General features: G+C 51.0%; 7 protein-coding genes, 3 non-coding genes and 1 pseudogene across 12 annotated transcripts; 7 read left to right on the top strand and 4 right to left on the bottom strand.

The window, feature by feature from the left end:
• Positions 1 to 5,424: 5,424 nt before the first annotated feature.
• On the top strand, positions 5,425 to 7,707 carry LOC119949933 (resistin-like). Its single transcript, XM_038771789.1, is given in 6 exon segments — positions 5,425 to 5,440; positions 5,443 to 5,561; positions 6,231 to 6,291; positions 7,283 to 7,335; positions 7,486 to 7,520; positions 7,659 to 7,707. Coding segments are annotated over 6 exon segments (333 nt in total).
• A 3,693-nt stretch (positions 7,708 to 11,400) lies between these two features.
• On the top strand, positions 11,401 to 14,807 carry LOC119949932 (G-protein coupled receptor 54-like). The gene is made up of 5 exons (XM_038771787.1): positions 11,401 to 11,623; positions 12,770 to 12,894; positions 13,092 to 13,227; positions 13,963 to 14,201; positions 14,481 to 14,807. The coding sequence occupies exons 1-5, from the start codon at positions 11,401 to 11,403 to the stop codon at positions 14,805 to 14,807; spliced, it is 1,050 nt and encodes a 349-aa protein (XP_038627715.1).
• Positions 14,808 to 17,154: 2,347 nt separating this feature from the next.
• Positions 17,155 to 26,803, top strand: MCEMP1 (mast cell expressed membrane protein 1). Its single transcript, XM_038740493.1, has 7 exons — positions 17,155 to 17,236; positions 18,082 to 18,186; positions 18,392 to 18,523; positions 19,232 to 19,294; positions 19,532 to 19,603; positions 19,698 to 19,769; positions 26,605 to 26,803. Exons 1-7 carry the CDS (start codon positions 17,155 to 17,157, stop codon positions 26,643 to 26,645), a joined length of 567 nt encoding a protein of 188 aa, XP_038596421.1. The 3' UTR covers positions 26,646 to 26,803.
• A 4,901-nt stretch (positions 26,804 to 31,704) lies between these two features.
• TRAPPC5 (trafficking protein particle complex 5) lies at positions 31,705 to 34,749 on the top strand. Of its 2 annotated transcripts, XM_038740491.1 has the most exons (3): positions 31,705 to 31,775; positions 32,773 to 32,860; positions 33,206 to 34,749. In XM_038740491.1, the coding sequence occupies exon 3, from the start codon at positions 33,218 to 33,220 to the stop codon at positions 33,782 to 33,784; it is 567 nt and encodes a 188-aa protein (XP_038596419.1). In that variant the 5' UTR covers positions 31,705 to 31,775; positions 32,773 to 32,860; positions 33,206 to 33,217; the 3' UTR covers positions 33,785 to 34,749. The 2 variants fall into 2 exon arrangements, with proteins under 2 accessions (XP_038596419.1, XP_038596420.1); XM_038740492.1 differs by lacking the exon at positions 32,773 to 32,860 and having other exon boundaries at positions 31,712 to 31,775.
• Positions 34,750 to 37,651: 2,902 nt separating this feature from the next.
• Positions 37,652 to 37,790, top strand: LOC119920669. The gene has a single exon (XR_005448400.1). It is a non-coding gene; the product is annotated as a small nucleolar RNA SNORA7 (small nucleolar RNA).
• Positions 37,791 to 39,002: 1,212 nt separating this feature from the next.
• Positions 39,003 to 46,970, bottom strand: FCER2 (Fc fragment of IgE receptor II). Its single transcript, XM_038740485.1, is given in 11 exon segments — positions 39,003 to 39,980; positions 40,601 to 40,707; positions 40,926 to 41,084; positions 41,086 to 41,144; positions 41,523 to 41,612; positions 42,067 to 42,129; positions 42,628 to 42,690; positions 44,547 to 44,609; positions 45,090 to 45,149; positions 45,698 to 45,820; positions 46,871 to 46,970. Coding segments are annotated over 11 exon segments (996 nt in total). The 5' UTR covers positions 46,941 to 46,970; the 3' UTR covers positions 39,003 to 39,841.
• Positions 46,971 to 62,847: 15,877 nt separating this feature from the next.
• LOC119920067 lies at positions 62,848 to 62,984 on the bottom strand. The gene has a single exon (XR_005447835.1). It is a non-coding gene; the product is annotated as a small nucleolar RNA SNORA7 (small nucleolar RNA).
• An 18,808-nt stretch (positions 62,985 to 81,792) lies between these two features.
• Positions 81,793 to 94,842, bottom strand: LOC119949931 (annotated as a pseudogene).
• Positions 94,843 to 95,222: 380 nt separating this feature from the next.
• LOC119919801 (C-type lectin domain family 4 member G-like) lies at positions 95,223 to 101,245 on the bottom strand. Its single transcript, XM_038740503.1, has 8 exons — positions 101,179 to 101,245; positions 100,431 to 100,517; positions 100,114 to 100,176; positions 98,559 to 98,621; positions 98,248 to 98,337; positions 96,427 to 96,575; positions 95,703 to 95,821; positions 95,223 to 95,376 (listed from the first exon to the last, which is right to left on the bottom strand). Exons 1-8 carry the CDS (start codon positions 101,243 to 101,245, stop codon positions 95,238 to 95,240), a joined length of 777 nt encoding a protein of 258 aa, XP_038596431.1. The 3' UTR covers positions 95,223 to 95,237.
• On the top strand, positions 97,524 to 124,076 carry LOC119919786 (CD209 antigen-like protein B). 2 transcript variants are annotated; one of them, XM_038740482.1, is made up of 12 exons: positions 97,524 to 97,567; positions 118,159 to 118,236; positions 118,801 to 118,917; positions 119,193 to 119,282; positions 119,500 to 119,583; positions 119,712 to 119,801; positions 120,237 to 120,326; positions 121,327 to 121,416; positions 121,686 to 121,748; positions 122,016 to 122,167; positions 123,246 to 123,352; positions 123,838 to 124,076. In XM_038740482.1, exons 2-12 carry the CDS (start codon positions 118,176 to 118,178, stop codon positions 123,992 to 123,994), a joined length of 1,101 nt encoding a protein of 366 aa, XP_038596410.1. In that variant the 5' UTR covers positions 97,524 to 97,567; positions 118,159 to 118,175; the 3' UTR covers positions 123,995 to 124,076. The 2 variants fall into 2 exon arrangements, with proteins under 2 accessions (XP_038596410.1, XP_038596409.1); XM_038740481.1 differs by lacking the exon at positions 97,524 to 97,567 and adding an exon at positions 117,600 to 117,748.
• Positions 105,098 to 105,230, top strand: LOC119920028. Its single transcript, XR_005447799.1, has one exon. It is a non-coding gene; the product is annotated as a small nucleolar RNA SNORA7 (small nucleolar RNA).
• Positions 124,077 to 126,940: the final 2,864 nt, after the last annotated feature.

Genomic DNA, 126,940 nt, shown 5'->3' with positions numbered 1-126,940 from the left:
TCCCTCCCACAAGGTGTTTACCGTCCAGGCAGGGAGACCTTAAAATAAATTATAGAGCAGGGAAGCAGCAGAGTATAAGGATATGGGCATCGGTGCTCCGGGACTGGGGATAGGGTGAGTGTCAAAGGGAGGGGAATTGAGAGGTTAGTCAGAGAAGGCTTCTTGGAGGAGATTTAGTTTGAGTCGGACTTTGGCAAGGTGGTGGTCTGTCAGGTATGAAGCAGCATGGCATAGTGGCTAGAGCACGGGCCTGGGTTCTACTCCCAGCTCCGCCACTTGTCTGCTGTGTGACCCTGGGCAAGTCACTTCACTTCTCTGTGCCTCCGTTACCTCATCTGAAAAATGGGGATCGAGAATGTGAGCCCGACGTGGGACAGGGACTGTGTCTAACCCAATTTACTTAGTACAGTGCCTGGCACATAATAAGCACCTAACAAATACCACCATTTTTATTATTATTATGAAGGGGGAGGTGAGTGAGGGGTCAGGAGTGAGACAAGTGAGATTGGGGTGATAATAATAATAATAATAATCATGGCATTTATTAAGCAGTTACTATGTGCAAAGCACTGTTCTAAGTGCTGGGGAGGTTACAAGGTGAACAGATTGTCCCCCGGGGGGCTCACAGTCTTAATCCCCATTTTACAGATGAGGTAACTGAGGCCCAGAGAAGTTAAGTGACTTGCCCAAAGTCACCCAGCTGACAATTGGCAGAGCCGGGATTTGAACCCATGACCTCTGACTCCAAAGCTCATGCTCTACCCACTGAGCCACGCTGCTTCTCAGAACAGGGTACAGAGTAGGATGGAGTTAGAGGAGTGAAGTGCACGGATCAGGTTGTAGAGGGAGATCAGTGAGGCGAGGTAGGAGGGGGCTAGCTGATTGAGTGCCTTTAAATTGATGGTGAGGAGTTTCTGTTTGATGCAGAGTTGAACGGGCAACCACCGGAGGTTCTTGAGTGAGGAGATGTGGACTGAACGTTTCTGGAGAAGAATGATCCGGGCAGCACAGAGTGTAGTAAGGACTGGAGTGGGGAGAGACAGGAGACGGGGAGGTCAGCGAGGAGGCTGGTTCAACAGCTGAGGCGGGTTAGGATTAGTGCTCGGATCTGTGTGGTAGCGGTTTGGATGGAGAGGATTCTAGAGACGTTGTGAAAGTAAAAAGCAACAGTGGTACGTAGTCACCTTCTGGGTGGCTCCTCGTATCCTGCCACTTGGGCCCTGCTCTGCCCCAGGTTATGCCCTCCTAGCCCGGGGCCCCTGATGGAAAGCCACGGCACCGGGGGAGAGGGACAGAGAGCTCCCAGAGACCCAGATCTTCAAGTCACAGATCCTCTTGCCGAAAGCCGCTGCTCATGAGAGGATGAGATGGTGGTAGGAGAGGAGTAAGGGGCAGGGAGCAGTGCCAAGATCAGTTCCCAGACATCCCAGCTTCCTTCTCTGGAATCCAGCCTTCCCCTCCCTCCGCGCCTCCCCCTTCTCCCCACCAAGGGCCACCGCTGGCCCCTCCTCTGGTCCTGGCTGGTCCGAGATGAAACGGTGGTGGTGGGTGGAAGGCTACAAACTGCCGTGTGCCTTGGTAATGCCCGGCCACCCCAGGGCTCCTGCAGTTTCCACCTCAAGACCATCTCTGGCTTCCCGGTTAAGTGCAATCCAGTGAGAGTGGCCAGCAGCCAAGGGATTAGACAGATCTCCAACTGTGCCAAGTGCCAGTTCGGATCACTTTATGTCTAGCCTGTTCCTGCCTCTTCCTCCCTCCTAATCCCCAGGAATTTGGTATTTCCTGGCCTGGGCAGGGGCATAAACCGGTAAACCCAGCACAGTAAGGCGAAGGGTTATTTGAAGAAAAGATCACAGGAAGGAAATGAGGGAACCGGTACTGAAAACATATCTATAAGCGCCAAGACTGACGGGTGAAAAGGAGCCTGGTGGGGGGACAGGTGAACCCAGAGGAAAAGCTGGATCTGAAAGCAAGCCTGGGAGTCGGATGACCTGGGTTTCAATTCCAGCTCCGCCACTTGTCTGCTGTGTGACCTGGGGTAAACGCTTAACTTCCTTGTGCCTCTCAGTTACTTTGTCTACAGAACCGGGATTCAATACCTCTTCTCCCTCCTACTTAGACTATGAGCCCCATGTGGGACCTAATGATCTTGTATCTACCCCAGAGCTTAGTACAGGGCTTGCTTGGCACATAGTAAGCATTTAACCAATACCACAATTTTTACTATTATTGTTGTGCACCGGGGTGGACCAACTTTTAGAGACAAAGACTGTCCTTCCCCTCTCATCTCCATCATCATCCCTCCTAGGTGCTGGAGAACATACAATACATGTAAAAGACCTTCATTCATTCATTCAATCGTATTTACCGAGCGCTTACTGTGTGCATGGCCCTTGCTCTCCAGGAATTTACAACCTAATGGGGAACATGAGGCAGGTCAATATTGAAACAACGGTAAGGAATTAGATGAAAGAGCAGAGTGGCCTACTGGATAGAGCACGGGCCTGGGTTCTAATCCCTGCTCAGCCACTCATCTGCTGGGTGACCTTGGGCAAATCACTTTACTTCTCTGTGCCTCAATTCTCTTATCTGTAAAATGGGGATTAAGACTGTGAGCCCCACGTGGGACATGGATTACGTCCAACCTGACTAGCTTGCTGGCACATAGTAAGTGTTTAACAAATGCCACAGTTATTATTGTGACTATTATATTGTCTTCTGGGTGGCTCCTCAGGCCCTGGGCCATCCTCCAACTGAATCACCCACCCAGAGGACTCTGCCACCTGAGCTCTGGCCTACCCCCGTTTGTACCGGCTTAGCGCGGGCCCCCTCATTGGAGATTGGAAGAGCCAGAAACTTTTCCCACTAGTGAAACTTAGAGAAGCAGTGGGGTCTATTGGAAAGAGCCCAAGTCTGGGAGTCAAAGGACCTGGATTCTTATCCCAGCTCTGCCACTAGCATGCTGTGTGACCTTGGGCAAGTCGCGTAACTTCTCTATGCCTCCGTTTCCTCATCTGTAAAATGGGGATAAAATACCTGTTCTGCCTCCTTCTTCGACTGTGAGTTCCATGTGGGACGGGGCCGTGTCTAACCCGATTGCCTTGTATCTACCACAGTGCTCAATGCAGTGCTTGGCACATAGTAAGCACTTGGCAAATATTATTATGATTATCTCAGTCCCAGCAGGCAGAACCAGGATTAAAATCTACCAGAACTCTCGATTCCCAGAATCATGTGCTTTCCACTGGATCAACAGCAGGACTAAATGATAATGGACAGATGTTCCCAAGGATACTCAGGCGGCTGATGTGGTGATGTAACCAGGAAGGTGGAGATCCAATCATATTTATTGAGTGCTTACTGTGTGCAGAGTGCTGTACTAAGCTCTTGAGAGAGTACAATATAACTCTATGTAGGGTTGATTGAAGAAGGGAGAGGCTGGAGACATGGAGTCCAATCAACCAATCAATCAATCAATTGTATTTATTGAGCGCTTACTGTGTGCAGAGCACTGTACTAAGCGCTTGGGAAGTACAAGTTGGCAACATATAGAGACAGTCCCTACCCAACAGTGGGCTCACAGTCTAAAAGTCCAGTAATGAGGCTGATACACTAGACCAGCCAGAAGGTGACGAGGGCTTGGATCAAGCCTCGGACCATAAGGCTGGAGAAAATATTGTCGGGGATCGAATGGCAGTCCGAAGGTGGGAGGCGAAAGACAACGAGGCCTCGAAGCTACAAGCTTCCGGGACAGGGAGGACGGTGATGTGGTCGACTGCGATGGGAAAGTTCGGAGCAGAAGAAGGTTTGGGAGGGAAGATGAGGTGTTCAGTTCTGAATCTCCGCCTATGCTGCCTCTAGCCCCTTCTGGAAGGAAACAGCCACAGTTCAAAGGAGGATTCTGTGGCTGAGGCAAGAGCTTGCAAGGGGAGGGCCCGGAGCTGGGATCGGAGCCTGAAGCAGAGAAGGCTGATCGGGGCTAAGTTGCAAAGCCGAGGGTCCCCAACGGTGGTGGGTGTGGAAAGGGGGGTGGCCCCTGGGTTCCTTCTCCACTGAGATAACCTGGGAGATACAGGGCTTTGACTGCTGCAGGAGGGAGTGAGGTTAGAAAAGAGGAAAGACTTCCAAACTAGACCATTTTGGTCAGGTTACCAATGGAGGGGGCATATTCCTGCCCTCCCGGGTCTCCCTCCCCTCTCTTCTCCCCACATACCAGGGGAAGCTGCATGGCCTAGTGGATAGAGCCCGGGCTTGGGAGTCAGAAGGACCTGGGCTCTAATCCCGGCTCGGCCACTTGTCTGCCGTGTGTCCTTGGGCAAGTCATTTAACTTCTTGTACCTCAGTCCCCCATTCTGTAAAATGGGGATAAAGTCTGTGAGCCCCATGTAGGACATGGACTGAGTCCAACTTGATTAGCCTAGACTAGTCTAAGCTAGTCTTCTAGACGGTGAGCCCGCTCTTCTAGACTGTGAGCCCGCTGTTGGGTAGGGACCGTCTCTATATGTTGCCAACTTGGACTTCCCAAGCACTTAGTACAGTGCTCTGCACACAGTAAGCGCTCAATAAATACGATTGAATGAATAAATGATTAGCTTGTATCTACCTCAGCAATCAGAACAGTGCTTGGCACATAGTATGCACTTAACAAATACCATCATTATTATTACACCTAACCTTTCCCAGGTGAGAGGAGAAGGGGCTGGGCCTGGCTCTGTGAGCGAGAGGCCCTGGGGGAGCCCTCAGTCACCTTCTGAACCAAAAACAGACTCACAGGTGACTAGGATCCACATTTCCCCTTTTTTCTTCCTGTCTATCTCCTCCCTATCCCTTCAGCGATCTCTGCCTGATGGTTTACTCTGCACAACATCCCCATATCTCCCTCCCCCACACCCCCGCAGCCCCCGGAGTCCTGCAAGGGTGGAAGAAAGAAGCCAACTAGCTCATCTCTCTGCCCCCCGGCCCGTTCTCACCTTCCCCCCGCCACACCTCCCTAATTCCCTTGCCCCCTCTGGGTGGATTGGCAGCACCAGCCCCAAGGAGGAAGTTGGGAAATTGGAGACATCGATTGTATCAAGATCCAAGAGCCTTGGGTAGCTGCCAAAGTCCCTGGAAAGGCTGCGTCAAGGGCACATGAGTACATAAATACGGTAACAGCACCTGTCTGCCATCAAGTCCAACAAGAGAAAGGTGAGTGAGGACCCCCCCGCCCAGCCCTTCTTCTTTACCCTCTGTTTCAGCCACCCCCTTCCCCCGCGCTAAAGTGCCAGCTTCCTTTGAAGAGACCCAGGTATTTACCCACCTCCTGCCCACCACCCAGCTCCCTCCTTCCCCTCGAATTTGCACTGTAAGGCAGAAGAGTTGGGCTCTGGGCTGGGAGGGGACTCTGCCAATTTTTCTTCCTCCAGGTCATCACCCTCCAGCAGGATGAAGGCTGCTCTCCTCCCTTCCTTCTCCCCTTATTTGGGCTCTTGGCCTTGGGGAGGATTCAGTGCATCCTGGACACGGCCGTGGACCAGAAAGTCCAAGAGAGCGTCAGCTCCCTCGGTAATGACCCTTCCCTCGCGGGACACAGGCCACCAGAATCGCAGTTAGGAGCCAAGTCTGTTACCCCATCCTAGACCCTGGTTCTGGCCCTGGCTCTAAACCCAGTCTTGATCCCGATTCCAATTCCAACCTGAACCAATTCATCTCTCCCTCTCCCTCCCTCTCTCCCTGCTTTCTCCCTCTTTCTCTCCCACTCTTTCACTCTGTCTCTCAGCATCTCTCTCTCTCTCTCCCTCTCCACCTTTTCTCCCTCTTTCCCATTCTTTCGCTCTCTCTCTCAGAATCTCTCTCTCTCTTTCTGGCTTGGTGTGTGTCTCTATGTCTCTGTCTCGCTCCCTTGCCCCCCTCTCTTTCCTAGCCAGGCAGCTCAACCTTCTAAGAACCTCCAATGCTTCTGGGAGCAGCAGGACGTCCTGCAGAAACTCGGGGGTGGGGAGTTGCGGGGGAGCTGGAGGGGAGAAAGCCGAGTGGGGGGCTGGCTTCCTGGGACTCTGCCCTATCCAGGGAAGGACTAGGGCAGCTGGGTTCTGAGCAGGGGGTAGGGCTGGAGGGGTTAGGGGTGGGGGTGGAAATTGCCAGGGGAGAGAAGGGAGGTTAAGGGGGCAGGGGATTTGGCCCTAGCCAGTGGGTGAGATCTCAGGCTCTTTTCCTCCTCCTTCTCCCGGTGGTGTCATCTTCTCTTAAAGAACGTCAGCCTTGTCTGCACTAGTGTCTTATCTCAAGGAGCCCTGGTGACATGCCCTTCAGGTTAGCCCAGAGCCTCCCATGTTCCAACCCCCTCCGTGCTCCAAATCCAAGGATCCAGGCCTCTCACGCCCTTTTACCCCGCTCCTCCAATCCCTCCTGTCTTATTCACTGCCCACTCCCAGACTCCCACTGCCCCAGTCATTCATTCATTCATTCAATCGTATTTATTGAGCGCTTACTGTGTGCAGAGCACTGTACTGAGCGCTTGGGAAGTACAAGTCGGCCACATATAGAGACGGTCCCTACCCAACAACGGGCTCCCAGTCTAGAAGGGAGAGACAGACAACAAAACAAAACAGGTAGACAGGTGTCAAAACCGTCAGAACAAATAGAATTATAGCTATCTGCACATCATTGACAAAATAAATAGAATAGTAAATACGTACAAGTAAAATAGAGTAATAAATCTGTACAAACGTATCTACAGGTGCTGTGGGTAGGGGAAGGAGGTAGGGCAGGTGGGGTGGGGAGGATGAGAGGAAAAAGGGGGCTCAGTCTGGGAAGGCCTCCGGGAGGAGGTGAGCTCTCAGTAGGGCTTTGAAGGGAGGAAGGGAGCTAACTTGGCGGATGTGTGGAGGGAGGGCATTCCAGGCCAGGGGAAGTCCCCTGCACTCCCTGCCCCCCAAGCTCCTCTGAGCCCCCAGTTCTCCCCCGGTCACTCCTCCCTTTTGCCTCCCTCCCCTCCCCACGTCTACCAGGTTACATAATAATAATGATGGTATTTGTTAAGCGTTTACTATGTGCGAAGCACTGTTCTAAGTGCTGGGGAGGCTACAAGATGATCAGGTTGCCCCACGGGGGGGCTCACAGTTTTAATCCCCATTTTACAGATGAGGTAACTGAGGCCCAGAGAAGTGAAGTGACTTGCCCAGAGTCACCCAGCTGACAGTTGGCGGAGCCGGGATTTGGACTCATGACCTCTGACTCCCAAGCCCGTGCTCTTTCCATTGAGCCACGCTGCTTCTTCTAAGCAGCTTCTTCCATGTAACAGGCCATTACATAGCCACGGCCTGTTTCTGTGGCTCGGCTTGTGGCTCGTGGGACATCAATCAATCAATCGTATTTATTGAGCGCTTACTGTGTGCAGAGCACTGTACTAAGCGCTTGGGAAGTACAAGTTGGCAACATATAGAGACGGTCCCTACCCAACAGCGGGGCTCACAGTCTAGAAGACTGTGCTCACATCTGCTAAACATCTGCTCAGACACCGTCTGTCACTGTCAGTGCAGTGGGATTCCCCCTTCTAGATTGTGAGCCCACTGTTGGGTAGGGACTGTCTCTATATGTTGCCAACTTGGACTTCCCAAGCGCTTAGTACAGTGCTCTGCACACAGTAAGCGCTCAATACATACGATTGATTGATTGATTGGGATCGACTGGACCTCTGCCCGCTGCTGCCAGGCGGGGACCACCTGAGGCCTAGACTTCGGGTCCCTGGGGGCAAGGGGACAAATAAATAGGCATATTCCGGCAGTCTGCGGGGCTTTCTTGGGCGGGAGAGAGAGCGCCTGCTCTTACTTGGGGGAGGGGGCTGTGCTCTGGGGCGGGAGGAAGGGGGTCCAGGGGAGGACGGTAGAGCGAGAGGGAAGAGGAGCATTTCCTTGGGTCACAGCAGTGGCTCATTGCACTCAGCAGGAACAAGCTGTTCCAGGAAACCCGGGAAGGCAACGACGGGTGGGAGGAAGGAAGGGGGATGGGAGAGAGGGAAGAGAGCAGCCCCCTCCCAAGTTGCGGCTCTAGATTTCTGCATAGCCAGGCTGGGGAGAGATGGGGAGGAGAAGAAGGAGGGGACATACTATTCAGGTGGACACACAACGTATGTTGGACACAGGCTCACGCTCACAGACTGACACACACACAAATGGAAGAGACTCATTAGAAGCAGCGTGGCTTCGTGGAAAGAGCCCGGGCTTGGGAGTGAGAGGTTGTGGGTTCTAATCCCACCTCCGCCACTTTGTCAGTTGTGTGGCTTTGGGCAAGTCACTTAACTCCTCTGGCCCTCCGTTCCCTCATCTGGAAAATGGGGATTAAGACTGTGAGCCCCATGTGGGACAACCTGATTACCCTGTATCCCCCCCAGCGCTTAGAACAGTGCTTGGCACATAGTAAGCCCTTAATAAATACCATCATTATAGAGAGACAGCGTGGCTCAGTGGAAAGAGCACGGGCTTGGGAGTCAGAGGTCGTGGGTTCAAATCCCGGCTCTGTCAATTGTCAGCTGTGGGACTAACTTCTCTGTGCCTCAGTTACCTCATCTGTAAAATAGGGATTAAGACTGTGAGCCCCCTGTGGGACAACCTTATCACCTTGTAACCTCCTCAGCGCTTAGAACAGTGCTTTGCACATAGTAAGCGCTTAATAAGTGCCATTATTATTATTATTGTTGTAACCTCTTCAGCGCTTAGAACAGTGCTTTGCACATAGCAAGCGCTTAATAAATGCCATTATTATTATTATTATGTTAACCTCTTCAGCGCTTAGAACAGTGCTTTGCACATAGCAAGCGCTTAATAAATGCCATTATTATTATTATTGTAACCTCTTCAGCGCTTAGAACAGTGCTTTGCACATAGTAAGCGCTTAATAAATGCCATTATTATTATTATTGTAACCTCTTCAGCGCTTAGAACAGTGCTTTGCACATAGTAAGCGCTTAATAAATGCCATTATTATTATTATTGTATCAACCCCAGCACTTAGAATAGTGCTTGGCACATAATAAGCACTTGGCAAATACTGTGATCATCATTCACACACAAACGAAGCGACATACACCGTCACACACACATCCACGGTTCCACCGGCACAGTCAAATCTTACGTGCAGTCACTCTGTCCTCTCTCTCTCTCTCTCTCTCTCTCTCTCTCTCTCTCTCTCTCTCTCTCTCTCTCGCTCTCTCATAGACACACGGACACACACAGACACACAGCAAATACTGTCATCATCATTCACACACAAACGAAGCGACATACACCGTCACACACACATCCACGGTTCCACCGGCACAGTCAAATCTTACGTGTAGTCACTCTGTCTTTCTCTCTCTCTCTCTCGCTCTCTCACAGACACACACACAAGACACACACACACACACGACACACACAGACACACACACACACACACACCCTCTTTTCGTCCTGCGCTGTCCCCAGTGCTGAAACCCCTGAGTCCAGGGAGCCGGAGCCGCTGAGATCGGAGGGGAGGAGCTGAAGGGAGAGCCGAACCCCTGGGATTAACGATGGTATTTGTTAAGCGCTTACTATGTGCCAAGCACTGTTCTAAGCGCTGGGGGGATACAAGGTGAGCAGGTTGTCCCACGTGGGGCTCACAATCTTAATCCCCATTTCCCAGATGAGGTAACTGAGGCCCAGAGAATTGGAGTGACTTGCCCAAAGTCACCCAGCTGACAAGTGGTGGAGCCGGGATTTGAACCCATGACCTCTGACTCCAAAGCCCGGGCTCTTTCCACTGAGCCACGCTGCTTCTGTGAGCCCACTGTTGGGTAGGGACGGTCTCTATATGTTGCCAACTTGTACTTCCCAAGCGCTTAGTCCAGTGCTCTGCACACAGTAAGCGCTCAATAAATACGATTGACTGATTGATTGATCCCGGTCTGCGCTCCCGCTAGCATCTCCCTCCTTTCCCCCCGAGCTCCTCCCCCTTTTTTTTCCTAGTCTATAGGTTGCCAACTTGTACTTCCTAAGCGCTTAGTCCAGTGCTCTGCACACAGTAAGCGCTCAATAAATACGATTGATTGATTGATTGATCCCGGTCTGCTCTCCCGCTAGCATCTCCCTCCTTTCACCCCAGAGCTCCTCCCACTTTTTTTTTCCTAGTCTATATGTTGCCAACTTGTACTTCCCAAGTGCTTAGTCCAGTGCTCTGCGCACAGTAAGCGCTCAATAAATACGATTGATTGATTGATTGATCCCGGTCTGCGCTCCAGCTAGCATCTCCCTCCTTTCCCCCCAGAGCTCCTCCCACTTTTTTTCCTAGTCTATATGTTGCCAACTTGTACTTCCCAAGCGCTTAGTCCAGTGCTCTGCACGCAGTAAGCGCTCAATAAATACGATTGATTGATTCTCTGGGATCCCGGTCTGCGCTCCCGCTAGCATCTCCCACCTTTCCCCCCAGAGCTCCTCCCACTTTTTTTCCCTAGTCTATAGGTTGCCAACTTGTACTTCCCAAGCGCTTAGTCCAGCGCTCTGCACACAGTAAGCGCTCAATAAATACGATTGATTGATTCTCTGGGATCCCGGTCTGCGCTCCCGCTAGCATCTCCCTCCTTTCCCCCCAGAGCTCCTCCCACTTTTTTTTCCTAGTCTATATGTTGCCAACTTGTACTTCCCAAGCGCTTAGTCCAGTGCTCTGCGCACAGTAAGCGCTCAATAAATACGATTGACTGATTGATTGATCCCGGTCTGCGCTCCCGCTAGCATCTCCCTCCTTTCCCTCCGAGCTCCTCCCACTTTTTTTTCCTAGTCTATAGGTTGCCAACTTGTACTTCCTAAGCGCTTAGTCCAGTGCTCTGCACACAGTAAGCGCTCAATAAATACGATTGATTGATTCTCTGGGATCCCGGTCTGCGCTCCCGCTAGCATCTCCCTCCTTTCCCCCCAGAGCTCCTCCCACTTTTTTTTCCTAGTCTATATGTTGCCAACTTGTAAGCGCTCAATAAATACGATTGACTGATTGATTGATCCCGGTCTGCGCTCCCGCTAGCATCTCCCTCCTTTCCCCCCGAGCTCCTCCCACTTTTTTTTTTAGTCTATAGGTTGCCAACTTGTACTTCCTAAGCGCTTAGTCCAGTGCTCTGCACACAGTAAGCGCTCAATAAATACGATTGATTGATTGATTGATCCCGGTCTGCGCTCCCGGTAGAATCTCCCTCCTTTCCCCCCAGAGCTCCTCCCTCTTTTTTTTTTTCCTAGGAGCACCAATCGGGAACTTCCAGCTTCCCTCTTCAAGTTCGCCCTCCGGAGTCGGGGGGACCGAGGGACAGAAGGGGAGACGGCGGGACGGGGCGCGGGGTACAGTGCGAAGGGCGGGGAGGGAAGGAAGGGGCGGGAGGGGCGGCGACTCCGTCGATCCCAGGCCGCCGAGGGACCGATGGAGGAGAAGGACGGGGCCGGGAACGGCTCCCGGCCGAGCATCCCGGGCCGCTGGCTGGATAACGGGACCGGGGAGGGCCCGCCGCCGCTGCTCACGGACGCCTGGCTCGTTCCTCTCTTCTACGCGCTGGTCATGGCTTTGGGGCTCCTGGGCAACGCGCTGCTCCTGTTCGTGTTGAGCCGGCGGCGGGGCACGCGTACGGCCACCCACTGCTACCTCGGTGAGTGGACTAGACTCCCCCCACCCCGCAACCCCGCGGTCCCCCCGACTCCCCGGGTGGCCCTGGTCCGAGTCCGAGACTCGGACTCCTCACCGTTAGGCCTCGTTCTCACCTGTCCCGCCATCGACCCCCGGCCCACGTCCTCCCCCGGGCCTGGAATGCCCTCCCTCTGCCCACCCGCCAAGCTAGCTCTCTTCCTCCCTTCAAGGCCCTACTGAGAGCTCACCTCCTCCAGGAGGCCTTCCCAGACTGAGCCCCTTCCTTCCTCTCCCCCTCGTCCCCCTCTCCATCCCCGCATCTTACCTCCTTCCCTTCCCCACAGCACCTGTATATATGCTTGTACAGATTTATTACTCTTTATTTTACTTGTACATATCTATTCTATTTTTTTTTTTTGTTAGTATGTTTGGTTCTGTTCTCTGTCTCCCCCTTCTAGACTGTGAGCCCGCTGTTGGGTAGGGACTGTCTCTATATGTTGCCAACTTGTACTTCCCAAGCGCTTAGTCCAGTGCTCTGCACACAGTAAGCGCTCAATAAATACAATTGATTGATTGAGACCGAGCACCATTCTATTTATTTTGTTAATGATGTGCATTTAGCTTTAACTCTATTTGTTCTGACGACTTTGACACCTGTCTATATGTTTTGTTTTGTTGTCTGTCTCCCCCTTCTAGACTGTGAGCCCGTCGTTGGGTAGGGACCGTCTCCATATGTTGCCGACTTGTACTTCCCAAGCGCTCAGTCCAGTGCTCTGCCCACAGTAAGCGCTCAATAAATACGATTGATTGATTTACTTCTATTTATTCTAGTGACTCGACACCTGTCCACGTGTTGTGTTCTGTTGTCTGTCTCCCCCTTCTAGACTGTGAGCCCGTCGCTGGGTAGGGACCGTCTCTCAATGTTGCCGACTTGTACTTCCCAAGCGCTCAGTCCGGTGCTCTGCCCGCAGTAAGCGCTCAATAAATACGATTGAATGAATGAATGGCCGAGCAACTCGCCGCCCTCGGGGACTGAGCCCGGGCTGGCTGGCCCCCCGCCGGGGGGATGTCCCACCCTCGGTCCGGCCCGTTGGATGGGTGGGTGGGGGGGCCAAGGGGGAGGCTCCTGGACTCCCCCGAGCGCCTTCCCGCCCTCCCGCCCTGCTAGCCAACTTGGCCGTCACAGACGTGGTGTTCCTGCTCTGCTGCGTGCCTTTCACCGCCACCCTCTACCCGCTGCCCGGGTGGGTTTTCGGGGAGTTTATGTGCAAGTTTGTCAACTACGTGCAGCAGGTAGGAGGCACCTGGGTTGCGGGAGGGGAGCGGGGGGCTGGGGGCCGGGGGCCGGGGGGCGGGCGGCTGCCAACGCGGCAGTGGCCCCGCTCCTCCCTCCCTCCCTCCCTCCTTCCCTCCTTTCCTCCCTCCCTCCCTCCTTCCCTCCTTTCCTCCCTCCCACCCTCCTTCCCTCCTTCCCTCCCTCCCTCTTTCAGGTGACGGTCCAGGCCACCTGCCTGACACTGACAGCTATGAGCGTCGACCGCTGCTATGCCACGCTGTTCCCCCTGCGCTCGCTGCGCCATCGGACGGCCCACGGCGCCATGGCCGTCAGCACCGCCATCTGGCTGGGTGAAGCGGCGCCCCGGGACCCCCCGCGACCAGAGCCCGAGCCCCTCCTTTCCCAGTCCCCGCAGGAGGGAGAGAAGCAGGGAGACAGGAAAGAGGAGCTCCTGAGACAAAGCAGAGACAGGAGAATACCGGCCCTATTTACCCCTCATCTCTCCTCCTGCCACCCAGCTGCTCTGCCCCCCACCCGCCACTAGCCCGTCCTCCCTCTTTGGCCCCAAGCGTCCCGCCCCCAGACTGACTCTTTTCCGCCACCTCCGGCTCCCAGGTCCCTTTACCCGGCCGTGGCTAATGCTTCTCCCTCTCCCCTTTGCCCTTCGCCCCTCTCTTCCTTTCCCCCTCCTCCTTCCTTCTCCTCCTCCCCCTCCTTCCTCCCCCCTTCTTCCTCTCCCCCCTTCCTCCTCTCCCTTCCTCATCCCCTTCCTCCTTCTTCCTCCCCCTTCACCTTTCTTTCTCCTCCTCCTCCCCTCCCCCTCCTCCTCACCTCTTCCTCCTCACCCCTTCCTCCTCCCCCTTACCCCTTCTCCGTGTCCTGCCTCCTCCTTCCCTCTTCTCCTCTCTCTCCCCTCCTCCTCTTCTCCTCTCTTCTCCCCCCTCCTCCTCCTCCCCCTCTTCCTTCCCATTCTTCCTTCCCCTCCTCCTCCTCCTCCTCCTCCTCCTCCCCCCGCCTCTTCCTTCTCCCCCCACTTCTTTTCCTCCTCTTTCCTCCCTCTTCCCTTCTCCTCTCCTTCTCCCCAGGCTCGTTGGCCCTGGCAGTGCCGGCAGCGTTGCCCCCGCGGCTAGAACTGGGCTACTGGTATGGGCTTCGCATTTACTGCACCGAGGTCTTTCCCAGCCTGTCTGGGGCCCGGGCCCTGGGGGTCTACACCTTTCTGGTCGCCTACCTGCTGCCCTTGGCCACCATTGGCCTGTGTGCCGCCTGTGTCCTGCACCGCTTGCGCCGGCCTGCTGTGGGGCCCCTGGAGGCTGGGCATCAGGTCAGTGGGAAGGAGGGGTGGGGGCAGGGAGTTGCCGGGGCAAGGCGAGGAGGGGCAAAGTGGGCAGGTTAAGGGTCTGAAGGGTGGGCTGGGGTCAGGACAGGAGGTCTAGAACTGGGGCGGGGGGGGGGTGGGGGGGAGGGGCAGGGAGAGGGAACTGTCTCTGGCCTCACCCCACCCCACCCAGTCACCAGAGGTGTCCCGGGGAAGGTGGATGGACAGGAGAGGAGCCCACCACCCTTCAGCACCCAGAATCTCCCTGCCCTTCCTTCCTCGCAGGCCCCTCCGGGCCCCCGTCCTTCACGGGCCCGGGTGTCGCGGATGGTGGTGGCTGTAGTGGTGGTGTTTGCCGTCTGTTGGGGGCCCATCCAGCTGTTCCTGCTGCTCCAGGGCCTGACCCCCTCTGCCCGCCCCTCCTACACCACTTACAAGTTCAAGACCTGGGCCAACTGCATGAGCTATGCCAACTCAGCCCTCAACCCCCTGGTCTACGCCTTCCTGGGTCACAACTTCCGCAAGTCCTTCCACAAAGCCATTCCCTTGCTCTCCCGGCCTCCAGCCCCTGAGGCCCTGCCCGCAACGAGGGACCTCGTTCCTCTTGCCTGAGAGAGAAGGGCCCCCGGCCTTGGGGTGTTGGGTTCTGAGTCACGGGGCGGAGGGGCAGGGTCTGGAAGAAGTATGGAGCCCCCAGGGGGACCGCCTCGCCCATAATCTCCAACAGAAACCCCCACTGCCATCAGCCAAGTCTGGGGTGGGGGTGTGGAAACCTGACCCTCACCACCCAGACTTCACCCCTGACCTCTAATCCTTTCTAGCAGGGAACAAGTGTTTCTGATGGCTGAGGAGGCCGGGGTGGGGTGGGATGGGGGCAGGGGTGGGTGGGTGGGTGTGGCTAATTTAGAAGTGTGCAGTTCGGAGGCTGTGTGTGTGTGCGTCTGAGGAGGATGGATATTTGCATGTGTGTGTGTGTCTGAGGAGGATGGATGTGTGTATGTGTGTGTGATTGTGTGTATGCCTGGCCATGGGTGGTATTCACATGTGACCATGACTGCATTTGAAGGGGCTGGCTGTCTCCCCTCTTCACAAATAAATCCCCCAGTCCAATGCATGCATGTGACTCCAGCGGTCTGTCCCATTATGACACATCTGTTTCCTATCGACTATCTGTCTGCGGGGCTGCAGCCGGAAACCTCAAAGATGAGAGGCCCCACCCTGACCTCCCTCACAGTGGAGGGAGGGATGGGGCTTGGAGGACCCAGTAATTCTGCCTCCAGGCACCTATACCTCTCAGTCAGGGAGACCAGGTGCCTGGAACATAGAGGCCTGGCAACCCCCACCCCCGACCCAGCCCAACGCCCCCACCCCATCACCCTCCCCCTCTAAATATATACAATTTGGTGGCTTTCAAGGAGGAAGGGATGTGGTTTTCTGGATGCCACGGCAGTGACCAGACTTCTTGGTTTCTTATTCCCAATAAAAGTTTGAAGAGCTCAGGGATGCCTCTGTGTCTGATTAATCGCCCAGACCTCCCAGCTCTGCCTTTTCCTGGTCATCTGGATTCTCTTCTTGGCCCTAGCCCTCCCCCGGGGTCTCATCATCATCATCATCATCAATCGTATTTATTGAGCGCTTACTATGTGCAGAGCACTGTACTAAGCGCTTGGGAAGTACAAATTGGCAACATATAGAGACAGTCCCTACCCAACAGTGGGCTCACAGTCTCAGTTAAAAAGTTGACCACTGGCCTGGGGGCCAGGATGCCTGGCTGTTGGGCTCCCCATGAGCCAATGATGGTACTTGCTGACCCTCTTCCTGCAACCCAGGATGTTCTTGGGGTGGGGGAAGAGTGAGGCTGTTCCCATCAGTAACACTCCTTGGGGATCCAGGGCCTGGCCGATCCCTGCCCCCCAACCCCGGCCGGCCCTAACTCTTGGGGGCTTTCCAGCTATCTCCAAGCTCGTGAATTAGACCCACCCCTGGGATCTGCCCTTCTTACACCACTTTCGAGCTTGAGACCCGGGCCAGTTGCACGAGCTATGCCAACTCAGCCCACAACCTCCTGGTCTATGCCTTCCTAGATCGCAATTTCTTCAAGTCCTTCCACAAAGCCATTCCCTTGCTCTCCCAGCCCTCAGCTCCTGGGACCTTTCCTCAGTCGAGCATGGTTTTGGGCAAGATGGGTCCTTCTGTGAGGCATCAAGGAGTGGGAAACAGCATGAACTAGTGGAAAGAGCCCAAGTCTGGGAGTTAGGGGACCTGGGTTCCAATCCCAATCCACCGCTTGCCTGCTGAGTGACCTTGGACAAGTCACTAAACTTCTCTGGGCCTCAGTTTCCTCTGTAAAATGGGGATTCAATACCTGTTCTCCCTCCCCCTTAGACTGTGAGCCCCATGTGGGACAGGGACTGTGCCCAATCTGATTGCATTGCATCAATCAGTCATATTTATTGAGGGCTTACAATGTGCACAGCACTTGGGGGAGTACACTATAACAGAGTTGGTAGACATGTTCCCCGCCCACAAGGAGCTTACAGTCAAGAGGGGGAGAACAGTCTAGAGGGCACAGAGTAAGTGCTTAACAAATATCACCGTTTCTATTATTAGGGGTGGACGTGGAAGTAGCAGTACTGCAGGCGGGGAGTCAAAGGAATCTGAATCTTCAGATCTGTAGGGCAAAGTTCAGTCAGTCAGTCGTATTTATTGAGTGCTTACTGTGTGCAGAGCACCGTACTAAGCGCTTGGGAGAGTACAATATAACAATAAACAGACACATTCCCTGAGCACAACAAGCTTACAGTCTAGAGGACGAGTTTACGGTCTAGAGGGGCTCAAGCTGGTACCCATATCCTCCCCCCTCCCATAACACACATCCTGGGCGATTGCTCCACTTCTCTTGCGACACTAACCCACGGGCTGGGAGGGAAGGGAGGGCGGATTAGACGATCTTGAGACAATGGAGCCTGCAGACATCTACATGAATCAGAAGCTGGACACTGAACAAACTTGGAAATCCAAGAAAAAGAGGCACCCAAAAGGTACAGCTGGGGGGGGGTTTGTCAGCCAGGTTGAGGTTGGGGGAGGAGGGGGGGAATCCTGCAGGACCTTCGGGTGAAGAGCCAGAAACTAGGTGTGTTTTTTTGGGGGGGGGGGCGGTGCAGTTGCCCGGGGAGTCTGAGATCTGGGGGTAGGGCAGAGTTGTGGGGGGGTCCTATGGGGACAGATTGGGGTCTGAGAAGGGTGGGGAGAGAAGGAAGGGAACCAGGATACACCGATTGGCTTCTAAAGGGGATGATGTGGGTGGGAGGTGAGTACTGCTTCGTCTTCTTCTTCCTCCTCTCGCCTCGCCATCTCCACCACTTTCACCTGGCTGAAAAGCAGAGGGGAAAAGATCCTGGCCCCCTGTCCTCTGGCCCCTTGGGCTCATCCTTCTTCTCTCTCTGTGTCTCTTCATCTCTGTCTCTGCCTCTCTCCTCACTTCCACCACTCATGCCTCACCCTTGCCAGAACTGGGAGAAGGACTACCACTAGCCTGCCAGCTGCCACTAATCTGAGGGAGGCAGTTAGGGCCTGGTCGTGGAAGGGTAGAAGGGGTTGGAGGACAGATCCTTTAGATTCTGGGAGGTGAGAGAGACCTAGACAGGAAAGTGGGAAGCTGGGAGGCAGGACACTTGGGTGCTCTCTGGGGGAATCAATCAACCAATCAATCAATCGTATTTATTGAGCGCTTACTGTGTGCAGAGCACTGTACTAAGCGCTTGGGAAGTACAAGCTGGCAACATATAGAGACAGTCCCTACCCAGCAGTGGGCTCACAATCTAGAAGGGGGAAGGGACTTGAGGCTCAGATCCTAAGGGACCGGGCGGTTTCCCCAAAACCTCAGCAGACCACGTGGAGAAGAAAGATGACCCAGAGTATGAGAACATCACCATGACCTTCAAGAAGCAGCATGATCTCGGCATCCCGTCTTCACCCCCAGCTGTCCCAGGTGAGGTGATGGTGGTACTAACAGCTCCCGCAGCCTCCCCGCACCCCCTGGGTGGTGCCTGTTTGGGGTGGGGCCATTCCACAATGGCCCGAAACGAGGCAGGAGCAATGCCTGTGTGGGACCTGGTGGGGCCCAGGAAGCCCCAGGGGTCTTGGGGGCCTCGGTCAGGCCCCTTCTGAGCCCTGTCTCCTTGGCCCCTTCCCAGCCCCCATTGTCCCGGGGCCGTCCAAGCTCTCAGTCCCCGGATGGGTGCACAAGTCCATCATGAGCCTCTACGTCCTGCTGGTCTTCAGTTTCATGTTGTCCATCATCTTCTTCTTGCTGGTCCTGGTGAAGAGTAAGTGCTGCTGACGAGTCAGAGTTGAGGTGTGGCTAGGGTGGAGACTAGGTGTGAGGCGAGTGGGGAAGAAACTGTTAGGTGAATCCCCCCAGTGCCCGAGTTTAAGAGGACTGGAGCTGCAAACACCCAGCCCCCAACCCCTTCTCCAGAATTCCCTCTCCCAATCCCACTCCTTTCTTCAGTCACATTCCCCACGTCTTCCTTCAACCCCCCACCAACCCCCTGGCAAAAAAAAGCATCGCAGCCTCATTCCCCACAACCACCATTCTCTTCCCAGGCCCAACCCTCCCGGGTTGCTTTGCCTTTCGCCTCATTCCATTCGAACAGTCCGTAACCTGCCTCTTGGACTGCCTTAGCCTGTTCTGTCCCCAACTCCCATCCTCAGTTTTCCTTCTAAACTCCCTCCCCTCACAACTAAATCTCATTTTTTTCCTGGTCCTCTCTCTCTCTCTCTCTCTCTCTCTCTCTCTCTCTCTCTCTCTCTCTCTCCCTCCCCATTCCATTCCCTCTCCAAAGCTGGAAGCCAAGAGGAGATTCAGAAACAAGGAATGAGTTCAATTCAATCCTTGGGGTGGGTAGGAGGGAGAAACAGAGGGAGGGAGAGAGAGAGAGGGAAGGAAGGAGGGTGGTGGAGGGAGGGGCTGCAAACTACCCAGAAGACAGTAGTAGAGCTACACAAGGACTCGGGTTTCTTCTCTGTGGCAGTTTCACAAGTGTCCCAGGAGCTGGAGAATGTGCAGCTGGCGCTCTCCAATAGCATCCAGAATGGTGAGAGCCCTGGAGCAAATGCCAAGACTCGGGAAGAAGAACAGGCAGCCCCAGAGGCTGGGGGGTGGGAGGGTGGAGGGAGACAAAAGAGACCAGGAGGAGGAAACAGAGAAACTGAAGGGAGAAGGGGTGGGGAAGGCTGAGCTGGATTCTACAACAGCTTGTTAGATCTTTCCCACATCCTCTGTGTCTCCATTCTCTGTGTTTCCACCTCCTGGCCAACCTGCCCACCCAAAGAGCTCAATACAACTGCCATGAATTTCTCCAGTCGGATGGACGCGATTGAATCAAAAGTGAAAACTCTGAATGGTAAGAGCACGTTCAAAAGCTGATAACTAGGGCTGGGCTGGGAAGAACTGGCAGACTCGAGCCTCCATCTTTGGGTCTACCTGCTTATCCACAGAGAAACTCCAAAAGAACTTAGACCTCTCCGGCCAACTGAAGAAACTGGAATCGGCCTTGAAAACCCTGATGGGTAAGGAGGAGCAGTGGGGAGAGGAGAGAGGGGCAGAGGAGGGGGGAAGGAGAGAAGGATTTCCCAAGGACTTTGGTAGTCTAATGGAGGAACCTTAGTCTTTATGTCATCCCGATTCTTTTCCTGCTTTGCTGCCTACCTACTTCCCCCTTTTCCAGACCAACTGTCTACTTAATCCAGAGTTCAGTCTTGGAGGTACCAGAGGCTGCTTGGAGGGAAAGATGTGATCGTTGCCCTTCTTTCGGTTAGAGATGGACCTCCTGACTTGTTACGTTCATCCGTGAATTAATCTAACCTTTCTTGAATCTATTGATATTTTCTGTCTGCCCAACTTTTCTGTGGTAACGGCTTCAATCAATCAATCATATTTATTGAGTGCTTACTGTGTGCAGAGCACTGTACTAAGAGCTTGGGAGACTATAATATAACAGACACATTTCCTGCCCACAACAAGCTTACAGTCTAGAGGGGGAGGCAGACATTAATATAAATAAATAAATTATGGTTATGGACATAAGTGCTGTGGGGCTGGGATGGGGGATGAATAAAGTCAGGGCGATGCAGAATGGGGGTTAAAAAAAGGCAAAGAGGGCTTAGTCGGGGAAGATCTCTTGGAGGAGATGTGCCTTCAATAAGGCTTTGAAAAGGGGGAGAGAAATTGTCTGTCAGATATGAAGAGGGAGGATGTTTCAGGCCAGAGACAGGGTATGGGTGAGAGGTTGGTGGGGAGATAGATGAGATCTAGGTACTGTGTGTAGGTTGGCCTTAGAGGAGTGAAGTGTGCAGGCTGGATTGTAGTAGGAGAGCAGCGAGGTGAGATGGGAAGGGGCAAGGTGATTGAATGCTTTAAAGCTGATGGTAAGGAGTTTCTGTTTGATGCAGAGGTGATGGGCGACCACGGGAGGGTCTTGAGGAGTGGGGAAACATGGACTGAATGTTTTTGTAGAAAAATGATCTGGGCAGCTGAGTGAACTATGGACTGGAGTGGGGAGAGACAGGAGGCAGGGAGGTCACCAAGAAGTCTGATATAGTAATCAAGGCAGGATAGGATAAGTGTTTGGATTAACGCGGTAGCAGTTTGGCTGAAGAGGAAAGGATGTTGTGGAGGTTAAACTGACAGGATTTAGTGATAGATTGAATATGTGGGTTGAATGTCAGAGAAGAGCCAATGATAATGCCAAGCTTAGGGGCTTGTGAGACAGGAAGGATGGTGAAGCCGTTTGCAGTGATGGGATAATCAGGGGAAGGACAGGGTGTGGGTGGGAAAATGAGGAGTTCCATTTTTGACATTCATTCATTCAATCGTATTTATTGAGCGCTTACTGTGTGCAGAGCACTGTACTAAGCGCTTGGGAAGTACAATTTGGCAACATATAGAGACGGTCCCTACCCAACAGTGGGCTCACAGTCTAGAAAGTGGGCTCACAGTCTAGGAAGTGGGCTCACAGTCTAGACATGTTTAGTTTGAGGTGACAGGAGGACATCCAAGTAGAGATGTCTTGAAGAAGGCAGGAGGAAATGTGGGGCTGCACAGAGGGGGAGAGAGCAGGGCTGGAGATGCAGATTTGGGTATCATCAGCATAGAGGTGGTAGTTGAAGCCATGGGAGAGAATGAGTTCTCCCAGGGAGTGGATGTAGATGGAGAATAGAAAGGGAACAAGAATCGGACCATGAGGGACACCACAGTTGACGGGTGGGAGGCAGAGGAGGAGCCTGCTAAAGAGACTGAGAATGTGTGGCCAGAGATCCAGAAGGAGAACCAGGAGAGGACAGCGTCAGTGAAGCCGAGGTTGGATAATGTTTCCAGGGGAAGGGGGTGGTCGATTAAGTCGAAGGCAGCAGAGTGGTCAAGGAGTATTAGGATGGAGTAGAGGCCAGTGGATTTGGCAAGAAGGAGGTCAGTGGTGACCTTGGAGAGGGCAGTTTCTGTGGAGTTAGGGGGCGGAAGCCAAATTCTAGGGGGTCAAGGAGTGAATTGGAGGAGAAGAACTTGAGTGCGTGGGTTTGACAACTCACTCAAGGAGTTTTGCAGAGGAACGGTAGGAGGGAGATGGGGCGATAACTGGAGGGAGGTGAGGGGTAAAGGGAGGTTTTTTTCAGAACGGGGAGGCATGGGCATGTTTGAAAGCAGTGGGGAAGAAGCAATTGGAGAGGGAACAGTTGAAGATGGTAGTTAGGGAGGGAAGAAGGGAGGGGGCAAGTGTTTTGATTAGGCGCGAAGGGATGGCAGTGGATACAAAGGGGGAGGGGGTAGATTTTGAAAGAAGGTGGGAGAACTCCTCCAGAGATACTGCTGGGGAAGATGGCAGAGTTGAAGAAGTGGCAGGGGAGATTTTAGGGAGCTCACGCTTGATAGTGTTAATTTTCTTAATGAAGTAGGTGTCCAGATCACTGGGGGTAAGGGATGGGAGAGGCGAGGGGATGGGGGCATGAGGAGAGAATTAAATGTCTGGAACAAATGGCGAGGGCAATAGACAAGTGTGTCAATAAGGGTGGAGAAATAATTTTGCCAGGCAGAGGAAAGGGCAGAGTTACAGCGCTCAAGGATAAACTTGAAGTGGACGGGGTCAGCCTGACATCTAGATTTCTGCCAGCAGTGCTCTATGGCTCATACACAAGAGCGAAGGAAGCAGACTATGGAGGTGATCCAAGACTGTGAGCATGAGGTCGACAAAGGGATAGGGGAGCGAGGGAGTTGAGTTCAGTAGAGAGGGTGGTTTCGAGATTGACAAATTGGTCATCGAGGGAAGGTAGTTTGGGTATGGAGGTTAAATGGGTCAGGATGAGTAGAGAAAATTGGATGGGGTCAAAAGATCAGTGGTCTCTGTGGGGTAAGAGCAAAGATTTGCGGGGTGGAGATATGTGGGAGAGAAGGCAGGTGAGGAGGTTGTGGTCAGATGGAGGGATTTCAGAGTTGGTGAGGGTAGAGATTGTGCAGAAGCTAGGGGCGATGAGATTGGAGTGTGTGCCCAAGTTGGTGAGAGGGTGAGCCGGGGTGGAGCTGAGTTGAGGAGTGATAGAAAGCGGGCAGCACAAGGGTCGTCAGGAACATCGATGTGGATATTAAAATCCCCAAGGATCAATGTGGGCACGGAGAAAGAGACAAGGAATGTTGCAAAAGGGATCAGAATGGTTCAAAAAGTTGGAGGTGGGGCCTGGGGGCCCTTAGATGACTGTTACTGGAATCTGGAGTGGGTGGGCTTACTGGCTCTTGGGTGAAAAAAATGCCAATTTTGTTCATTTTGAAGCTACCTGCCACCAAGTTTCAGTGGGGGAAGCAGCATGTATTATTAGTATCATTATCAACTGCCATCGAGTCGTTTTCGATTCATAGCGGCTCTAGGGTTATAATTTCTCCGGAAAATGCCCTGTCTTCTGCCATAACCCGTAACTTTGCTAACAGGTCTTCTATTATCGTTTTTATAGTTTCTATCCATCTAGCTGCTGGGCTGACTCTTCCATGTTTTCCCTGGTCTTTTCCTAGCATTAGAGTCTTCTCCAGAGAATTAGTCCTGCTGATTGTGTCCGAAATATGCTAATCTAAGTCGAGTCATTTGGCCTTCCAAAGACCACTTTGGCTTTATGTGCTCTAAAATCCATTTGTTTATTTTTCGGGCAGCCCATGGCAAAAACCTTCTCCAACACCACATTTCAAAAGAATCGATGCTCTTTCTATCCTATTTTTTCACTATCCAGCTTTCGGATCCATACGCTGTCACTGGAAACACCACAGAATTGACAATTTGTACTCTCCATCCACTACATATGTGTTAAAACTTCCAGCTGTCATGATCTTTGTTTTCTTGACATTCAAATATAGGCCCCTCTTTTTGCTCTGTTCCTTAACTTTGAATAATAAGCCCTTCAAATCTTCTTCCCTTTCTGCTCTGGATCACATTAAGGGAAATGGGTGTGCCGGACCATTTGATTGCATTAATATAGAACCTGTATGCCAAACAGGAGGCTATAGTAAGAACAGAATATGGAGAAACAGATTGGTTTCCCATTAGTAAGGGTGTAAAACAAGGATGTATCTTATCGCCTTATCTGTTCATCCTTTATATCGAAATACATAATGAGAGAAGCCAGATTGGATGAAGATGAATGGGGAGTAAAGATTGGAGGAAAGAATATAAACAACCTTCGTTATGCTGATGATACTACCCAGAAAGTGAAGAAGATTTGAAGGGCTTATCATTACGAGTTAAGAAGCAGCACGGCCTAGTGGAAAATGCAGGGGCCTGAGAGTCGGAGGACCTGGGTTCTAATCCCAGCTCTGCCACTTGTCTGCTGTGACCTTGGGGAAATCACTTCTCTGGGCCTCAGTCTCCTCATCTGTAAAATGAGGATTAAATCCTCTTCTCTCTGATTTAGATTGTGAGCTCCATGTGGGACAGGGACTATAGCAACCTGATTAGCTTGTATCTACCCCAGTGCTTAGTACAGTGCCTGGGACATAGTAAGCGCTTAACAGGAACCATTAAAAAATTGATGTCTAGTTCTAGTTTTGGGAAATTTGATGATTGATTTGCTGGGTTCCCTCCCCCCCGCCCCACAACCAACCCCACAACACTTATGTACAAATCTTTAAATTATATATTATAAATGACTTATTTATGCACATTAATGTCTTTCTCCCCCTATACCCTGTAAGCTCATTATGGCAGGGAGCATGTGTGTTAATTCTGTTGTATTGTACTCTCTCAAGTGCTCCCCACTTGCTCACACCGAAGTTCATCTGCCACTTTTCTGCTCATTCATTCGGCTTTGTGAAATCTTCCTGCAAGGTGTCTCCACCAGCACAATATTTCACCACCTGGAGGAGATTAGTGTCATCTCTGAACTTGGAAATTTCCCTGTGCAATCTCTTCTTCAAATAGTCTGTGACCATGTTAAGTAAAACCCCACGATTACTCTGTTTTTTAAAAAAATTACTTTGGTGGGGAACCTGGTCAAAATGGAACTGGAGGAATCTAATTAAAACCACAAACACTGACTGGTTCCCCTCTAACCACATGCTTACGTATTCCTTCAAAGAACATTACCTGATGAGTGAAGAATGCTTTCCCCTGACAGGAACAACAACAACCATAATAATAATAATAATAATGATGTTTGTTAAGGGTATGTGCCAAGTACTGCACTAAGTACAAGATAATCCTGTCCCACATGTGCTCACAGTCTAAGTGGGAGGGAGAACAGGTATTGAATCCCCATTAGAAGCAGCGTGGCTTAGTAGAAAGAGCACGGACTTGGGAATCAGAGGTCATAGGTTCTAATCCCAGCTCTGCCACTTGTCAGCTGTGTGACTTTGGGCAAGTCACCTAACTTCTCTGAGCTTCAGTTACCTCATCTGTAAAATGGGGATTGAGACTCTGAGCCCACATTGGACAACCCGATTACTTTGTATCTACCCCAGCGCTTAGAACAGTGCTTGGCACACAGTAAGCGCTTAACAAATGCCATCATCATTTTCCAGGTGAGAGAACTGAGGCACAGAGAAGTGACGTGACTTGCCCAAGGTCACACAGCAGGCAAGTGGATTAGCACCTAGGTCATCTGACTCTCAGGCTCGTGCTGTTTCCACTAGGCGTGTCTTTCCCCAGCAAGGCCATGTTTGTCTAACTGTTCATAGATCCTAAACTTTATTTTAGAGTTGACGATCTGTCACGGTTCAGTGGTGAAACTCTTGAGTCTATAATTGTCAGCTTCACATTTGCAACCTGACTGAGAAGTGGTAGTTCCATTGCCGATCTTCCAGTTCTCCAAATAATGGTGGGTTACACGCTCTTCAGTCAATGGTATCTACTGAGCGCTTAATGTATGCAGAGAACTGTACTAAGTGCTTTTGGGAAAGTACAGTACGATAGAGTTGGTAGACATGAACCCTGTTGCCAGCATTTCTGCAATTTACTTTGGAATTCATTTGTTTACATTTAATTTCTCAGTTTAGTCTAAAATATCCTAGACCGCTACCTTAATTTTCTCTTCTACCAGTCTGCTACCAAAAAAAGAAAAAAAAAAATGTTAGAAACTAACACTAAGAGCTTCTTGGGAAAAGACCAAACCACAAAATTAGCTGAGTCTATCTGCTATCTCTTTTTCATCTCAAAACGTCTTTTGCATCGTGATAGTGAAGGGGTTCTCACTAGCCATCTTTAGGCTTTTGATTACATTTGAAGACTAATTGAAGAGCGTCGATGTCCCTGGCAAAAGTGTTTCTCACATTCCTTTTTGGTCCACTTAATTTACCCATGACCTGGCTCCCTTTATGGATTTTTTGGTTCTCCCCCCACCTTGGGAAAATGTTTCCATATTTCCTACAAAGACCTCTTTTTGATTTGCCCGGTTAAACACGTTTATAGCGAATTGCCTTGCAGCACCCATTTCCCCCTCTTTCCCTTTCCTTTTTTCTGTCAACCTTGGCCTTGATTTTTTTCATTCTTCTTTTCCTCATTCCCAAATTCCTAAGTCTTTGGATTCCCAACTCCCTCCCTCTTTTTTCCTCCCATCCCCACTCCCACCTCCCTCCACTCCGCCATCGTTGGGGGCAGGTGGAAAGAAAAAAGATGAATGCAGGGTTGGGTGGAGGGGCCCAACCTCCTCCCTTTGGTCTTTCTCATTCCCACGTTTCCAAATCTTGGAGGAGACTGCCATCAAGGGAGACTCCTGAAAGGCAGTTGGGCAAAACCCCAGAAGTCGGGATTTCTGGGGATCTATTTTCCCCAAGGGTGAGTTCCAATCGATCCCCCAAACGTGTCGTCCCCCTGCACCCCCCTTTGCCTCCTGAAATTCTTCCACCAGCTTTGACTTCTTTCCATGTCTCTTTTGGCAGGACGCCTGACACCGCCTGCCAAAGAAACCAGCGAGGGATGAAACAGGAAACCTGGGCAGGCAAAGAGCTGGGGTGGGTCGAAGGCATCAAAGGGTCGGGGGAAAAATCGCTTCAGTTTTGAATTTCAATGGGCTGGACCACCCCTCAAAAGCCGACCAGAGCGGGTAGAGGGCACTTCATGCCCCCTCTGCCCCTTAGAGGAGTGGGCAACTGGCCTCTACTCCTCTTGCACTCTTGACCTCGGTTTTCTGCTCTGTGAAATGGGCCCGATGCCCATCGTCAGGATAAAGACGCCTGTAAAGTGCTTTGAAATCTGTGAAAGAAACTTTCAAGAGGAGACCTGTGTTGGGATTCTTCACCGCATCGACTGGAGATGGGATCTGGGCTGCGGGGCAGAGTTTCTGGGTCCCTCCCCGGAGTAGGGAAGGGCAGTTGCATTCATTCATTCAGTCATTCATTCAATCGTATTTATTGAGTGCTTACTGTGTGCAGAGCACTGTACTAAGCGCTTGGGAAGTACAAATTGGCAACATATAGAGACGGTCCCTACCCAACAATGGGCTCACAGTCTAGAAGGGGGAGAAGTCTCTTACCCCATCAACAGAGCAGGTTTCCTGCCCTTGCTCAGCCCCAGGTGGTGCAACTTGACTGGTTGGGAAACAGACCAGGAGCATGATTGAGGGGAGCAAGCAGGGGAAGGACAGGGACTGGGTCCCACCTGACTGGGGAGCTTAGTAAACAATAATAATGATGGTTTTTGTTAAGCGCTTGCTATGTGCAAAGCACTGTTCTAAGCGCTGGGGTATATACAAGTTAATCAGGTTGTCCCACATGGGGCTCCCAGTCTTAATCCCCATTTTACAGATGAGGTAACTGAGGTACAGAGAAGTGAAGTGACTTTCCCAAAGTCACACAGCTGACAAGTGGCGGAGGCGGGATCAGAACCCACGACCTCTGACTCCCAAGCCCGGGCTCTCGCCACTGAGCCACGCTGCTTCTCAAGTAAAGTGTGGGGCACATAGTACGTGCCACCGTTATTATTATTCAACAGGGGAAAGGGACAAGAAACCGGGGAAGGATCAAGGGGGAATGTATGTGGGCTTGCCAGGGAGAGTGTCAGCTGTGTGGGTCGGTTTGGCTTTCAACGAGCATACCTGGAAGCGCTGTGAGAGTATGATGAATTCATGATTGTGCGTGGGTAATCAATCAATCATATTTATTGAGCGCTTACTGTGTGCAGAGCACTGTACTAAGCGCTTGGGAAGTACAAGTTGGCAACATATGTGTGTCTCGGTCAGTATCCAACCACACAAGTCTTTGAAGCAGTCCCAGGTTCTCCCCACCCAAATCTTCTCCGTCCCCGGGGCCCCTGAATCACTAGGGTCTCGCGAGGCCTCCAAACAGGAGTCTCTTTGTGTCGGCGGATCACATCCACGGTCTCCAGCTATTCCCAACTCGTTTTTCCCTCCGAGGGGTGCCAGGGGTCACCGGCAAAGGGATCCGGCCCAGAGAGTTGGGGTTCTGTTGTCCCTGCAGCTGGCATTGAAGAGGCGAGGGGTACCAGGGCAGAAGGAGTCGACAAGTTCACCAGTCCCCCTTATTTTATTATTATTAATAATGATAACTGTGGCATTTATTAAGTGCTTACTATGTGCCAGGCACTGTACTAAGTGCTGGGATGGCTACAAGCAAATCGGGTTGGATACAGTCCCTGTCCCACATGGGGCTCAGTCCTGATCCTCATTTTACAGATGAGGGAACTGAAGCCCAGAGAAGTTGTCTAATTGTTTTTGTTATGTCTCCCCCTTCTAGACTGTGAGCCCGTTGTTGGGTAGGGACCTTCCTACATGTTGCCGATTTGTACTTCCCAGGTGCTTAGTACAGTGCTCTGCACACAGTAAGCGCTCAATAAATACGGTTGAATGAATGAAGTGACTTGCCCAAGGTCACACAGCAGATGAGTGGCAGTGTCACTCTAGGGGTCCACTAGGCCACCTAATGGAAAGAGCACAGACCTGGATTCTAATCCCGACTCTGCCACGTACCTGCTGTGTGACCCTGGGCAAGTCACTTCACTTCTCTGTGCCTCAGTTCCCGCATCTGCAAAATGGGGAGTCACTAGCTCTTCTCCCTCCTACTTACACTGTGAACCCCATGTGGGACCTGATTGTGTTGTATCTACCCCAGTGCTTAGTACAGCGCTTGACACATAGTAAGCGCTTAACAAATACCACAATTATGTCCCTCAAGCCTAACCCATCGGAGAAACAATGTGGTTTAGTGAATAGAGCACGGGCCTGGGGGTCAGAAGGACTTGGGTTCTAATTCCGACTCTGCCACATCTGCTGTGTGACCTTGGGCAAGTCATTTCACTTCTCTGTGCCTCAGTTACCTCATCTGTAAAATAAGGGATTAAGGCTGTGAGCCCAAAGTGGGGCAGGGACTGTGTCCAACCCGATTAGCTTGTATCCACTCCAGCGCTTAGTACAGTGCTTGGCACATAGTAAGTGCTAATATTGTAATTGTTGTTATTATAGAGAAGCAATGTGGCTCAGTGGAAAGGGCCCGGGCTTGGGAGTCAGAGGTCATGGGCTCTAATCCTGGCTCCACCACATAATAATAATGGCATTTATTAAGCGCTTACTATGTGCAAAGCACTGTTCTAAGCGCTGGGGAGGTTACAAGGTGATCAGGTTGCCCCACAGGGGGCTCCCAGTCTTCATCCCCATTTTCCAGATGAGGTAACTGAGGCCTAGAGAAGTGAAGTGACTTGCCCAAAGTCCCACAGCTGACAATTGGCGGAGCCGGGATTTGAACCCATGACCTCTGACTCCCAAGCCAGTGCTCTTTTCACTGAGCCACGCTGCTTCTCTACACTTGTCTGCTGTGTGACCTTGGGCAAGCCACTTCTCTGTGCCTCCGTTCCCTCATCTGTAAAATAGGGATTAGGACTGTGAGCCCCAGGGGGGACAACCTGATCACCTTGTAATAATAATAATAATAATAATAATAATAATAATAATAATAATGGCATTTGTTAAGCGCTTACTATGTGCAAAGCACTGTTCTAAGCGCTCGGGAGGTTACAAGGTGATCAGGTTGCCCCACAGGGGGCGCCCAGTCTTCATCCTCATTTTCCAGATGAGGTAACTGAGGCCCAGAGAATAATAATAATAATAATAATAATAATAATAATAATAATAATAATAATAATAGTGGCATTTTTAAGTGCTTACTATGTGCAGAGCACTGTTCTAAGCGCTGGGGGGATACAAGGTGATCAAGTTGTCCCACGTGGGGCTCACAGTCTTAATCCCTATTTTACAGATGAGGTAACTGAGGCTCAGAGAAGTGAAGTGACTTGCCCAAAGTCCCACAGCTGACAATTGGCGGAGCCGGAATTTGAACCCATGACCTCTGACTCTCAAGCCCGTGCTCTTTCCACTGAGCCACGCTGCTTCTCTACACTTGTCTGCTGTGTGACCTTGGGCAAGCCACTTCTCTGTGCCACCGTTCCCTTATCTGTAAAATAGGGATTAGGACTGTGAGCCCCCCGGGGGACAACCTGATGACCTTGTAACTCCCTCAGCGCTTAGAACAGTGCTTGGCACAGAGTATTCATTCATTCAACCGTATTTATTGAGCACTTACTGTGTGCAGAGCACTGTACTAAGCGCTTGGGAAGTCCCAGTTGGCAACATATAGAGACGGTCCCTACCCAACAGCGGGCTCACAGTCTAGAAGGGGGAGACAGACAACAAAATAAAACATATTAACAAAATCAAATAAATAGAATAGTAAATATGTACAAGTAAAATGGAGTAATAAATCTGGACAAACATATATACAGGTGATGTGGGGAGGGGAAGGAGATAAGGCGGGGGGATGGGGAGGAGGGGGAGAGGAAGGAGGGGGCTCAGTCTGGGAAGGCCTCCTGGAGGAGGTGAGCTCCCATTAGGCTTTGAAGCACATAACAAATACCGTTATTATTATTATTATTATCGTCCCCAGTCCTGGCTCCCTCCTCTCCATTGAGAAGCAGCGTGGCTCAGTGGAAAGAGCCCGGGCTTTGGAGTCAGGGGTCATGGGTTCAAATCCCGGCTCCGCCAATTGTCAGCTGTGGGACTTTGGGCAAATCACTTCACTTCTCCCCCTTCTAGACTGTGAGCCCACTGTTGGGTAGGGACCGTCTCTTTATGTTGCCAACTTGTACTTCCCAAGCGCTTAGTACAGTGCTCTGCACACAGTAAGCGCTCAATAAATGATTGAATGAATGAATGAATGGGCCTCAGTTACCTCATCTGTAAAATGGGGATCAATCAATCAATCGTATTTATTGAGCACTTACTGTGTGCAGGGCACTGTACTAAGCGCTTGGGAAGTACAAGACGGCAACATCCAGTGAGTCCCTGCCACCTGCACAACATAGGAATAACTGTAGGGGTGGTGATTTAATCATTATTTCTAAAATTCTACTGCATTAAAAATTTGCTAAATTGGTAAATCAGTCAATCAATCAATCAATCATATTTATTGAGCGCTTACTATGTGCAGAGCACTGTACTAAACGCTTGGGAAGTACAAATTGGCAGCATCTAGAGACAGTCCCTACCCAACAGTGGGCTCACAGTCTAAGAGGGGGAGACAGAGAACAAAACCAAACATACTAACAAAATAAAATAAATAGAATAGATATGTACAAGTAAAATAAATAGAGTAATAAATATGTGCAGACATATATACATATATACAGGTGCTGTGGGGAAGGGAAGGAGGTAAGATGGGGGGGATGGAGAGGGGGTGTGGGACAACCTGATCACCTTGTAACCTCCCCAGCACTTAGAACAGTGCTTTGCACATAGTAAGCGCTTGACAAATACCATTATTATTATTAATAAATGCTATAAAAAATGGTTCTCTCTCTCTCTCTCTCTCTCTCTCTCTCTCTCTCTCTCTCTCTCTCTCTCTCTCTCTCTCTCTCTCTCTCTCTCTCTCTCTCTCTCTCTCTCTCTCTCTCTCTCTCTCTCCCCGCGCCTGCGCACTCCGGCCCGTCGCCGCGTTTTCGCGGCCTTTTGCAGCAGCCGTAAAGCGCGTGGGTGGCTTGGCTGTGGGAGCGGCGGCGGCGGCGGCGAGCGATCCTTCTTCCCGGGCCCCGGTTGCCTCTTCTGGGGGTGAGGAGACGCAAATTACCTGTATATATATATATATATATATATATTTGTACATATTTATTACTCTATTTTACTTGTACATAGTTACTTGGTTTTGTTAATATGTTTGGTTTTGTTCTCTGTCCCCCCCACTTTTAGACTGTGAGCCCACTGTTGGGTAGGGACCGTCTCTAGATGTTGCCAACTTGGACTTCCCAAGCGTTTAGTCCAGTGCTCTGCACACAGGAAGCGCTCAATAAATACGATTGATTGATTGAATGAATGAATGAATGAATGAATGAATGAAAACCCCCAGCCCCCGCCCTTCCCGCCTACGGGAATCTGGGCCCTGGGATGGGGAAGGGCTGGAAGCCTGGGTTCTCCTCAATCAATCAATCAACCAATCGTATTTATTGAGCGCTTACTGTGTGCAGAGCACTGGATTAAGCGCTTGGGAAGTACAAGTTGGCAACATATAGAGACAGTCCCTACCCAGCAGTGGGCTCACAGTCTAAAAGGGGGAGACAGAGAACAAAACCAAACATGCTAACAAAATAAAATAAATAGAATAGATATGTACAAGTAAAATAAATAGAGTAATAAATATGTACAAACATATATACATATATACAGGTGCTGTGGGGAAGGGAAGGAGGTAAAGATGGGGGGATGGAGAGGGGGGCGAGGGGGAGAAGAAGGAAGGGGCTCAGTCTGGGAAGGCCTCCTGGGGGAGGTGAGCTCTCAGTAGGGCCTTGAAGGGAGGAAGAGAGCTAGCTTGGTGGATGGGCAGAGGGAGGGCATTCCAGGCCCGGGGGATGACGTGGGCTGGGGGTCGATGGCGGGACAGGCGAGAATGAGGTACGGTGAGGAGATTAGCGGCAGAGGAGCAGAGGGTGCGGGGTGGGCTGTAGAAGGAGAGGAAGGATGTGAGGTAGGAGGGGGCAAGGTGATGGACAGCCTTGAAGCCCAGGGTGAGGAGTTTCTGCCTGATGCACACCTGATTCTTCTCCCACCCCAGAATCAAGAAGCCAAGATCCCCTCCCTCCCTCCAAACCGTCCCCAGCCCAGCCGGCCACGGCCAGTGACCTTCCAGTGCTCTGCACACAGTAAGCTCTCAATAAATACGATTGAATGAAGGAATGAATGAATGCCGGGAGGAGGGTCAAGCCCGGATGGTGAGAGGATTGGGGGCAGACGGGGTGAACACCAGGACCATCTCTCCGTGACTAGGGTGACCCCTGAGGTACGTCACTTCTCACAGGAATCAATCGATCGTATTTATTGAGCGCTTACTGTGTGCAGAGCACTGTGCTAAGCGCTTGGGAAGTACAAGTTGGCAACATATAGAGACGGTCCCTCCCCAACAGTGGGCTCACAGTCTAGAAGAAGCCTAGCCCATACGCTGCAGCCAGGGATTCCGTCTCTCAGCCACTTGTCGGTTCTGCCTTCAGTTCCCAGGCACCATGGATGCGCGGTTCACCCGGGGAAAGTCAGCCATCTTGGAGCGCTCGCTGACCCGGCCCAAGACAGAAGTGAGCTTGGGTGCCTTCACCCTCCTCTTCTCGGAGATCGTCCAGTACTGCCAGAACCGCGTCTACTCCGTTTCCGAGCTGCAGAGCAAGCTGTCGGAGCTGGGCCAGCAGGTGGGGGCCCGCATCCTGGATGTCCTGGTGATGCGAGAGAAGAACGGCAAACGGGAGACCAAGGTCATCAACGTGCTGCTCTTCATCAAGGTCACCGTGTGGAAGGCGCTTTTCGGCAAGGAGGCAGACAAGCTGGAGCAGGCCAACGACGACGACAAGACGTACTACATCATCGAGAAGGAGCCCCTGATCAACACCTACATCTCTGTGCCCAAGGAGAACAGCACCCTCAACTGCGCCAGCTTCACCGCGGGCATAGTGGAGGCCATCCTGACCTACAGCGGCTTTCCCGCCAAGGTCACTGCCCACTGGCACAAGGGCACCACCCTCATGATCAAATTCGACGAGGCCGTCATTGCCCGGGACAAAGCCCTGGATGGGCGTTGAGGTGGAGCCTAACGGTCCCTCGTGTGTACATATTTCTTCAGTGTAGCCTAAACATATTGCATATATGCACGCGTGCGCGCACACACACATAGGTAATAATGAATGTTGCGTGATCCCCTAATCCAGTTTTGCATACTGTTTTTTTGCCTCAGTTGAAAAAGAGGCCCTCCGGGGCCAGCACAAATCTGGTGAGTGGTGAGCTTACATTCTGTGGTTCGAGTGACCTTTTGGTCGATCCTCGGTGACCGTTCTTGTCGGTGGGCCTCTTTTTTCCAGTTGTGTAGGGTCGTCTTCTGAAGGCTGGGTTGCCCCTAATCCTTGTAGATGGTGCCCTCTCTAGTCAGCACGTTTGTCTTCCCCTGTGAGTGCTCCATCCATTGATTTACACCCCATTCCCAAAATATTCCCTTCGGAACCAGACGGGACCCCTACGGGATCTCATGGACCGGTGTTCCTCTCAACCTGTTCTCCCTGAGCCTGTGGGATGTCAGAATGTCAGCGAGCCGGGTCTTGGAAATCAATCGGTGGTATTTATTGAGTGCACTGTACCAAGCACTTAATCGAGCATCCTGTGGTGGATGACCGGTCGTTAGCCCGAGCTGAAAAGAGATCTGCTGCACTCTAGTAGGGTGTTGGGTAGGAGGCGGCTGGCGTTTTCCAGTGCTGTTTGACTCTAGCTGTGTTGAGATGAAAAATCAATCAGTCAAATCAGTGGTATTTATTGAGCGCTTGCTGTGTGCAGAGCACTGTACTAAGCCCTTGGGAGAGGACAATACAACAGAGTTGGTAGACATGTTCCCTGCCCACAAGGAGCCTGCGGTCTAGATGGGAAGCCTGCAGTCTACGTTCCCTTCAGTTTATAGGACACCCCATCAAGTCCCCGGGGGTTCAGTGGTGCACCTTCCATTGGGAAGGGGAGCTTAGAGAAGTGGCATGGCTTAGTGGAAAGAGCCCGGGCTGGGAGTCAGAAGGTCCTGGGTTCTAATTCCGGCACCGCCACTTGTCTGCTGTGTGACCTTGGGCAAGTGACTTATCTTCTCTGTGCCTGTTACCTCATCTGTAAAATGGGGATTAAAAGTGTGAGCCCACGTGGGACAACCTGATTACCCTGTATCTACCAGCGCATAGAACAGTGCTTGGCACATAGCGCTTGACAAATACCATCATTATTATTCTGCCACTCAGAATGGTCGATCTATTCCACAGTTTTCTGTTCCTTCCCACCTCCTGCCTCTTCCTCATTTCGTCCATTCCAAGGGAGCCTCCCAATAAATCTAGGTCGGGAAGAATGTGGGTGGTGGGGCTCCTGGGCTCTGTACCATTACTAGACTTGGACTGGGTTTTATGGGGCCCCCGCTGGTACAGTGTATAAAGCCCTTGGGAAAGTCCAACAGAAGCATAGGACGTGTTCCCTGCCCTCATGGACCTTCCACTCTAAGCACGGGTCGGGGGGAGAGACGGAACTAAAATATGAAGAGATTGGCCAATTGGAATAAGTAATGAACTGTGCACGTGCTTATCCATAGATACATAAGTGCTGAGGAAGGACATCAGGAAATAGAGCAGGCTACAAATACAATATAAACACAGCCTATTGGGGTGGAAGTTCCTTGTGGGCAGGGTATGTGTCTTGTGCTGCCGTCAGATCTCCCCACCATTTGGTACAGTGCCTGGTATCGTATAGGCAGTCAGTAAATACTATTACTGCCACTACTGGTATCTGGAAGGGGTTGAGGTGGCCAATGGGGCACGACTCGGGGTTTGGGAGTTAATTGGGGGAAGTTCACTGGAGGCTACAAGGAGTTTACAATCTAGCGAGGGAACGGGGTTGGGGGGTGGGCGGGAGAGGCGAGACGGGCCCCCAAATAATTTACATACAGGAGGAAGGAGGGACAGTGGCTTCGGAGGTTACCGGAATACGGCGGGCGGGGCCGGGGCAGAGGGGAACCTGGGGAGAAGGGAGTCGACTTACAGTTTAAAAGTTAAGCCTGACAGGAGCAAAGAGAGTGAGCCAGGTGAAGACAGCTGAGATATCATAATTACGGTATTGATTAAAAACTTGCTGTGTGCCAAACGTTGACTAGATGCAAAGTAATCAGATCAGACTCAGACCCTCTCCCACACAGGGCTCTCAACCTAAGAATCAGGGAGAGTTGGTGAGTCCCAGGGTATCCTCATTTTGCGGATGAGGAAACTGAGGCACAGAGGGGTTGGGTGACTTGCCTGAGGTCCCTCCGTGGCAGAGTGGGATTCAAATCCTGGTCTCTGGACAGCCGGCCACGTGCTCCGTGCACCAGGCCATGCTGCCTCCGGAAGCTGGGGGATGTGGGGAAGAGCCTGGACGCCGGTTGGGTGGAGCGTCGGCTTGGTGCAGGGGGGAAGGAGTGGTTGTGGCCGTTGTGACCTTGGGCAGCTGTCTCCCGGGTTCTGTTCCCCACTCGGACGTGTCCAGACTCATTCGGAGAACTGTGGCCCATTCTGTCTTCCCCCACAGTCAGAGAATCCCCGTCCAGCTCTCCGAGTCGTGAGGATGAGTCAGGATCTGGCTATTAGGGGTTCAGGGAATGGGATGAAAGGTACTTGAGAAATGGAAGTTGTAATTAGCCTCGATCATTTCTCGCTTGTGGAGAATAAAATCTCCAAGGATATTGAAAAGAGGCCAGAGAACGAGCTGTACGTCATTAAAACCCAAGTGTTCCTGGAGATCTGGATTTTTTTTTCTCACTTTCCTCCCGTCTAGGTTAAAAAAAGACCAAACACCCCGGCTGATGTTGATGAGGTACATTGGCTCTTGGTGGGGTTCATTGGATTTCTGCCTTCTTGAGTGTTCCCAAGAATTACTTGAAAACCCTTCTCCCCCCACCCCACTTCCTGCTCTTCGGTGTTTTACTCAACTCCCCCTGAATAGAACCAACTTTCTTTCTCTGTCTCTCTCTCTCCTCCCTCCCTCCCTCTTCTTCTCCCTCTCCCCCTCCCTCCCTCTCTTCCCCCCGGCCCTTTTGTCCCTTTTCTCTCTGCGTAAGACCTCAGGAGCAAAATGCTCAGGGGAACATCAGGGAACAAAATGTTGTGTCCATCTGTGCAGCTCTTGAGCCGAAATAAAAAGCTGGAATGATTTTGAGATGTACCCTGTGGGATGTGTTTTTCTCTTTCTGTGTGATATCTCGTCTACCAGTGTCTGCGGTAGCTTTTCACTTTCATTTTTCTTGTCAGAAATCAGTCAGTCAACCAGTGGTATTCATTGAGCACTTACTGTGAATAGAGCACGTGTACTAAGCACTTGGAGAGTTCAGTATAGCAGCTCGTAGGTATGATCCCTGTCTATAAGGAGCTTACACTCTAGATGGAGAGACGGACATGATGGATATGTACAAAAGTGCCGTGAGGGTGGGGCGAATAAAGAAGCAGCGTGGCTCAGTGGAAAGAGCCCGGGCTTGGGAGTCAGAGGTCGTGGGTTCTAATTCCGGCTCTTCCACTTTTCTGCTGTGTGACCTTAACTTCTCTGGGCCTCAGTTACCTCATCTGTAAAATGGGGATGAAGAGCGTGAGCCCCACGTGGGACAACCTGATGACCTTGTAACCTCCCCAGTGCTTAGAACAGTGCTTGGCACACAGTAAGCGCTTAACACATTCCATCATTATTATTACAAAGGGTACAGATCCAAGTTCAAGGGCAATGCAGAAGGGAGAGGGAGTAGGGGAAGTGAGGGCTGGCGGGGGTAGGGGGTAGTTTGCCTCGTGGCTCGGAGATTGGTTTGTGTTGGCGGGTTTTAGGTGTGAAGGGAGTAGAGGGGTCAAGACCAGGACTCCAGAGCCAAAGTGGACTTTAGGGCTATTATAGGATTTTTCCATAGGTGCTCCTGGGTTCCCCTCTCAGGGTCGCACTTGGAGAGTTTCCAGTACTCTACCAGTCTCAGCTACGGGAGAGAGAGTCAAGCAGAGGCAGATCCATTTCATTCCTAGCTTGGCCAGTGGCTAGTGAGTGGAAGGCAAATCTGCTACAAGTCAAAACTCACCTGTGCTGGGCAGCCAAGAGTCGAGCGCGGAGACTCGAGTTTACTGCCCTGAAGGAGGCAATGGTAAACCACTTCTGTATTTTTACCAAGAAAACTAGGGATACACTACCAGAACGATTGCAGATGGAGAGCGGAGCGCTCTGGGAGAGACGCATCCCTGGTGTCACTAATGGGTAAGAAATGACTTGATGGCATAAGAAGACAAGACAGGCTCCTGGGTTCCTGGTCTTTTTTAAATTGCGGTTTCTTAGGCTCGTCTCCGCTCGTTTCTAAAGAGAACCCCCAGGAACGTTAGCAGGGAGTGGTAGTACTTTTGTTGGGCTCCTGGGAGGCCTTGAGCAAGCTACTGGGCTTATCCTGGGCCTCAGTTTCTCCATCCAGAAGACCTATCCCTGCTACAGTTTAATCATGGGGGGAAGGAGATTGGCTTGTATTCCTTTCTTTCCAAAAGCTCAGAAAAACCGGAGATTGTGTTATTATTGAGAGCAAACCACCGCGACTCGCCTCCCGCGTGGCTCGGTAGGTCTCGCAGCTGAATGAGAAGAATTCCTGGAAATTCATCTAGCACCTTGTTGGTGGCTGGGTTCGGCCCGAGCCAGGGGAGAAGACAGAGTTGGGGGGTGAGGGGAGAGGGAGAAAGCTTTAGGGCTCTTCTTCGATTCCACTGTTTTGGAAGCCGATGACCGGGGTAGCCTTGGGTCTGGAGACGGGTGGTGAAATCAGGGGGCTTGGGGTGGCCTCACCTGTCAGCCCTGAGTAAGCTGAGGTCTATGTGCCTCCATTTCCCCACTTGTTCGTTGAGGTGTGCCTAGTCCTCAGCTCCTCCAGCTCCTTGGCTTGTGCTGGGGCCAATTGAGAGTGGACCAAATTTTGACCTCTAGACTCATGGCCAGGGAATGTGACTACCAACTTTGTTGGGTTGTACTCTCCCAAGCACTTAGTACGGTGTTTGGACTAATACGATTGATTGATTGACCACCCCCTGAGAGGACAGCGAAGGGCAGACAAGGTGCCTGGATTTGTATTTTGATCTCTCAAGTATTTTTCCATTTCCAGTTTTTCCAATGTCCGTCTCCCCTGCTAGACTCTAAGGTTCTCGAAGGTAGGGATCGTGTCTCTAACCAAGCTCTGTTGTATCGTACTTTCCCAAGTTCTTAGTCCAGTGATTGAAGAGGGGATCAGGCCAGTCCAAAAACCCAAACTGCGGTCCAGCGGCAGGTAAGCTAGTCTTTATTTTGCTTGTAACCACTGCTTGTACAATAAAAAGGGAGAAAGGTGACCCAGTCATTGATGAGGTTCCCACAGAGAGTCTCATCCCTGAGAAGATGGGAGCCACTCAGGTCCTGGTTCTGTAAGAGCCCCCTGGGAGTCCCTGGGCAAATGGAGCTCAGAGTCAGGCCACTTGGCTCCTAGAGCAGGATCTGCGTGGCCCAGGAAGTCCCCCGCCCGCCCTCGGTACCCAGTCTCTGGGCGAGAAGGCAATTTATGGCCCAGGGTGGTGGGAGCAGGAGGGCAGGGGACTGTGTGGACCCTGTGCTCTCCCTGCTGCTCTTCTGCAGGCAAATGGACTTGGGAGTTTGGAGTTCCTGTCGAGTGCATTCATGCAGAGAGCTCCAGCTGGGAGGAAGGACTCTGGGGCTCCCAGCTCTGGGCAGGGAGGGAAGTTTGGGGTTGAGGAGGGAGGAGAGGTTGTGGAAGAGAGCTGCAGTTCCCGGGGAGCCGGAGGAGGTTGCTCTCCAGTCTCTCGGAACGCAAGCAGGACTCTCGACCCCGCTTCTAGACTGTGAGCCCACTGCTGGGTAGGGACCGTCTCTATATGTTGCCAGCTTGTACTTCCCAAGCGCTTAGTACAGTGCTCTGCACACAGTAAGCGCTCAATAAATACGATTGAATGAAAGAATGAATGACCCCGGGTCGGAGCTGCCCCCGTGCAAGAAGCTTCTCCTGAAAGGGCCATCCTGAGTGTCTGAGGAGTGTGGAGCAGAGTGGGGTCAGGCTCTGGTCCTGGCCCCGGGCCTCTGGCCCCCGGCAGGGCCGCCGGTCAGCAGACGGCCAGCTTCTCGCAGATCCAGCCCTCCTGCCCTCCTCGGCACGTGGCGTCATTCCATTTGCCGTTGCTCCGCATCATTACACAGTCCTCTCCCTGGCCCAGGTTGTTTGGCTCTCCAAAATTCCAGTTGCTGGAGGAGGCAGAAAAAACCAGGCTCAGTCCCTTCGTTCAGTTAGGGGCCATCCCCAGAGGCCCCTTCCCACAGCTTTCTGCCCTCTTCCCCTTCCCCCAGAACCACAGTAAGAAGCAATGTGGCCTAGCAGAAAGAGGCAGGGGACCCAGATTCTGATCCCGGATCCGCTACTTGCCTGCTGTTTGACCTTGGACAAGTCATTTCACTAATTTGGGCTTCGGTTTCCTCATCTGGAAACTGGGGGTTCAATTCCTGTCCTCCCTCCCCCCCTTGCACTAGGAGCCCCGCGTGGGACGGGGACTGTGTCTGACTGATGATCTCGTCTCTATCCCAGTGCTTAGTACGGTGCTCGGCACAGGGTGAGCGTTTCACAGATACCACAATTATTGTTAATTTGGACTACTTTGATCAGTTCCACGCTCCCCACCATGCCTTTTAAGCCTTTCTTCTCCCACCTTGCGACTCCAGTCCTACGCTCCCAAAGTCCCTCGAGGTCCGGTCTGCTGCGCCTTCCTGCCGACTTGGCCCCTCTTCCTCCCTTCACCAGCCTCCTCTTCTCTCCATTCTGAACCATCCCCAGCTCCAGTGGCTTCCTCGGGACCCACGCAGGGACTCACGTGTAATCCAACTGAGAGCTGTCGACCCAGAGAAGTTGTTCCTCCAAGACCGAGTTTCGAAGTCCAATCCAGTAGCCCTTTAGGGTGGCCTTTTTAGTCAAAAACGCCTAAGGGATTGGAGAAATTGAAAGGCAGCATCACCTGGAGGTTCAAGTGCTGGGTCAAGGCTTAGGGGATTTTCTGCCTGGGGCCTCGTTTTGTCCCGGCGTCACCCCCGCCCCCTTCTTTGAGATCTTCCAGGAGAAGAGAGTGGGTCACCCTGGAGGTTGGGCTGGTCCCTTCGGCCAGGGGGTCCGAGTCCAAAGTCTTTCCCCATGCATCGCACCTGTTCCTCCTTGCTGTGGATGATGACCAGGTGCCCCTGCAGGGCAAGGCAAGCGGACTTGGCTTGGATCCAGGTCTTCATTTCCTCCCCAAAGTAGTAGCAGTTCTTCTGAAACAGCTGCCAGTTATCTGGGCATTTCAAGCAGATGGACCCTGGGGGGGTGAGAGAGTTCAGGCCTGGGAGATGGGGTCCGGATCTGTGGGGGTGGCCACCCTCCTACTGGGAAGAGTTGAGGCGGATTATTCTTCCGCGCCGATGGAAACCCGAGGCGATTGCCATAACAAGGCAGGAGCCAAGCTGGTCCATCCCCTCCCCTGCCCAGGGAAGCCCACCGAGCCAGGTGGGCCCGAGTTGGTCTGTCTAATCCCCATGTAAGAGCTGGCTCTGAAGTGGAGTGGAGAAGGAGAAAGCTTGGCTAGGAAAGGGGACATGGTTGGAGCGACTGAATGGGAGCAGGATCCAGTGGGAGGCTGGGATAAGGGGGAAGGGGGCAAGACTTAAAGGTGCGTGATCTTTGGAAAGCAAGAAGGAGCCAGAGAAGGAGTTTGAGGAATGGGGGTGCTTTGGAAGTGATAGAGGGGAAGGGGCCCATCTGACCATTCATTCTCTGGAGCTCAATCCACAGCCTCTCCACCTGGCCTTGGATCTGGCCTCGTTCCTGCTGAGCAGCGCTGTTCTCATTCAGCACTGCGAAGGCAGAGAGGGGCCGGCTCATGTCTCACCCCCACGTCAGCCCCAACCTTCACCCCGCAGCCAGTTAGGGGAGAGTGGGTGGGTGTCACTGAAGGGTGGCTGCTTTGGGGGCGGTGGAGGAAGAGGTTCAGAACAAAGGGGCAAAGAGAGTGGCCCTCCAGCTGTGCTCTGCCTCTGGTGGGGGGAGTGCTCCCTTCCCCCCACCCCCCACTCGCCCCTCTCTCCCACCTCACCTGGGGCCCTGCAGAAGTAAAGTGGGAGCGGGAGATGGCCTCTTTTCCCACCCCCAGGACCAAGCCGGGGAGGTAGGGGATTCTGGGATTGCCCTACAGGCGGGAACTTCTCTGATGGTTTCCCACCCAACAGTTGACCCCACTCTCCAGGAGGGACTCTCCCTGGAACCAGCCTTCCCCTTTCCCCACCTCCCCAGATCCATTCCGATTCTTACCTTGGGATTTTAGGGAGGTCTGGTCAGCCCGGAATTGCTCCAATGAGTGGGAGTGCTGAGATGCTGTGGAAGGGTTGAGGGGGAGGGAGAACAGATTTGTTTCTGTGATCTTGACCCATTAGAGACCATGGGGTCAGCGGGGCTGGATGGACAGGAAGCCAACGGGGGGCTGGGAGAGCTTAAACACAAGGGTGTTCCACCCCTTGATCCACATGGGCCCCGGGCCTCTGTTATTATTAATAATAATAAAGATGATGATGGGATTTCTTAAGCACATACTATGTACTAAGTGCTGAGTAGAAATAAGATAAGGAGATGGGACTGAGGCCCTGTCCCATGTGGGGCTCCCTGTTTAAGGGGCAGCCAGAGTCCAGAAGGACCCTTTGGGTTGGAGCTGGTGGATTCCAGGTTGGGCAGTGAGCGTGGGTTTGTCCCCAGGAGGGATCCAGTCTTCCTAGAATCCCTCCCTCTGTCCTCCATGCCCCCATGCCCTCTGGGTGGTCCTCAGGGAGCCCTGCCGTGGAAGGGCCGGGAAGAGCCTATTGGAGCTCTGATACGCACAAGTGAATTTGATGTTCGCTTGTTCGGTCTTCACCATCACCAACTCCTTCTGCAGGGCTTCCCCTGGAAGAGACACCGTCCCATTGGTGGAGTCATTCATTCATTCATTCATTCAATCGTATTTATTGAGTGCTTACTGTGTGCAGAGCACTGTACTAAGCGCTTGGAAAGTACAAGTTGGCAACATATAGAGACGGTCCCTACCCAGCAGTGGGCTCACAGCCTAGAAGGGGGAGACAGAGAACAAAACAAAACATATTAACAAAATAAAATAAATAGAGTAATAAATACAAACATATATACAGGTACCGTGGGGAGGGGAAGGAGGTAAGGCGGGGGGGGGGGGGGGGATGAGGAGGAGGGGGAGAGGAAGGAGGGGGCTCAGTCTGGGTTTTTTTGGGTTGATTTACATTTTATTAGGAGTCAGTAATTCTGCTAGGGCAGGGTGGCTGGAGAGGCCAATCCGACTTGCCTTGCTTCCACCCCTGGGGCTCCCGGATTGGGCCGGGTGTCAATCCCCTCACTTGGCTATTTCTTGTGCCTGGAGGTTCGGGCCCTTGGTCATTCCCCAGTTGTCCAGTAAGGGACAGTGCTGGTTTATATTTATTTTGGGGGAATCCACTGAAGTGAAGGAGCAGACCTTTAGTAGGGGATCGGTTTGTTACCGACTTATCCATGTGGGACGCTCATTGCTCAGCCCCTTCCACGTGGCCTCTCGGGGGTCCTTCCTATGGTATTTCATGCCTTCCCCCACCGCCCCAGCTAGTTTCCTCATTTCCGCTGTGTCTCAGACCCCAGACTCTATGTTCTGCCCCTGCTTTTGGGACTCTGATTTGACACTGCCTGGTCCCTGTGACTCACTGGAGAGTCAAACCACCAGCCTTCAGCTCAGCCCCACTATGAAGTATCCCGACCTTAACTGACCCTCTCTCAACATCTGGCTCAGCCTCCATCACGAGGAGCAGCTTGAGCATCCTGTGACGTCTACTCTTGCCCCCTTGGACTCTGAGCTCTATGCCTTTCATGTTCTTTTTGCAGAGCCAGAGGATAAATAATAAAATAATTGAGGTATTTGTTAAGCCCTTACTCTTGAGTCAAGCACTATACTAAGCATTGGGGTAGATACACTGTAATCAGGTTGGACACAGTTTCTGTCGCACATGGAGCTCACAGTCTAAGGAGGAAGGAGAACAGGAATCAGATCCCATTTTCAGATAAGAGAAGCAGCATGGCTCAGTTGAAAAGAGCACAGGCTTTGGAGTCAGAGGTCATGGGTTCAAATCCTGGCTCCACCAATTGTCAGCTGTGTGACTTTGGGCAAGTCACTTCACTTCTCTGGGCCTCAGTTCCCTCATCTGTAAAATGGGGATTAATAATAATGATGGCATTTATTAAGCGCTTACTATGAGCAAAGCACTGTTCTAAGCGCTGGGGGAGATCCAAGGTGATCAGATTGTCCCACGGGGGGCTCACAGTCTTCATCCCCATTTTACAGATGAGGGAACTGAGGCCTAGAGAAGTTGTGACTTGCCCAAAGTCACACAGCTGACAAGTGGCAGAGCTGGGATTTGAACCCATGACCTCTGACTCCAAAGCCCGGGCTCTTTCCATTGAGCCATGTGAGCCCCCCGTGGGACAACCTGATCACCTTGTAACCTCCCCAGTGCTTAGAACAGTGCTTTGCACATAGTAAGTGCTTAATAAATGCTATCATTATTATTATTATTATTATGAGGAAACTCAAGCCCAGTGAAGTCACTTGCCCGAGGTCACCCAGCAGGCAAGCGGTAGAGCCGGGATGGGAACTCAGGTCCTCTGAGTCCCAGGCCCGGGTCTTTCCGCTAGGCCACACTGCCCCAAGGTGGGTTCTGGGAGGGTCTCAGGTGATGCCAGTACAGTCAAGTTCCTACGGAGCTTACCAGTATTCTTCAGCATAGTCTGATGGTCCTGGAGCTGTTTCAGCACATTCAGGATACCCGAGTCTGGGTGTGGGGTCGGTGGGGGGGTGGGGGTGGAGGAAGAGAAAGAGAGAAGCCTCTAGGGTAAGAGCATCCAGTGGGGACCCCAAGCTGGAATTTAGGAATGACAGGGGGGGAAGAGAAGTTTTGTTTCTCTTCCCCTAAAACCTCTTCCTTCTCCTGACCTGGGCACCATTTTTGACAGAAGAGAGACCTGCCTCCAGGAGGTGGTGGAGGTGGTTGGGGGCGGGGGTGGCTTTACGGGATGACCCAGGCCAGGAGGCCTCTGGGAAGCCACACCCCGGGGAGTCAAGGATATCATGACACAGGGTCTCTTAGACCCTGTGTTGGGGCCCAAGTTGGAGCTGGGAGGAATCTAGGACCTTTGGGTCCTGTTCCCCATAGGGTTCAGTTGGGGGATTTTGGTGAGGCCCTTGGGCCCCTAAATCAGGGTGGGGTGAGGGGTGCCAGAGAGCGGCCCTGGGTGTGGGAGTCCTAACGTACCGTTCTTTCTCAGACCCTCCTTCTCCTGCAGCTGCTGCAGGTCCTGTGACATCTCTGCAGCTGAGGGAGGGGATAGGAACCCAAGGTCACCCCCACAGTGGGACTGCAGGAGGACCCCTTCCCCCTCCCCCGAGCCCCTCCCTCCCTTCTTCCCTCTGGTTGTTGGGGATGGGAGGGAAAATGCAATTAAGGGTGGGCCCTAGGGAAGGAGAGGGGCAGGGACCTGAGGTTGGGAATGTGGGTTTGGATCTGGAGATGGGGGTGTCCACAGACCGTGCAGTTGAGCATGGAGTTGACGTTGGAGATAGCGGGGCAGAGAGGATGAGGGAGTTGGGAAGACAAGAATCTAGGGGGATTTGGGGGGCCAGGGAGGAGAGAACCATGGGGGAGATAGGGTTGGGGTGAGTGAGTTTAGGGCTGAGGATAGGGGAGGGGGTGGTTCCATGGGGCAGCAACAGGCTAGATTGGTCTCAGCTGTTCCTCCCTCCCCCCCCACATCGGTCCAATGCTTGGACTGACTCCTCCCCGCCCCTACCCCTCTCCCAACATATTCCCCTCGATGCCTGGGGTGGTGGGCAGCCATCACCCTAAAGGGTCAGGAGCCTTACTTCTACTCAGGAGCAGGAAGAGGAGACTCGCCCATAAGACCACCGAAGTCAACAGAACCACAAAGAGCAGCACTGTGGCCTTCCCACAGGTCTGCTGGCCAATGCTGGGCAGCTTGGTGAATCCTGGACGAGCCAAAGGGGACAGGTTTAGGAAGCTGGGAGCAATGGTAGTGACCAAGGTCAAGCAAGTGAGATTGTGAGGTTCCCATCCCCACATCTTGGCCTCCTCCCCTCCGAACACCCCGGCCCCACCCAGGCCTCAGTTTCCCCTGGACCAAAGGGGGAGGAGGAGAAATGGTCCCCCAAGAGCTGGGGAGTGGGCAGGGGAATGGAGGTCATTTGCTGCTGGGAGATCAGAAGATCCAGTGAAATTTCCAGAGGCCACTGCATTGATCCATCTGTCCAGCCCACTGGGTGTCCAGCAGGTACTGAAGCTGTCAATGGTCTGGGGTGGGGAAGCAGCCATTTCCTCTCCCTTGTGGACTCCCCCCTGCTCTCCTTCCTTCCTTCCCAGGCTTTCAAAGCTCTGCAGTGCTGAGAGGGAGGCAAACTAGGGGCTCTTTCATTTTTTTTGGGGGGGGACCCAAATTCAGAAATGGTTGAGAACTGAAGATGGGGGGCAGGGGTTGAGAGGACTGGTGATCAGCACCCACTCCCCCAAAACCCTAACCTCGCTCATCCACTTCTGAGTAGACCCTTTTGTCCCCCCAGCTCTGAAACCTCGGCGCCCATCCCCCAGTCCCTTGTCCTGACTCCACCCTTTCTCCAGGGACAGGGCTGGCAGGCGGCCAATGAGCGGAGTCATGCAGAAGTGGCAGTGGAGAGGTTGTGATTGTAGATGCGGAATGGAGGGGGAGAGGGAGCTGAGCAGGGGCTCGAAGAGACAGGCAGGGACACAGCGAGAGAGAGAGGTCGCCCCGGCATCAGGCCTCAACCCAGAAGAGCGCAAGAGGACTTGAGGAAGCTTCCGAGCCGGCGGAGTGAAATCACCGCAGCCAGCACCTGGAGGAGGAGAGAGTCAGTTTCTGAAGATCCCCTGAGATAGTGTGAGCCCCTCGTAGAGGAAGTCTGTGGGTGGAGTCCCGGTCATCAGTGGGTCCACTGGAGGTAGGGATGGGGCAGGAGGAACCCGCTTGACCTCCCCCCACCCTACCCCGCCCCGCTCCCTCCTACCTTCACTCCTGGGAGACATGTCATTAATTTCTACCTGCTCTGAACCATTCCACTTCACCTCCTGCTCCATTAAGACTCCTCCAGCACTGTCTGGACTGGTTTTATGGCAGGGAAAAGGGCCGGGGCGGGGGGGGGGGGGGGGGGGGGGGGGGAGGAGAAGTGGGGATCTCAGTTCTTGGGAGAGGAGGGGCCTGTGGGCCTGCTTTGTTCCTCTCCCCAAAATCGCATTCTCAGGACAGGAATCATGTGACTTCTTGGAAGCATGGGCCCTGGTGAACGCCCGCTTCAGTTTTTCCTAGGAATCCCCCTTGCCCCCCGCCTCCCTCCTGTCCCTCGGGCTGCTCTGTGACTCAGCTGACAAGCAATCCTTTTGTTAGCAGAATTTGGACAGGGCAGCGGGGAAGGCTCTTCTGCTAAGCACAGTGTGCATGTGTGTAGCCGTGTTCCTGGGATACCGTGCCCAATCTATGCGCAGCCTAGAAACAAACCACCCTTGGGTCTCCGACTGGCCTCTGCCCATTGACCTCCATCCAACCCAGCTATGCAGATAAGCCAGGGCCAGGAAGATATCAGGCTCTGGGGAAGTTATGGACTTCTGGCCGAAGTGGGAGAATTTGCCCTCCCGCTGGGACCAGTCTTCGTGGCGCCTTGGAGGGAGAAATCCTGTGACCTGCCCTGTCCCACCCCCCTCACCCAATTATTCCAGCACCCAAAACGCTGTCCTCCCACTGTCTTTCCCATCACTATAGAGAACACAACTATCCCCCCCCGCCTCACAAGCCCGTAAACCTGGGCTTTGTCGTAGGTCATGGGTTCTAATCCTGCCTTCGCCACTTGCCTGCTGTGTGATCTTGGGCAAGTCACCCAACTTCTCTGTGCCTCAGTTTTCTCATCTGTAAAATGGGGATTAAGACAGTGAGCCCCGTATGGGACTGGGACCGTGTCCAAACCAATCACCTCGTATCTACCCCAGTGCTTAGAACAGTGCCTGGCACATAGTGCCAATTGCACTCGATACCATTATTATTATTATTCTCCTCAACTCATCTCTCAATCAACCCACATATTCTGTTTGTCACCAAATCTTGTGGGTCCTACATCGCTAGAATCCACCCTTTCCTCTCCATCCAAACTGCTACTACCCTGATCCAAACGCTTTTCCTAATCCACCTTGACTGCAGTGTCAGCCTCCTCGCCGACCTCCCTGCCTTCGGCCTCTCCCCACTCCAGTCCTTGCTTCATTCTGCTGCCTGGATCATTTTTCTAAAGAAAGTTCAGTCCATGTTTTTCTATTCCCCAAGAACCTCCAGTGGTTGCCCATCCACTTCTGCATCAAACAGAAATTCCTCACCAACGGTTTTAAAGCACTCAATCACCTTACCCTCTCCTTGCTTACCTCACTGATTTCCTACTACAATCCAGCACACTCACTTTGCTCCCCTAACACCAACCTACACTGAACCTCAATCTCATCTATCTCACCACGTACCCCTCACCCATGTCCTACCTCTGGCCTGAAACTACCTCTTCGCATCCAACAGACGATCATTCGCCCCACCTTCAAAGCTGTATTAAAATCACATCTCCTCCAGAAGGCCTTCCCCCACTAAGCCATCATTTCCCCTACTCCCTCTCCCTTCTGCGTTGCCTATGCACTTGGATCTGTACACGGTAAGCACTTGATCGCCCCTGTCTTTAGACGCTAAGCTTATTATGGGCAGAGCACGTGTCTGCTAATTGTTGTCCTCTCCCAAGTGCTTAGTATAATGCTGTCCACATAGAAAGTGCTCAAAAAATATGATTGGTTGATTTATCTCACCCTCAGTCCCACAGCACTTACATACCCATCCGTAATTTATTTTCATGTCTGTCTTCCCTTCTAGACTGGAAGCTCTTTGTGGGCAGGGAAAGTGTCTATCAACTCTATTGTACTGTCCTCTCCCAAGTGCTTAGTACAGTGCTTTATACAGAATAAGCCCTCAGTAAATGTCATCGATTGATTGATTCCTGGCACCTCCTGAACATCTCCTTTTTTGTTTTTCTTGTGACCCAATCTCTTCCCTGGACTTGCCCATCCCACCCCGTCTTTGGTTCCTGGCTTTGAGGTAGACAGAGCTGATGGGGTGAGTAAGGTATTGGGAAAGTGCTTTGGGGAAGCTGGATTGAAAATCCGAGCCCATCTCTTCTGGAGGGCACCTTCCCCCACAGCTCGACAAATGTGAACCTTACCCTCGGGGACCACTGCTTCCCTTTCCCCGGTCAGGCCTCCAGCACTGCCAGGCCTCGCAGAAGGGCACCGGGGAAGTCAAAGGTGTTCCGAACTCTTGGACCCCCCATAGGTGGCTGCGTTCATCACTCGGGAAGAGAGGAAATTGCAATGTGTACGATATCACGTGCTAAGCCAGGCACACAGCGTGACGTGATGCTGTCACACACACCACGCCCCCGCCACCTCAATCGCAGCTCCCAGGGTGGGCAGGCAGAAGTCTGAGATTCATTCATTCATTCAATTGTATTTATTGAGCGCTTACTGTGGGCTGAGCACTGGACTAAGCGCTTGGGAAGTACAAATCGGCAACATATAGAGACGGTCCCTACCCAACAACAGGCAGATGGCACCCCGCTCCCCTCCCAGGGTCACTTCTTTTCTGCTGGCCCGTGAGGGGAGGGCAGGGTGACCGACCACTTGTTTGATTTGTTATGGGACAGTCTGACTTTCAGCTGGTCTGTCCCCTGTCTGGGCCAGTGATATGCCCAGGATTTTTATTTTCAGCACACACCCAGCCTCCTTCTGCTGCAGCTCCTGCTACTAAGTTCCATGGCTCAGGAATGGCACCTGTGTAAACCAGGAATGAGGAGGGGAGTGATTAGGCTCCTCATCAATCAATAGCTTTAACTGAGGACTACTCTGGGCGTAGCACTGTTCTAAGCGCTTGAGAGAGTACAATAGAAATAGGAGTTGTGATCCCTGCCCTCAAAGAGCTTACAATCTAGTGGAGGAAACAGATATTAAAATAAATTACAGATGGGGGAAGTAATAGAATGTATAAGGTAGGTACTTTAAGTGCTTAGGCAGCACACAACTGATGTGAGAGTTGGGGGATATAAGGTAAGGAGATGTGATAAATCAGGGGAGAGCTCCTCAAAGATATGTGATTTCAGAAAGGTCTTGAAGATAATAATAATAATGGTAGTATTTGTTAAGCACTTACTATGTGCAAAGCACTGTTCTAAGCACTGGGGGAGATAAAAGGTGATCAGGTTGTCCCACGGGGGGCTCACAGTCTTAATCCCTATTTTCCAGATGAGGGAACTGAGGCACAGAGAAGTGAAGTGACTTGTCCAAAGTCACACAGCTGACAAGTGGCGGAGCCGGGATTGGAACCCATGACCTCTGAATCCCAAGCCCAGGCTCTTTCCACTGCACCACGCTGCTTCTCAGCGTGGGGAGAGATGGGGAGAGCAGTGGTCTGCCGGGTCAATCAATCAGTCATATTTATTGAGTGCTTGCTATGTGCAGAGCGCTGTAATGATAATGGTATTTGTTAAGCACTTAGTGTGTGCCAGGTACTGTACTAAGCGCTGGGGTGGACATGAGTAAATTGGGTTGACGCAGTCCCTGCCCCACATGGGGCTCACAATCTCAATCTCCATTTCACACATGAGGTAACTGAGGCCCAGAGAAATGAAGTTACTCTTCCAAGGTCACACAGCAGACAAGTGGTGGAGAGGGGATTAGAACCCAAGACCTTTTGATTTCCAGGCCGGTGCTCTATCCACTACGTCATGCTGTTCTTGTACTGTACTAAGCTCTTGGAAGAGTACAATGCAACAGAATTAGCAGACTCCTTCCTTCCTCTCCCCCTCGTCCCCCTCTCCATCCCCCCCATCTTACCTCCTTCCCTTCCCCACAGCACCTGTATATATGTATATATGTTTGTACATATTTATTACTCTATTTATTTATTTTACTTGTACACATCTATTCTATTTATTTTATTTTGTTAGCATGTTTGGTTTTGTTCTCTGTCTCCCCCTTTTAGACTGTGAGCCCACTGTTGGGTAGGGACTGTCTCTATATGTTGCCAATTTGTACTTCCCAAGCGCTTAGTACAGTGCTCTGCACATAGTAAGCGCTCAATAAATACGATTGATGATGATGACGATGACTCATGCGAAGGGGGAGGGAATTCCAGCTTGTGGGCGGGAATTTCAGGCAGTGGGGAGGGTGTAAACAAGAGGTCAGCGGGAGGAGAGATGAGAACTAGCTTGAGAGGAACAAAGAGTGCGAGCTGGCCTATAATGGGATAAGAAGGTGGATTAGTAGGAAGGAGAGAGCTGACTGAGTGCCTTAAAGCCAATGGTCAGAAGTTTCAGAAAGGCAAGGAATGGCCAACCACTGCGGTTTCCAAGGTGTGCAGAACAACATTTAGAAAGATGATCCCGGCAGCAGAATACGGCCTGGAGAGGAGAGAGTCTAGAGGACTGTAAGCCCGTTATGGGCAGGGAATGTGGCTGTTTATATTGAACTCTCTCAAGCACTTAGTACAGTGCTCTGCACATAGTAAGGCAGGGTATCTTGGAGGCAAGAAGGGATGTGAGATTGCAGAGGAGAGAGGTCAGAGCTAGCAGAGTAGATCAATCAATCAATGGGGTTTATTGAGTGCTTACTGTGTGCAGAGAACTGTACTAAACAATTGGGAAAGTAGAGCATGATTGAGCTGGTAGACATGATCCCTGCCCACAGGGGAAGCAGTGTGGCCTAGTGAAGAGAGCACAGGCCCTAGGTTCTAATCCCAGCTCTGGGAATCGCTTGCTATGTGACCTTGGGCAACTCACCTTACTTCTCTGTGCCTCAGTTTCCTCCACTGTAAAATGGAGATATCTGCTCCCCCTCCTACTTAAACTGGGACCCCCATGTGGGATAGGGACTGTGTCTGACCTAATTAACTTGTACCTACCCCAGCGTTTAGAACAGTGTTTGACAAATAGTAAGTGCTTAACCAGTACCATAGAAAAGGGAGCTTACAGTCTACAGAGGGGGACAGATTTGGGAGTCACCTGCATAGAGGTGGTAGTTAAAGCCATGGGAATAGATGAATGTAGACTGAGGGGAGAAGGGGACTCAGCACTGAGGCTGGAGGGCAGGAGGCAGAGGAGGAGCCCGCGAAAGAGACTGAGATGGAGTGGTCAGAGATCTTGGAGGAGAACCAGGAGAGGACAGTATTGGTGAAGCCAAAGTCAGACAGCGTTTCCAGGAGAAGGGGGTGGTCCACAGTGTCAAAGACAGCAGAAAGGTCGAGAAGGATTAAGATGGAGAGTAACGTCAGTTAGATTTGGTTAGAAAGAGGTTATTGGTCTCTCTGCTGAGAAATTCTCTAGGTTCGGGTGGGCTTAGAGGATATCTGCAAAATGGTGCATGTGACAGCGTCACGTCACGCTGTGTGCCTCGCAATTTCTGCCCTTCCCGAGTGCCGATAGTAGCCACCTCTGGGGGACCCAAGAGATCGAAGCACCTTTGACTTCCCAGATTCCCTTCTGAGAAGCCTGCTACCACATTAGTCCAAGCATTTATCCTATCCCACATTGATTACTGTATCGGCCTCCTTGCTGACCTCCCTGCCTCCTGTCTCTCTCCACTCCAGTCCATACTTCACTCCGCTGCCTGGATCATTTTTCTACAGAAATGTTCAGTTCACGTTTCCCCACTCCTCAAGAACCTCCAGTGGTTGCCCATCCACCTTCGCATCAGACAGAATCGCCTTAACATCAAATTTAACGCACTCAATCACCTTGCCCGCTCTTATCTCATCTCACTACTCTCCTACTGCAACCCAGCCCTCACACTTCTCTCCTCTACTGCCAACTTTCTCACTGTACCTCGACCTCATCCATCTTGCCCCCGACCACCTCTCCCGCGTCCTGCCTCTGGCCTGGAATGTCCTCCCTCTTCATATCTGACAGACAATTACTCTCCCCACCTTCAAAGCCTTATTGAAGGCCCATCTCCTCCAAGAGGCCTTCCCAGACAGCCCTCCTTTTCCCTTCTCCCACTCCCTTCTGCATCACCCTGACTTGCTCCCTTAACTCATCCCCCCTCCCAGCCCCACAGCACTTTTTTACATCTCTGTAATTTAATGTATTTATATTCATGTCTGTCTTCCTCTCTAGACTGTAAGATGAATGTGTCTTTTATATTGTTATATTGTACTCTCCCAAGTGCTTAGAACAGTGCTCTGCACACAGTAAGTGTTCAACAGAAGCTGGGAGTGCTGGAGGTCTAACTGGATAAATGGAAGCAGTGGTACCCGAGCGTAAGGTTCACATTTGGGGGGCTGTTGGGGGGGAGGTGCCCTCCTGAGGAGGGGGGCTCAGGCTTTCAATCCGGCTTCCCCAAATCACTTTCCCAACAGCCTACGCACCCCATCAGCTCCGTCTACCTCAAAGCCAGGAATGTCTACCTCCCGGCGGGTGGGGGTGAATCCAGGGAAGAGACTGTGTAACTGCAGCCATTATTCGGCTGTGTCAGGCCTGGGAGCGGGGCTGGGGTGGGGAGGGGGCTGTTCTAGATGACTCAGAAGCACATGCTGTGATGATTAGGTTTTGGGGAAGGGGCGTGATGGGAGTGGAAGAGGTGAAGATCTGAAGTTCACAGTCCCCGTAGACTGTAAGCTCGATGTGGGCAGGGAATGTGTCTACCAGCTCTGTTATAGTGTACTCTTCCAAGCGCCTAGTCTAGTGCTTTGCACAAAATAAGTGCTCAATAAATACCATTGATTGATTGATTGAAGGGCTGGTAGGATGCTCACCCAAGTAGGCTTGGAGGGCAGATGAATTAAAATTCAGAAAAGTCCCTCAAATTTAAAGTCCTCTCTAAACCCAGATGGGCTGAGGATGGAGGAGGAGGAGGGTTCCAAATCCACTTTAAGGCCAGAGGTCAAAGGACCCAGGCCCTCAGAGAGCTTGGAGTCTCCCTGGGTTCCTTGGATTGAGGGGTCGGTTGGGCCCAGTTCAGTGCCCCGCCCCGCCGCCCATTGACAGTATAAACTAGAGGAATTACAGTCCCAGAAAAGCCCCATAATAATAATAATAATAACTGTGGTATTTGTTAAGCGCATACTATGTACCAAGCACTGTATTAAGCTCTGGGGTATAAATACAAGATTATCAGGCCCCACATGGGGCTCCCAGTGCAAGTAGAAGGGAGAACAGGTATTGAATCCCCATTTTGCAGATGATGGAACTGAGGAACAGAGAAGTGAAGTGACTTGCCCTAGGTCACACAGCAGACAAGTGATGGAGTGGGATTAGACACATGGCATAGCATATAGAGCCTGGGACTGGAAGTCAGAAGGTCATGGGTTCTAATCCTGACTCCGCCACTTGCCTGCTGTGTGACCTGGAAGTCACTTAAGTTCTCTGTACCTCAGTTATCTCATCTGTAAAATGGGGATGGAGACTGTGAGCCCCATGTGGGACAAGGGACTGTGTCAACCCGATTTGCTTGGATCCACCCCAGTGCTTAGTACAGTGCCTGGCACATAGTCAGCACTTAACAAATACCATGATTATGTATTATTATTATTATTAGAATCCAGGTCCTCCAACTCCTAGGCCTGGGCTCTTCCATTAGGCCATGCCACTTCCCTTGCCCCAGGCTGGCTGTAGCAGGGATGGACTGGAAAACAGGTCAGGACACCTGGCTTCAGTTCCCTGAGGAGGGAAGGGGTAGAAGGGACTCTCTTCCAACTGTCCAATCAGGAAGCCAAAGATCCTTCCTTTCCTGGCTAGAGTCACCCCTTCTCCAAGGACTGTTGTGGGAATTCCAATCACCTAGGTGGGAAATTTTCTGGATTCCCAGCTCTGGGAGCTTAGAAATTCATCAGCTGTTGAACCCACTGCAAAGACAATATATTGGCCGGCCTTTATTTTACTCTTTCTCTCTTTCTCTTCCCTGAGTGTCTCTCTCACTCTCACTCCTCTCTGTCTCTCTTTCTCTCTCCTGTCCTTCTCCACTGTATTTTTGCAGGAACCAAGAGTAATTTATGTTTTCCACTCCCTCCATCTGCTCCTTTCCCTGGCATTTCTAAACCGGGTGTGACACTAACTTCTGGCTTCTAAAAGGAGGGGGAAATGGAGGCCTAGAGACTCAGGTGCAGCTCAGACTCCAGACTGTCACTCTGCAGAGCTAAGGAAAGAACCCAGGCATCACTGCCAATTGATCAAATCATCAATTTCCAGGAGAGGCCAGGGAAATGCTGGGCACCATTGAGAAGAGGGGGGAAGGAAACCCAACCCCTGGGGCACCCACACCTGGAATGCCATGTGCCATCCTGCTCGTCGCCTCTCAGGGAGGACATAGCCAGATGGAGAAGGCACAGGGGAAGGTAACCAGGGCGATTTGGGGTGGGCGGGGGTGGAGAAACTTCCACAAGAGGACAGCCCGAAGAGATCAGAACTATTCCGTCTGGAAAGATGACAGCTGGGAGGGGATGGGATTGAAGTTATTGTTCCCCACATTCCATACAATCAAGAGATCCATCCATCCATCCATCCATCCATCCATCCATCCATCCATCCATCAAGAAATCCAATCCATCCATCCAATTGAGAAGCAGCGTGGCTCAGTGGAAAGAGCACGGGCTTAGGAGTCAGAGGTCATGGGTTCAAACCCCGGCTCCGCCACTTGTCAGCTGTGTGACTTTGGGCAAGTCACTTTATTTTTTGATGGCATTTATTAAGCGCTTACTATGTGCAAAGCACTGTTCTAAGCACTGAGCGCTGTTCTAATTCTCTGTGCCTCAGTTACCTCATCTGGAAAATGGGGATTAAGATTGTGAACCCCATGTGGACAACATGATCACCTTGTATCTCCCCCAGCACTTAGAACAGTGCTGTGCACATAGTAAGCGTTGGGTAGGGACCGTCTCTATATGTTGCCAACTTGTACTTCCCAAGCGCTTAGTACAGTGCTCTGCACACAGTAAGCGCTCAATAAATATGATTGAATGAATGAATGAACAAATGCCATCATCATCATTATTGTTATTATCCCCCTCTCCCTCCACCAGGATGAGGAGGCACTTGTTGGAACTTAGGTTCAAAAACAAGCTTCTTCTCCCAAGCCAGCTGGTGGGAAGCATAGGGGTTTGTTAGAGCATGAATTAGGCAGACTGAAACTATCAGCTAGAGGGATTTGGATAAATTCTTGGACAAGCGGTCCATTCTGACGCAGCGTGGCCTGATGGAAAGAGATGTTCCACCTGCCATCCCAAATATCCTCTTCTCCCTGCCTCCTTTCACCTCCTGTAGTCCCAGACCCCTTTCCCTGCAAGGTTCCGGGTTCTCCTGCTGGGGCTGAGGCTAGGACATGCCATTTCCTGAACTGGAGTTGAAAGGCATTCAGCTCTTTCCCTCCTGGGTGGGGAGACATCAACAGGCCCTGTGGCATCCCAGCCGGGGCTCCCCAGCAGATCCTTGGTTCATTCATTCAGTCGTATTTATTGAGCACTTACTGTGTGCAGAGCACTGTACTAAGCTCTTGGGAAGCACAAGTCAGCAACATATAGAGACGGTCCCTACCCAACAATGGGCTCACAGTCTAGAAGGGGGAGACATTCATTCACTCATTCATTCATTCAATCGTATTTATTGAGTGCTTACTGTGTGCAGAGCACTGGACTAAGCGCTTGGGAAGTACAAGTTGGCAACACATAGAGACAGTCCCTACCCAACAGTGGGCTCACAGTCTGGAAGGGGGAGACAGAGAACAACACAAAACATATTAACAAAATAAAATAATTAGAATAAATATGTACAAATCAAATAAATAGAGTAATAAATACGTACAAACATATATCCATATATACAGGTGCTGTGGGGAGGGGAAGGAGGTAAGGTGGGGGGGGATGGGGAGGGGGAGGAGGGGGAGAGGAAGGAGGGAGCTCAGTCTGGAAAGGCCTCCTGGAGGAGGTGAGCTCTCAGTAGGGCCTTGAAGGGAGGAAGAGAGCTAGCTTGGCGGATGTTGGGAGGGAGAGCATTCCAGGCCAGGGGGATGACGTGGGCCGGGGGTTGATGGCGGGACAGGCGAGAACAAGACACGGTGAGGAGATTAGAGGCAGAGGAGCAGAGGGTGCGGGCTGGGCTGGAGAAGGAGAGAAGGGAGGTGAGGTAGGAGGGGCGAGGTGATGGAGATCCTTGAAGCCGAGGGTGAGGAGCTTTTGCCTGAACAAAACAAAACATGTAGACAGGTGTCAAAGTCGTCAGAACAAATAGAATTAAAGCTATATGCACATCCTACATGGCCCTGCCCAAGGGAAAAGCCACTCAAGACCCCAAAGTGAAAACCTCAGTTCCTAAAACCCTCCTGCCTGCCTTCCTGCCTGGAGAGATCCAAGCTCAGGAAACACTCAACTTCACCTACCAACGGCCCCCCTCCCATGATGACAGCCCCACCCAATGGGGTGAGGAGAGAGAAACCGGACAGTCCCAAATCCCTTGAGCAGACAGGGGCAGTACCAGCAGCTGAACACTTCCTGGGTCTCCAGAGAGTGACAGAGATGGCTCATGCCGCCATCATGGGCCTGTCTTGAGGCCGGAGCCCGCAGAGGGGCTCTGGGCAGGGAGCATACTCCAAGGTTAGATTTGGACTTAACAGGTCCAAAACAGAACTCCTCGTCTTCCCACCCAAGCCCTGTCCCTCCCCATGACTTTCCTATCTCTGTAGACTGCACCACCATCCTCCCTGTTTCACAAGCCCATAACCTGGACGTTATCCTCGACTTATTTCTCTCATTCCACCCACATATTCAATCTGTCACCAAATCCTGATGGTTCAACCTTCGTCGCATCGCTAAAATCTGCCCTTTCCTCTCCACCCAAATGGCTACTATGCTGATCCAAGCACTTATCTTATCCCACCTTGACTATTGCCTCAGCCTCCTTGCTGACATCCCTGCCTCTTCCCCACTCCAGTCCATACTTCACTCTGCTGCCGGGATGGTTTTTCTTCAGAACCGTTCAGTCCATGTTTCCCCACGCCTCAAGAACCTCCAGCGGTTGCTCGCACACTTCACTCTAGCTCTAATCGCAACCTCCTCACTATACTTTGACCTTGTCTATCTTATCTGGTTCTGCCTTGGGCCTCTTATCCGAGGGAGGATCACTCTCCCCTTCAAAGCCTTATTAAATGCACAGGCCTTCCCTGATTAAACCCTCCTTTCCTCTTCTCCCACTCCTAGCACTAGCACCTGCACTCTTTATTCATCCCTCCCTCAGCCCCATAGGTATGTACGTATCTGTAATTTATCTATATACATAAATGTCTGTCACCCCTTCTAGAATACAAGCTTTGTGGACAGGGAATGTGTCTACCAACTCTGTTATCACGTACTCTCCTAAGTGCTTAGTACAGTGTTCTGCACACAATAAACAATCAATAAGCCACACTGGCCAGACCCCTGACTAACCGGCCATCAGTCAATCATATTGACTGAGAGTCTGCTTCTTCAATCGCATTTATTGAGCGCTTCCTGTGTGCAGAGCACTGTACTAAGCGCTTGGGAAGGACTGTGGGCAGAGCTTGGGAGAGGACAATGTGAGCCCCCCATGAGACATGGACTGTGTCCAAACTGACTAGCTCGTATCTACCCTAGTGCTTAGTACAGTGCCTGGCACATCATATGGGCTTAACAAGTACCATAAAAAAATGCAGCAGAGTTGGTGGACAGGTTCCCTGCCCTCAAGAAGTTTACAGTCCACAGGGGGAGGCAGACAGGAAAATAAATTATGGAGATGTACCCAAATCCTGTGGGGCTGAGGACCAAAATCCTAGGGGATAATAATAATTATGGTATTTGTTAAGGGCTATGTGCCAGACACTGTACTAAGCACTGGGGTGGATACAAGCAAATTGGGTTGGCCACAGTCCTTGTCCCACTTGGGGCTCACAGTCTCGATCCCCATTTTACGATGAGGTAACTGAGGCACAGAGAAGTGAAGTGACTTGCCTAAGGTCACACGGCAGACAAGCGGTGGAGCCGGAATTAGAACCCAGGTCCTCCGACTCCCAGGCCTGGGTTCTTTCCACTAGGCCACACTGCTTGTTAGTTCTGTTTCTGGCTTCCTGGGCCGCAGCTGCTGGCCCCCATGGGGGGTGGGGGTGGGGGGGACTTAGAAGACACTCAGGGGAGGCGGGGGTGGTCTCCCCTAGTCCTAGAGACATAAACACAATCTCTCTGTGATCAGCAGAAAAACAGGAAGTTGGGCAGGAATATTGTTTTGGTTCTGCTTTTCAAAGCTTCAACCTGTCCCACCAAAGGCCCAGGATTCACGGATGTAGCCCTCCCTGACCTTCCCTCCTTCCCCTCCCCTCCCCCAGGATCGTCCCCCCCAGTTTCTGCTCCCCTCACCTCAAACTCCTGTCCCCCATCTCCTCCCCAATCTTGGATTCTTCCCACGGTGGATAAGGACTGGGTTGATAACATCTGGGCCCGTGTCCGGGGCCTGAATCTAAAATAACGAGGCATAAAGCCCACCAAAATCTAAGATCTCTTACCCCCAGCTCAGCCTTGACATCCATCCGGTCAACTTGATGTAGAAGGCTAGCTGTTTCCTTTCTTATCAGTCCCCGTGACTTGGCTTCCGGCAGAGGAGACCCTTATCAGTCAGTGGGAAGGGGCTGGGAACAACTTTGGGGAGTGACTAGAAAAAAGAACAATCTAGAGTTGTTTAATTGTGCACATCAAGAGAAGGGCTAGCTCCCAACCCTGTTTGGCCAGACCACCCCTCTTCGGCTCTGAATGGGAGGGCTGCCAGGAGTAGCCCAAAGTCAACCCCGTGAAGCCTCCTATGTACAATTTGCTCTACTCAGTGGCCCCAGCCCCTCTCCTTCTCCCTGTTCCCATTCCTCCTTCCCGGATCAATCAATCAATCAATCGGATTTATTGAGCGCTTACTGTGTGCAGGATCCCAGGCCTCCTTAATCAATAGTCTTTATTGAGCACTTATTCCCGGATCCCAGGCCTCCCGGGGATGGGGCATCCATCCTGGGCTTTACTGAGCACTTAACCCCACCCCAGCCTCAACTTCAACCCCTTCCCCGAGTCCCAGCCAGACTCCTAAACCATTTCCTCAACCCTGCTTCGCCCCAGCCCCAATCCCACCTGATGATCTTGGATCTGCCCCGGTGCTTAGTACGGTAGTGAGGCACCGTGGTCTAGTGGAAAGAGCCCTAGGCCTAAGAGTCACAGGACCTGGGTTCTAATCCCACTCTGCCACTTGTCTGCTGTGTGACCTTGGGCGACTCACTTCACTTCTCAGTGCCTCACTGTCTTCATCTGCAAACTGGGGAATGTCGTACTCCCTCCTACCGAGACTGTGAGCCCCATGTAGGACCTGACTATCTTGTATAATAATGATGGCATTTATTAAGTGCTTACTATGTGCAAAGCACTGTTCTAAGCACTGGGGAGGTTACAAGGGGATCAGGTTGTCCCGTGGGGGGCTCACAGTCTCCCATTTTACAGATGAGGTAACTGAGGCCCAGAGAAGCTAAGTGACTTGCCCAAAGTCACACAGCCGACAATTGGCGGAGCCGGGATTTGAACTCATGACCTCCGATTCCAAGGCCCGTGCTCTTTCCACTGAGCCATGCTGCTTCTCTACCCCAATGCTTAGTGCAGTGCTTGGCACATAGTAAGCGCTTAACAAATACCAGCATCATCATCAACAGGTGATGATGATGATGATGACTCGTTTTGGGTGCAGGGAATGTGTCTGTTTATTGTTGTATTGTACTCTCCCAAGTACTTAGCACAGTGCTCTTCACACAGTAAGCGCTCAATAAATATGATTGAATGAATGATGACATTGACAGACTTTTCTGGCACTGAGTTCAATATATCCTTGCTCCCTCTCCTCAATTCTTCAACCTCCAAGCCAGTCTGTTCATTCCCTAGTCTTCTTCCTGAGCTTCTGAATTCTTTTCCTCTTCACCTCTCCATCTCTAGCTTCTCCCTTCTCCCTCTATAAAGGTATTTGTAAAGGGTTTGCTCTGTGCCAAGCACTGTAGTAAGCTCTGTGGTCGATACAGGATCATCAGATTGGGCACAGTCCCCATCCCTCATGAGGCTCCCAGTCATATTATCTTTGCCATCTGTCCATCTGGTAGATCGCTTGGGTTTTGAAGCTGAAGCTGGAGCTGGTGGGGGGTGAAAGGGATGGAAAAAACTCCCCTATGATCATCTCGGCCTGCCCCCTGCCTCCGGGAAAGCTCAGCCAACCTGACCAGGAGGAGCCTCGTCTGTTCCAAAGTATCCCCAAGGGAGGTTGTTCCAGAACTCTCCTGGGCCTGGGCCTCCTTAGGGTTCAGAAGTTCTTCCCCAGTCTGACCTTGATCCCTCCTGCTACAGGGCCAACCCGTTCTCTCAAAGTCTTAGCTTGGCTGCAAGACAAACTCATTTCTTCTTCTTCTGCTCCTCCATAGGGATGGAGAACAGCCCTCAGGGACTTGGAAAGTCCCCCCACGCACCCCCAACCCCACTCCACTCCAACACACAAAGAATCCTCTTTTCCACTTGAATCGTCTTCTGTTCCCCCGACCCCAACACACGCATACACAGACACACATGCACACATGCACTTTGTGTTCCGTTTCACCGGTCTCCAGCTGTTTCCCCTCATCAGTGTCCTTATTTCTTGCCCCAAGGACGGAGAGGGAAGGGCTGGCCGTTCCCTTCTCCCAGAGGCCCCTCAAAGGAGAGAGCATCTGGCATTCTGGGATCACTCAGTGAGAAGAGACCCTGGGCTCCCAGTAAGCACTCAGTGATTGATTGGGTCTTAGAACCAGCCTGAAGCTCCACTTGGGGCAGGGGGCTCTGGGGAGGAAAGCAGGGGGGCTGGTAGGGATATATGGTGTTGTCCAGGGACCAGATCCAAGTGATTGTGCAAGGAAGAATCTAGGCCTATGAGATCCTGGCTGTCTCTGAGGAGGGTCAGTGAGTTCCCTGAAACTTGGGGAGAAGTGGAGTTCCTGGGAGTTGAGTCAACATCCAGGCCCAAGGGTCTTTTAGTTGCACAACCCTTCCTGGGCTGGGCTCCGGAGTGAAACCTCTGAGGAGCGTGACGAGCCAGGACCCGGGCATCCGGAGCCTCAGCCTCTCTCCCCTCCCTTAACAAGGCTAGCATCCCGCTGCCCACCCCAGGTCTGAGATTCAACCTCCCCTTCAGCTCTCAAATGGGACCAGCCTCCCAATTCTCTCACCGTTTTCACTGGGGTAACTGGATGGATAGATGGAGGGGTGGATGGATGGACGGATGGATAAATGGATGGATGGATGGATGGATGGGAGTTCTTTGAGGTAAATGGCATGGCCACAAAATACCAACCCCCTAGCCTTGTTTTCCCATGGCTCTTTCTAGTTCTCTTACTCCTTCCTCTGTCCATGCCACCCCACCCCACCCCACCAACAACCCACTAAACCCCTACTGGCCCTTTAGGGGCCCAGTTACATGGCTAAGAACAGTCATCTCCCCAGGAAGGTGGGTGGAGGGCAGTTGTCCACTTCTCAGCTGGTGTGTCTCCTGACTGGCACTGATGGGGAACTGATTGCTTTTCTCTCACTTTTTTTTGTTTCGTTTTCAGTGCTGAGTCCTCCTTCAGCCATGGCCCCGGCTGCCAAAGCCCATGGGTCGGATGCGGCACCGGAGTCCATGGGGATCAAGCCGGGGAGGCTCAGGAGAAACACCCTCGTCTTGTCTTATGCCGTCGAGTCGTTTCCGACCCATAGCGACACCACGGACACATCTCTCCCAGAACGCCCCGCTCTCCATCTGCAATCGTTCTGGTAGTGTATCCATAGAGTTTGCATGGTAAAAATACGGAAGTGGTTTACCATTGCCGTCTTTCGTGCAGTAAACTCGAGCCTCCGCCCTCGACTTCTTCTCATGCTGCCGCTGCCCAACATGGGTGAGTTTTGACTTGTAGCTGATTGCCTTCCACTCACTAGCCACTGCCCAAGCTAGGAATGGAGTGGGTATGCCTCTGCTTGACTCTCCTTCCCATAGCCAAACTGGTAGAGTATTGGAAACCCTCCAGGTGTGACCCTGAGAGGGGAGAAATTGAGGCACATGACATCATTGTATTTCTCTGGGTGCCCACTGTGATGCCAAAAACAGACCTCATGGCCTTGTCTGGTATTCAGTCGTCCAACTTCTCTGAGCCTCAATTTCCCCATCTGTAAAATGAGGATTTAATACCTGTTTTCCCTCCTACATAGACTGTGAGTCCCATACGGGACAGGGACTGTATCCGACCTGATTACCCTTTATTTACCCCAACCCCAATAGAGTAAGTGCTTAACACCACCATTATTGTTATCATCATTATTATTATTATTATCATGTCTACTAATTCTACTCAATCAATGGTATTTATTATGCAGCACTTACTCTTGGGAGAGTACAATAGAGTTGGTAGATATGATCCTGCTCTCAAATAGCTTACAATCTAGGGAAGAAAACAGACACTAAAATCAATTACAGGTAGGGGAAGCAACCCAATTTGAAGATACGTATATAAGTCCTACGGGGGGAAAGGTGTGTCTCTAAGTGCATAGTGGGTCGAACTCAAGAGCTTAGATATCACAGAGAAACAGTGTGGCCTAGTGGATAGAGTGTGGTCCTTGGAGCCAGAAGGACCTGAGTTCTAATTCTGGCTCCACCCCTCGTCTGCTGTGTGACGGTGATTGGGCAAATCATTTAACTTCCCGGTGCCTCATTTCCCTCATCTATAAAACGGACCGTGAGCCCCCTGTGGGACATGGACTGTGTCCAACCCGACTAGCTTGTCTCTATTCCAGAGCTTAGTACGGTGCTTGGCATGTAGGAAGCGCTTAACAAATGCCATTTAAAAACAAGCAAAAAATTTCAAGAGTTCACTTCAAGGGGCAGTAGGAGGGGAAGGAAGATGGGGAGATGAGAGATTGGTCAGGGAAGGCCACCTGAAGGGATGGAATTTTGGAAGGGCTTTGAAATTGGGGAGACAATCCAAGCACTCAGTACAGTCCTCGGGAGCCCACTTTTGGGTAGGGACCGTCTCTGTATGTTGCCAACTTGTACTTCCCAAGCGCTTAGTACAGTGCTCTGCACACAGTAAGCACTCAATAAATACGATTGATTGATTGATTCGGTAAATACTGTTGATTGATTGAATGACATCCTTCAGTTCCCGTGCTCTTTCTCGTTGTCCTTTCTTTTTAATTTTTGTTTCATCTTTTCAATCCATCAGTGGCATTTAGTGAGCACTTACTGTGTGCAGAGCACTGAACCAAGCACTTGGGAGAATACAAGGTAACAGTGTCGGTATAGACAGGTTCCCTGCCTACAAGGAGCCTACAGTCCGGAGGGGGAGACGGACATGAAAATAAATTACGGATACGGACATAAATGCTGTGGGGCTGAGGGTGGAGTGAATAACAAGCGCTTAAAGTGTACAGGTGACACGGAAGGGAGAGGGAGGAGGGGAGATGAGAGCTTAGTAGAGGAAGGCTTTGAAGGAGTGGATAGGGATGGTCTATTGAGAGGGAGGGAGTTCCAGGTCAGGAGGAGGGTCTGTGGTGAGATAGATGAGATGGAGGTACAGTAAACCGGTATTAGAGGAATGGCATGTGTGGGCTGGGTTGTGCTAGAAAATCAGAGAGGTAAGGTAAGAGGGAATGAGCCAACTGAATCCTTTAAAGCCGATGGTAAGGAGTTTCTGTTTGATGTGAGGGTGGATGGGCAACCACTGGGGGTTCTTGAGGAGTGGGAAGACACGGACTGAAAGGTTTTTTAACAAAAATGATCCTGGCAGAAGAGTGAAGTATAGACTGGAGTGGGGAGAGAAAGGAGGCAGGGAGGTCAGCAAGGAGGCTGATGAGGTAGTCAAGGCCTTGGACTTCCCAAGGGCTTAGTCCAGTGCTCTGCACACAGTAAGCTCTCAATAAATACAATTGAATGAATGAATGAATCATAGGGTAAGTTATAGGATAGAGAAGCAGCGTGGCTCAGTGGAAAGAGCCCGGGCTTTGGAGTCAGAGGTCATGGGTTCAAATCCCGGCCCCACCAGTTGTCAGCTGTGGGACTTTGGGCAAGTCACTTCACTTCTCTGGGCCTCAGTTACCTCATCTGGAAAATGGGGATTGAGACTGTGAGCCCCCGGTGGGACAACCTGATCGTCTTGTAACCTCCCCAGCGCTTAGAACAGTACTTTGCACATAGTAAGCGCTTAATAAATGCCATTATTATTATTATTAAGTCACTTCACTTTTCTGGGCCTCAGTTACCTCATCTGGAAAATGGGGACTGAGACTGTGAGCCCCCCATGGGACAACCTGATCGCCTTGTAACCTCCCCAGCGCTTAGAACAGTGCTTTGTACACGGCAAGCGCTTAATAAATGCCATAAAAAAAGTGCTTGGATTAACATGCTAGCAGTTCAGATGGAGAGGTAAGAGTGGATTTTAGGGATGTTGTGACGGTAGAATGGACAGGATCTGGTGACAGGTTGAATACGTGGGTTGACGGGATGAAGCCAAGGTTATGGGATTGTGGATAGCTCCTTTCCCACGCCCCCTTATTCTTCGACTCAGCCTCTTGGGGGCCAGGGACTGTGTGTATATCTCCTCTGTGTACTTCTTTCCCGGTGCTTAGTACAGCGTTTGCACACAATAGGCACTTCATGGCATTACTACTACTGCAGAGTGGCCTAGTGGAGAGAGCGTGGGGCTAGGTATCAGAAGGACATTGATTCTAATCCCAGCTCTGCCACTCGTCTCCTATGGGACCCTGGGCAAGTCACTTCACTTCTCTGGGCCTCAGTTACCTCATCTGTAAAATGGGCATTCATTCATTCATTCAGTCGTATTTATTGAGCGCTTACTGTGTGCAGAGCACTGTACTAAGCACTTGGGAAGTACAAGTTGGCAACAAGTTGGGCATTAAGACCGTGAGCCCAATATGGGACAGACACTGTGTCCAACCCCATTACCTTATATCTACCCCAGCGCTTAGTACAGTGCCTGGCACTTAACAAACACCACACCTATAATTATTATTATTCCTACAACTCCCACCACCCAGACCCCTGAGCTGGGCACTGTCCAGAGCTCCGAGCCAGTCCTGTGCCCGGGGAGGTCTCTTGGCTCGAAACTCCTGATCCCTGCAGCTTTGGGAGGCTACTCCCTGTGTTCTGAGTCTCTCCCAGCGGCCCCCTCCTTCTACCTCCCCAAGGCCCAGGATCCGGCGGAAGCAAACGGAGAACTCAAAAAGCAGAACAGAACCGAGTTCTGTGGCCAATCCCCGGTTTGAGGCTCTCGCCCCGCTTCCTGTCAATCTGCTGAGCCCAGAGAGATGGGGAGATTGTCGCCATCCCTGGCGCCCACGCATCCCCCTCTCCCTCCCTCCAGATGCAGCATGACCAGTGTAGCGGGGAGCTGGATGGACTCCATCCCCTCCCCACCACAGCCCAGCCCCAGCCCCTTCCAGGGAAGTTTTGTTGTTGCTGGTTCATCCCCCTCCGTCTGCGCCCCCCCCGGGATGTGAGGTCCCATGACCAGTAGAGGAGGGTTGGTGGGATGAGAGTGGGGTTAAGGCAGGATATGCTCAGCAAGGGTCTGATGCTGGAACTAAAAGCGACCAGTTTCCCACCCCCTGCAAATTAAGAGGCGTGATCGTTGACATACTATGTATCAAATTGCATATTTCTCAGTATGACTATTTGAACTGGGTGCTGGAGTTGTTCCCTTGGCTTCCTGCAACCCCTTCACATGCCACCCTCCTTAATAATAATACTAATGGTGGCATTTATTAAGCACTTACTATGTGCAAAGCACTGTTCTAAGCACTGGGGAGGTTACAAGGTGATCAGGTTGTCCCACGGGGGGCTCACCGTCTTAATCCCCATTTTACAGATGCGGGAACTGAGGCACAGAGAAGTTAAGTGACTTGCCCAAAGTCACACAGCTGACAGTTGGCGGAGCTGGGATTTGCACCCACAACCTCTGACTCCAAAGTCCGTGCTCTTTTCCACTGAGCCACGCTGCTTCTCCTTACCGCTGCCTCTTCCTGGAGGGGCCCTGGACTAGGGACCCACGGTGGACATTTGTCAGGGTTTTATTCCCAAGCCAGTATTAGGCGGGGGAAAAATCAATCAATCAATCAGCAGAATTTATTGAGCATTTACTGTGTGTGAAGCACTGGACTAAGCCCTTGGGAGCGTAACATATGACAGAATTGGAAGACAAGAGCTCTACCCACAAGGAGCTTACAGTCTAGAAGGGGAGACAGGCATGAAAATAAATTATAGATTGGTGAAGCAGCAGAGCGTAAGGATAATGGACCTAAGGACTGTGGGTGGGGTGAGTATCAAAGTGTTTAAGGGATGTTGACCCAAGTGCACAGGGGACACAGAAGATGGAGTGAAAATGGGAACTTGGGACTTAGGGAAGGCCTCCTGGAGGAGATGTGATTTGGAGTAAGGCTTTGAAGGTGGGAAGAGCGGTGGTCCGTCGGCTATGACAGGGGAGGGAATTCCAGGCCAGAGGGAGGATGTGGGCGAGAGGTCAGCAGCGAGATAGATGAGACTGAGATACAGAGAGTAGGTTGGCGTTAGAGGAGAGGAGAGTGCAGGCTGAGTTGGAATAAGAGAGCAGTGAGGTAAGGTAAGAGGGGGAAAAAGTGACTGACTGCTTTAAAGTGTTCCCTCTTGTTTGCCCTCAACCTGCCACCCTCCAGCTTCGGGAGGTGGCCCCTCGTCTTGGCGCTGTGGGATTTGGGGAACGGCAGTTCTGCATTTGCCCTGGCCCCCTGACACCTCCATTTGCCCTGGCCCCCTGACACCTCCCCCCACCCCTTTGATGATTTTGTACCCTCCGTTCACATCTCCCCATTTTAGCTGGCATCGTTCCAGGTTTGAAGAACGCTGCCAGGCTACGCTCATACACGGTCTGTGCTCCATCCCGCCAATTGTGTTTACTGTCCGACTCTGAGATGCAATCAATCAATCGTATTTATTGAGCGCTTACTGTGTGCAGAGCACTGTACTAAGCCACCAAAACCCCATCAGGTGTTTCAGATGTGGCCCAACCAGGGTTTTTTAGAGTGGCAAACTCTGTCTTTGGTTCAACTGTTTCTGATTCCCCCTCCTGCTGGTGCCCAGCAAAGCACCTACTATTCAGTCAGTCAGTTGTATTTATTGAGCACTTCCTGTGTGCAGAGCACTGCACGAAATGCTCGGGAGAGTACAATATAACAATAAACGGACACAATTTCCTGCCCACAGCGAGTTTATAGTCTACTACTCACCACTCAGCAACAACCAGAGACAACAAAACTGCCCAGACTTGGTTTTTTGGTTTTTTTAATTATCATTATGGTATTTGTTAAGTGCTTACGGTGTGTCAGGCACTGTACTAAGTGCTGGGGTAGATACAAGGTAATCAGGTTGGGCCATCCCACCTGGGGCTAAAAGTCTTAATCCCCATTTTACAGATGAGGTAACTGAGTCATAGAGAAGTTAAGTGACTTGCTCAAGGTCACCCAGCAGACAAGTGGCAAAGTTGGCAATACAGCACACAGTAAGTGCTCAATAAATATGATTGAAAGAATGAATCCAGATCCTATGACTCCCAAGCCCGGATTCTTTCCACTAGACCACATTGCTTCCTTGTTCGACTGAAACTGCTACAGGGTGGAATCAACTGGCTTTCTAAAAAAACCACACAACTATATGGGGACTCTCTATCTTAATTAAAATAATAGGGCTATTTGTTAAGTGCTTACTATGTGCCAAGCACTGGGATAGATACAAGATAATCAGGTCGGACTTTGGAGTCAGAGGTCATGGGTTCAAATCCCAGCTCTGCCGTCAGCTGTGTGACTTTGGGCAAGTCACTTAACTTCTCTGTGCCTCAGTTACCTCATCTGGAAAATGGGGATTGAAACTGGGAGCCCCCCGTGGGACAACCTGATCACCTTGTAACCTCCCCAGCGCTTCGAACAGTGCTTTGCACATAGTAAGCGCTTAACAAATACCATCATTATTATTATTATTATTTACCATTGGCTTTAAAGCCCTCAATCACTTTGTCCCCTCTTGCTTCACCTCACTGACTTTCTACTACAGTCCATCCCGCGGGGTCCACTCCTCTAACACCAACCTACTCAGTGAAACCTGATCTCACCTACCTCTCCGCCCACCCTCGCCCAAGTCCTGTCTCTGGCCTGGAACTCCTTCCCTCTCCGTATCCGCTAGACCAGCCATCTCTCTCTCCACCTTCAAAACCCTATGAAAATCACATCTCCTCCAAGAGGTCTTCCCCGACTAAGCCCCTTTATTCTTTTTATTTTAACAGTCTTGGTTAAGCGCTTACTATGTGCCAGACACTGTACTAAGCATTGGGGTAGACACAAGATCATCACATTAGGCACAGTCCATGTCATCCCCTGGGGCTCACAGTTTCAATCCCCATTTTACAGATGAGATAACCGAGGCCCAGAGAAGTGAAGTGAGTTTCCCAAGGTCGCTCCTTTTCCCTACCCTCCCTCCCTTCTGTGCCACCTATGCTCTTTGATCTGATAGACTGTGAGCCCACTGCTGGGTGGGGACTGTCTCTATATGTTACCAACTTGTACTTCCCAAGCGCTTAGTACAGTGCTCTGCACACAGTAAGCGCTCAATAGATACGATTGATGATGATGATGATGATGATATTCACCCCAACCTCAGTCCCACAGCACTTGCGTACAAATCCGTAGTTGATTTTCATGTCTGTCTTCCCGTCTGGACTGAAAGCTCCTCGGAGACGGGGGATGTGCCTACCAACTCTCTTGTATTGTACTCTCCTAAGCGCTTAGTACCCAGTAAGCACTCAATAGATTGATGGTTGGTCAGGGAAGGCCCCTGGGGGGAGATATGCTTTTTGTGGGGCTTTGAAGACGGAGAGAGTGGTGGTTTGTTGGCTATAAAGGGGGAAGGAGTTCCAGGCTAGAGCGAGACAGACGGGATCAAGATACATAGAGCAAATTGGTGTTGGTGGAGTGAAGTGTGTGGGCTGGATTGCAGCGGGAGATTGGCAAAGTAATGTAGGAGGGAAGAGCTGATCGAGTGCCTTAAAGCCGGTAGTAAAGAGTTTCTGCTTGATGCAGAAATGAATAGGCAACCACAGGAAGTTCTTGAGGAATGGGGAGACCTGGACTGATTTTTTTTTTTTTTTTTAGAAAAATGATCTGGGCAGGAGAGCGAAGTCTGGACTGGAATGGGGAGAGACAGGTGGGATGGAATAAGTGCTTGGACCAGCATGATAGAAGTTTAGATGGAGATGAAGGGGTGGATTCTAGAGACACTGGGAAGGAAGAGCCAGTAAGATCTGGTGACAGACAAAATATGCAGGTTGAACAAGAGAGATGAGTTGAGGATAATTCCAACATTATGGACTTGGAAGACAAGGAGGGTGGCGGTATTGTCTACAGTGATGGGAAAATTGGCACTAATAAATTATCGGGGTATTTGTTAGCAGAGTGAGCAGCGTGGCTCAGTTGGAAAGAGCACGGGCTTTGGAGTCTCTATATGTTGCCAACTTGTACTTCCCAAGCGCTTAGTACAGTGCTCTGCACACAGTAAGTGCTCAATAAATACGATTGATGATGATGATGATGATGGAGTCAGAGTTCATGGGTTCAAATCCCGGCTCTGCCAATTGTCAGCTGTGTGACTTTGGGCAAGGCACTTCACTTCTCTGGCCCTCAGTTCCCTCATCTGGAAAATGGAGATTAAAACTGTGAGCCCCCCGTGGGACGACCTGATCACCTTGTAACCTCCCCAGCACTTAGAACAGTGCTTTGCACGTAGTAAGTGCTTAATAAATGCCATCATTATTATTATTATTGTTAAGCACTTACTATGTGCCAAGAAACGTACTCAGTGCTGGGATCAGTATAAGACAATCGGATCAAATACAGACCCTATTCCACATGGGGTTCACAGTTTAAGTAAGAGGGAGAACAGATATCTTAACCCCCATTTTACAGATGAGGACAATGAGGCCCAGAGCAGTTACGTGTCACCCAGTAGGGAAATGGCAGAGCCAGGATTGGAACTCGGGTCTCCTGATTGGCAGGCAGGGCTCTTTCCACGAAACCCATCCTTTATCCAGGGAACCTGACCCGACTGTGAGCCCACTGTTGGGTAGGGACTGTATCTATATGTTGCCAACTTGTACTTCCCAAGTGCTTAGTACAGTGCTCTGCACACAGTAAGCGCTCAATAAATACGATTGATTGATTGATTGATTGATTGATTGAACCCAAATGCCTGCTTTTCAGGTCATCACTTGTCATTCCCTTCCCAGAATCCCCTTGTGGGAAGAGTGCCCTATCTGTGAATTCACCCCTTCCCTCCACCTGAGCAACCCACGGCGAGGGCACGGAACCGCTACACTACAAGTTGCGGAGCGGGAACTGTCCCAATCGGACATCCTGGGAATACGGGGAGGGCTAACCGGTACCAGGGGGCTTCGGATATGAGAGGCATTGCTGCTGTGCGCAAAGCACTGTTCTACACGCTGGGGGGTTACAAGGTGATCAGGTTGTCCCTCGGGGGGCTCACAGTCTTAATCCCCATTTTGCAGATGAGGGAACTGAGGCACAGAGAAGTTGAGTGACTTGCCCAAGGTCACACAACTGGCAATTGGCGGAGCCGGGATTTGAACCCATGACCTCTGACTCCAGAGCCCGGGCTCCTTCCACTGAGCCACGCTGCTTCATGGCACAGGCCTGGGAATCAGGAGGTCATGGGTTCTAGTCCTAGCCCTGCCACTTTTCTGCTCTGCTCTTGGGTGAGTCACTTTGCTTCTCTGGGCCTCAATTACCTCATTTGTAAAATGGGGATCAAGACTCCATGGGGCAGGGACTTTGCCCAGCCTCATTTGCTCGTATTCATCCCGGTGTTTAGTACAGTGTCCAGCACCCAGGAAGCGCTTAACAAATACCACAGTTATTATTGGGAATCCCTACCCTCTCTGCCCATCATTCTCCCCAGTTTGTCCTTTGGAGACACGGGCCAGAAGAATGCTAGGGACTTGGGCCACCAATTCCCTGCTCATGCCATTTCCATCATTTATTATTAGTAATAATAATAATAATAATGATGATGGCATTTAAGTGCTTACTATGTGCAGAGCACTGTTCTAAGCGATGGGGAGGTTACAATAATAATAATAATGATGGTATTTGTTAAGTACTTACTATGTGCTTAACCCCTTCTAGACTGTGAGCCCAATGTTGGGTAGGGACCGTCTCTATACGTTGCCAACTTGTACTTCCCAAGCGCTTAGTACAGTGCTCTGCACACAGTAAGCGCTCAATAAATACTATTGATTGATTGATTGATGTGCAAAGCACTGTTCTAAGTGCTGGGGGGGATACAAGGTGATCAGGTTGTCCCACGTGGGGCTCACAGTCTTAATCCCCATTTTACAGATGAAGCAACTGAGGCACAGAGAAGTTAAGTGACTTGCCCAAAGTCACATAGCTGACAATTGGCAGAGCCGGGATTTGAACCCATGACCTCTGGCTCTAAAGCCCAGGCTCTTTCCACTGAGCCACGCTGTTTCTCTCTACAAGGTGATCAGGTTGTCCCACGGGGGACTCACAGTCTTAATCCCCACTTTACAGGTGAGGGAACTGAGGCCCAGAGAAGTGAAGTGACTTGCCCAAAGTCACACAGCTGACAGTTGGCGGAGCCGGGATTTGAACCCATGACCTCTGACTCCAAACCCCGGGCTCTTTCCACGGAGCCACGCTGCTTCTCTAATTGCTGCTCCTCTATTTGCCAAGCACTGTGCGCGTTAGGAGCTTTACTAAACGCCAGGGCTAGATACAAGGTTCATTCATTCACTCAGTCGTATTTGTTGAGCGCTTACTGTGTGCAGAGCACTGTACTGGGCGCTTGGGAAGTACGGGTTGGCACCGTATAGAGACGGCCCCTACCCAACTGTCTAGAAGAGTGGGCTCACAGTCTAGAAGAAGGTTGCAGACTGGACACAGCCCCCGTCCCGCATGGGGCTCCCGGCCTTAACCCCCATTTTACAGAGACGTTAAGTGACTCACCCAAGGTCACCCAGCAGACCAGTGGCAGAAGCCGGGATTAGAGCCCGGGTCTTTTTGACGCCCAGCCCCGGGCTTTATCCGCTAGGCCATGCTGCTTCATTGGCCGAAGCGTAGAAGAATAGTGAGAAGAGGTCACAGGGCTATGTGACAGCCTCTCTCCCGTTTCTTCCAGCTCCTTCTTAGGTCCTTGGCACTCGCAGAAGTCACCTGGATGGCAAAGTCATTGGGAGAAGTCTAGGTCACCTTCTCGCTGCACCTCCGTCTCGTCTATCTCGCCGCCGACCTCTCACCCGCACCGCGCCTCTGGCCCGGAACACCCTCCCTCCTCTCATCAGAAAATTGCCCTCTCCCACCTCAAAACCTTATGAAAGGCACACCTCCCCCAAGAAGCCTTCTCTGACTAAGCCCTCCTCTCCTCCCATTCCCTTCTGCACCGCTTGCATTCAGTCATTCCTTCAGTCGTATTCATTCATTCAATCATTCACTCAATCGTATTTATGGAGCGCTTACTGTGTGCAGAGCACTGGACTGAGCCTTGGGAAGTGCCCGTTGGCAACGTATGGAGACGGTCCCTGCCCAACAGCGGGCTCACAGTCTAGAGGGGGGAGACAGAGAACAACAGCGTGGCTCAATGGACAAGAGCCCGGGCTTTGGAGTCAGAGGTCATGGGTTCAAATCCCGGCACTGCCAATTGTCAGCTGTGTGACTTTGGGCAAGTCACTTCACTTCTCTGAGCCTCAGTTACCTCATCTGTAAAAATGGGGATGAAGACTGTGAGCCCCACGTGGGACAACCTGATCACCTTGTCACCTCCCCAGCGCTTAGAACAGTGCTTTGCACATAGTAAGTGCTTAATAAATGCCATTATTATTATTATTATTATTAAAACAAAACATGTGGACAGGTGTCAAGTCATCAGAATAAATAGAAGTAAAGCTAGATGCCCATTTATTCAACAGGCTCCTCCTTCCTTCCTCTCCCTTCTTCCTCCCCCCCTCCTCCCCCTCGCCATCCCCCCCGCCTTACCTCCTTCCCCTCCCCACAGCACCTGTATATATGTATGTATGTTTGTACGTATTTATTACCCTATTTATTTATTTTATTTGTACATATTTATTCTATTTATTTGCTCAATATGATTTGTTTTGTTGTCTGTCTCCCCCTTCTAGACTGTGAGCCCACTGTTGCGTAGGGACCGTCTCTACATGTTGCCGACTTGTACTTCCCAAGTGCTTAGTCCGGTGCTCTGCACACAGTAAGCGCTCAATAAATACGATTGATTGATTGATTGATTAGTTGTGGGCGTTTAGACGGAGCCCTGCAGAGCTCGCCCTGCCGATTAGGACTCGGACCCCTCTCCTTCGCTTGCCTGCTGCGCTACACCTTTGTGAGTACACCTGATAAAAAGGCAGAACTGATCACTCTGGCTCCGTGTCTGGCCTTTGGTTCGTCGTCGCCCAAACCAAAGAACCCGGAGCTGCCCTCTGGTCGGCGACCCCAGCTGACTTGGGGGGCATCTCTTCACACCCCTGAGGCCCGGGTCTTCTGGCCTCTATTTCCCTCCCAGGGCCCAGGTGAACTGGGCCCTCAGCCCCCATGTCCCCCTGCCCATCACACACTCACACTTATATACACGCTCACTTCTCGCAGAGCCCAGGCCTCCTGCCTCTCTTAGCCTCCTTCTCTTCCTCAGATCCAGGGTCCTGGCCTCCTCCTCAGGGCACTGGGCAGCTAAATTGGAGGTGGGATGATGGGACCAGTAAACCCCAGAGGGGCCCGTTTTCCATCTGGGGACTGACCAGGGCAACCCTCCGCCTTACCTCTCCACAGCACCTGTATCTATGTATATATGTTTGTTCGCATTTATTACTCTATTTATTTATTTATTTTAGTTGTACATATTTATTCTATTTATTTTATTTTGTTAATATGTTTTGTTTTGTTCTCTGTCTCCCCCCTCTCGACTGTGAGCCCGCTGTTGGGTAGGGACCGTCTCTATATGTTGCCAACTGGTACTTCCCAAGCGCTTAGTATTCATTCATTCATTCAATCGTATTTATTGAGCGCTTACTGTGTGCTGAGCACTGTACTAAGCGCTTGGGAAGTACAAGTTAGTCCAGTGCTCTGCACACAGTAAGCGCTCAATAAATACGATTGAATGAATGAATGAAAGAGCACGGGCCTGGAAGTTAGAGGTCATGGGGTTCTAATCCTGGCTCTGCCACACGTCTGCTTGTGACCTTGGGCAAGTCACTTAACTTCTCTGTGCCTCAGCTACCTCATCTGTAAAATGGGGATTAAGACTGTGAGCCCCATGTAGGACAGGGATTCATTCATTCAATCGTATTTATTGAGCGCTTACTGTGTGCAGAGCACTGGACTAAGCGCTTGGGAAGTACAAGTTGGCAACATATAGAGACGGTCCTTTCCCAGCAGCGGGCTCACAGTCTAGAAGCAGCATGGCTCAGTGGAAAGGATGCTCACATCCTCCCTCCAGCCTGGAGCTCTCTCCCCGTTAAGATCCGACAGACCACTCATCTCCCTGTCCTCAAGGCCCTTTGGAAATCACATCTCTTTCAGGAGGACTCCCCTGGTTAATCTCTCACTTCCCACTCCCACTCCCCACTTCAGCACTTTCACAGAGAAGCAGTGTGGCTCAGTGGAAAGAGCCCGGGCTTTGGAGTCAAAGGTCATGGGTTCAAATCCTGGCTCCACCACTTATCAGCTGTGTGACTTTGGGCAAGTCACTTCACTTCTCTGGGCCTCAGTTACAAATGGGGATGAAGACTGTGAGCCCCCCGTGGGACAACCTGATCACCTTGTAACCTCCCCAGTGCTTAGAACAGTGCTTTGCACATAGTAAGTGCTTAATAAATAATAATAATAATAATGATGGTATTTGTTAAGCGCTTACTATGTGCAAAGCACTGTTCTAAGCGCTGGGGAGGATACAAGGTGATCAGGTTGTCCCACGTGGGGCTCACAGTCTTAATCCCCATTCTACAGATGAGGTAACTGAGGCACAGAGAAGTTGAGTGGCTTGCCCAAGGTCACAAAGCTGACAAGTGGCGGAGCTGGGATTCGAACCCATGACCTCTGACTCCCATTTATTATTATTATTAGAAGGGGGATTGTGTCCAACTTGGTTACCTTGTATCTACCCCAGCGCTTAGAACAGTGTTTGGCACATAGTAAGCGCTTGACAAATGCCCCAGTTATTATTATTATTATGTGAAGAAGGGAGGTGCGGTAGAAGAGGGGAATTATGCGGAGGGAAAAAGTCAGAAAGAAGCCGCCTAGACCGTGAGCCCACTGTTGGGTAGGGACCGTCTCTATATGTTTCCGACTTGTACTTCCCAAGCGCTTAGTACAGTGCTCTGGACACAGTAAGCGCTCAATAAATACGATTGAATGAATGAATGAATGAATGAATGCCTGGAGACCAGGAATTCTGACCGTGGGAAAGCGGGAGCTCGGCTTAGTGCTGCCACCTGCTGGGAAAGCCGCACTACTGTATCCCATCCTCCCTCCGGATCAATCAATCAATCAATCGTATTTATTGAGCGCTTACTGTGTGCAGAGCACTGTATTAAGCGCTTGGGAAGTACAAGTTGGCAACATAGAGAGACAGTCCCTACCCAACAGTGGGCTCACAGTCTAAAAGGGGCTCACAGTCTAAAAGTACCGATCCAAAGTACCGTTCCAAGGGCAGCCAGAAAAATCCATTCCACTGTCCCGGGACCAGACTCCAGAATCCCCCCCGCCCCCCCCCCCGCCAAATCCAGAACCAGAGGGGAATTTCCATATGCTTCCCCTCCTGCTGAGGGGCTCGGTTCTGCTTCCTCCAGGTCAGTGACCTCGATAGAGGTCAGCTTCTCAGATGATGTATATACGTATATATGTCTGTACATATTTATTACTGTATTTATTTCTTTATTTTACTTGTATATATCTATTCAATTCATTTTATTTTGTTAATATGTTTGGTTTTGTTCTCTGTCTCCCCCTTCCAGACTGTGAGCCCACTGTTGGGTAGGGACCATCTCTAGATGTTGCCAACTTGTACTTCCCAAGCGCTTAGTCCAGTGCTCTGCACACAGTAAGCGCTCAGTAAATACGATTGATTGATTGATTGATTGATGAGGCAGTTGGAAGGCAAGGCAGGTAGTTTCTAGTCCGTCCGCGAACCTTGGGCTCCCCGCTCGACTCCCGTGACCATGGGGTGGCAGTCCAAAGAAAGAGCAGGAGGTCCAAGTTCAGGATGGAGCAGGATCTACAGTGTGTCACTCCCTACCCAACTTTTTGGAAATTTCCAGTGGCTTGCCATTTCTTATAATAATAATAATAATAGTATTTATTAAACGCTTACTATGTGCAAAGCACTGTTCTAAGCGCTGGGAAGGTTACAAGGTGATCAGGTTGTCCCACGGGGGGCTCACGGTCTTAATCCTCATTTTACAGATGAGGTAACTGAGGCACAGAGAAGTGAAGTGACTTGCCCAAAGTCACGCAGCTGACAAGTGGTGGAGCCGGGATTTGAACCCATGACCTCTGACTCCAAAGCCCGGGCTCTTTCCACTGAGCCAAGCTGCTTCTCTCTTTCTTCTCACACAAAAACAGAAACCCCTCACCCTCCACTTCCCCGCTCTTCATAAACTGGTTTCCTCTCACTTATCCACTTTCTTCTCTCACGACATCCAGCTCGTGCTCTTTGTTCCTCCCCCTCTGCTCAACTGTCCTGCCTTGAACCCAATGTTCACTCCTTTCTCCAGGCGCAGAATCTTCCCCGGACCTTCGGAATCACATGCCTTCCTTTTTTATGGCATTTGTTAAGCTCTTACTATGTGCCAGGCACTGTACTAAGTGCTGGCATAGATACAAGCTAATTAGGTTGGACACGGTCCCTGTCCCACATGGGGCTCACAGTTTTAATCCCCATTCTACAGATGAGGTAACTGAGGCCCAGAAAAATTAAGTGACTTGCCCAAGGCCATACAACAGACAAGTGGAGAAGCAGCGTGGCTCAGTGGAAAGAGCCCGGGCTTTGGAGTCAGAGTTCACGGGTTCAAATCCCAGCTCTGCCAATTGTCAGCTGTGTGACTTTGGGCAAGTCACTTCACTTCTCTGGGCCTCAGTTATCTCATCTGTAAAAGGGGGATTAAGACTGTGAGCCCCCCGTGGGACAACCTGATCACCTTGTAACCTCCCCAGCGTTTAGAACAGTGCTTTGCAATCAATCAATCAATCGTATTTATTGAGAGCTTACTGTGTGCAGAGCACTGTACTAAAGCACTTGGGAAGTACATAGTAAGTGCTTAATAAATGCCATTATTAAAATGCCATTATTATTAAGTGGCGGAATTAGAACCCAGATCCTTCTGACACCCAGGCCCGTGCGCTATCCGCTAGGCCACGCCGCTTCTCCCTTCCCTCATATGCCCTGAAAAAGTCACCTCCTTGAAGAGCTCTCGTTCACCATCCCAGTCATGACCTCCCCTCAGCCACCATCGGTGTATTGAATGGGTAGCGATTGACTGCCGTTGTTTATCACCCATATCTACTCTCGTGTTCCTTTAAGGGTTATTTCCCCAATTTATGTGGGCTTGTCTTCCCCATTAGAAGGCTCCTCAAGGGCAGGGATGGTGATTTCTAATTCTGAAGAGCCCTCAGGCCCCTAGGCTGGCTGTAGGCCTCAGTCAATGCTTACAGTGATGAAGGAAGCCCATAGCTGCAGGGTTTTCAAGGCCTTTTAGGTTCCTCCTCGGATTCATACTGGGAGGTGAGGGGTGGAGGAGGGAGGACAAGATGGGGTTCTCCAGGGGGAAACAGGCCTTGTGGCTGAGGGAAAGAGGAGAGAATCCTTAGGCAAGCAGGAGGAAGAATTCTAACGGTAAGAGGAGCGATAGTCATTAAGCCCTGAATTATGGACTATGGACTTAATTATGGACTTCTAGACTGTGAGCCCATTGTTGGGTAGGGACCGTCTCTATATGATGCCAACCTGTACTTCCCAAGCGCTTAGTACAGTGCTCTGCACACAGTAAGCGCTCAATAAATACGATTGAATGAATGAATGAATGGTATTAATTATGGTATTAAGCACTTACCACGTGTCAAGCACTGCTCTAAACGCGAGGGTAGATACACGTTAGTCAGGTCAGATCCAGTCCCTCGTCCCACACGGGGCTCAGAGTGTAAGTAGGAGGGAGAACGGATATTGAATTCCCATTTCGCAGATGAGGAGACTGAGGCGCAGAGATGTGTGACTTGCCCAGGGTCACGCCCTAGACAAGTGGCAGAGTTGGGATGTGAACCCTACCAACAACCAGGGCCAGGCTCTTTCCACTAGGCCACGCTTCTTACCTCTCATGTGTCCTGCCCCGTACCCAAGGCTGAGGGAGCTACGACATCATCGGACCAACACGGGGCTCACGGTCTAAGAGATAGGGAGAGCAGCTATCTTATTTTACAGCTGAGGAAGCTGAGGCCGAGAGAGGTTAAGTGACTGTTCCAAGGTCACACAGCAGGCCAGTAGCAAGGCTGGGATTAGAACTCGGCTCCCTCTCCCCCTTTTAGACTGTGAGCCCACTGTTGGGTAGGGACTGTCTCTATATGTTGCCAACTTGGACTTCCCAAGCGCTTAGTCCAGTGCTCTGCACAGTAAGTGCTCAATAAATACGATCGATTGATTGATTGATTCCAGTCCCAAGCTCTTTCCCCTAAGGTCCCGTCAGGTTTGTCAGACGTCAGGGAAAGTACCTGGAGGACAGGGACGAGGTCTTTAACTTCTTTGGTACATTCCCACAGCAGAGGCACAGGAAATAGGAGGAGATTGAAGATTCGGTGGAAATTTGGCAACTTGGTGATGGGAAAACAAATTTATTGCTTCTTCAGCAACACCCCCGCCTTACCTCCTTCCCCTCCCCACAGCATCTGTATATATGTATATATGTTTGTACGCATTTATTACTCTATTTTATTTGTACATATTTATTCCATTTATTTTATTTTGTTACTATGTTTTGTTTTGTTCTCTGTCTCCCCCTTCTAGACTGTGAGCCCACTGTTGGGTAGGGACCGTCTCTAGATGTTGCCAACTTGTACTTCCCAAGCGCTTAGTACAGTGCTCTGCACACAGTACGGCTCAGTGGAAAGAACCCGGGCTTGGGAGCCAGAGGTTGTGGGTTCTAATCCTGGCTCCGCCACTTGTCGGCTGTGTGACTTTGGGCAAGTCACTTAACTTTTAGACTGTGAGCCCACTGTTGGGTAGGGACTGTCTCTATATGTTGCCAGCTTGTACTTCCCAAGCGCTTAGTACAGTGCTCTGCACACAGTAAGCGCTCAATAAATACGATTGATTGATTGATTGATTGATTAACATCTCTGAGCCTCAGTCACCTCATCTGTAAAATGGGGATTAAGACTGTGAGCCCCACGAGGGACAACCCGATCACCTTGTAACCCCCCCGGCGCTAAGAACAGTGCTTTGCACATAGTAAGCGCATAACAAATGCCATCATCATCATCATCATCAGTAAGCGCTCAATAAATACGGCTGAATGAAATGAATGACACAGTGAATGAATGAGTACAGTGCTCTGCACATAGTAAGCGCTCAATAAATACAATTGATGAAACACGGTTGATGAATGAATGAATTTGGGCATCCTTAGCCCAAGAAAGGACTCCTCCACCCCAATCAATCAATCATATTTATTGAGCGCTTATTATCATCATCATCAATCGTATTTATTGAGCGCTTACTATGTGCAGAGCACTGTACTAAGCGCTTGGGAAGTACAAATTGGCAACATATAGAGACAGTCCCTACCCAACAGTGGGCTCACAGTCTAAAAGGGGGAGACAGAGAACAAAACCAAACATACTAATAAAATAAAATAAATAGAATAGATATGTACAAATAAAATAAATAAATAAATAAATAGAGTAAAAAATATGTACAAACATATATACATATATACAGGTGCTGTGGGGAAGGGAAGGAGGTAAGATGGGGGGGATGAAGAGGGGGACGAGGGGGAGAGGAAGGAAGGGGCTCAGTCTGGGAAGGCCTCCTGGAGGAGGTGAGCTCTCAGCAGGGCCTTGAAGGGAGGAAGAGAGCTAGCTTGGCGGATGGGCAGAGGGAGGGTATTCCAGGCCCGGGGGATGACGTGGGCCGGGGGTCGATGGCGGGACAGGCGAGAGCGAGGTACGGTGAGGAGATCAGCAGTGGAGGAGTGGAGGGTGCGGACTGGGCTGTAGAAGGAGAGAAGGGAGGTGAGGTAGGAGGGGGCGAGGTGATGGACAGCCTTGAAGCCCAGGGTGAGGAGTTTCTGCCTGATGCGCAGATTGATTGGTAGCCACTGGAGATTTTTGAGGAGGGGAGTGACATGCCCAGAGCATTTCTGGACAAAGATAATCCGGGCAGCAGCATGAAGTATGTGCAGAGCACCGTTCTAAGTGCTTGAGAGTGTACAACAGAATTAGCAGTCACATTCCCTGCCCACGACGAGCTTACAGTCTAAACTGAAATACAGGAAGGGGGTGGATGTCAACCCAGCTGTTTCCCCAACCAGGTGGAGAAAACCCAGGTGCCCTGCAGCCCAGCCTCTCATCTCTGACTCCCAACATCACACTCTCCTCCTTGTTCTGGTTCCTTCTGTCAGGCATCCTGCCCCGAGGGGTCTTCCCCACCTGCCCTGGAGCCCAGGTCTCAAAGGGCCCGGGTTTTGAAGCAGAGAGGCCGTGTTCCTCATCTTCAGTCCCTCTGGGCACCCTTCAGCAGCTCTGCTGCCTCTTCTCGCAGATCCAGTTGTCCAGCTCTGAGCTGCAGGGCGCATCACTCCAGTGGCCGTGGGACAGCATCATGACGCAGTCCTCCCTCCCGTAGCAGTCACTGGGTTCTCATCTGTTCCAGTAGCTCCAGTGAGAAGGAGAAACCCACCAGCATATCAGCAGAGGGGTCTAGAAACGGTGGAGAGTTCCACATTCTGATCCAATAATCCTGTAAACTTCTTGTGGGCAGGGAACCTGTCTGCCAACTCTGGCGTAGTGGACTCTCCCAAGCCCTTAGTTCAGGGCTCTGCACATAATAAGTGCTCAATAAATATGATTGATCGATTGGGGTGGAGGAGGCCTTTCTTGGGCCAAGGATGCCCAAATTCATTCATTCATTTCGTTGTCGTATTTATTGAGTGCTTACTGATGATGATGGTATTTGTTAAGCACTTACTACGTGCCAAGCCCTGCTCTAAGCGCCGGGGTAGATACAAGGTTGCCAGGTTGTTCCACGTGGGGCTCACAGTCTTAATCCCCATTTTACGGATGAGGTAACTGAGGCACAGAGAAGTGAAGTGACTTGCCCAAAGTCACACAGCTGACAAGTGGTGGAGCTGGGATTAGAACCCACGACCTCTGACTCCCAAGTCCATTCTCTTTCGACTAAGCCGTGCAGTACCACTGATTGGCTGATTGATTAATCTGGGTTCGGAACTCAGCAAGCCCACTGGCAGGGATGTTTATGATAATAATAACAATAATAATAGTAATAGTAATAACAATTGCATTTTTTGCAAGGTGCATACTACGCACCAAGCATCGTACTAAACACTGAGGTAGATACAAGATGTTCCCTCTAGACTGTAAGCCCCTGGAGGACAGGGATTGTGTCTACCCACTCAATAGGATCAGCGCTTAGTACAGTGCCTGGCACATAGTGAGCGCTTAACAAATACCATTATTATTATTATTGTTATTAGTATTAGTATTGTTGGACTTTCCCAAGCGCTTAGCCCAGTGCTCTGCGCTCAGAAAGCGTTCTGTCAATACCATCGATGGATTGATTCCAGACTCAACAATCAGTCAGTGGTGTTTATTGAGTGCTTACTGTGTACAGAGCTCCATACTAAGCACTTGGGAGAGGACAATACAATAGAGTTGGGAGACAATAACACTCCACTGGATGATCCCAGTGGTGGCCCAGGTTCAGGATCATGCCTATAAATTCTGCTTTGGACTCAGGAAAAAACTGTCACCAGCTTCAAAAACACAGACGCTTGTCTAGGCGCAGAGGGCCTTGAGATGGTCTAGGGTCAGAAATATTATTACGGTATTTGTTAAGTGCTTACTATATAATAATAATAATAATAATAATAATAATAATAATTGTATTTGTTAAGCGCTTACTATGTGCAAAGCACTGTTCTAAGCGCTGGGGAGATACAAGGTGATCAGGTTGTCCCACGGGGGGCTCACAATCTTAAGCCCCATTTTACAGATGAGGGAACTGAGGCCCAGAGAAGTGAAGTGACTTGCCCAAAGTCACACAGCTGACAATTGGCAGAGCCAGGATTTGAACCCGTGAACCCTGACTCCAAAGCCCGGGCTCTTTCCACTGAGCCACGCTGCTTCTGTCAAGCCCTGCTCTAAGTGCTGGGGTAGATACAAAGGAATCAGAAACAGCATGACCTAATAATAATAATAATCAGTGGAAAAAGCACGGGCTTTGGAGTCAGAGGTCATGGGTTCAAATCCTGGCTCCACCAACTGTCAGCTGTGTGACTTTGGGCAAGCCACTTAACTTCTCTGGGCTTCAGTTACCTCATCTGGAAAATGGGGATTAAGACTGTGAGCCCCACGAGGGACAACCTGATCACCTTGTAACCTCCCCAGCGCTTAGAACCGTGCTTTGCACGTAGTAAGCGCTTAGTAAACGCCATTATTATTATTTAAGGGGAAGTCAGACACCTAGGTTCGGGGGAGAGAACCTTACACAAAAGTGATATCCGAGCCATCAATCCACTTGTGCTTCCCTTCGACTTCTGTGTCCGAGAGCCTGATCCAGTAGCCAAAGTTGTTCGTGTTCTGTCAGGAAGTTCTTGATGGGAGGAAGATAATCTTTGGGAAATCCACCCCTTGGCACCCTCCCTCCCACATTGCAGCATCTTCAGGTTTCTTTGGAAACCCTTGGATATGGACTTGGCCAGAATTTTCTTCCTCCTGGTTGAGGAAGACATTCCATTTTGCTCTCGCCTCGTCCAACTAAGAGTCTCACCTGCTCCTGCTGATTGTTGATGATGACCAGATGAGAGCCCTCACTGAGGCACTTGCTTTGGGCTGAGTGCCAGGAAGATTTGGTTGGTGAGAAGAAGTAGCAGGAGCCCTCAAAAGTCTTCCAGACAATGGGGCAGGGCTGGCAGGATGAGGAGAAGGAGGCTGGGGGGGAAAGGAAGATTAAGGTCCTGAGAGGGGGCGGGGAAATCTCTCCAGCAGTTGGGGGACGATACTATAGCTAGCTTCCACCCTCACCCCTATCTCAGGGACATGGGTACTGGGAGCAGAGAGGTGCCACAGGGCCGACAGAATCACGCGGGAGAGACCATCTCTCCTCCTGCTTCTCTAGGATCTTGATCACGTCTGTCTCGCTGCCGACCCCTTGCCCATATCCTCCCTCTGTCCTGGAAGTCCTTCCCCCTTCCTACCTGACAGACCACTGCTCTCCCCACCGTCAAAGCCCTCTGACAATCCCATCTCCAGGAGGTCTTCCCTGGCTAGCCCCTCATTTTCCCCATCCTATCTGCCTTTCCTTCTGTGTCGCCTATGCACTTAGGTGTCCTTTAAGTACTTTGGCACTCACCCCAGCCCCACAGCATTTATATCCTTACACCCTGCCGCTTCCCCTAGCTGGAATTTCTTTATTATCTAGACCGTAAGATACGTGAGGGCAGGGATCGTGACTACCACCTTACCGTATTGTCCCCTCCCAATCACTTAGTCCAGTGCTCTGCACTCAGTAAGTACTCAATAAATATCATTGATTGATCAATTGATTGAGGTGGAGGTGACTTGTCCCATCATCTCAGCTTTCCCCGGAACCAGAAACTCTGCATCCACAATCCACACCAGAGACTCACTGTGGCCACTCTGCAGGGCACCCACGGCCCGGGACATCTCTCTGCGGAGGTCTTCTCGGGCTTTCCCAGCCTGAGCCAGCTCCTGGGTCACTGGGAGAGAATGGGATGTGGGAATCTGTGATCGGGGGGAGCAGGCTGGGCGGGATGGGGGACACAGGGAAAGGGATGACTGACAGGGTGGGTGGAGTCTGAGCGAGACAGGACAAGGACCGGACCCTGACAACCTGCCCATCCCATGCCTTGGTTTCCACGCCGCCTCAGCGACCCAGTGAGTCCCCGCCACCTGCACAATGTAGGAACCTGGGAGCAGTTGTCATGAAGACCCTTCTCTTCTCACCCTTCTCCCCCGTCCTCTGGTCCACCCCCTAGTTCTGACCTTGGGCCCTCAGCTGTAAGTTTTTGTCCTCAAGGAGCAGCAGCCGGACGCGGGCATCTGACAGTTCTGTGACCCGACCCCTTAGGGCCCCCTGCATGGTGCTCAGCTGGGTCCACTGAGCCTGGGGAAGGGGTCTGGGTTCAGAGGTGGGTTGGGGAGCTCAGGGAGAGAAGGCTTCCACAGTTGAGAAGGAGAATGGGTGGGTCTGGGGGATCCAGGGGTACCACTTCAGGGACACCCACAACTGCAGAGTCACGGGGAGAGAGAGCCAAGGCAGATCCATGCCAACTCTGTTGTCCTCTCCCATGCAGTCAGTCAGTCAATCAATTGTATTTATTGAGTGCTTACTGTATGCAGAGCACTGTACTAAGCACTTGGGAGAGTACAATATAACAGAGTTGGTAGACACGTTCCCTGCCCACAGCGAGCTTCCAGCCTAGAGGGGGACTTGGTTCAGTGTTCTGCACACTGCAAATGCTCAATAAATACCATCGTTTGGTTGCTCAGTCGATCGGTTGATTGATTGGACCTCTCATCTGTGGGCAGGGATTGTAGGTGCAGGAATGGGAAATTGAGCCTAGCGCCCCAGTCTCCCCAGTCACCCCTCTCCCAGTTACCATTGCTCTTCACAGCCTCCACAGCGACTACCAGCTCTTCCACGTCCCTCCTCACCACTGACGCTGAAAGACAGAGCCCCCAGTCCAGACTCTCACTTGTTTGGGTCCCCATCATGTCTTTCAACCCCTGGGGTCCTCGTCCATCCTCCCTGGATGAAAGGAATAGGCCTAAGATGTCCTTCCCCCAAAGCTTAGTCCAGCGCTCCGCAAGCAGGAAGCGTTCAATAAATGCCCCTGATTCATTGATTGACCGATTGGGAGGTTCCGGCAGGAGGGAGTGGGGAACAGGGAGAAAAGATGAGGGAGACACTCACCGTTCACACTCAGTCTGTTCTGTACCTCCTGCAGCTGCTTCAGCCTCGTGGACATCTCGGAGGCTGCAGTGGGGAAGGGTGAGGGCCAATTCACCGTCTGACCCAGCTCAGGGCAGTGGGAGTAATGGGATCAGGACAGAAGGGGAGTCAGAGGCATTCTGCCATTTGTGAAACACTTACTATATGCCAAACTCTCTGTACTGAGAAGTGGGATGGACTCAACAATAATAATAATAATAATAATGGCATTTATTTAGCGCTTACTACATGCAAAGCACTGTTCTAAGCGCTGGGGAGGTTACAAGATGATCAGGTTGTCCCACGGGGGGCTCACAGTCTTCATCCCCATTTTACAGATGAGGTAACTGAAGCACAGAGAAGTTAAGTGACTTGCCCAAAGTCACACAGCTGACAATTGGCGGAGCAGGGATTTGAACCTCTTGACTCCAAATCCCGGGCTCTTTCCGCTGAGCCATGCTGCTTCTCCAATGGAGTTTCTCCAATGGAGAACCGATCCACTGGGTGATGTATTGTATCTATTGTCTCTGCCTCCCTGGGAACACCTATGACCAGTGATCATAGCTCTTAGTAGCAGAAGCGGTAGTGGTATTTATTAAATGCCAGCTTTGCGCTAAGTACTGCGCTAAACACTAGAGAAAAAAAAATTCCCCAGATGAGAATCAGACGGGATCCCTGACCCAGGTCTAAGAACAAGATGGGGAAGGACTTGGTGAAAGGTACAATAGACAAGATGAAAAAATACTTTGGGCGGAGCACTGTAAGGGGCACTAGGGAGAGTACAAAACAGTTAGTAGACACTATCCCTTTCCTCAAGGAGCTGAGGGCGACTGGGCATTAAATAAAATAAATTACACAGAAGCAATAAAATATAAAGATCGGTACATGTCTGCTACAGATCGGACACAGTCCCTGTCCCACCTTAGGGCTCATGGTCTATGGGGAGGTAGGTATTTAATTTAGATTTTACAGATGAGGAAACTAAGGCTCAGAGACAGGAAGTGATTTGCCCGAGGTCCCCCAGCAGGCAGGTGGCAGAGCCGGGATGAGAACTTGGGTCTCCTCTTTCCCAGCCCCTTCCCAGTCCACCCAGCCCCTGCCCAGTCTGCCCAGCCTCTGCCCAGTCCACCCCACTCCTCCCCAGCCCTCCCAGCCCCTGCCCAGTCTACCTAGTCCCTCCCCAGTCCTCCCAATCCCTGCCCAGTCTGCCCAGCCCCTCTCCACTTCCTTGCTGGTCTCCTCCTCCAATCAACCAGCACATATCCCCTTCTCCATCCCCCCATCTTACCTCCTTCCCTTCCCCACAGCACCCGTATATATGTATATATGTTTGTACATATTTATTACTCTATTTATTTATTTATTTATTTATTTTACCTGTGCATCTATTCTATTTATTTTATTTTGTTAGTATGTTTGGTTTTGTTCTCTGTCTCCCCCTTTTAGACTGTGAGCCCACTGTTGGGTAGGGACTGTCTCTGTATGTTGCCAACTTGTACTTCCCAAGCACTTAGTACAGTGCTCTGCACACAGTAAGCGCTCAATAAATACGATTGATTGATTGATTGATATCCTATGGCCTCCCTGTAATAATAATAATAATGGCATTTATTAAGCACTTACTATGTGCAAAGCACTGTTCTAAGCGCTGGGGGGGGGGGATATAAGGTGATCAGGTTGCCCCACGTGGGGCTCACAGTCTTCATCCCCATTTTCCAGATGAGGGAACTGAGGCCCAGAGAAGTGAAGGGACTTGCCCAAAGTCACACAGCTAAGTGGCGGAGCCTGGATTTGAACCCATGACCTCTGACTCCAAAGCCCGGGCTCTTTTCCACTGAGCCACGCTGCTTCTCCCTGTGACCCCCCACCTCCCCTTTTCCCAGCGATCCCCTCTCCAGAGCCCCCTCAGATCAGAGGGTCGGGAGCCGGGGGGCCACCGTCTCTTTCCTACTACTTACCCTCGGCTAGCGTGATGCTGAGGAGGCTTCCCCACAGGACCAAGTTCTCGGCCAGAACCAGGTAAAGGGGCAGTGTGGCCCAGCCCCTCGGGAGCTGCAGCCCGGACCCTTTAGAGAAGAAGCAAACAGTGGTTCAAGTATCATTAATAATAATAATAATAATAAAAATAATAATAATAATAATAATGGTATTTGTTAAGCGCTTACTATGTGCCAGGCACTGTACTAAACACTGGGGTGGATACGATCAAATCAGGTTGGACACAGTCCCTAGCCCACATGGGGCTCACAGTCTCAATCCCCATTTTCCAGATGAGGTAACTGAGGCCCAGAGAAGTGAAGTGACTTGCCCAGAGAAGAGAAGTCACACAGCAGACAATAATAATAATAATGATGATAGCATTTATTAAGCGCTTACTATGTGCAAAGCACTGTTCTAAGCTCTGGGGAGGTTACAAAGTGATCAGGTTGTCCCTCGTGGGGCTCACAGTCTTAATTCCCATTTTCCAGATGAGATAACTGAGGCCCAGAGAAGTGAAGTGACTTGCCCAAGGTCACACAGCAGACAATAATAATAATGATGATGATAGCATTTATTAAGTGCTTACTATGTGCAAAGCACTGTTCTAAGCACTGGGGAGGTTACAAGATGATCAGGTTGTCCCTCGTGGGGCTCACAGTCTTAATTCCCATTTTCCAGATGAGGTAACTGAGGCCCAGAGAAATGAAGTGACTTGCCCAAGGTCACACAGCAGACAATAATAATAATAATAATAATAATAATAATAATAATAGCATTTATTAAGCACTTACTATGTGCAAAGCACTGTTCTAAGCACTGGGGAGGTTACAAGATGATCAGGTTGTCCCTCGTGGGGCTCACAGTCTTAATTCCCATTTTCCAGATGAGGTAACTGAGGCCCAGAGAAGTGAAGTGACTTGCCCAAGGTCACACAGCAGACAAGTGGTGGAGCCGGAATTAGAACCCATGACCTTTTGACTCCCAGGCCCAAACTATCTACTACGCCATGCTGGCAGGGGAGACCGGGCAGAAGGAGTCCAGGCAGAAGGGGCGCAGGCACTTCTATTCATTCATTCATTCATTCATTCATTCAATCGTATTTATTGAGCACTTACTGTGTGCAGAGCACTGTACTAAGCGTTTGGGAAGTACAAGTTGGCAACATCTAGAGACGGTCCCTACCCAACAACGGGCTCACAGTCTAGAAGGGGGAGACAGACAACAAAACAAAACATGTGGACAGGTGTCAAGTCGTCAGAACAAATAGTGTTATCCCCATTTTTTAGATGGATAGACTGAGGCCCGGGGGGAGAACAAGGATAGAACTACCACCACCAGACCCACAGCTCAATAATAATAATTATTGTGGTATTTGTTAATCACTTATTATGTGCCAGGCACTGTATTAAGCGCTGGACTGGATACAAGCAAATCGCGTGGGACGCAGCTCCTGTTCCGCGTGGAGCTCACAGCCTCAGTTCTCATTTTTCCGATGAGGTAACTGAAGCTTAGAGAAGTGAAGTGGCTTCTCCCAAGTGCTTGGCACAGTGCTGTGCACACAGTGAGAGCCCACTGTTTCTAGACTGTGAGTCCACTGTTGGGTAGGGACCGCCTCTAGATGCGGCCAACTTGGACTTCCCAAACGCTTAGTCCAGTGCTCTGCACACAGTAAGCGCTCAATAAATACAATTGATTGATTGATTGATTGACCCAGGAGGGGGACCCACGCCCAGGGAGAAGTGAGCTGAAGCCGACAAGGGAACCTAGGCGTCCTTGCTCCGCCGCTGCCCGCACGTCCTCCTAGCCCCCTTGTTCTGGATGTCTGGTCCCCCCCCAACTCCCGGCTCACCAGCCCTGCGAGGTTGGAGCTCAGCCAAGGCGAGCCCGTCTGAGTTATCCCAGTGGAGGTAGCATGGTGGGAGGCGGTGAGCCGCTCCGGGAGACTCCAGATTTATAGAGGAGATACACGGGTTTGGCGAGGAAATGCCCCCACCCCAGACTTGATCTTCCCACCCCCCAGCCCCTCCATCTACACTCTGGTCCTTGGCGCCAGAGCGGCTCTTTTTCCTGATTCGGCACAGCACCCTTGGCCCCAGAGAAACTCTTATCCGCCCCGTCAGGAACTGCTCCTAGGGCAGAGACAAGGAGTCTCGGGGCTGGGAGCAATATTCCCGGGACCTCGGCCTGGATTCCTCCGCTCCAGGCTGTGTTTCAGTTTCCCTTTGGGCCGAGGTGCCCCTGTCCCAAGGTGACCCGGGGGTACCGGCCATCTCAAGGTGCAAAGCTATCTCGTGACCACCTGAGCCATTCATTCATTCATTCAATCGTATTTATTGAGCGCTTACTGTGTGCAGGGCACTGTTCTAAGCGCTTGGGAAGTCCAAGTTGGCAACATATAGAGACGGTCCCTACCCAACAGCGGGCTCACAGTCTAGAAGAGCCGGCAGGCGGAACTTGGAAGTGAGGGTGGGATGCCGCCCACACGACCAAATCTGCTAGATTGACAGCCCAAGCCGGGAATACAGAAGGTGTCCCTCGCCCCCGTGTCAATCAAATTAGGTATGGAGGAAGGGGGAGGGCAGAGATTGGGTAAACCGAGGCCGGAAACTGGAATGGCCTAGGAGCACAGGTGATAAATACCTGTCGCCTCTGACCTTCGGGGCCAAACACCGAAGCACGCAGCAGAGGCCCACATGTCTTTCTGTGCCCAGAAGGCCAGATGCCCGCTCTGCAACCAGAACCAACACACTGAGGCAAGGACCACAGGACGGGTGAGTGTCTCGTGGGTGGGACGCAGCTGTCCCGCTGCAGATGGGGATCATAAATGGATTCTTCCCATGTAGGGAGAGCACGTGGTGAGAGTTAGTCGCCCACCACGTGTGTGGGTAATGGAATGGATTCTTCCCGTGTGGGAAAGTAAGTGGATTCTTCCCGAGTGGGAAGTGCACCCCCTCCCCATCCCCCCTGCCTTACCTCCTTCCCTTCCCCACAGCACCTGTATATATGTATATATGTTTGTACATATTTATTACTCTATTTATTTATTTATTTTACTTGTACATATCTATTCTATTTATTTTATTTTGTTAATATGTTTGGTTTTGTTCTCTGTCTCCCCCTTCTAGACTGTGAGCCCACTGTTGGGTAGGGACTGTCTCTATATGTGGCCAACTTGTACTTCCCAAGCGCTTAGTACAGTGCTCTGCACACAGTAAGCGCTCAATAAATACGATTGATTGATTGATTGATTGATTAGACTGTGAGCCCACTGTTGGGTAGGGACCGTCTCTATGTGTTGCCAACTTGTACTTCCCAAGTGCTTAGTACAGTGCTCTTCACACAGTAAGCGCTCAATAAATACGATTGATTGATTGATTGATTGGACTGTGAGCCCACTGGTGGGTAGGGACCGTCTCTATGTGTTGCCAACTAGTACTTCCCAAGCGCTTAGTACAGTGCTCTGCACACAGTAAGCGCTCAATAAATACGATTGATTGATTGATTGATTACTCTATTTTATTTGTACATATTTATTCTATTTATTTTATTTTGCTAATATGTTTTGATTTGTTGTCTCTCTCCCCCTTCTAGACTGTGAGCCCGCTGTTGGGTAGGGACCGTTTCTATATGTTGCCAACGTGGACTTCCCAAGCTCTTAGTGCAGTGCTCTGCACACAGTAAGCACTCAATAAATACGATTGAATGAATGAATGAATGCACATGGGTGAGAGCTAGCCACCTCACCCACGTGCGATGAACGGATGATTGTGTTCCTCCCATTAGGGAAGCTTGAATATTGCTAATTGACTGCATCCCTCCCGAAAGGGAAGCTCAATCCATCGCGCCTAAACAACTAAATAATTCAATTTGCCTCGCGGAATAAATTTTATATAAAACATAGGTTTTCCGTCCCCAGCCTCTCTCTCTCTCTCTCTCTCTCTCTCTCTCTCGCCTCGCCTATTACTGAATGAACCCATCCCCGGATGACGGGTGACAGTCCCACAGCTGTGGGCATTGCTTTCTCTCTCTAATAGCTTCCCTCATCCCCAGGGGATCAGGATCTAGGCGTCCCAACTCTCTGTCTCCCCACACCCCCAGATTCCTGCTCATGGGACTCACAGAATCCAAGATTCCTTCCCTTCCTCCCCATCCTCTGGGGGTCCTTGAGGAGAGGGGCCATCCTTGCTCACAGTGCGTCAGCCCACATGACTATGACCAGACTTGGTTGCATTGGGGGAGCAAGAAGAGGTCAGCCTGGGCCCCAGGATCTCTTAGTACAGTGCTCTGCACACAGTAAGCTCTCAATAAATATGATTGAATGAATGAATGAATGAATGAATGAATGAATTTTGTTAATATGTTTTGTTCTCTGTCTCCCCCTTCTAGACTGTGAGCCCACTGTTGGGTAGGGACTGCCTCTATATGTTGCCAACTTGTACTTCCCAAGTGCTTAGTACAGTGCTCTGCACACAGTAAGTGCTCAATAAATATGATCGAATGAATGAATTTTGTTAATATGTTTTGTTTTGTTCTGTCTCCCCCTTCTAGACTGTGAGCCCACTGTTGGGTAGGGACCGTCTCTATATGTTGCCAACTTGTACTTCCCAAGCACTTAGTACAGTTCTCTGCATACAGTAAGCGCTCAATAAATACGATTGAATGAATGAATGAATGAATGAGGCGGAGGTGCGGCTGCTGGACACCCTGGGGGATACGAACGAGATGTCAACCAACTGATTAATCAGTGGCGCTTGTTGAGTGCTGACTGTGTGCAGAGCACTGTACTAAACACTTGGGAGAGTCCCATACGCTAGAGTTGGTAGACACCATCCCTGCCCTTAAGGAGCTTACGGCCTAGTGGGGGTGTGTTTGGAAATAGTGAACGAATAGTATGTTTGGTTTTGTTCTCTGTCTCCCCCTTTTAGACTGTGAGCCCACTGTTGGGTAGGGACTGTCTCTAGATGTTGCCAACTTGTACTTCCCAAGTGCTTAGTACAGTGCTCTGCACACAGTAAGCGCTCAATAAATACGATTGATGATGATGATCAATAAATACGATTGATGATGAGCCCTGGTTTACACGTTATTCTGGGCCCAGCTTTGGGTCTAAGTGCTAGGGGATGGGTAGGGTGGAGAGATTAGGGGCCTAGCTTTGGTGAAGAGTGACAGCTAGCAGCTAATCTCTCTTCTCAGAGTGGCCTAGTGGAAAGAGCACAGGCCCGGGAGTCTGAGGACCTGGGTTCTAATCCTAGCTCCGCCACTCGTCTGCTATGTGACCTTCTCGGTGCCTCAGTTCCCTCATCTGTAAAATGGGGATTAAGACTGTGAGCCCTGTGTGGGACAGGGACTGTGTCCAACCCAATTTGCTTGTATAATAATAATAATGATGGTATTTGTTAAGCGCTTACTATGTGCCAAACACTGCTTTAAGCGCTGGGACTTGGAGCTCACAGTTTTAATCCCCATTTTACAGATAAGGTAACTGAGGCACAGAGAAGTTAAGCGACTTGCCCAAGGTCACACAGCCGATAAGTGGCGGAGCCGGGATTAGAACCCACGACCTCTGACTCCCAAGCCCGTGCTCCTTCCATGGAGCCACGCTGCTTCTCCTCCCCAACGCTTAGCACACAGTAAGTGCTTAATACATACGATTGATTAAATGAATGAGGTACCATAATGAAGCAGCGTGGCTCCGTGGAAAGAGCCCGGGCTTGGAAGTCAGAGGGCATGGGTTCTAATCCCAATTCCGCCACTTAGCTGTGTGACTTTAAGCAAGTCACTTCACTTCTCTGAGCCTCAGTTCCCTCATCTGTAAAATGGGGATGAAGACTGTGAGCCCCATGTGGGGCAACCTGATCACCTTGTATCCCCCCCAGCGCTTAGAACAGTGCTTCGCACATAGTAAGCACTTAACAAATGCCATTATTATTATTATCCTCCTCCCCCAGGACCAGAAGTTGCAGAGAGATGACGAGAACTCAAACCCACAATGGAGAGTTTCCTGTCTCACGTACCATGGGTGCAGGCCCCAGCTCAGCCACCTCTTAGGGTTCCAGATTCCAACCTGAGACGGCCAAGCAACTCAAATAATGGAGCCTTGCTGACAGTGGACACCAGAGTAGAAACTCCCTCTTCTTCCTCCTGCCGTGAGTTCTCCCTTCCTATCAGTGCATTGGCTTCTGGAGTGGGTCTGGGGTCTCCATTTTTTTTAATGGTTTCTGCAGGTCGAACACAGTCCCTGTCCCACGTGGGGCTCCCGGGCAAAGTCGGAGGGAGAATAGGCATTGAATTCCCATTTTACAGATGCAGAAACTGATGCCCAGACAAGTTAAGTGACTTCCCCAAGGTCATACAGCAGACGAGTGGTGGAGCCGAGCTTAGAACCCAGGTCCCCTGATTCCCAGGCCCGGACTCTTCATCTGTTGCTTCATCTTTAACTCCCTCAGTGTTTGGCAAAGGGTTTTGCCTACACCAGGGCCACTATATTTGATCGAGGGGCTGACTGAGGCAGCCGGATAGAGATTCTGCAGGGGTTGAGGGGTGGGGGTCCTGAAGATGAATTTCCCACGAAGCGGCTGTGGTTGCCAGCCAGGGTGGGAGCCTCTGAGCATGCTGAGTGCGAGTTCTGGGGAGAGAGGGGTGAAAAGGGGCCAGTGGGAATCAGACAGTTGGTTGGGAAGGGCGGAGAGCAGGGGTGCATTTCCCGGCAATGAAACTCAGACACGCAGGCTTCAGGAAAATCAATTTATTGCTTCGCTACCCAGATCCCAGGGTCCTGCCCTCCTCCCTGAGCTTCTGGGATATAATTCGGGACAATATTTCCCTCTCCGGCAACGAGGGACTGGAGCTAGCTGGGGAGATAATCAATCGATCAATCCATCCATCCATGGTACTGATAAGGATCCGAGATGTGGGGTTCCAGGTCAGCCGAAGCCCAGACTGAACCCGATCTGGCAGATCTTCTGGGCAAAGAGAATCAAGGTCGGGGCTTCTACAGGGGCCCAGCTCAGCAGCTCTGCCTCTTCTCACAGATCCAGTTCTCCAAATCAGTGTGGCAGGGGGCATCATTCCATCGGCCATTAGACAGCAACGTGACGCAGTCCTCCTCATCTCCAGAGTCATTGGGTTCCCCCCGATTCCAGTAACTTCGGAGAGATGGGGAGACCTTGTTAACTACACCGCTCCAAGCACTGAGGTTCCCGACTCGACCAGGAGGTTTGGGGACTCAGGGGGATGAGTCTTCCACCAAGGTGCCAGGGCCCGGTGGGTTTGCGACTCAGGACAAGTCTAGGCTCAGCGTCACCGGCCCTGGGAGGCCGGGGGTGGTCCGCTGTGCTGCTGAGTGAGGGTCTAGACTCACCTCCATCCGGATCGCTGTGATTCTGGACTCAGAACGGTTCTGTCCGATTGGGTTCTGGAGTCGGAACCATCCTCCGCAATGATCTTAGAGGACTTTAAACGGGGGACTCACGTGAAGGTGAGATCTGTCTCATCAATCCATCTGTGGCGCTGAACCTTTCCTGAACCATCTCGTACAGAGGTGAGTCCAATCCAGTACCCTTTGTCATCTAAATTCCAGATCAAGAAGTTCTTGGGGGGCAGGGGGGGGGGGGGGGGGAGAGGGGAGAGGAGAAGTTGAGGTTGGATCAATCAGTAGTATTTACTGAGCGCTTACTTTTGCGGTGCTCTGTGTACAGTAGGGGCTTAATAAATACTATTACCACTACTATCACGGCTACTAACCTAGACACCCCATTTTGCATTTCTGGGCTGTACTAGGCCATGCCAGCTCTCCAGGAGATTCCAAACTTCAGCCAGAGATCTCAAAAAACTGCCATCTCGACTCCACCTCCGGCCCCCACCCAACCTCAAGGGGCAGGGAGGGACTGACTATCTCTGGCGGCCCGGGGGCCGCGAAAGCTGGGGAGGGCCCTCCCGCTCCCGTGGATCTAGCTCCCCCGATTGCGGGGAGGTGGGGAGGAGCACCGGACACGATCAGAGACTGTACGCTCTAGACTGGAAGCTCGCTGTGGGCAGGGACCGCGTCTACCAACTCTGCGGTGTTGCCCTCTCCCAAGCGCTTTGTCCCGTGTTCTGTACACGGTAAGCGCTCAGTAAATACCATTGATTGATTGATCAGAGGGGCCCAGGACACTTCCTCCTTCTGCCTCCTCTTCATCAAGCATTTATCTCACCTGCTCCTCCCGCGAATTGATGATGACCAGATGAGCCTCCTTCTCAGTGCATTTCTTCAATGCATCATGCCAGTTGGACGTGGTCCGAGACAAATAGTAGCAGGAGCCCTCAAAGGCCTTCCAGGGGGGAGAACAGGGAGTGCAGGAAGCTGGGGTGAGAGCAGGAAAGTTCAGACTCCCCAAGGGGATCTAGGGGGAAGACCCATTTACAGTGGGACAGGGACTGACTCATTCATTCATTCAATCGTATTTACTGAGCGCTTACTGTGTGCAGAGCACTGTACTAAGCGCTTGGAAAGTACAGTTTGGCAACGGAGACAATCCCTACCCAACAACGGGCTCAACTTGTATTGATCCCACTGCTTAGAACAGTGCTTGGCACATAGTAAGCACTTAGATACTGTGATAATAATCATAATGGCTAATCGGCATCAATCAATCAGTCGTATTTACTGAGCATTTACTGCGTGCAGAGCACTGTTCTAAGTGCTTGGGAGAGTACAATATAACAATATTCCCTGCTCACAACAAGCTTACAGTCCACAGGGCTTAATCCATAAATTAATCAGCAGAACTTAATCTGTATAATAAGGTGGCCCACTGCTTATGTCTATTTATTTGTTTTTTGGTTTTGTTGGTTTGCTTTTTAATGGTACTTTCAAAGTGCTTACTATGTGCTAGGCACAGAACTAAGCATTGGGGTAAAAACATGATAATCACATTGGACACAGTCCCCATCCAACATGGGTCTCCTAGTCCAAGGGGGAGGGAGACCAGGCCACCCACCCCCATTTTACAGATGAGCGAATTGAGCCCCAGAGAAGTTAAGTGACTAGGCCAAGATCGCCACAGCAGACAAGTGGCTGAGCCAGAATTAGAACCCAGGTCCTCCGGCTCCCAAGTCCATGCTCTTTCCACTAGGCCACGCTGCTTCCCAAGATTGATGCCGAGATGTGCACACTAGACCTTGGATAGCAGCTTAGTTTACTCTAGGATCATTTCCTCTGTTCGAAATTGGCAGATGCCACCAGTTCCTCTCCCAGTTGGACCAGGGCCTTCTGTGGCCCCTGTACCCTCTCCTGGAAACCCTATTGTGGATTCAGTACCCAGAGGAAGTAAACGGCCAACTGACAACCGAAAAGTAAGTTGCCTTTTTAACCTAAGGAAGGGCAGAGACACGGGCCCTGGTTTCGACAAATCAGTAAGCAGAAGGACAGGCTAATGTACTAGGCAAAGGAACTTGCTTAAATACACCCATTCTGTCCAAACAGCAATCCCATTCAGCTTATTGTTAATAATAATAATAATAATGCCATTTATTAAGCGCTTATTATGTGCGCTGGGGAGGTTACAAAGTGATCAGGTTGTCCCACGAGGGGCTCACAGTTTTAATCCCCATTTTACAGGTGAGGTAACTGAGGCCCAGAGAAGTGAAGTGACCTGTCCAAAGTTGCCCAGCTGACAATTGGCGGAGCCGGGATTTGAACCCATGAACTCTGACTCCAAAGCCCGGGCTCTTTCCACTGAGCCACGCTGCTTCTCTATTGTTCTAGCCAGAAGGGGTGCAGCCGTTTATTTTCAGGGAAGGGATTGCTGCGTCCTGGGTTTTCAGGGGTCCCACTCTGAACTCTCCTATGTCAGCGCCCACCCCATCCACAAAGGACCACCCTGGAGAAAGTTGGAAAGGGGAGAGGAGGGAGCCGAAAGGATGGGCAGGAGGAATTCCAGAGTCCATTCTGGGGCCCCTTCTCCCTCCCACGCTGAGGGTCCCACTCCCTCCATTCCCTCAGTCTCCCAAGGGAAGCGGCCCTCCCAGCTCACTGTTTCCAATCTTGGAAGCCGCCAGCGCCCGGAACATCTCGCTGCGGATATCCTCTCGGTCCTTTCCGGCCTGGGCTAACTTCGTTGTCACTGGGAGAGCACAGGGAACTGGGATCAGGGCTCGAGGCGGGGAGGGTGGGGACTGGGTGCGGAGAGGGGTCAGAGAGAGGATGGTGGGGCTGAAGACCAAGAGACCTGGCTTCTCAAAACCGATGGCGGATTCTGAGACGCAGGGTGGTAGGGACTGGGGTGGGGAGAGCTGGGGGATGGTGGATAGCTGGGTGCTGGGTGGGGAGTGGGGATCTCTTTACTCTGAGATTTCAGGTCCGACAGCTGACTCTCCAGGGTCTGGAGTTTGTTCTTGGCCACAGAGTCTGTGGAGGAGAAGGGGAAGTCAGTGGGGCAAGGGCGGTTGTTGCCCCCTTCCATACCCTGATGCCAATCGATCCACCAATAACATAATAATAGTAATAATAATTATGGTATTTGTTAAGCGCTTACTATGTGACAAGCACCGTACTAAGCGCTGCGGTGGATACGAGCAAATCGGGTTGGGCACAGTCCCCGTCCCACATGGGGCTCACAGTCTCAATCCCCATTTTACAGATGAGGTCATTGAGGTCCAGAGAAGTGAATTGACTTGCCCAAGGTCACACAGCAGACAAATAGCAGAGCTGGCATTAGAACCCATGACTTTCTGATGCCCAGGTCCATGCTCTATTCTCTATGCCATGCTGCTTCTCGATAATATCTATTGGTGCCCCCTCCTACTTAGACTGCGAGCCCTGTGTGGGACAGGGACTGTGTCCAACCTGATGATCTTGTCTCTACCCCAGCGCTTAGATCAGTGCTTGACACATACTAAGCACTTGGCAAATACTGTAATAATTATCAGTGGCATTTTTTGAGTGCTTACTTTGTGCAGAGCACTGCACTAAGCCCTTGGGAGAGTACAACAAAACTGGTAGACGTGTTCCCTGCCCATAATGTTCTTACAGTCTAGAGGGACAGTCAATAATGATAATAATAAATTGAGCGCCCACTGTGTGCAGAGCACTGTACCAGGCACATGGAGAAGTACAATAACATCAGTAGACCCAAGCCCGGCACCCAAGGAGCTTATAGCTTAATGGGGAAGACAGACCCAAAAAGAAATGACGGAGAGGAGGAAGCAATAGAATATGTAAGATATTCTCTTGTGCCTCCTTTTCTAAAAATGATATTTGTTAAGCAGTTACTATGAGCCAGAAACTGTACTAAGCGCTGGTGTTGATATAAGCTGATCAGGTTGGACACAGGCCCTGCCCACATGGGGCTCACAGTCTTCTTAATCCCCATTTTACAGATGAGACAGCTGAACCACAGAGTAGTTAAGTGACTTGCCCAAGGTCACGCAGTGGACAAGTGGCAGAGGCAGGATTAGAACCCAGGTCCTCTGACTCTCAGGCCTATGCTCTTTCCGCGAGACCACACTGCTTCTCTAATGGCTTGTCTCCTAGCATTCCCCCTCCCACACCCCAGTGCCCACAGAGCTCTCCCATCCTGGCCATTACCGTCAAGCCTCATGGTCTCCAGGGAGGTGCTCAGCTCCGTGACGTTCTCTCGCACCTTTGAGGCTGAAAGACAACCCCCGCCAAGGTCTATACTGGAGGTGGCCCAGAGGATGCCGGAATTGGGCTCCTCCCCTAAACCCTTTGGGAGCCTCCTCCACCCCTGGCTTGGAGAAGGGGCCTGAGTTCAGGTATCTTTACCCCCAGGGCGGGGATGAGGCCAGAGTCTGGGCAGGAAGGAAGGAGCTGGAAGGGAAGGGGGATGTGGGTGCCGAGGGGGCTGGAGAGGAGGGGGACCCGGTTCCCCCCGACTCACCATTCGTGCTCAGCCTAGTCTGGGCTTCCTGCAGCCGCTTCAACCCAGTCGAGGCCTCAGAGGCTACGGGAGGAAAGGGAGGGGTTAGCCTGGAGTTTGACCGCTCTTGGATCAGGGTGGGGGTTAGGGACAAAGACAGCATGGTGTATGGAGACAGGGGAAGTGGGGGAGAAGGGGAAGGGGGCAGCTGAGTTTGGACGAATATCTCCCCCATTCATCAGTCCTAATAATCCTTTGCACTTCCAGCCCCTTGGCCCTCCCACAACCGCGCTTCTTTCCTTCCCCTCCAAAGATGGCTGGATCCTGCTTCCACTTACCCTTGGTCAGCACAATGATGAGGAGAATGGCCCAAAGGACCAGGGTCCCAGCCATGAACAGGTAGAGGAATAGCCTGATCCGGGCATCTAGGGAGAATGGGTTGAATGTGCAGGTGAAGGGGACAAGAAGGGATCAATCGTATTTTATTGAGCGCTTACTATGTGCAAAGCACTGTACTAAGCGCTTGGGAAGTACAAATTGCCAACATATAGAGACAGTCCCTACCCAACAGTGGGCTCACAGTCTAAAAGGGGATGCTGAGATCCCCCTGGCCTCCCTCCTGGAAAAGAAGTGGGGTCCGATTATGGGCGGGGGTGGGGGTGGGGAATCCCCAGGGGCTGGAAACCTAAGGGATTCCTGAGGAGAAGTGAAGAGGTGGTGGGTGGGCAGGGCAGACAGAGAGAACTGTCCTCACGGAGATAGAAGCTGAGGCCTGGAGACAGTCAGTCAGCCAGTTGCATTTATCAAGTGCTCACCGTGTGCAAAGCACTGTCCCAAGCATGCGGGAGAGTACAGTATAACAATATAACAGACACATTCCCTGCCCACAACAAGCTTACAGTCTAGAAGAAACTTCCAGTCTACAGTCTGGAGGGAACCAGGGAAGAGGGCTCAGGTCTCCAGCCTCCCAGCACCCCCAGTCCCATCTGGTGTCAGACTTCCTTCCCAGAAGGATGGCCCGGCTTCCCAGCTTACCAGTTCTATAGGACATGGGTTTGTCCAGAGAGACCTCGCTTCCCAGCTTACCAGTCCTACAGGACATGGGTTTGTCCAGAGAGACCTCGTTTAAGTTGCTGTAGACCTCTTGATCCATGGCAGACACAGGCTGGAGGATGACTGCTGCCCTGTGGAGTATATATGGGGCGGCAGCATGGATTACGCAGGGGAAATACATTTTGTGGCCCCACCCTTCCTCCACATACCCCACTTTTTTCAGCCCACTCGGCAATTCCTCATATTGGAAAGCGTCAAATCAACTTCCCAAAAAATCACCCGGAGATCGGGCTGGGAGAGGTGGGACACTCGCCTTCTGGCTGGGATGATACTCAGTTCAATCAATCGATCAATCAGTGGTATTTCTTTATAGAAGCAGCATAGCCTTGTGGAAAAGGGTCTGGGAATCAGAGGACCTGGGTTCTAATCCCCACTCTGCCACTTGTCTGCCGTGTGACCTTGGGCAAGTAATTTCACTTCTCTGCGCCTCAGGTCCCTCATCTGCAAAATGGGGATTCAATACCTCTTCTCCCTCCCACTTAGACTTTGAGCCCTGTTTGGGATGGGGACTGTGTCCAACCTGATTAACTTGTATCTACTTCAGCACCCAGAACAGTGCGTGACACATAGTAGGTGCTTAACCAATATCATAATTATCATTATCCTTATTATTATTATTATTGAGGGTTTACTATGTGCAGAGCACTGTACTAAGAGCTTGGGGGTGTACAATACAATAGAGTTGATAGGTACGATCCCTGCCCACAAGGAGCTTACTAGAGGGGGAGACAGACATTAAAATAAATTACAGACAGGGAAATGGTAGGGAATAAAGATATGTTCATAAGTGCTGTGGGGCTGGGATGGGGTGAGCATGAAAGTGCTTAAGGAGTAGACATCCAGGGACATAGACAACGTAGAAGGGAGGGAAAATAGGGTGGGATAATGAGAGGTGAGACAGGGAAGGCTTATTGGAGGAGACAGGATTTTGGTAGGGTTTTGAAGATGGAGAGAGTGATGGTCTGTGGGGTATTATAATAATAATAATGTTGCTATTTGTTAAGCGCTTACTATGTGCAAAGCACTGGGAGGAACACAAGGAGATGAGGTTGTCCCATGTGGGGCTCACAGTCTCAATCCCCATTTTACAGATGAGGGAACTCAGGCACAGAGAAGTGAAGTGACTTGCCCAAGGTCACACAGCAGACATGTGGGGGAGGTGGGATTCGAACCCATGACCTCTGACTCCCAAGCCCGCGCTCTTTCCACTGAGCCACGCTGCTTCTCTATGAAGCGGGAGGCAGATTGTGGGCAGGGTGTTGGTGGAGAATCAGCTGAGACTGTGTTATGGTGAGTAGGTTGGCATTGCGGGGGCAGAGTGGTTGGGCTGGGCGAGAAGCAGCGTGGCTCAGTGGAAAGAGCCCGGGCTTTGGAGTTGGAGGTCATGGGTTCAAATCCCGGCTCTGCCACTTGTCAGCTGGGTGACTTTGGGCAAGTCACTTCACTTCTCTGGGCTTCAGTTACCTCATCTGTAAAATGGGGATTAAGTCTGTGAGCCCCACGTGTGACAACCTGATTACCTTGCTTCTACCCCAGTGCTTAGAACAGTGCTTTGCACATAGTAAGCGCTTAATAAATGCCATCATCATTATTATTATTATTAAGTCAGCAAGGTAAGATAGGAGGGGGAGAGCTTCAACAGCGAGACCTCTAACTTCCAGGCCTGGCTCCTAGCTGGGTGTCAGCAGACCAAACGTAGAATTTCTCTGGGCTTCATTTCCTCTTGGGGTGATGCTCTCCTTGAACTAAAAGGGGAAACCACGTTCTCGGCCCTGACCAGGGGTCGGACCACAAGGAATCGGTCTGGGTTTCAGCTGGAGAGAGAAGCAGCACGGCTTGGTAATAATAACCATCATTATGGCATTTGTTAAGTGCCTACTACGTGCTAGGCACTGTTCTAAGACAAGATAATCAAGTTGGACACAGTCCCTGTCCCACACAGGGCTCGGAGTCTTAATCCCCATTTTACAGATGAGGGAACTGAGGCACAGAGAAATGAAGTGACTTACCCAAGGTCACACAGCAGATGTGGCAGTAAGGATTAGAACCCATGACCTTCTGACTCTCAGGCCTGTGCTCTATCCATTAGGCCATGCTGCTTCTCCCGATTTCCGCTTGGTGGAAATGGCACAGAGCTAGGATTCCAGAAACCTGAGTTCTGATCCCAGCTCCGCCACTCGCCTGCTACGTGACCTTGGGCAAGTCGCTTCGCTTCTCTGGGCCTCACTTTCCTCATCTGTAAAATGGGGTTTTGATACCTGTTCTTCTTCTCCCTTAGACCGTGAGCCTCATGTGGGACAGGGCCCTTGTTTGCTCTGCTTACACTGTACCCAGCACATAATGCAGAGCTTGGTATGCAGAGTAAGCACTTCACAAATACCACGATTATTAATATTAGACTACCTGTGAGGTCCCAGTGCATGCTGGGAGTTGTAGTAGAGACTAAGCCACCTGAAGCCTAGAGGAGCTGTAGGTCATTATTATTATGATTATTGTTATTGCCATTATTATTTTTACTAACTGAGGGGAAAATAATAATAATTATTATTATGGCATCTATTAAGTGCTTATTACGTGCAAAGCACTGTTCTAAGCGCCGGGGAGGTTACAAGGTGATCAGGTTGTCCCACGGGGGGCTCACAGTCTTCATCCCCATTTTGCAGATGAGGTAACTGAGGCCCAGAGAAGTGAAGTGACTTGCCCAGAGTCACACAGCTGATAATTGGCGGAGCCGGGATTTGAGCCCATGACCTCTGACCCCAAAGCCCGTGCGCTTTCCACTGAGCCACGCTGCTTCTCCAAGGAAAGAGATATCTTATGTCTGTCGTCCTTGGCCATGCGTGGGCTTTCCCTCAACCTTGGGGCTCCCCCACTTCTAGAGTTAATGGGGCACCAGTTTCAGGACTCAGCTTGCCCCTACCTTCCTTTCCTCTGTGCCTCCATCCCTGTAGTCTTAACGGTGAAATGGCACTGACAACACTCAAGAATACGGGATATCCACTGACTGACACCCTTTCCCCCCCGACAGTCAGTGGGCAGAGCAGATAAGAAACAGATTGCCTGGGTTAAAACCATCCGGCTAGCCACCTTACTTTGGGGGTCTCACTAAGGTGGCCATCAATGACCCTTGCAATGAGACACATGCGACATCACACACGTTACACCAGGCACGCAGCATAACGTGTTGATGTCACATGACCCATTTGGGGGAAGCCCAGGATTTGGTGCGGTCGTAGCGGGTTTCTCTTGCTCCTAGTCCGTGTGAGCTCTGTTGCCTCATCTGCCGGCTTTGGAGTCAGAGGTCATGGGTTCAAATCCTGGCCCCGCCAATTGTCAGCTGTGTGACTTCGGGCAAGTCACTTCTCTGTGCCTCAGTTACCTCATCTGAAAATGGGGATTAAGACTGTGAGCCCCCTGTGGGACAACCTGATCATCCTGTAACCTCCCCAGCGCTTAGAACAGTGCTTTGCACATAGTAAGCGCTTAGTAGATGCCATTATTATTATTATTATCTGAGCTGTGGAAAGAGGCTCATCACCAAAAAAATTTTTTAAAGGGACATAAAAACACCTGCTTCTGTCTCAGGATGGGATTGGGTATGGAGCAATGGAGAACAAGACTGTCCATTGTAATCCCAGAAGATTGAGAAGACTGGGAACAGAGTGAAGACATCTGGAGTTCTGGGAGACAGTGGCTTGGGTTTTTTGACGGGGGTTTGGGGAGGTGTGGTGGCATCCTTTCTTCCCAAGCACTTAGTACAGTGCTCTGCACACAGTAAGCGCTCAATAAATACAAATGAATGAATGCATGAATCCTCTGAGGCAGAATTTCAGCCCGGCTGTCTTCCACAGGCCCCTTCCAAAGCCATTCACAGTATTTACTGATACTGATCCCCCTCTCAGGGTCACACCTGGAGAGTTTCCAATACTCTACCAGTCTCAACTACGGGAGGGAGAGTCAAGCAGAGGCAGATCCATTCCTAGCTTGGGCAGTGGCTAGCGAGTGGAAGGCAATCTGCAACAAGTCAAAACTCACCTGTGCTGGGCAGCAGCAGTATGGGAGAGAGACGAGGGAAGAGACTCAAGTTGATTGCATGGAAGGCGGAAATGGTAAACCACTTCTGTATTTTTACCAAGAAAACTCCATGGATCCAGTGCCAGAATGATAGCAAGAGGGAGGTGGGGCGATCTGGGAGGGATGTGTCCATGGCGTCAGTTATGGCTCAGAGACGACTCCATGGCACAGACAAGACAAGACTGATACTAATAACGTGTGGTATTTGCTAAGCAAGACTGGAAGCTCACTGTGGGCAGGGGCTGTGTCTTTTTATTGTTGGATTGTACTCTCCCAAGTGCTTAGTAAGGTGCCCGGCACACAGTAAGCACTCGATAAATACGATAGAATGAATGAATGAATGTGCCAAGCACCTCCTAAGCGCTGGGATAGACACAAGAAAATCAGGTCCCACATAGGGCTCATCATCTAAGCGGGAGGGAGATCAAGTGTGGTCACACAGCAATCAATCAATCAATCAATCAATCATATTTATTGAGCACTTACTGTGTGCAGAGCACTGGACTAAGCGCTTGGGAAGTACACGTTGGCAACATATAGAGACAGTTCCTACCCAACAGTGGGCTCACAGTCTAAAAGAGGCATCCGGCGGAGTGGGGGATTAGAACCCAGGTCTTCTGACTCCCAGGACTTGCATTCTTTCCACTAGGTCAATCAATCAATCAATCGTATTTATTGAGCGCTTACTGGGTGCAGAGCACTGTACTAAGCGCTTGGGAAGTACAAGTTGGCAACATATAGAGACAGTCCCTACCCAACAGTGGGCTCACAGTCTAGAAGAGTGGGCTCACAGTCTCACACTCCTTCGCTACTGTGTTCAGAGCACTGTACTCAACACATGGGAGAGTACAGTAGAATTAGTAGACATGATCCCTAAGACAATTACAGTCTATCAGGGGATACTGACATTAAAGTAAATTACAGATAGAAAGAATAATAATAATGATGGCATTTATTAAGCATTTACTATGTGCAAAGCACTGTTCTAAGCACTGGGGAGGTTACAAGGTGATCAGATTGTCCCACAGTCTTCATCCCCATTTTACAGATGAGGTAACGGAGGCACAGAGAAGTAAAGTGACTTGCCCAAAGTCACACAGCTAAGTGGCAGAGCCGGGATTTGAACCCGTGACCTCTGACTCCAAAACCCAGGCTGTTTTTCACTGAGCCACGCTGCTTCTGGTGGAGAAGAAAGGAAAGGGGGCGTGTATATGAGTTACTGCTTGAGATATGTGCATAAATGCTATGGGGCAGTGGGGGTGAGACATTAAGAGCTCTGGTGGAGCAGAAGTGCTAAAGTGCTCCTCCCTTGGAATTATTATCATTATTATTATTGCTGTTAAACGTTTACTATATGTCCAACACTGGTCTAAGCACTGGGGTAGATACAAGTTAATCAGGTGGGACAAAGTCCCTGCCCTACATGGGGCTCACAGGCTAAGTAGGAGGGAAAACAGGTAATAATAATAATAATAATAATAATAATAATAATAATAATGATGGTATTTGTTAAGCACTTACCATGTGCCGAGCACTGTTCTAAGCGCTGAGGTAGATACAAGTTAATCAGGTTGTCCCACGTGGGGCTCACAGTCTTAATCCCCATTTTACAGATGAGGCAACTGAGACACGTCTCTCCCAGATCGCCCCACCTCCATCTTGCAATCGTTCTGCTCCTGGAAGTTAAGCGGCTTGCCCAAAGTCACACAGCTGACAAGTGGCAGAGCTGGGATTAGAACCCACGTCCTCTGACTCACTAAGCCACGCTGCTTCTCTACAGATGGGGAAATAATAATAATAATTATGGTGTTTGTTAAGCGCCTACTATGTGTCAGGCACTGTTCTAAGCGCTAGGGGAGATGCAAGGTAATCAGTTTGCCCCACGTGGGGCTCACAGTCTTCATCCCCATTTTACAGATGAGGTAACTGAGGCCCAGAGAAGTTAAGTGGCTTGCCCAAGGTCACACAGCAGACAAGTGGCGGAGCTGGGATTAGAACCCACGTCCTCTGACTCCCAAGCCTGTGCTCTTTCCCAGCTCCACCACTTGTCAGCTGTGTGACTTTGGGCAAGTCACTTAACTTCTCTGGGCCTCAGTTACCTCATCTGTAAAATGGGGATGAGGACTGTGAGCCCCCCGTGGGACAACCTGATCACCTTGTAACCTCCCCAGGGCTTAGAACAGTGCTTTGCACTTAGTAAGCGCTTAATAAATGCCATCATCATCATCATCTTTCCACTATCATCTTTCCACTAAGCCTGAAGTGACTTACCCAAGGTCAACACAGCAAGTGACCTTATTCTGTTAAGGGTTTGGTGGATAGGATGTCAAAATTATTGGCTGAAATAAAATTTGGGGATTAACTCTGGATTCCTCCCTCCCTCCCTTCCTCAATCAACTATTGTCACATGTTAATTGAGGGTCGTCTGAGCTGAACTTCACAATATTTGACTGTATTTTTGATCTCTGTTCCAGTTTTCTCTTTTTTCACTTGAAAGGCTACCAGACCAAAGTGTATGTGGGAAGGGTGTTGCTTTGTGTGTTCGACCAAGAAGCAAATCAAATTTGTTCTGTTTCTCCTTCTTTTGCAAATATGTGAGCCAAATGTAAATATATTTAGGATAACTCTTCATAACGCTTCCTGCCGTTTATTGTCATTTTCTGATAACAGTTCTTATCTTGCTTTTGTTTTGGGACATGTGCTTTAAAAGTTTATTTTTTGAATGCAACACTAAGGATGCTGAAGATTAAAAGGCACAGTTTCTGTAGATGTTAGCTATTGTTGCGATAGCAATGACTTGAGGTTAGCGGACATCTATTTCTAACTTAGGATATTGGTTTAAAAATTGGTAAAATATGTTATGCTGTTTCCAAGTAAAATGGGCTATTTTATCTAGAATCCTTTAACACTTCTCTTTTGGCCCATTGCTGTATGAAGAGTTTCATTTGCATACTGAATTTTTTTATGCTATTTGTTAAGTGCTTACTATGTGTTAGGCACTGTACTAACCACTAGAATAGATACAAGTTAATCGGGTTGGACACAGTCCCTGTCCCATATAGGACTCACAGTTTTAATCCCTATTTTCCAGATGAGGTAACTGAACCACAGAGATGTGAAGAGGCTTGCCCAAGGTCACACAGCAGACAAGTGGAGGAGCTAGGATTCGAACCCCTGTCCTTCTGACTCCCAAGCCCGTGCTCTATCCATTAGGCCACACTGCTTCTCCACTTATTATTATTATGAAGTGCCGTCGGGTCGTTTCTGACTCGCAGCGACTTCATGGATATACTTTCTCCAGAACGTCCTGTCCCCTGCCATTATCCACAACCTTTCCAATGGTTCTTCCTTTATCGTTGTTATGGTCTCTATCCATCTAGCTGCCAGTCTGCCTCTTCCACGTTTTCCCTGGAATTTTCCTAGTATTAGTGTCTTCTCCAGAGAATTAGTCCTCCTGATTATGTGTCATTATGTGCATATGAGATGATATGCTCATCTCAGTCGAGTCATTTGGCCTTCCAAAGACCACTTTGGTTTAATTTGATCCAAAATCCATTTATTTGTTTTTCGGGTAGTCCTTGGTATTCGCCAAAGTCTTCTCCAACGCCACATTTCAAAAGCTTCTCCACTACTGAGTGAATACGTCTGTCCTTTTGATGGGAAGATGATGGTACTGGTGAGGTGGAAGAAGAGGGCAAGCAGAGGTTTTCTTTGCCGGCCTGTCGTGTTTGTTGCCCGCTGATCCTGGTGCTGCCTTCCTGCACTGGGATCATTTCAAAACTGTGACCTATGACGGTGTGTGTGTGTCTGGGGGGTGGGGAGGGGGAGAGGGATGGTGGGGGCTGAGCAGCTGCCCTGTGCAGAGGAGGACAGGGTACAGAGAAGTGGCCAAAAACAATCCATTCTCTCGTTTTGCCCACTCCACTCTGGCCCCGGGGAATACCACCTTCCTCACGGGACTGTAAACTCATCATGGGCAGGGAATTTGTCTGTTTATTGTTGTATTGTACTCTCCCAAGCGATTACTACGTGCTCTGCACATAGTAAGCACTCAATAAATGCGACTGAATGAATTTGTCTGTCTGAGCGGTGCCCGCAGCCCAGTCTTGGGCAGAGCAATGAGGAGAGGGCCACGCATTCATTCATTCAATTGTATTTATTGAGCGCTTACTGTGTGCAGAGCACTGTACTAAGCGCTTGGGAAGTACAAGTTGGCAACATATAGAGACAGTCCCCCCCCAACAGCAGGCTCAGAATCTAGAAGGGGGAGACAGACAACAAAGCAAAACATGTGGACAAGTGTCAAGTCATCAGAATAAATAGAAGTAAAGCTAGATGCACATCATTAACAAAATAAATAGAATAGTAAATATGTACAGGTAAAATAGAGTAATCAAACTTTACAAGCATATATACAGGTGCTGTGGGGAGGGGAAGGAGGTAGGGTCCGGGGGGTGGGGAGGAGGAGAGGAAGGAAGGAGCTCAGTCTGGGAAGGCCTCCTGGAGGAGGTGAGCTGTCAGTAGGGCTTTGAAGGGAGGAAGAGAGCTAGCTTGGCGGATGTGCGGAGGGAGGGCATTCCGGGCCAGGGGGAGGAGGTGGGCCGGGGGTCGACGGCGGGACAGGCGAGAACGAGGCCCAGTGAGGAGGTTAGCGGCAGAGGAGCAGAGGGTGCGGGCTGGGCTGGAGAAGGAGAGAAGGGAGGTGAGGTAGGAGGGGGCGAGGGGATGGACAGCCTTGAAGCCGAGAGTGAGGAGTTTTTGCCTGATGCGTAGGTTGACTGGTAGCCGCCGGAGATTTTTGAGGAGGGGAGTAACATGCCCAGAGTGTTTCTGCACAAAGACGATCCGGGCAGCGGCGTGAAGTATAGACTGAAGTGGGGAGAGACAGGAGGATGGGAGATCGGAGAGGAGGCTGATGCAGTAATCCAGTCGGGATAGGATGCATGCATTGCACTGGCACAAATCCTGACAATGTAAGGAGGAAATCGAAGCCCGAAGAGATGTGGAAGCAGCATGGTCTAGAGGTAAGGGCCTGGGCTTGGGAGTTGGAGGTTGTGGGTTCTAATCCCAGCTCCACCACCTGTCTGCTGTGTGACCTTAGGCAAGTCACTTCGCTTCTCTGTGCCTCAGTTACCTCATCTGGAAAATGGGGATGAAGACTGTGAGAAATATGTGGGACAGGGACTGTGTCCAACTTGATTATCTTGTATCTACCCCAGTTCTTAGAACAGTGCTTGGCACATAGTAAGCACCTAACAAATACCATCATAATAATTATTATTATGAAGTGACTTGCCCAAGGTCACTGAACAGGCCGGTGGCAGAGCTGGTATTAGAACCCAGGTCTCCTGAGTCCCAGGCCCACGCTCCTTCCACCAAGCCTGGTGATGACACTAACAACAGATTACAACAACAGTGGCCTAGTGGATAGAGCACGGGCCTGGGAGTAAGAAGGACCTGAAATCTCATCCTGGATCCGTCACTTGTCTGCTGTGTGACCCTAGGCAAGACACTTCACTCGTCTGTGCCTCAGTTACCTTGTCTGTAAAATGGAAACTAAGTCTGTGAGCCCTGTGTGGGACAGGGATTATGTCCAAACCAATTTGCCTGTATTCATTCAATCGTATTTACTGAGCGCTTACTGTGTGCAGAGCACTGTACTAAACGCTTGGGAAGTACAAGTTGGTAATATATAGAGATGGTCCCTACCCAACAGTGGGCTCACGGTCTAGAATCCACCCTAGAGCTTAGTACAGTGCCTAGCACACAGTAAGCATTTAACAGATACCAGAATTATTATTATTATTATTGACCACAAACGAAGACCACAGATGTCAAGGCAAGTAATACTACTAATACTTCTACTGCTATCACTAGTAATAATACTAATAGTAATGATGGTATTTGTTAAGCGCTTACTATGTGCAAAGCACTGTTCTAAGCGCTGGGGAGGTTACAAGGTGATCAGGTTGTCCCACGGGGGCTCACAGTTTTAATCCCCATTTTACAGATGAGGTAACTGAGGCACAGAGAAGTTAAGTGACTTGCCCAAAGTCACACAGCTGACAGCTGGCGGAGCTGGGATTTGAACCTATGACTTCTGACTCCAAAGCCCGGGCTCTTTCCACTGAGCCATGCTGCTACTACTAATTATTAGTATTTTATTTGTTAAGTATTTACTATAGTAATAATAATGTTGGTATTTGAGCGCTTACTATGTGCCAAGCACTGTTCTAAGCACTGGGTGGGGGATACAAGGTGATCAGGTTGTCCCACAGGGGGCTCACAGTTTTAATCCCCATTTTACAGATGAGGTAACTGAGGCACGGAGAAGTTAAGTGACTTGCCCAAAGTCACACAGCTGACAGCTGGCGGAGCCAGGATTTGAACCCATGACCTCTGACTCCAAAGCCCAGGCTCTTTCCACTGAGCCACGCTGCTACTACTAATTATTAGTATTTTATTTGTTAAGTATTTACTATAGTAATAATAATGTTGGTATTTGTTGAGCACTTACTATGTGCCAAGCACTGTTCTAAGCACTGGGGGGATAAAAGGTGATCAGGTTGTCCCACAGGGGGCTCACAGTTTTAATCCCCATTTTACAGATGAGGTAACTGAGGCACAGAGAAGTTAAGTGACTTGCCCAAAGTCACACAGCTGACAGATGGTGGAGTCAGGATTTGAACCCATGACCTCTGACTTCAAAGCCCGGGCTCTTTCCACTGAGCCACGCTGCTACTACTAATTATTAGTATTTGTTAAGTATTTTATTTTGTTAGTATGTTTGGTTTTGTTCTCTGTCTCCCCCTTTTAGACTGTGAGCCCACTGTTGGGTAGGGACTGTCTCTATATGTTGCCAATTTGTACTTCCCAAGCGCTTAGTACAGTGCTCTGCACATAGTAAGCGCTCAATAAATACGATTGATGATGATGATAATAATAATGTTGGTATTTGTTGAGGGCTTACTATGTGCCAAGCACTGTTCTAAGCACTGGGGGGGTGGGATACAAGGTAATCAAGGTTGTCCCACGTGGGGCTCACAGTCTTAATCCCCATTTTACAGATGAGGAGACTGAGGCCCAGAGAAGGAAAGTGACTTGCCCAGGGTCACACAGCAGAAAAGCAGCAGGGCTGGATTTAGAAGCCAGGTCCTTCTGATTCCTAGGCCTGTGCTCTTTCCACTGGGCCACACCACTCCTCCTAGTAACGAATGGAGCTCGGGGGTGGACGTCCTCGTACTTCCCCCTGCTCCAAGTAGACGGTCTTCCGTTCCAGACCCCGGCAGGCTCTGTCTCCCTGAGGAAGAGGCGGCTGGGAGCTTGGACGGTGCTTCGGAGAGAGGCCAATACAAGAGAGTTGATAGACACAATGCCTGCCCTCAAGGAGATTCTTACAGTCTACAGTCCCTGGCCACTCCCACCTCACCACCGTCCACCCATCTAGACTCTGCAATGGGCACAGATCAGCTCTGGGAAATAGTGATGGCATTTATTAAGCACTTACTATGTGCAAAGCACTGTTCTAAGCACTGGGGAGGTTACAAGGTGATCAGGCTGTCCCCCATGGGGCTCACAGTCTTCATCCCCATTTTCCAGATGAGGTCACTGAGGCCCAGTGACTTGCCCAAAGTCACACAGCTGACAATTGGCGGAGCCGGGATTTGAACCCATGACCTCTGACTCCAAAGCCCGGGCTCTTGCCACTGAGCCACGCTGCTTCTCGGCACACATTTCTTCGCTCCTCAAAACCCTACTCTGGCTTCATGTTGCCTTCCGCCTCAAGCGAAAGCTTCTTCTGATGGAAAGCAGCTTCGTGCTTAGCGGAAAGAGTACAGGCCTGGGAGTAAGAGGGACCTGGGTTCTCATCCCGGCCCCACCACTTTTCTGCCGTGTGACCTTGGGCAAGACACTTCCCTTCTCTGTACGTCAGTTCCCTCATCTGTAAATTCATTCATTCATTCATTCATTCAATCATATTTCTAGGGAAGCAGCGTGGCTCAATGGAAAGAGCACGGTCTTTGGAGTCAGAGGTCATGGGCTCAAACCCTGGCTCCGCCAGTTGTCAGCTGTGTGACTCTGGGCAAGTCACTTAACTTCTCTGGGCCTCAGTTACCTCATCTGGAAAATGGGGATTAAGACTGTGAGCCCCCCCATGGGACAACCTGATCACCCTGTAACCTCCCCAGCGCTTAGAACAGTGCATTGCACATAGTAAGCGCTTAACAAATGCCATTATTATTATTATTGAGTACTTACTGTGTGCAGAGCACTGTACTAAGCGCTCGGGAAGTACAAATCGGCAACATATAGAGACGGCCCCTACCCAACAGCAGGCTCACAGTCTAGAAGGGAGAGACAGACAACAAAACAAAACAAGTAGACAGGTGTCAATACCATCAGAATAAATAGAATTATCATCATCATCATCAATCGTATTTATTGAGCGCTTACTATGTGCAGAGCACTGTACTAAGCGCTTGGGAAGTACAAATTGGCAACATATAGAGACAGTCCCTACCCAACAGTGGACTCACAGTCTAAAAGGGGGAGACAGAATTATAGCTATATACACATGATTAATAAAATAAACAGAGTAATAAATATGTACAAATATACACAAGTGCTGTGGGGAGGGGAAGGGGGTAGGGTGGAGGGAGGGGGCAATGAGGAGGGGAGGAGAAGGAGGAGGAGGAGGAGGAGAGGAAAAAAGGGGGACTCAGTCCGGGAAAGCCTCCTGGAGGAGGTGAGCTCTCAGTAGGGCTTTGAAGGGAGGAAGGGAGGAAGAGAGTAAAATGGGGATTAAGACTGTGAGCCCCACGTGGGACTGGGATGTGTCCAATCTGATTACCTTTTATAACTATAATAATAATAATGGTAATTGTTAAGCACTTACTATGTGCCAAGCACTGTTCTAAGCACTGGGGTAGATACAAGGTTAGCAGGTTGTCCCACGTGGGGCTCACAGTCTTAATTCCCATTTTACAGATGAGGTAACTGAGACACAGAGAAGTTAAGTGACTTGCCCAAAGTCACACAGCTGACAAGTGGCAGAGCCAGGATTAGGACCCACGACCTCTGACTCCCAAGCCCGGGCTCTTTTCACTAAGCCACGCTTTATCCATCCCAGCGTTTAGTTCAGTTCCTGGCACATAGTAAATGCTTAACAAAAGCCATAAAAAAAAGATGAGCTTCAAGGCTCTCCACCAACTCTCTCCATCCTACACATCTGCTCTCTTCATCCACTACTCCCCAAACCGCTTGCTTCGTTACTTCCAAACTCACCTCCTGACTGCACCTTGCTCTTGATTCTCCCGCCTTTCACTCTCCCTGTTCCCTTGGTCTGGAACTCCCTCCCTCCCTCCCCCAATCAATCAATCAATCATAAGTAATAATAATAATTATGGTATTTGTTAAGCGCTTACTATAGACCAGGCACTTACTAAGTGCTGAGGTGGATACAAGCAAATCGGGTTGGACACAGTTCCACCCTTCCTGGCACCCACTTGGCACGAATTGGCTGAAATTTCAGAAGCGGGGAAACCTGTGGCACAGGAAGCAGGGTGGTCTAGTGGATAGAGCCCGGACCTGAGAGTCAGAGGGACCTGGGTTCGAATTCTGACCCTGCTACTTGTCTGCTCTGTGACCCTTCAGTTCTCCGTGCCCGTTACCTCCTCTGTAAATTGGAGATTAAGTAAGACCACGAGCCCCATTTGGCAAAGGGACTGTGTCCAACCTGATTTGCCTGTATCTACCCCAGCGCTTAGTACAATGCCTGGCACATCGTAGGCACATAACAAATACCATAAAAACAAACACAGTCCCTGTCCCAAATGGGGCTCACAGTCTCAATCCCCATTTTACAGGTGAGGCCCAGAGAAGTAAAGTCACTTGCCCAAGGTCCCACAGCAGACACGGGACAGAGCCGGGATTAGAACCCAGGGCCTTCTGACTCTCCTTCCCCTCCACCCCACCCCACTCAGGAGTTTCACTTCCCTATCCTGGTCTGTGTTTGTTCCCAATGGGGCCCTAGTCTCCTGATGCCATCGCTAGGAACTGTTCTTCCAGAGGTCACAAATGTTGAGTCACTGCCCCCGATTTTAGGATTCATGGTCGGTCACCCTCCATCTGCACAGTTCTACAGGATAGATCTCTTTCCTCAGGCCTTGAAGCAGTTCGCTCAGTGAGTAACCAATCAGCAATCAGCCAGTGGTATTGATTGAGCACTTACCGTGTGCAGACCACTGTGCTAAGCGCTTGGGAGGGTACAGTGGCATTGAAAAGGCATGACCCTTTCCCTCAAGGAGTTTACAATCTAGCAGGGGAGTTGGACGCTAAAAGAAATTACAGATAGGAGGAAGACTGAATAGGGGACGATAATAATTATTATTATAGTATTTATTAATCAATCAATCATATTTATTGAGCACTTACTGTGTGCAGAGCATGTACTAAGCGCTTGGGAAGCACAAGTTGGCAACATATAGAGACAGTCCCTACCCAACAGTGGGGCTCACTGTCTAGAATTATTTGCATTTATCTAGAATTTATTAAGCATTTACTATGTGCCAAGTACTGTACAAAGTGCTGGAGTAGATACAAGATAATCAGGTTGGACACAATCTCTGTCCCACATAGGGCTCACAGTTTAAGTAATCAATCAATCAATCAATTGTATTTATTGAGCGCTTACTGTGTGCAGAGCACTGTACTAAGCGCTTGGGAAATACAAGTTGGCAACATAAAATGCCAAATTTTATGCCAAAGACAAATGGTGGAGATGGAATTAGAACCCAGGTCTTCAGACTCCCAGACTCGAGCTCTATCCACTAGGCCACGGTCATCCCCACGGTACATAGGTTAATGCTTAAATAATAGGGAGTGCGAAGTACTATGGTACACAAGTGTTCCAATGGCACTGAAGGACTTTAGTGACAGTTGGCAGGGACATGACCTGAGGGGTGAGAGGTTAATCAGGGAAAGTCTCCGGAAGGAGATTCGATTTTGGGAAGGCTTTGAAGATGAGGAGAGTGGTGGTCTGCCATATGGGAAGGGGGAGGACGTTCTAGGTTGGGGGAAAGGTGTGAATAATAATAATAATAATAATAATGATAATAATAATAATGGCATTTATTAAGTGCTAACTATGTGCAAAGCACTGTTCTAAGCGCTGGAGAGGTTACAAGGTGATCAGGTTGTCCCACGGGGGGCTCACAGTATTAATCCCCATTTTACAGATGAGGGAACTGAGGCACAGAGAAGAAAAGCGACTTGCCCAAAGTCACACAGCTGACAGTTGGCGAAGCCAGGATTTGAACCCCTGACCTCTGACTCCAAAGCCCGGGCTCTTTCCACTGAGCCACGCTGCTTCTCTACGAGAAGCATGAATGAGAGGTCGGGAAAGGGAGAGGTGAGGACGAGGCCCAGTTAATAGGTCGCCTTGAGAGGAAAAAAAGTGTGAGCTGCTATTAAAACCGATAGTCAGAAGTTTCTGTTTGATATGGAGAGAAATGGGTTACCACTGGAGGCTTTTGAGAAGTGAGCAGATAGGCCCGGAACAACGCTTTCGAAAAAAATGATCCAGGCAGAGGAGTGAAGTATGGACAGGAGATGGGAGAAGCTGAAGGCAGGAAGGCCAGTGAGGAGGTTGAAGCAGGGCAGGATAGGACAAACGTTTGCACTAGCAATCATGGTGGCCGTTTGGATAGTGAGGAAGGGGAGTATTATGAAGATGTTGTGGAAGAAGAATCGGCAGGATTTGGCAACTGACTGAATAAGCACGGGGGGGTGTGGGGAGAGGGGAGAGAGAGAGAGAGAGGAGTCAAGGATAATATCATAGTTGGGGGTCTTGGGAGACAGGGAGGGTGGTGGTATTGATCACAGTGATGGGAAAGTGAAGCAGAGAAGAGGATGTGGAAAGGGAAGAGGAGGCGTTCAGTTTTCAATTAGCCTCCGGCGGGCAATTTCTGAAAGATGGGGTTTCCCCAACCATCCTTGTTCCCACAAAACAGTTGCCCATCTCTCTCCTCAAGATGTCCCCAGGTCCACCTTGCACTGCCCGAGTAATTTCCCTCACGTTGGCCTATGCCCTGGACCTCACACTAGCCTTAGCCCAACATGTCGCCTGTTCTCCACGCTGCCCCAATCCCCGTGAACCCACCCTTGACAGTCTGCCACATTAGCCCAATCCCCCATACCGTGTCCCTCCCCCAGCCACACTGTCCCTACTGCACGCCCAACCCAGTCCCGCTCTCAGCCTCCCGGCTCCGCTCCTTCTCTTGGGGTGCCGCATGCTCTGTCTCTTGGTCTAAATCCCTCCCCCACTGTGGGGAAAGAGGGCTGGTTTTCCAACAGGGGAAGAGAAACCATTCAGTTGTCAGTGTGGGGGAAACAGCAGCCATCCCTGAGCCTCAAGGAGAAGAAATGTGTGATCCAGAAGAACCTGAGAGCACGGAACTGGGAATCAGGGGTGGGAGTAGGGATCCTGAAAGCCAGGGGAGGGTGGGAGACCCAGGATGGGGCGGGGGAGACTGGAGGGAGGATGCCTGGGTTCTGATCTCCGGTCCAAGGGCTCTCCAGGTAGAGCCAGGAGCTGGCAGCAGAATCCGGAGTTCTGGAAGCAGAAACGGGTAGGGAGGGGGCAGGCTGGCGTTGCGGGGTGGGGAGAGGCCGGATCCTTGCCCCCAGCTCCAGGAGTGGGAATCCTGAGTCCTGGCTCTGGGGCCGTGAGGGAAAGAAAGCTGGGGACTAGGGGCCAGATAGCGGGGTTCCCTCCCCGCTGTCTGTTGTGTCCCCTTGGCCTGGGCCTTGTCGGCTCTGGCTCTCAGTTCCCGCCTTGGGAATTAATAAGGGATTTGAGCAAGGTGTCTTCTTGTTTAGAGAAGGAGAAAGAGGAGATGACCCCTGACCAGGGCTCCCAGCAGCAGCAGAATTGTCCTGGACCAAGTGATTGTGCAGGTACCTGGGAGAGAAGATGGGGGTCAATCAGTGGTATTGATTGAGCACTTACTGTGTGCAGAGCACTGTGCTGAGTGCTTGGGAAAGTTCAATCTAAGAGTTGGAAGACAGGTTCCCTACCCATAACGGGTTTTCGGTCTAGAAGGGGTAACGTAGGCATCGAGCTTCATACGAAGGGAAGGCAGAGTGTTGAGGTTCAAGCCCCCGTTTCCTCCACCCCAAAATGAGATCAACCTTTCTCTTGCCTGATTTCTTTTGGGGGGATAATCCGAGAGGGCTCCCGGGAAGAGGAAGTCTTGGGGGAGAATTAAGGGCAGAGGTGGGTTGGTCGAAGTTAAGTGTTGGGATCCAGGGGTGACAGAGCCCAGGAAGGCTCTGAGGAGAGATCGGACAGTTTGGGGGACGCTGGGAGCTGTTTGTGGTTGAACTTGGGAAGGGAGGAGAGGGGAGAGGCCCAGGGTCTGGTGGCTGGGTTCCCCTTACCCTGGTGCCAGTACCCCACAGCGGGTTCTCCCCTGCCCCCCGCCACAAGTTGAACCTGCCTTTCCCACTCCTCTTTCCCAGTCTCCCTCTGCCCCATCTTGGCCAGATTGAGCTGGACTCCAACGCGCCTGATTCAGCTGCTGTTCTGTGCCTCCTTAGCCCTCTGCTTCATCCTGATTATCGTCCTGCTGGCCCAAGGTGAGTGCGGTCAGGACACACAAGTCCCACGTCCGCCTCGGGAGGGGGATCCGGCAGCTAACGCGGTGAGCTGCAGGATGTCTGGGTCCCATCTGCCGATTGGGAGGGGTGCTGGGGGAAAGGATCCGTTAGAGACGTGCAAGAGGTGCAGGGAGCGGGATCTGAGATGGCATGCGGGTCCTCCCCTTTGCTGGTTATGGGCTGCCAGAGGGGAAGGGGGAAGATGTGGTGCCCCCCCCCCAAGTCCTTCTCTCCTCCCTCCTCTTCTCCACCAGTCTCACGGGCTTGGGACCAAATGCAGAGGGAGCAGAAGGAGATGCACGTTCAGCTGAGCCAGCTCTCCGCCCTCTTGGAAGAAGAACCAGGTAAGAGCCAAGGGCAGGCAACGTGCAGTGGGGAGACGCACAGGACACTGAACCTTTGAGCCCCTTCTCTCCCAGCAGGGAGAAGCCCACCCCAGACTGGGTTCCTTCAGCTGGACCCATCTACCGCAGCACAGATTGCAGGCTGCCTTCTGCTGACGGTTCGGGGGCCGCTGGGGTCCCCAACCCATTCTTGCTCCCCCCGCCCCCGTGGCTGCAGAGGCCCAGGACCCAACCGAGAGAGAGCGGGAGGTGATCCGGACAGAACTCAGCCAGCTCTCTGCTCAACTGAAGGCCAACCTGGGTGAGCAGCAGGGAGCCACCTGGGGGGATGGGGCCGGGGTCCACTCGGATGGCTAAGAAGGAGGAGTGGGTTGGGGGCTGGGGTAGCCACGATCACCGCTCCCCCAACATGTGTTTTCTGTTCTCCAGCCACCCAGGCCAGAGACCATGCTCAGAGTGTGCAGGAGACCATCCAGACTGAACTCAGCCAGCTCTCTGCTCACCTGAAAGTCAACCTGAGTGAGTGCGGGGGTCCCTGAGGCATGGTCCACTCAGACGGCAAGGAAGGAGGAGTGGGTTGGCAGCGTGGCTCAGTGGAAAGAGCCCGGGCTTTGGAGTCAGAGGTCATGGGTTCAAACCCAGGCTCTGCCAATTGTCAGCTGTGTGACTTTGGGCAAGTCACTTAACTTCTCTGGGCCTCAGTTACCTCATCTGTCAAATGGGGATTAAGACTGTGAGCCCCCCCCGTGGGACAACCTGATCACCTTGTAACCTCCCCAGTGCTTTGCACATAGTAAGCGCTTAATAAATGCCATCATCGTTATTATTATTATTATTAGAACAGTGCTTTGCACATAGTAAGTGCTTAATAAATGCCATTATTATTATTATTATTATTGGGGGTCGGGGGATCCAGGATCACTCCTTCCCCTACATGTGTCCTCTGGCCCCCAGCCACCCAGGACAGAGAGTGCATTCAGAGCGTGCAGGAGACAATCCAGACAGAACTCAGCCAGCTCTCTGCTCAGCTGAAGGCCGACCTGGGTGAGTGACAGGGGGCTGGGAGCCAGGGTCCACTCAGACTGCTAGAAAGGATCGCTAAAAGCTATCCTTTCCTCTCCATCTAAAGTGCTACCACACTAATCCAATCACTTATCCTATCCTGCCTTGATTACTGTATCAGCCTCCTTGCTGAATTCCCAGCCTCCTGTCTCCCCCCACTCCAGTCCATATTTCACTCTGCTACCCGGATCATTCTTCTGCAAAAATATTCAGGCTATGTTTCCCCACTCCTCATGAACCTCCAGTGGTCCATTCATTCATTCAATCGTATTTATTGAGCGCTTACTGTGTGCAGAGCACTGCACTGAGCGCTTGGGAAGTACAAGTCGGCAACGTATAGAGACAGTCCCTACCCAACAACGGATTGCCCATCCTCTTCCACATCAAACGAAAAATCCTCACCACTGGCTTCAAAGAACTCAATCACCTCACCCCCTCCTGCATCACCTTGCTATTCTCCTGCTACAACCCAGCCCACACATTTGGCTTCTGTAATGCTAACTTTCTCACTGTGCCTTGATCTCGTCAGTCTCGACGCCAACCTTCACCTACAACCTGCCTCTGGCCTGGAATGGCCTCCCTCCTCAAATCCGTCTGTCCCCCGCTTCAAAGCCTTACTGAAGGCACATCTCCTCCAAGAGGCCTTCCTTGACTGAGCCCCACTTTTCCTCTTCTCCCACTCCCTTCTGCATCGCCCTGACTTGCTCCCTTTGTTCATCCCCCTTCCCAGCCCCAAAGCACTTATGTACATATCTGTTATTTATTGATGTGCATCTGTCTCCCCCTCTAGACTGTAAGATTGCCGTGGGCACGGAACATATCTGGTTACCATTATATTGTACTGACCCAAGCGCTTAGTACAGTGCTCTGAATACAATAAGCGCTCAATAAATATGATTAAGTGAATGAATGAATGAATGAATGATTGGGGGTCAGGGGATCCAGGATCGCTCCTCCCCAACTTGTATCCTCTGGCCCCCAGCCACCCAGGCCAGAGACCATGCTGAGGGTGTGCAAAAGAAGATCCAGACAGAACTCAGTCAGCTCTCCACTCAGCTGAAGGCTGACCTGGGTGAGCAGCAGGGAGCCGGGGGCAGGACGCCTGGGTTCTGGATGGGAAGCAGGGGCCGGCGAACCGGGTGGCTGTACTTTGGAAAGGAGAGCAGGCGAACATCACCGCTGCCTTCAAGCCAGGGAGCCTCCAATGCAGAACTCCCGGGATCCCCCTAGTCCCAGGCTCTCCGGTGGTGGGATCAGGGGAGCGGCTGGGTTTGGGGTGGGGAGGGGCCGGGGAACTGACAACACCTCCCTGGCTCTGGGCTCCTCCTTCCAATCCCTCAGAGGCCCGGGCTCAAGACATGAACAAACTGATCCACCTCTCTGGCCAGCTGAAGAACGCCTTAGGTGAGAAGCAAATTGGCTTGGGGTGTGTGGGGTGGAGGGAGTTTCTGGGATTCTGGTCTTGGTTCTGACAGGTGGATGTGGGGCGAGAGTGTCCAGTGAGCCATCCGGGAGGAGCTAAAATTCCTGGGTTCTCTGGGCACCTGGGGGAGCTGGGCGAGGAGGAGGGGAGAGAGCCCAGAGCTGAAGACTAGGAGAGTGGGATGGCCCTGGTTTCAGGCCCAGCTCAGACAGGAAGCCAGATCCTAGCCTGGCCCCCCTCTCTCACAGGCTTCATGTGCAAGCCCTGCCACCAGGATTGGAATTCTTTTCAGAGTAGTTGCTACTTCTTCGCTAACACCCGCGAGAATTGGGAAGCAGCCAACTTGTCCTGCCAGAACCTCAAAGGACATCTGGTCATCATCAACAGCCCCAAAGAGCAGGTAGGGCCCTCCAGCCCCACCTGAGGTGGGGGTGAGGAAACCCCCACTGACACCCTCCCCCCCCAACAGCCCCAGCAGAAATAACAATGGTGCCTAGAGGACCCGAATATACAGCACAGCACACCCCAGGGGGGCCCAGCGCCCAAGTCAGCAACTTGTCTTCAAGGGTTGCCTAATGCTTGGGACATGCTGAGAACACACCTCCCACTAGAGCCTGGGTGTGTGAACCTCATCACAAGCAAGATCTCGGAGTGTCGGCCAACTGCCCAGAGGGCAGAGCCAAAGGAAGAAGGTTTACACTGCAGTGGGAGGGCAGCGTTGCTCAGTGGAAAGAGCACGGGCTTGGGAGTCCGAGGACACGGGTTCCAATCCCGGTTCCGCCGCTTGTCTGCTGTGTGACCTTGGGCAAGCTTCACTTCTCTGTGCCCCCGTTACTTCGTCTGTAAAATGGGGATTAAGACTGAGCCCCACGTGGGACAACTTGATTACCTTGTATCTACCCCAGCTCTTAGAACAGTGCTTGGCACATAGTAAGTGCTTAACAGATACCATTATTATTATTATTATTGAGGTTAGACCTAAGGAGGAACTTCCTGGAGTGAGTGACGAAGGGAGGCACAACTTTGATGGGCCTACATGTAGTATACTTTAAAATACCACCTTGGGGAAAAGTGCGTTTTTTTTTTCCCTAGGTTCCCCCACCAGGAGCAGAGAGTTGGGATTCTCTTTCTAATTTAGTATCCCAAACCTGTTCCAAGAAGCCTGTGGGAACAGCTTCATTTCAAAATGAATGTGCCAACTAATGGCTGGAATTCTTTATGAAGGTCACACATCTTAAATTGGTGATCGAGAAGAAAGAGATCCCAGTCTGTCTGGGAGAGTTTGGACATACCCCAGAGAATCTGGTTGATGATGCCCCAAACTCATTCAATAAGCCAGTGTTCTCACTCGGCTCTGCAGGCTTGAATTGTGAGGATGGGGGGAGATGAAGTGGGGGGGGGGGGGTTTGAGGTGGGGGTATCCAGGGGTGGAAGCTCATTTTGGGGGTTGCAACCTGCTCTTGTCCTTCCCTCTGCAGAACTTCATCAGTCAGCAGCTGAACAACAGGCAGGCCTGGATCGGCCTGAGTGACCAAAGGACCGAGGGTCTCTGGCACTGGGTGGATGGGATGGCCCTCACTCTGCAGTGAGTCCCCAGCACCTAGGTGGGAAGGGCCTGGCCGGGAAGCTGAGGATTCAGTAACCCAGGGGCTGAGCAAAGGAGTGGGAGGCCCAGATGGGTGCGTGGCGGGGCGGTGTGGGGGGGGGGGTGTCCTTGGAAAAACACTAGTGGAGACTACTGCTCCAGAGCTGCAAATGATGATAAATAATAATAACTGTGGTATTTGTTAAATGCTTACTATGTGCAAGGCACTGTACTAAGCACCAACAAATCGGGTCGGACACAGTCCCTGTCCCACGTGGGGCTCACAGTCCTAATCCCCATTTTCCAGATGAGGGAATTGAGGCCCAGTGAAGTGAAGTGACTTGCCCCAGGTCACCCAACAGACAAGGGGCGGAGCCAGAATCAGAACCCAGCTCCTTCTGATTCCCAGTCCCGTGCCCTACCCACTAGGCCACGCGGCTTGCAAAGCGGTTACCGTCGGTCGATCAATGGTCCGGTCACTGCAGGTTCTGGGAGATCGGAGAGCCCAACAATGCTGGGAACGAGGACTGCGCCGAAATGACTAACGGGCGTTGGAATGACGTGACCTGTCAGAAGGAGTCGTTGTGGATCTGTGAGAGCCAGGCCTTCTCCTGCCCCAGCCCCGACTCCGACCTCACCTGAGCAGTTCCGACATCGGGTTCTGGGGGTGGCCAGGTTTCCGTGTGCTTTGCGGTCAACATAATAAACGTCGACCTTACGTTCATTTCTCTGCCAGCCCACTGGCTGATCCAGCTCGGATCAGAGCAGGATGGATCAGAGCAGGATGGCGAGACACCGGGGGCCCCGGCTCTGAGGGAGGGAGGGATCCAGTGTGGTTTGAGCTGGAGGTCTGGGTCGAAGGCCCCCGTGGCTTCTAGCCCTTGGTTCTGCCTTCCTAGATGGCCCCTGGAGGGAGAAATCTCCTGCCAAAAGGGAAATTAGATTTTTTTTTTCCACTCTCCTCTTCTCTCTCGGCCTGGATCCGCTAACAGGGAAGTTCTCCGAGAACCCAAAGCCTAGCGTTTCCCTTTTTCACTTCCCCTGCCGTGTTTACTGGAAATCATTTTCACCACTTCCCGGACCCCTTAGTCTTGGGTAGCAGGCAGGCAGGCTGCTTGCCCGGCTTCGCTCCCTGGCTCTTGGAGTCATCCAGAGGCCTTGTGATTGATCCCGAAGACCGGAAGGCTGGGCCCCTGATTTGGGGGGAAAGGGCCAAGAGCCGAGGGGTACGGCAGGTCTGGCCCGGGACGCTTAGTTAGTTTGAGCCTGCGTCCCTTCCTTGACTCTGGATGACACTGTGTACTCAGTTACTGGGCAGGATTGCTGACTCCCCCCGGGGTATGCTGGGGCCCATAGCTCTGTCTCCTGCCCCTACAGCAGATCCTACTCTTAATAATGATGGTATTTGTTAAGTGCTTACTACGTGCCAAGCACTGATCTAAGCGCTGGGGTAGACACAAGGTGATCAGGTTGTCCCATGTGGGGCTCACAGTCTTAAGCCCCATTTTACAGGTGGGTAACTGAGGCCCAGAGAAGTTAAGTAATAATGGCATTTATTAAGCGCTTACTATGTGCAAAGCACTGTTCTAAGCACTGGTGACTTGCTCAAAGTCACCCAGCTGACAAGCGGCGGAACCGGGATTAGAACCCGTGACCTCTGACTCCCAAGCCCGGGCTCTTTCCACTGAGCCACGCTGCTTCTCTAAACAGGTTGGACCCAGTCCCTATCCCACGTGGAGTTCACAGTCTCAATCCCCATTTTCCAGATGAGGTAACTGAGGCCCAGAGAAGTGAAGTGACATACTAATAATGGTATCTGTTAGGCGCTTACTATGTGCCAAGCACTGTTCTAAGCACTGGGGAGGTTCCAAGGTGATCAGGTTGTCCCCCTGGGGGCTCACAGTTTTAATCCCCATTTCACTGAGGCACAGGGAAGTGAAGTGACTTGCCCAGAGTCACCCAGCTGACGGAGCCAGGATTTGAACCCATGGCCTCTGACTCCAAAGCCCGGGCTCTTTCCACTGAGCCCCGCTGACTTGCCCAAGGTCACACAGCAGACAAGTGGGGGAGTTGGGCTTAGAACCCGTGACCTTCTGACTCCCAAACAGGTGGTCTATCCACTACGCCAGGCTACTCTTGGTGGCCTCCCGTGCTCTCCGGCATTCCCAGAAGTTGGAAACTGAGGCAACACAGGTGACACGGCCAGGACGATTTGATCCAGCTGAAGTGGCAAGGGTGGCGAGTGGGGGCGTACCGCCCCCTACTGACCAGGCAATCGCACGACCGACCGAGGGCCGACTTCCCTCGGCCTGGCGAACTCATTCATTCCTTCAATCGTATTTATTGAGCGCTTACCGTGTGCAGAGCACTGGACTAAGCCCTTGGGAAGTCCAAGTTGGCAACCTATAGAGACGGTCCCTACCCAACAGCGGGCTCGCAGTCTAGAAGGGGGACTTGAGAAGGCGAACTGGCCAACCTTCGCCTCGCTTGGCTTGAGATTTCAGTCCAGTGCGGCGGAGGACGCAGCTGCGGGGAGGCTGGGGGCTTAGATGGATTGGACTCACCTGGAGGCCTGGGGCTGGGAGGGGGGATTCTTGGGACAGCAGGGCGAGTTGAGGCTGGGGGATAGGATTCTCGGTTTCTGGAAGGGAGTGGGCTGGCAGAGAGGATGCCTGGATCTAGTGTCAGACTCGGAGGAGAGTTGAGCTGGGCATGGTGGGTGGGAAGGAGGGGTATCAAGGCTCCTAGGTTCTTTTCGGGGGCTGCTACCTGCCTCTCAATCAATCCATCGCACTCATTGAGTGCACACTTTGTGCACAGCACTGCATTAAGTGCTTGGAAGAGTGTGGTAAAATTACTAGACGGGATTCCTGCCCTCAAGGAGCTCGCGTTTATCAGGGGAGACAAACATTGAAAGAAACTGCAGGGAGAAGGGAGCAATAGAGTGTAAAGAAAGATACGTACATAAGTGCAAAGGGGTTAGGGGCGTGGGGTGAGAGTACCCAAATGCTTAGGGTTTTGTTTTTTTTTTGCTATGGTATTTATTAAGTGTTTACTATGTGTCCAACATGGTTTTAAGCGTTGGGGTAGATACAAGTTTATCAGGGCAGATACAGTCCCTGAACCTCACGGAGTTCACAGTCTATGTAGGAGGGAGAACAGGTATTGACTGGTTTAGGTGAAGTGAAATAATAATAATAATAATGGCATTTATTAAGTGCTTACTATGTGCAAAGCACTGCTCTAAGCACTGGGGAGGTTACAAGGTGATCAGCGTGGCTCAATGGAAAGAGCACGGGCTTGGGAGCCAGAGGTCATGGATTCAAATCCCGGCTCTGCCGCTTGTCAGCTGTGTGACTTTGGGGAAGTCACTTAACTTCTCTGGGCCTCAGTTACCTCATCTGTAAAATGGGGATTAAGGCTGTGAGCCCCACGTGGGACAACCTGATCACCTTGTATCCTCCCCAGCACTTAGAACAGTGCTTGGCACGTAGTAAGCACTTAACAAACGCCATTATTATTATTATTATCAGGTTGTCCCACAGGGGGCTCACAGTCTTAATCCCCATTTTACAGATGAGGTCACTG

Source organism: Tachyglossus aculeatus, chromosome X1, assembly GCF_015852505.1.
Source record: "Tachyglossus aculeatus isolate mTacAcu1 chromosome X1, mTacAcu1.pri, whole genome shotgun sequence".
In the NCBI taxonomy this organism is placed as follows: Eukaryota; Metazoa; Chordata; class Mammalia; order Monotremata; family Tachyglossidae; genus Tachyglossus; species Tachyglossus aculeatus.
The sequence above is the reverse complement of the archived record's forward strand: the minus strand, read 5'-3'. Positions and strand labels throughout refer to the sequence as shown.

Coding starts and splice junctions, on each gene's coding strand:
- LOC119949932 (XM_038771787.1), top strand. CDS start 11,401: ATGGAGGAGAAGGACGGGGCCGGGAACGGCTCCCGGCCGAGCATCCCG. Junction 13,228..13,962: donor CAGCACCGCCATCTGGCTGG/GTGAAGCGGCGC, acceptor CCTTCTCCCCAG/GCTCGTTGGCCCTGGCAGTG. Junction 14,202..14,480: donor CCCTGGAGGCTGGGCATCAG/GTCAGTGGGAAG, acceptor CCTTCCTCGCAG/GCCCCTCCGGGCCCCCGTCC.
- MCEMP1 (XM_038740493.1), top strand. CDS start 17,155: ATGGAGCCTGCAGACATCTACATGAATCAGAAGCTGGACACTGAACAA. Junction 17,237..18,081: donor GAAAAAGAGGCACCCAAAAG/GTACAGCTGGGG, acceptor CCAAAACCTCAG/CAGACCACGTGGAGAAGAAA. Junction 19,604..19,697: donor AAAAGTGAAAACTCTGAATG/GTAAGAGCACGT, acceptor GCTTATCCACAG/AGAAACTCCAAAAGAACTTA.
- TRAPPC5 (XM_038740491.1), top strand. CDS start 33,218: ATGGATGCGCGGTTCACCCGGGGAAAGTCAGCCATCTTGGAGCGCTCG.
- LOC119919801 (XM_038740503.1), bottom strand. CDS start 101,245: ATGGATCAAGAGGTCTACAGCAACTTAAACGAGGTCTCTCTGGACAAA. Junction 100,518..101,178: donor ACCCATGTCCTGTAGGACTG/GTAAGCTGGGAA, acceptor CATTCTCCCTAG/ATGCCCGGATCAGGCTATTC. Junction 95,377..95,702: donor GAGACAGATCTCACCTTCAC/GTGAGTCCCCCG, acceptor ATCTCTCCGAAG/TTACTGGAATCGGGGGGAAC.
- LOC119919786 (XM_038740481.1), top strand. CDS start 117,703: ATGTGTGATCCAGAAGAACCTGAGAGCACGGAACTGGGAATCAGGG. Junction 118,918..119,192: donor TATCGTCCTGCTGGCCCAAG/GTGAGTGCGGTC, acceptor CTTCTCCACCAG/TCTCACGGGCTTGGGACCAA. Junction 121,417..121,685: donor TCAGCTGAAGGCTGACCTGG/GTGAGCAGCAGG, acceptor CCAATCCCTCAG/AGGCCCGGGCTCAAGACATG.